The sequence below is a fragment of the Helianthus annuus genome, chromosome 17 (genome assembly GCF_002127325.2).
Source record: "Helianthus annuus cultivar XRQ/B chromosome 17, HanXRQr2.0-SUNRISE, whole genome shotgun sequence".
Taxonomy (NCBI): domain Eukaryota; kingdom Viridiplantae; phylum Streptophyta; class Magnoliopsida; order Asterales; family Asteraceae; genus Helianthus; species Helianthus annuus.
This window is the reverse complement of record NC_035449.2, coordinates 2,163,535-2,307,713: the sequence shown is the minus strand read 5'-3', so window position 1 is coordinate 2,307,713 and position 144,179 is coordinate 2,163,535. Positions and strand designations below refer to the sequence as shown.

Genomic DNA, 144,179 nt, shown 5'->3' with positions numbered 1-144,179 from the left:
CCCATCCGGTATCGAAAACCATTTTAAATCATCTTTCTCGTTGATCATAATGGTTATCATAATGATTTTGATTCCGTTTTCGGCATGGTCTTTGTCGTTGAGTTGTTATCCGTCGTTGTTAGACATGCCGATACGAAACTAATGTAATAATTGTTAGACTCGTGCTTGGACGAACTTAATAAAAACAAGTGTGCTAGAAAGACCCAATTTGAATGATCATAACTTTTTATGAATTTAGGGTTCAATGACCCGTAGATATGGAAGGCAAATGACGTCCTAATGAAATGAGCAACACTTGTGATAAACATCAATTCCTCTCATTTTACTACATAATTTTTAATTTTGACTTTTCACCATTTCTTGAAAATTTGTGATTTTTGTTAGTTATGTATGGTTGTAAAAACGGTGAATTGTGGATTTTAATAATTCACACATTTATATAAGCTTTTAAATTTTAACTACAGGTTGTCACTTTTACGTGTAACGATCTTGTAAAACCCATCAAACTTAGAATTTTCCTACAATGCGAAACTTTATATTCTAGGTTTTCTCGTAAAATAAATCATATTTTTCTCGTTAAATAAATCATATATTTCAAGACATGTATTATGTATTTTCTGCTTCTGCTCTACATAGATGCATATAATTCGAGTCGAGTCCGAGCTTGTCTTAGCTCAGCTCGAGCCATTTAGGATACTCAAGCTCGAGCCATTTAGGATACTCAAGCTCGAGCTTGGTTTGTGATTCATTGTTAAGCTCATGCTCGGATCAGGCTCAATACGCTTATTATTTTTTAAATTTTTACGTACGTATATTTACAAATACATATAAAACTGATTATGTCATTAAAATAAAGTCAAATTACAGTTATACAAACAAAAGCCTCAAACTTGGCATATGAAACTTAGGCAGTTGCTCATTTATCAAATAAGCTCAAATTTAAGCTTAAGCCAAGCTCCAGCTCATTTAACCTTAACATGATTTAAGCTTTTAACAAGCCGGACTTGAATAATTTGCAAACAACTTAATTCATTTACATTCCTAGATTTGCATCATGTGAAGTATCAATTAGGTATGTTCATGCTACATATTTGGTTATTTTGATGGATTGACGTGTGTTACATCATAAGCTAAAAATCATATGTTCGTTAGTCATGTGGGCCCCTCACATATAAGCTTTTTTAAACAGGTAACATAATTGAGTACTTATATTAAGATGAGTAAAATACAATTTGAGTCTCTAAGGTTTACACCTAATCACAGGTTCAGCTCTTATTTTAAAAAATTCAACACTCCAGTTACTGACATTGTTAATTTGATTCAATCAGGTCCCTGGGGCAAACTAATGTCAGTCAACTGTTAGTTGACATGGGCATTTTTGTCCTTTTACCTAGAAAATGAAGGGCATTATGGTAATTTTGTATTTTAGAAACCCTTGTAACAAATATGATCTCTCTAAAAGCCCCTATTTGCACCCTTCAATTCTTTCTTCTTCTAATTCTCATAACAAACACTTGTTCAGTTTTTATATATTTCATGGCTTTAGAGGCAAATCTTGGACAATTATGTCACACCCTGACCCGCAACGAAATAGGTGACCGGGGCATGATTGGTTGATCCTAAACTTATGACTTGCTATCTAATGGTGAAATATTCGAGTTGTACTTTCAGTCCCGAAGGGGCATAAAGGCCTTTTAACATAAATGGTAACGTTATACTAACGACTGTTTGGAGCAGCGATTTAATTGAATCAAATTGACAACGTCAGGGAGTGAAGTGATGAATTTTTGGAAATAACGACTGAACTTGTGAACGGGTGTAAACCTTAGGGACTGAAACTATACTTTACTCTATTAAGATTGTTATTGAGCACGCACGTTATGAAGGATAAAATCACAAAATATTTACAATCAATTCACAGCTAAGGAGCTGTTTGTCAACTTTTGAATGGGTAAGTGTTAAATCAGTAAGAGCTCTGAACTATTAAGTGCTAAACTAATAAGAGGTCTGAACCATTAAGAGCCAGTATAATGCTTAACTGTTTAGAGGCAAATATCTGACCAATTCAGATAAGATGTTTTAACCATTCAGACTCACTATAATGCTTAATATTTAGAGGCAAATGTCTGAACCATTCAAGCATCTGCTCGCGAACACAGACAATCTAAACCGTTAAGTGTTAAAACAGTAAAAAAATACGAACCACTAAAAACTCATTAAGAGCTAAAACAAACAATTTCTAAGAAACAAGTAAGAAATTAATTACGGTTTATCACCCATATGAAAACATCTAAATATTAATAAAAGACTTCATTTAATGTCACATGACATTCTCTCTCATAGTTTCTTATTTTTTATTATTTAATGTCACATGACATTTTCTCCCACAATCTCTTATTTTTTATTTATATTTTATTTATCTAATTAATAGATTAATATAATTTAATCAAACTCATCTTCTTCAATTTTTTTTTTTGAAAATTAATTATTTTTTGTCTTTTATCCTTTTCCTATTATTATTATTATTATTATTATTATTATTATTATTATTATCGAAAGTATAGTTCATATTAATTAATTAAATTTCGTTTGTTTTTTTTATTACTATTATATTTTCTATTTGAGAAGTGTTGTATTTCTTTTGGAGATATGCCTCGATTTGGTACCGCTCTCGCGGCCCGCACCAAGTACCAGCAGATAATGAAGTAGCTCTGGTCACTCGAGCAAGAATCTCTCATTTTTATTTATATTTTATTTAATATTTAATAGAATTTAATAAACCCATATCCTTCAATTTAAATTTATAGAAAATTAATTATCTTTGTCTTTTATCCTTTTCTATTATTATTGAAATTATATTTCATGATATTGTTTAATTTTCATTTGTTTTAATTACTATTATCTTTTTTATTTAAGAAATGTTGTATTTCTTTTGAAAATAACTTTTTTATCTACTATTTTTCCTACTTTTAGTGTAATAGTACAGAATAAATTTTTATAGGATTTCATATTTGCTTACATTTTATCAATACAAAATAAATAATATACATTTACACCGTAACAAAATTTACGTACAAGTTTTTTATACTTCTAGAAGAATAAATCTTAATTCTAATACACGATTTTAAAGAATTTCACGTGTCAACATCATATCATCTCAAAAAAAATGTTTCTAATCAAAATTTTATTTTTATTTTTATTTTTTAAATCATGTTAATATCATATAATGACAATACTGCTTCCTTTAAAATCGTTACCTTAATATCCGCTCCTACTTTAAATAAAATTCTAACTTATAATTTACAATGATAATTATATTTTTGTATTAAAACTTACTAAAAACAATTAAATTGTATTATATTTATAATAGTAATAATAATTATACTTTTGAATTAAATTACCGAAAAAATGCAGAATCTATTAATTCTTAAGTATTATGATAGACAACATAATATGTTTGAAACAAACTTTGAGTTACTATGGAAATTAATCAAATGTAAACCCAAATATGAGTTTAAATATTTGTATTACAGAATAAGGGAAAATATGATGATTACTAGCCTAGCAAATATGATATATACAAGTTTTAAATTATACGTATAGCCTAACAACTTTTTAAATTATATATGGAGTTAATTACATAGTTAGTCCCTGTGGTTTGCACAAAGTAACATACTTAGGTACTAATAGTTTAAAATTACATTATAGGGTATTAACTTTTTATTTTGTAACGTTTGGAGGTATTAACGTTATTTGTAGGTTTAAAATCACATTCTATTAGTACCTAAGTATGTTATTTTGTGCAAAACACAGGGACTAACTATGTTACCCTAGAAGTTAATAACTCCAAACGTTACAAAATGAAAAGTTAATTCCCTAAAAGGTGATTTTAAACTATTAGTACCTAATTATGTTATTCTGTGCAAAAAACAGGGACTAACTATGTCATTAACTCTTATATATGACACAAGATAGGTTAATTTGTATTACAAAATTAAAGAAAATAAACTTACGAGTTATAAAAATATATTTTTAGTGTTTAACTACACGATGTAAAAATAATTACAAAGTTTTTTAAAAAAATTGATGATTGCAAATTGGGTATTGATTACTATAAGCAAAATATTGCAAATTTATGAGATAATTATCATGTACATCCGCGTATTGATTACTATGAGCAAAATATTGCAAATTTATGAGATGATTATCATGTACATCCACTTATCTAATTGTGTTATGAAAAAAATTATTTTTTATTATTTAAATCGTGTAATATACGGAGTTGTAATATGGTATGATTATATTGAAAGCCAAAAACATAGAATGATACATAAATACAGAAAAATCAAAAGTATGTAGTCAATATGACGGTACAAAACTTCCCCACGTGTCTTCAATAAAAAAAGTGACCAGATTCACTGTACTAGTCACCCCTTAGTTACCAACTTACCATTTTCTTGGACCAAATTCACCTCAGACACTCTATAAAACCCGACCCAAAATCGTCAATCATTCATCAACTTTCACAAATAATTTTTCACTTATCAATGGCAGAAGCAATTCAACCCACCAACCTTTTCTCTTCAAAGAAACGAACCAACCCCGACGACTCCAATCGCGACGACGATAATTTCGTCGCAAAAAAACCCGCAACAAAACCCTCATGGGAAGACCCAGCATCAGCCTTAGCCAATGCTCGTCACGAGTTCGGCGAACACGGCGGCGTTAACATGTCCATCGAAGCCTCCGCCACCTTCACCGTCATGGAACCGGAGACTCTCAGCCGCATGTTCGCCGGAGAGTTAGGCCCAGATCGCGACTTCTTCATCTACAGCCGCCATTTCAACCCGACAGTGCTCAACCTCGGACGCCAGATGGCGGCGTTAGAGGGAACTGAAGCGGCGTATTGTACGGCTAGTGGCATGTCGGCTATATCGTCGGTTTTGTTGCAGCTTGTTAGTAGTGGGGATCATGTGGTGGCGTCACAGACGCTTTACGGTGGAACTCATGCGTTACTTACGCATTTTCTTCCTAGGTCGTCGAATATTACGACGTCGTTTGTTGATATTAGGGATTTGGAGCAGACTAAGGCGGCGATTGTTGAAGGGAGGACTAAGGTTTTGTACTTTGAATCTATGTCCAATCCTACGTTGACTGTCGCTAATATTCCGGAGCTTTGTAGAATTGCTCATGACAAAGGTGTGACTGTGGTGGTTGATAATACTTTTGCCCCGATGGTCGTTTCTCCGGCGAGACTTGGTGCTGACGTTGTGGTTCATAGTATCTCGAAGTATATTAGCGGTGGTGCCGACATAATTGCCGGTATGTTTTGTGTTTTATTTATTTTATTTTTTTGCTGTATCTGTCATTTTTTATACACGTGTCATAAATCATAGCATATGGGTCGGTTTTGTTCGATTTTTACCATTAACCATAACGGTTAGTTTTAGTTATGGAACTAACCATAACCGTAACCGTAACCAAACTTCGGTTATGGTTATGGCGATTAAATTGCTCACCTCTACCATCAATTAACGTGTTTTTCGTTTTTTACCCGAAGCCCGACCCGAACAAACCCGTACCTAATTACCGATTAAACCGATTTTTAGTGCTTGGGTTTTCGTTTTTGTTTTTGTTTTGTAGATATAGATATAGGATTCAACTAAGGATGTGACTAGTGGCGGACCCAGGATTTATTTCCAACGGGATCCATTTTTGTTGGTGTTCAAATTTTTCATAGTAAAACGTTAAAATTTCCGGATTGGTCCTCGTTTGGGTCGGGTCAAAGCGAAGTTTGAGTTATTAGATTTAAAAAAAAATAGGAAAACAGGCTATACAAGGATTAAACCCATGACCTCTTGTTGGTAAAGAGAAGGGTTTACCACTACAGCGGTTTTCCTTTTCTTTCTATGATGTCCCCTAATTGTATTTATTGGGTCCTTAAAAGATTCATATACCGGATCTATTATTTTTTTTAAAAAACATTGGGGTCCGGGGACCCCAACCCTAGATGTGACCCCAACACTTTAGGGAAATTACAACGAAACAGAAGACAAACGGGCAACAGGTTGCGTTGATAACCTCTTTTTTGGTTAGACTTTAAACTGTAAAAAACACGAATAACCCGAACCCATTAACCTGAAACCCGAATATCAAACCTCTACGAACAAGTAGAGATTCATTTGATTCATGTGATTAACTACAGACGTTTGTTCCAGAAATTAAAGGTATCACATGTGAGCCTTCTGCCAAATTTTACTTTTCTTGTTTTTATGGATATGCAATTGATTACAAAAATCCAAAATAAGGAAAAGTGTTCATTGATATGATCATCCATGTGTAGAGCCTGTCCTTTTCTAGGACAGAAGAATAGTATATGCATCTTAATTAGTATATGAGATATTCTTGAATCATGATACAAGATTCTTGTTATCATACGTGTGTAGAGCCTGTCCTTTTCTATGACCCGACCCGACCCGAAACCCGTTTCGACCCGGAACCCGTTTCGACCCGGACCCGTTTTGACCCGAACCAAAACAACCCTTTTTAATAATTGACCCGTTTTGAACCATGACCCGACCCGACCCGTTTGCCAGGTCTATTGGATAGTGTTATCTTAATCTTGTTGTTATTGTGATTACAGGGGCTGTTTGTGGTCCAGCTAGTTTTGTGAACTCACTGATGGACCTTCACCAAGGGGCCCTAATGCTACTAGGCCCAACAATGAATGCCAAGGTTGCTTTTGAGTTGTCTGAGAGAATCCCTCACTTGGGCCTCCGGGTCAAAGAGCATTGCCATAGGGCTTTAGTCTATGCCCAAAGAATGAAGAAAATGGGCCTCAAGGTCATCTACCCGGGCCTCGAAGACCACCCTGATCACCATCTTTTGAAGTCCATCTCGAACAAGGAGTATGGTTACGGTGGGATGCTTTGCTTGGACATGGAAACCGAAGCCCGAGCTAATAAGCTGATGAATCTGTTGCAGAACCAGACCCAATTTGGGCTCATGGCGGTTAGTCTTGGCTACTATGAGACCCTCATGTCTTGTTCGGGTAGCAGCACAAGCAGTGAAATGAACCAAGACGAGAAGGCGCTGGCTGGAATTTCACCTGGCTTGGTTAGAATGTCGATCGGGTACAGTGGGACCCTTGAACAACGATGGGGTCAGTTTGAGAAGGCTCTCTCGAGACTTCAAGATTCGAGCTTGTTCTCGAAGAATTGAGATTTTAATATGAATGTAAACAATCTCAGTTCTTAATTATGCTTCATGTTGGACTGTATTAATGTTTGATCAGTGTCTTAAACTAAGCCCATAATGTTTATGTTTTTAGTCTATGTGCATTGTATTGATGAAAGGGTTGCTTAGTTGTGACCATTCTGTTTGGCATTAGATCATCAATGATATAAGTTCGTTTCTTAATTTTCTATGATTTTGTCACATTCTCTGATTAAAAATACTAAAGAAATATCTATTATGATGTATGATTAATATTTTTACTTAATTTTTTAAGTGTCACAACTTATAAAAGTAAACATGATTGTGATCACACTTCTAAGCTTAGACGTGTCAATTAACAATCTCCTAAAACAAAAAGTTTTGTAAATTCTCTCAATTGAAAATTGAAGAGTGAAGAGGTAACCTCCAATTGGGCTGACCCAACATGCTTTAGCCCAATACATATGGATTCACAAGGGCTTTAGCCCACCCAATCTTCTACATACTTTCTTTATGAGAAAACTTACTCCATACTTTCCTTTCTTCTAAATTTAGTCTTACTTATATCCTTTTTATTACATGAATTATCATGAATACTCGATTTATTTGAGTGTCAAAGGGCGACGATTTTCAAAACACACCGGGCGATGCGAAAGCCAACGCCTATAAAGGCTACAAATTCTTCTCGCTTCTTCGATGACTCCTACTCAGTTTTCGATAGCCATGATAATTGCGATCCAAAAGTCATAATCATGTTGGCATCGAGGATTGGGGTTATTTTGCTACGTTCTTCATCGATGAGTGAGCCGAGAGTCGTTTTAAGTTTACAAAGAAGTTGCGTCCAACGCTGAAGAAACACGGAACTAATTTGGTGGTTAATTAGTTGGGTTTATGTTTCAACCATAAGGGTTAATCTTCTTATCAGTTTCTGAGCTCCTTAACGATCCACTAATCCTGCAAAACAGAACACCGTTAGCTCGTTAAGAGTGAAATATGAGGGTTTCCATCTTAACCAGACTCCGGCGTGAGAATAAGCGACTGTTTTGAGGAGATAATCAAGTATTAAGAATGAGAGTAGAGGGAATGGAATGTTTAACCTATGAACTGAGGTCTCTATTTATAGCCGGAGAGGTGTAAGAGGATGTGGGCTGATGGGCCTTGGGCCAGAAGGCGACAACATAGCGGATATGCTCCTTGTCTCACTGGTGTCGACCGTTAGTGGCTTCTAGAAGTTCACCGATGCTGGCACACCGTGAATGGAGCCACGTGTCACCGCTGTCAGCCTTATTGTCCCTCTGCCATCAGCAGGTAAGTGGAGATCGTGGGGCAGGTGTCTCTGCCCTTTGATTGGTGCCACGTAGGCGTCCTTAGGTACTTTTTGTCTCCTGCACGTCAGACGATCGTGGAGCACGATTGAGCAGAGCCTGGAGAATGCGGATTGGCTCTTTTCATCTGCCACTTGTACCTTTTGTACCTTTTGAATTGGTCGTGCGCTACAGCTTTTATGTGACCCTTGCTGAGCACGGAACTAGCTCGCGCAGGTTTATAGGTGCTGAAGACTCTTATCAGAATGCTAAGTGTTGATCTTAATGTTCTTTCTTGTTTAGACCTCGCGTGAGGTCATTCCTCGGTGAAGTAACCTACGCGAGGTTAAGATTGAACATGTTGCTGATTTAGGAGTATGGTCCTGCGCGCGACCTGGAAAAAGGTCTGCGCGGCTTTTTGGGACCATACCCCTTCAAGTCCCCCCAGTCCAGTGCTGCACCATGCGCGGGGTGAGTGGTTGGAGCTCTGGACTTAGAAAAGAAGTGCTAGTGATGAAAAATGCTTACTTGATTATGGTAGGCGGCGCGCGTGTAACTACTTGTTGGTTACTACGACGCGACTACCAGATTTGGCTCACGGTGGTTCAATTCCTTTGGGCGCGAGCACACAAGGTTATTGAGTAATTGCTAATGTTGCGCGGCCTTAATAGCTTCTGCATGAAGTTTGTGGTAACTTTAGGCGGGAAAACTCTCGAAATTTGAATTCTGACGGGTTGGTGCAAATGTCGTTGATTGCGACGTTTGAGTTGACTGCTGACACGGCTGTCATCAAGTTGCTCCTGACGGTTCGGCTTTCGTCAGGCGAGTGAGGCTCACGCGCGCGTGGGAACTGTCACTCCGAGAAACCCGCCTTACGTGGCGTTTTCTGATTTGTCACGTGCGCGGTGATTCCGACACGTTTACCCATCGCATTAAATGCGATGGGTATATATATCCGATAAGGGGTGGAAGCAATTCACTTTTCCCACTTTTGCTGCCATATTTTCCTTCTTCCCTTATCGTATACTCTTTGAATCTTCAAAATCTTGAAGAACACTAGCAGATCTTCAAGTATCTTGAGTAGATATTCAAACTTTCTGCTTTATCATCGATGGCTGAAGAACATCCGGAAGAGAATCCCGGTGAGGAAGGCCCAGTTCCCGTCCTTAGGTGGGACTTAGGGTTGTTCGAGCAAATCACAAGAAGTTTCCGGTTTCCACCGGAATGGGATGCCAGATACCCCGGTCAGAATCAGACGGCCGCCGATGCACCGCTGGGGTATATCACGTTGTTTGAAGACTTCTTTCATCAGGGCAACTTCCGGTTGCCGGCGACGAATTTCATGGCCCACATTCTTCAATTTTATGGGTTCCATATTTCACAACTGACTCCTCCTGGAATGGTCAGGGTTCGACACTTCGAGTTTCTTTGTCGATCTCATGACATTGAGCCGACTGTGGAAAGATTCAGAGTCTTTTATCAATTGATCAGAAACATGGGATTCTACTCGTTCGCCAGTCGAGGGGCTGCGAAGAAGATACTGTTGAACCCTCCTAAGAGTTTCCATGACTGGAAACCAAAATTCTTTTTTATTCGCGAGGAGGTGTTACCGATCGCCATGACTTTTACGCGCCTGGTCCGAGCCGATTATGAAGGAAGATTTGGCGATTCCCAAGAAGGAGGCTTGGTACGTGAAGCTTACTGCCACCCCAAACCGAGTGTTTGGTGAGAATGTCTTGGTAGCGGCGCGGATGAGTGACCAATGGCCGGCAGACAACGAAGACGTTCCGGTTTTGAAATTTCAGGATAGAGGTTAGTTACTTGAATCTTTAATTTCTTGTTTTGTAGCCTGTGCTTAACTAGATGATTTCGCGTGTAGAGGCGCATCTATGGCAAGCTGCCTTCCCCACCTTTGGTGGGTCTATAGGCGTGCGCCCGCTTAAAGCAGGGGAGGAGTACTGGTATGACCAGATTAAAGGTCATTTTATGTATCTAGTTGCTGATGCTTTCGCCGATCCACCTACTGCAACCGAAGGTGCGCATATACCTAACCTTCGACCTCTGCGCGCTTTGACTTCTGCTGGGAAAGAGATTGTCTATCTTTCCAGCGACGAGTCTGTCGGATCTTCCAATGGAGAGTTAAGCTCCTGGTCTACCATCTTTGCAGGTGTGCTGCGCGACTTGGGTATCGACCCCGAAGAGAAGAAGAAGAAGAAACCCAAAAAGAAGAAAGTTATCACCATTGATGCTGATGTCACCAGCAAGAAAGGTGGAAGTAGCCGGACGGCGCCTGTTGCTGCTGAAAAAGGTACTCTACGCTTTCGCCAGAGTAACTTGGAAGATTATGCGATTATCAGTGACTCACTTGAAGGTTTGTCGCGCGTAGGCGAGAAGAAGATAGGAGCTGCTGGTTCAAAGAGCTCAGGAAGCGCGGGTTCTCGCAACCCAGATGTCGAAGCCACTCCATCTTCTCTTGCGCATGATGAAGAAGAGGAGGAAGAGGAAACGGAGGAGCCTGCTGTACAGTTGATCAGAAAGAGGAGCAGGAGACTACGGCTGGTGCCTCAGTAGTGCCAAAGCCTAGTGGAGTCCCCCTTATCGGAAAACGGAGCAATTTGCGCTCTCTTTATAGATTCTCTCCTGGTTAGTTTCCTGCTTTTACTTTGTCAAGATTTGTCATCTCTTTTTAACATTCTGTCTCTGCAGAGGCCGAAAAGAAGATGCCTGAAAAGAAGGGTGTCGTCAACACAGAGCCCTCAGAGCCGACGCAGAAAAGGCCCAGGGTTACCATCAAGCCCCTCAAGGCTGCTGGGGTAGAAGCCGATATGGAGAAGAAAACTGCTGAGGAGAAGAAAAAGGCTGTGGAGAAAGAGAAGGAGAAAACCAAGGAAAAACCCATTGAAACGCCTGTTGGAGCTGATCCAAAGGATACCCGGACCGCTGCTGCAACTGTTAGTGATAAGGCACAGGGTCCGGAGGTTGTCCATATCACGGGGCTTGACCAACCCCACCAAGAGAAGAGAAAAGAACCTGAGGTGGAGAAGATTACCCCAACCGCGCAAGTAGTTCCTACTGTGGGGTCCGGCTCTGCTGCGCACAAGGAGACAACTGCTGCTGCTGGTGGCGCTAGTTCTGGTGGTGCTGGAGGGTTTGTGCCGCAATCTCCTATCGGTCCAAAAGATACTGTGGGTGATCTTTACTATAAGACCTATACCGAGGAGTCGCGCGGCAACGCTCCACACCAGGCTCCTTGGAGTTTAAAGCAGAAGGATATGTTCAAGGATTTTGCTGTTTGCTGCGATTGGTTCTTAAATTCCTTCACTCCCGACGAAGTTATTCGGCAGAGAGCTCGAACCCATGACGGGTTGTATCAGGATATGTATCAGAAAGCTGTGTTTGTTGAAGAGAAAGCAAAGTTTGAGGCCGATAGGAAGTTGGAGGAATGGGGTCGCGAAGGTCTCCGGGGCAAGCTTCGCACTGCCGAAGATCTCCTAGCGAAGGAGCGTGCTGAATGGAAAAAAATCTGTGTGAAAGACAACGAGCGTATGTATGCGGCTCGATCTAAGATTACGGAGCTCAAGGCATCGTTGATACTCTTGGCGCAGAAGCTGAGTGGATGCGTGGCCGGGGAGTATGTCTGGTATGTTCCTTTCGCTTAACTTTTGATTGCTAAAGCTTGTTTCTGACCCCTTGCCTTTGTTACAGATCGGGAACTCGATCTTAAACGCTGGAGAACTGGATGGTGCTGTTGCCACTCTCATAGATGCTTCGCGCGCGGTAGGTCATCGTGGAGGCTACCTTGAGTGTGCGCAACATGTTGAAGAGGTGTTTGGTCCAGGGTTTGACACTAGTCACTGCTTAGTGACTGATCAGGCTGATGCTGAGTTAGCCCGGGCTGAAAAGGCTTATGACCATTTATCACTAACTGTAATGGATCTGGTCGCAGATGCGCTGAAGCATGATGATTGGTGTCAGCGGCTAAAGTCCCTCCTTGACCCACCAGAAACTGTCGAGTTATCCGATGAAGAAGAGCCAGCAGGTGATGACGAAGGTGGAAACGATGGTGGTGATGATAAACATGATGACGATGATGATGACGGTGGTGATGGTTACGAGTAGTGTTGACAGGCTTTGTGCCTTGTAATTTTATTTTTAGATTTTAAACATTTCTGCTTGCGCGGTTGCGCTTATTTTGTTATCAGGTGGATGTTTTGTAATCATTGCGCGGTTGCGCTTGTTTTGTAATCATTGCGCGGTTGTGCTTTTTTAATATACATCCTTCTGTTTGCTTTTCCTTTGTCCAGTTACAATTATTGCACTGTTGTTAAAAACTTTGGTTAAGTTAGCGCGAATGAATGTAAGAGTTGCTCTTGTGCGAGTGTAATTGCCCGGTCTCGCGCTGTGTTCGCGGAGGACCTTGGAGGTGTGACTCAAGAGCTCGTAAATGAAGTGTTTTCGTGCTAATCAAAAGTTTAACATGCATTTGTAACGTAGAAGTCAGCATGACAAAAGAAAACCTAAGCCATATGCTTTCATTCATTAAGAAAAATAGGCGCTTAGGCCGACATACATTGCGTTTATACAACTAGGGCGTTTAGCCAACATAGAAAGTTAAAAAAGGCGCGTGGCCAACATGAGAAAGTAAAGGCGCAAGGCCGAGAGTAGTTACATATAGCATTTGCGTAGTTGTTGCGCATTCCATGTGCGTGGGATGATGTATCCATCCATAGTGCGCAACTTGTATGCCCCTTTCCCAAGCACCTCGTGCACCAACTATGGGCCTTCCCATTTGGGTGCTAGTTTTCCTGGGCGTTCAGCGTTTGAAGCTTCATTGTCTCTGAAGACATATTCTCCGGGAGTGAAAGTACAGATGCGCACCCTCGCATTATAGTACCTTTCCAGCTGTGTCTTGTACTTGGCTTCTTTAATTCGCGCAATCTCACGTCTTTCTTCCAGAAGGTCCAAGTCTAGACGGCGCTCTGCTTCGTTGTCAACCGTGTTAACTGCTGTCAAGCACGGTGAGGGGAGTCCAACTTCAGCTGGGATAACTGCCTCCGAGCCATAGACTAGGCTAAAGGGAGTTTCGCCAGTACTTGTTTTCGGCATGGTTCGATGAGCCCATAGGATGCTTGGGAGCTCATCTACCCATCCTCTTCTTTTTGTGCCTAATCGGGATTTTATCCCCTCAACAATACTTTTGTTTACACTTTCAACCTGCCCGTTGCCCTGAGGGTGCGCAACGGAGGAGAAAGTGTGTTCGATCTTCATTTCTTTCATCCACTTCTGGAGGTCTTCTGACGCAAAGTTGGTGCCGTTGTCCATGACAATTTTGAGTGGGAGCCCAAATCTACAGATGATGTGTTCCCAAATTAACTTGCGCACCATCATTGCAGTAGTTGAGGCGAGAGCTTTGGCCTCCACCCATTTAGTAAAATAATTGGCGGCCACAATTATGAACTTAACAGCACCAGGAGCGTCTGGGAAGGGGCCCACCATGTCAATTCCCCACTGCTGAAAGGGCCAAGTAGTGGATACTGGGATAAGATCGCTTTTTGGGCGCAGGGTTTTTGGAGAATGTCGCTGACAAGAGTCACATTTGCGCAGCTCTTTCAGGGCGTCGACGTGCATCCCTGGCCAGTAGTACCCCGCGTTCATGATCTTTGCGATAACCATGCGTGGTCCTGCATGGATGCTACAGATCCCTTCATGAATTTCCCTTATCAAGTAATTCGCATCTTGGGGGTCCACGCAGCGCAATAGTGGTCCCAAGAAGGACTTCCGGTATAAGATACCGCCATTCATCTCATAATGCAGGGCTTTGTTTTGAATCTTCCTTGCTTCTGCCTTGCTTTCGGGAAGTATCCCTTCTTGAAGATATTGGATTATAGGGGTCATTCAACTTGATGGCGTACGTAAATTCATGTTTCTCGGGGCTCATAAGGCGCAACCCAGCTCCTGCGCCATCTTCGTTTGATGCCCCATCAGTGTATAGCAACCACAACTCATTAGATGTGACAACTCGAGTTTCCGAGATTCCACTTTCGCATTTATTGCACGTTCACTGTTTGTTTAGTTGTTTACTTGCACAATTGGTTGCGTTGTAACTATATACGTTTTAGTTTGATAAAGTATATTGCGATTGTGCATGGTTATGTGTTATTTACGAAAGATTTGACAAATACATGAACTTGGTGATGAAACTGTAAATTATATTGTGATGGGTGTGTTTTATGTAAAAGATGATACTTAGGGGTGAGTAGAGTAGATTGTGAAACCTTAACAACTCTTAACCCTAATCTTCTTCACTAATCATATCACAAAATCAATATACGTACTTTCACATCCTCCTCTCCTCTCCTACAATCATCTTCTTCTTCATCATTGGCAAGCTCTCAATCATCACTCTTGATCCCTCTCTTCATCTAGATCAATCCAAGGTAACTGTTTAATGATTATTGGTTGTTAATTCTTGATTATGTGATTCATGCAAAACCCTAGTTCTACATGTAATGGTTCTGTGTTTAATGATCAATTCTGAGTATTGTGAAATGGTTATGATTAGTTGTGAAATCACTTGCTGAATGTTAAGATGCCTGTTATGATAGAATGTTTGATTGTGGATTTGATTATTGCACTGCGAATATGAAATTAGGGTTCTTGATCGTAAAAACGTAACTATTACATTGAAGTTGGATATTCGCATGACTGACTGTTGATCTGAGTTTTATAAGCATTGCAAGTCCGAACTTTATATATCACACATGAAAGGTCCGAATTTTGTAACATGCATGATATGTCCGAATTTCATGAGGGGTGTTGGTCTGAATTTTTGTATGCACATATAAGGGTCCCACTTTTGTAATTTGGACACAAGTCCGACTTTGATGAATGACTAGCATGGTCCGACTTTGTTAAGGAGTATCTAGGTCCGAGTTTTAAAGGCTTGTATTGTCCGAATTTATGATATAAGCATAAGGTCCGAACTTCATAAGGTGATGGGGTCCGAGTTTCATGTTGAGTGGATTTGATCCGAGTTTGTAAAGGGGGGGGGGACATGGTCCGACTTTGTTAAGGGGCTGCTTTGTCCGAGTTTTACTTGCATTTGTGATGTCCGAGTTTTGCTTGATTATCCTATAGTCCGACTTTTGGGATTTGTATGTTGTCCGACTTTTTGAGATTGTATGTTGACCGACTTTTGCTTGTTTGTAACACCCCAAAACCGAATTATTAATTTGCTAGTCTGTTATCATGTTTAACAAAATGAGGTATAATAACTGGGTTAGTAAACCTAGTTAAATAAGTAAAGGAATGAAATTAAAGCCAAATATGATGGTGTCATGAACTTAAGGGACTAATGGTGACAAATTAAGAAAGTTTGAATGATAAAATGAAAACAAGAATAAAACACACACACATCAGGCGTGTGTGTGTGTGTGTTCGACGACAGAGCCAAGGAAGGGAAGGGAAACCCTTCTAATCACTCAAATCCAGCCAATTGAAGCCCTATCGTGGTTGTTACTCATGCATGTCAATGATTTCTTGATCATCTAGGCCTATTAAAGCTGAAGGTAAGAATAATTTGATAGTTTGATGATCTTGAATATGTTGGGTTTCAAGAAATTCCATGAGTTTATATGAAATTAGCATAATATTGAGCTAAGATCACCATCTAGAACATTATGAATGCTTAAAATTGATTAAATCAATGTTGGGAGTGGAAACCCACTTAGAATAGAATGAGTATGAGTTGTAAAGTGTGAAATTGGTTGAGGGTATGTATGATGATTGTTTATATTGATAAATTGTTAGTTAGAACTGAATTAGAAGAGAAGTTATGTGAAATTCTATTGAATTTGATGTTCTTGATGATATTGATATGGATTGGTCATGTTATGCAAATGATACTTGTACACTATGCATAATTAATGGTACACCCACCAAGTGTTTGATGAAATGTCTAAGTGACGTTTGGATATGAGAATTATATGAAACAGCTTGAGATTATGAATGAGTGGTGGAAAGACGAGGTTAGTAGCGAACTAACTTGAATAGTGTGCTTTAGATATAATTCGTATGAGTATTCGGAAGAATGTATGTTTCGATAAAGATTACGTATTAGGAACTTGTATCTTGTGCTTGAATGGTGTAATGCTCGCCTTGTATTTGATGCGCTTGAATCATGGTAATTAAGAGTGAATGCGTATGATATGTGAAACGAATAGTTAATTTGTAAGTAATAATGTCGGAAGTTATGTCGTATTAATACCATGGATTATATTATCAAATGTAGAATCATAAAACAATTACATGTGAAAGTATATGTAAGAAAATGTGTATGCGAGTATGATTATGTGATCATGTGATCATGTGGTTGTAAGTACATTTGTATCATAAGTATGAAAAGTATATAGTGTCGTATGGTATGTGCTTTATTAATATGCGTTTTATGCGTTGACATGATGGATTACATGAGTTTGAAAAGATGTGATTTTGGATGTATGCTTTATGTTTATTAGACTTGACCATGAACGTCAAATGTGAGCTATGCTTTTGATATGATCATTTATATGCAAAATCGTGTACACTAACAAGGATGTGATTGCGGTGACACGAAAGCATTAGGGATCATGTGGAAATGGACTCAAGCAAGAAGGACTAACGGGTCAAGAGGGGACAAGGAAGCCAATGAGAAAACGGACGCTCAAGGTAAGTGACTCCCGACTCACTTCGTAGTATACATAAGAATTTTATTGTTTTTGAAGGAGGGGAAATTTTGTATGATATACAATAAATGAAGGTATTACGATAAGTAATGATCTAGATAGTCGAAGATAGTTTGTGGGACCAAACAGGTCGAATAAATAAGTATGAGTGAGGAATTGGTAATAAAATGTGTAATGATTAAGGACCCGGGCAGGGGTTCTTAGGCTAACACGTAAGGAACTTGTTTTACGGATGTTTAGGAACAAGTTTCAAGTGAAACGGATGCAAAACAAGCAAGTTATGCGAATTTTAGCGTGAAAATGGGGTGCTGATCTGGGCACCACCGTAGCTTACGGTGCCACCGTAAGCTACAGTGGGAGCTGGAACCTTATTTCTGCCGTAAGGTAGTTTAAAGCTGCCGTAGGGTTTTGGGGGCCACCGTAAGCTACGGTAGCCACCGTAGCTTACGGTGGAGGGCTGATGCAAATGTGTAGTTTATGCAGTTCCTTGTTTTTCCTTCGATTTCGGACCCCGTGAACTCATTCCAAGCCTCGTTAAGTGATGTGTGTAAAATGCAACATATAAATCACATCAATTAAGGCATAAAACTAACCCTTTTTAAGTACTAATGTTGGAAAAAGAGTGTTTTTGTCTTCCTTTTGTATTTTCAGGATGAAATGAGCTCAAAATCACAAAAGAAGCAAAAAGACAACTAATTCTACCATAAATACAAGAAAAGGAACAAAAGTGGACTGCCCGGACCCTCAACGGCACCTCCCAAGGCAAAGGAGAAGAAACAGAGTCTGAACACGCCCCGTGTCCAGCGAACACGGGGGCGTGCCCAGGAAGCAGCAGAAAAGACAAACCAGTAGAAGCTTCCATTGCCCACCACGGGGCCGTGTCCAGCGAGCACGGGGGCGTGGTGAAAGTACAGCAGGCGCATTAATTGTAATTCGCAATTACAATTAATGAAGTGAGAGAATGTCAGACGGGCACGGGGCCGTGTCCAGCCTTCTGTTCAGCCTATAAATAGAGGAGCTTGGCTTCATTCTCTCTCATCCCTTGGCACACCACCTCTCTCACACCTCATCCACCACCCACCACCACCATAACACCATCATCCACCACCATCATCCATTGTCCATCGTAGAGTGTGTGAGTCGTCTCGGGATCCAAGATTGATCGTAAGAGTTCTTGACAATCAAGGCCATGTTTGCCTAAGTCTCTTACATCACTTGGTGAAGACAAGTGTTTAGTATAATACTTTTTATTTTTAATCTTTTGCACTTTTTATTTGGTTTTGTATTAATGACTTTAATAACTAGTTACTTATGTTGAAGGTGATCTTTCCTTATCGTTTGTCCGTGGTGTCTTGGCATTATTTTACTGTCTATATAAAATAAAAGATTTTCACCATTCATATCTCCACGGTCTATATGGAGGTATGTTGGCTACCTGGTCGGGGGTTAAGGGAACGGTTTGGTAAGGGTCTTGCCCTTGTTCAGCGTTTAGAGGTCCTGCTTGGGACCTGGGTCAAATTTAGTAGGATCTCCTTCAATGCCCATAGGTATTGGATGGCGGGGATCCAAACTCTTTGACCCCCTCATAAGTTAACTACTATTAATACTATAACCCGGCTATTTAGGACTGTATCCCTGCTGACTCAGACTACTTAGCCGAGGGTAACGTCACCGCCAAAAGCGGGGCCTACCACAATTTGCATTAATAACTTAATTCATTATCTTTCAATAATCCGACCCTTTAGGATTGTATCCTTGCTGACTCAAACTACTGGGTTGAGGGTAACGTCGCCTTCAAAAGAGGGGCCTACTACAATAACTAAGATAATCTCTTAAACAAGTGCAAAAGTGCGAAAATAATCAAAGGTTATACTAATACACGTGTCGGATCCAAGTGATTCATCTTGTCTATCTGTTTTTATTTTTATTTTCAGCATTTAGTTAGTTTTTATTTTTCTTAGTTTAAAACATTTTTCTCACTTTTTGATTTGATTAGACGTTGAGGATAAACCGGTATTAAAAGCTCTTGTGTCCTTGGACGACCTCGGTATCTTACCAACACTATACTACGTCCACGATGGGTGCACTTGCCCATATGTGTGTTTAGTGTTAGTGAATATCGTGTTTTATAAATTTAAAACTTGGCTAAAAGTGTAAAAAAGGGGCTTAAATATACATCAAAAATATATTACACTACACGCACATCAAGTTTTTGGCGCCGCTGCCGGGGACACAAGGATTTTAAGAAAGCTTAAAATCGACGGCCTAATCAGTTTTTCAAAACCTTTTTAAAACGCGCGCATTTTTCTGCATTTTAGTTTAGTTTTGCATTTACAGTAGCCTGAACACGGGGCCGTGCTCACTGAACACGCCCCCGTGCTGCATATTTTTAGAGTAGATACCCAGATACAGAGTCTGAACACGGGGCCGTGCTCACTGAACACGCCCCCGTGCTCAACGTGACCAGTAACTTTAATTAAAACGCCCAGATACAGACCCTGAACACGGGGCCGTGTTCACTCAACACGGGGCCGTGTCCAGCTTCTGTTTCCGTCTTATTTTTGTTTTCTGGTCCCGAGACTCACTTGTGGTCTGTTGAGTGATTCTTATGGATCAATACTCAAGAGGTTACAACTACACCTATGATGAGGATGATTATAGGGGTAATTATTGCACTAATTGTCGTAACGCACGCTCGGTTCAATATAATACTTCATATCAACCATCCAATTCATACAACCATTATGAGGAGCCCAGGTACGAGCCATCAACTTCATACACATCCTATGAAGACCAAAGGTATGAACCTCCTCCCTCATACTTATATTTTGATGAACCAAGGTATGAGCCTTCATACTCATACTTTGAAGATTCAAGATATGAGCCACCATCTTCATACTCTTACTATGAGGAACCATGGCGTGAACAACCCACCTCATATGAGTGCTATGAATGTAGGATCGTATTCTGACCCAAACGAGTCGTTCAGAGGTTTTCTCCTTGATTTCAGGTGCGGAATAACAAGAAACTAAGGTAGAAACAGCACAAATATCACTTTAACTACTTGTTGTATTGATTTGACGCTGGTTACAACTTAAATCTCGCACCGGCAGAACCTCGGCACGATTTCACCAAAACATTACAACCCTATTCAAGTCAGATCGCTCATAGGTATTTATAGACAGCTGGGACCGCTTATTGGACAGGCCCAATAAGCGGTCCATGTAGTTGACACATAAGCGGTCCAACTAACATGCAACTCGAGCGGTCCAGCAACTAACCTTTCGAGCGGTTCAGACCTTTGTCACTCGAGCGGACCAACATGTCCGTTCGAGCGGCCCATGTTCCTAAGAGCGATCCAATCATTATACAACTATACAATTTCACTTTCTCATATTTACAATCATTTACAATCATTCCTATTCTAAAACTCTAAGACTTGAACGAAGATGTAGTCGACAGACAACTGCACCAACAGACTCCCCCTTGAATGTTGACGGAATCTTCAGTGAGAGTCTTCAACAAGACATTCTCGGATATAGTTCGGTCTTCTTCAAGAATTCTGCCTGGATCTAACTTTCTTTGGCTATAACCTTCATCAGACTCCCCCTATCACTCTGCTAGGATAGACGTCTGGGATTTTGTTACCACCATCGAAATTATCTCCTGGCTTCTCTCTGATCAGCTCATCATCTCTGGTTCTGATATATTTTCTGGCTCTCTGTAGCAACAGAATCAGAAACCTGCAAAACTCAATCATACTATTACAAACTAATACAATTTGAAATTCAACTTAATGAATCAACAAATCATATAAGAAAAATTATGAAGATCAAACTGTAGGTTACCATTCAACTTATTCATCAAGTTAATGAACCAAATTTGCATTTCAAATCTTCACAATTTAACACTCTCTCCCAAACCAATCTGTCTGTTCATCAAGTTTAGCCTTTGAGATTTTGAAAAATCAGCTCTTCACCATCAGTTGTCGAAAATCTTTTTGGATTTTTGAAAATATGAAACATAAATGCAAAGACAGAAATTTAAATGCAAAACAACCATATTTTGTGAGTTTGTGCAAGAGGATCATATCAGTTTTTGAGACATAACACAAGTACCGTTAAGCTTTTAATCGTTTTAAGTTCTAAACGATTCACGTTGATTGACGATATAATTGTCCTCTTAAATTTTCATACAATTTTCAATCTATTCAGGATACTATTTAGGTATTTTATGAACTTAGTTCAATTCATGTGTCCCACCTCTTGAATATACTCCCGTATCCAGAATCCCAATATTCAGTCTTACAGGTATGAACACTACAACGATGTCTGTATATAAATTAGGGGAAAGATGCGAGAACTGAGGGATCTCAGGTCAGAACTTCCGTTCAGCAGAGAGATATCAGCTTCGACTTAGCAGTGTGTCCCCTTTAGAGGATCTTTTCAGCTACAACAGATGATTATCAATTTTATTGTCTAATCAACTGAGGGCTTTATGCTATATTTCAAGCATTTTGTGGAAAGTATTAGCCAAGGACTAGGTCAGAACTACCGTTCAGCAGAAGTCCCGGAATAATACCCCAGACATCATAGAGTATTAACACCTAGTATATCAGAATACGAGACCTTTCAAACGAGATTTCAGGGGTTACCTATATATCCAAGTAGTGTTCCCCACGAATTTCATAAGTTTGAAATTTTAGGTTTATATCCCGAATAAATCTACTAAATGTATAAAAACCTATCGTCACATCATCAGTGAGACCGTTTATCACATTTTACATTACATTTCTTTAGCATGCTGTGATAGTCCACTGATTTACAATCATTTCCTCTTTTTCACAACAAAACTCATTTTTCAATTTTTCAATGTTTTTGTCATTTTCAAATTTTCTAATTTTTTTTTTTTAAATTTTTCTCCCCCTAAAATCAAAATATGTTTCAATTTTGATTTTCTGGGAAAATTTGAAACAAACTGTACAAAATTGACAACCTGATGAGAATCACTTCAATTCTCTATCCACCTGGCATAAACAATCAGAACTCCCCCTCACAACAAACTATTTTCCCATTGTGATTTCAAAACATTTAAGTTTGTTTTAATCAAAATGGCTTTTCCGGAAAATATAAGTTTGTTTACCAAACAATTTAGGTACGGGGTTACTTCATCATCTTGTTTTCTACACAAAATTAGGAAAATCCAAGTACAAGTTAATATCCTTGATTTACCATATGCAGTCCAGAATCCTCTGTACCACTTGTAAAACATTCACAAACACAAGCAAACCTCTTTACCGTTTGCATGATTGACGTTACCGAATAAAATTCAAGAAAGATGCCGATTCATGATCCACGATACCATCTTGGGATCTCCGGCAATTCCTGCAAAACCTTCAATCACAGATTTAAAAAGATGCCGATTCATGCTCCACGCTTACAAACCTGGGAGCTCCGGCAAGTCAGGTTTTTTTTTTATTTGAAAAGTTTCACCCAAGCCTGACCAGCCTTAGGTGATTTTGAATTCTTTTTCAACAATGGTGGAAAATTTTTCTCATCCATTGTTAAACTAGAATTCTCGATCTTTACCTCAACACATGGCTCCTCTGGTTTTACCATACCAGAATCATTGCCTGAATGTGGCTTGTCTGACTTTAATGAGTCAGATTCATCGCCGACATGTGGCTCCTTTGTCTTCGAAGAAACAGATTCATCGCCAGGAAGTGAAAACTTCACTTTCTTCTTTTTCTTCTCCTCTTTTGTCCCCAGATTTGTATCTGATGAATTCATCTTGCTTGACTTTGCAGCCGAGGAAGTTGATTCATCAGAACTCTTCTTCGATCTGTCGGGTGAACCCGAGGACAAAATCTTTTCGAGATATTCTCTCGCTTTCTTTCTCTTTTTCCTCAGTCGATCTTTCTGCCCCTGAGAAAGCTTCATTTTTGTTTCTTGAACTTTAGATTCTTTGACCTTCGGTTCTTTGACGTTTCGACCCGAAGCTTTCAATTCTTTGGGCTTGACAACGACTGGTATCTTCTTTGCCATTTTCTGAGAATTGGCCCTCAATCTTTCATTCGATCTCCTTGAGCAATCTCTGGCAATGTGACCTTTGATATTGCAATTATAGCACCTCCTGGTCTCATAACTCCAGTATTGGCAGTTAACATCAATATGCCCCTGATATCCGCAGCTGTAGCACACCCTGTTATCATACCAGTTACCACCTTTTTCACACCAAATGCTCAGATCATAGCATTGTCTGGCTTGGTGATATTCCTTCCTCAAATGTGCTGGTTTTGACACTTTTGCACTGTGGTTTGTTCTGCACACAACAAATTTTGAATTTTCATTTTCTATTTTTTGTAATTTTTTCTTTTGATTGGATGATCGTACTGATGAGTTTTTTCCTTCATTTTTAAAGTTTTGATTCTGTTTTACAATCTTCTTCACAGGTTTTTGCTTAGAGCATTCACCTTTTTCAGTTGATTGCAGAACAGTTTTCTGAAATTTTTCTTTCAACTTTAAAAACAATTTTTGTTTTTCTTTCTTAACATTTTCATCATCAGACTCTGTCACAGACTCATCTGCTGAATAAAATTTCTCATTTTCCTCATCAGTTTTATCATCACAATCTTTGACTTTGACTTTGTCAAAGTTTGTAGCCTTTTCACTCATCGGAATTGAATTGATCGGTTTTGGACAAGGAATATTCAACTTGTCAGATTTAGTTGCAAAACTGATCAATTTCTTCTCAAGTTTATCTATCTTGGTCCTGGAATTCTTAGCTTCTTCCTCAAGCTGAGATATTCTCTCAAGATGAGACTTGATGGAATTTTCATTCTCAACCTTCAAACTTTCAAGAACAGACTTTTCATTTGTCAAAATTTTGATCTGTTCCTGAAATTTTGATTCATTCGCTTTTAGGTTTTTGTTTTCAAGCTTTATCCAGAAATCCTCATCTTCTGACGATTTCTTTTTGCTTTCAAGCTCTTTTACCAACTCTTTGATTCTCTTTTGAGCGCTTTCACCTTCTTTTTCAAGTTCGACAATCTTCTGAAGATGGGAATTTATCATCTTTTGTTTTTCAATGTGGTTTTTACTAAACACATTTTTCCCATCTTCAAGAATTTTCACTTGCCCCTCAAATTCTTGATTTTTCAAAGTCAAACTGTTAAAATCAATCAACAGTTTGTCGTTTTCGGCTTTCAACTTCTCACAATCTTTTTCCAAAGAAAGAATCTGTTTTTCAGCAACGTGCTTCTCGTCTTTCAACTTTTTGACTTCAGATGCTAAACTTTCTATGTCTCTCACGAGTTTGTCATTATCAGTCTTAAAGTTATCGCATGTTGAGCACATTGTTTCATTCTTCACCGATTCTTCAGCTTTTGGAACTTTTTCTTCATTTTCCATAAATTTACCTGCACAAAAGAGTTTAACGAAATCAAGAGGATTACCAACATTATCAATATAACAACCTCGTTTGAAATCGTATTTTAGCACGTTTTTTGCTCTGACACATTTAGCAGCTCTTTTGTACATTTCCTCAATCACATCTGTATCAAAATCTAGCATGTTATACTCCAAAACCTTAATCATCTCTTTCTTTTTCTTACTGACTTCAAGTTCATGAGCTTTAAGTTTGCTGATGAATTGATTTAGAGGTAGTTTTGAAAAATTTGAGTCCTCTCTTAAATTTTTCAAACATTCACTCCATTCAGTTGGTAATGCATCTGCAAATTTCTCCAATTTTTCAGCAGTTGACGGATATATCTCATGATCTTTCAGATAATTCAGTAAAACATCATATCGGTCTTTAAGATCATCCAACGTTTCATCTTTCAGACACACGAAATATTTGAACCTTTTTGCCCAACCATCTTTGCTCACTTTTCTATACCCCTCATTTAGAAATCCGTTATTCCAGTTATTAAATCTTTCGAAATAATAATTCTCCTGTTCATCGAACATCATTGCCATGTTTCGCAAAACAGAACGGCACGTGTTTATTGACGAATACGCGATCTAAATGTGACAGAAAAGCGAATCAAACAGCAGTTGATCCAAATAAGCGGTCCAGATACACAAACTGGATGACAAATAAACGGTCCAGAAATTGTCTGAAAAAACGATCCAGAAATGATCCAATAAGCGATCCAAATCAGTTCTAATAAGCGATCCAGGAACAATTCGTCCGTATAAGCGGTTCTAACCGACCGAATAAGCGGTTCCAAACTATGTTCGAATAAGCGATTTACTATCCGTCCGAATAAGCGGTCCACACTTGTCCGGATGAGCGATTCACAATGTCCGGATAAGCGATTCAAGGTCGATCCGACCGAATGAGCGGTTCCTGATTCGTCCGGATAAGCGATCCAAGAGCTGTTCGAACGAGCGGTTCAACTTCAATTCTAATTTTGATCCACTAAAACTTTGAATTTAGATCTGAAACTTTCTAGGGTTTATCTCGATACTATTTCGCACAATCTGTGAAAAATTGAGCAAATTCCGACCGTGAAATCTTCTCGAATCAGAAAAAGAAGGTGTAGAAGTAAGAAAAAGTGATGAAATCCGGCTAATTTCTGCAGAGAACCTCCTCCTGAGCTCTGATACCACTTGTAGGATCGTATTCTGACCCAAACGAGTCGTTCAGAGGTTTTCTCCTTGGTTTCAGGTGCGGAATAACAAGAAACTAAGGTAGAAACAGCACAAATATCACTTTAACTACTTGTTGTATTGATTTGACGCTGGTTACAACTTAAATCTCACACCGGCAGAACCTCGGCACGATTTCACCAAAACATTACAACCCTATTCAAGTCAGATCGCTCATAGGTATTTATAGACAGCTGGGACCGCTTATTGGACAGGCCCAATAAGCGGTCCATGTAGTTGACACATAAGCGGTCCAACTAACATGCAACTCGAGCGGTCCAGCAACTAACCTTTCGAGCGGTTCAGACCTTTGTCACTCGAGCGGACCAACATGTCCGTTCGAGCGGCCCATGTTCCTAAGAGCGATCCAATCATTATACAACTATACAATTTCACTTTCTCATATTTACAATCATTTACAATCATTCCTATTCTAAAACTCTAAGACTTGAACGAAGATGTAGTCGACAGACAACTGCACCAACAATGAAGAACAAAGTTTCGACCCTTATCCATCATATACTTATAATGAAGAACAATGGTGTGAACCATCTACTTCATATGAGAATTATGAGGAACCAAGGATCGAACAACCGGATTCAAGCCTTGAGGATCCAAATTCTTTTTCTCTCACCGAAGTAACTAATAGGATATTGGAAAAACTTAAAACTATCGAACGTTATATAAAAGAATCTCGCGCAAGGGAAGAGGAATCCCGCGCAAGAGAAGAGCTAAAAAATGATAATAACGTAGAGATAGTTGAAAGTATAAAAATGGAAGAACAAGAAAGTGAAAAACCTACACATGAGTTAAACAACGAAAATGGTGAGTCCGATAATGTTAAAATTCAAGAAGAGTCTAATTTTGAAGAAATTAACCTCTTGTCACCTACTTTCGAAAATCATTGTTTAATAACCCCTCATGCTAAGTTTTTAAAAGAGTTAAACACTAGTGCTAAAATCAAAGACTTAGTAAGTGTTAAGTTAACTAATGATCAAACCTCGCTAATAAAAGAAGATCCTTTTGAAATTAACATTACACCGGTTCCACGTTTCTTTCAAAATTCATTTATTAGCAATATCACCATCGATAAAGATCTTTGTGTTAACATAATGCCTAACTACATTTTTGAAAAATTAAGTGTTAGTGATTTTACTCCACTTCAAATACCCATTTTTCTATCCAATCGGAAAGTAATAAAATCAATCGGTGTAGTTGAAGATGTTTTGGTTCAAACAAATCAAATGGTAATCCCAACCGACTTCGTCATCCTAGATGACGCCCCCTTAGTCTTGGGAAAACCTTTTGTACAAACTCATAGAGCTTTGAAAAACCGGAAATTCAACAATCTACCTCTTCAATTAGGGGCATTCAAAAGGAGCATAGATCTTGAGCGCTCAATGAAATATCCTTTTGGCAACAATGACCCCCTAATTGAAGATGAAGCTGAACCACCCGATACAACCAACGAAGAGGACCACTTTGTCGAGGAAGAGATAGCCATAGAACAAACCTTTAAGGTTCTTGATCTAGATGAGCCACAAAATAAGGTGTCTTCTAAAGACCCACCCATTGAGCTCAAAGAACTTCCTAAAGGTTTGGAATATGCTTTTCTAGGCAAAGAAGGTAGTTTACCCGTAATTATTTCATCTAAATTAAGTAATATAGAAAAAGAGAAATTAGTTAACCTACTTAAAAAACACAAAAACGCGATCTCTTGGAAGCTTGTAGATATTAAAGGAATAAGCCCTTCCATGTGCACGCACAAAATTTTAATGAATGATGACTACAAGACGGTAATTCAACCACAACGAAGAGTGAACCCCAATGTTCAAGAAGTGGTTAAGAATGAAGTCATCAAACTACTCGACGCCGGACTAATCTACCCTATCTCCGATAGCCCGTGGGTAAGTCCCGTTCAAGTAGTCCCAAAGAAAGGAGGTATGACGGTAATAACTAACGAGAAAAATGAATTAATACCAACGAGAACCGTCACAGGATGGAGAGTCTGTATAGATTATAGGCGATTAAATAAAGCGACTAGGAAAGACCACTTTCCTTTGCCCTTCATTGATCAAATGTTAGAAAGATTATCCGGTCATAAATTTTATTGTTTCTTAGATGGTTTTTCAGGTTACTTTCAAATACCGATAGCACCAGAAGACCAAGAGAAAACAACTTTCACATGTCCCTACGGAACTTTTGCATATCGACGCATGCCATTCGGTCTATGTAATGCGCCTGCAACATTCCAACGTTGTATGGTCGCCATTTTCCATGATATGATCGAAAAGACAATGGAAGTCTTCATGGATGACTTTTCCATCTTTGGAGACTCATATGACCAATGCCTCGATAATCTTGAACGAATGCTATCCCGATGTGAGGAAACTAACCTCGCCCTTAACTGGGAAAAATGCCATTTCATGGTAACAGAGGGAATAGTACTCGGTCACAAAATCTCAAGCGAAGGAATGGAAGTTGATCGAGCAAAAATAGAGACTATTTCTCGATTACCTCCTCCATCCTCCGCGCGAGCAATCAGAAGTTTCCTAGGACATGCCGGATTTTATAGAAGGTTTATCAAAGACTTTTCAAAAATTTCAAGGCCTCTAACAAAATTACTTGAAAAAGATGCACCCTTCATCTTTGACAAGGAATGCAATCAAGCATTTCTAACCCTCAAGGAAATGCTAGTCAATGCACCTATCATGATAGCGCCATATTGGAAATTTCCTTTCGAAATCATGTGCGATGCAAGTGACTTCGCTGTTGGAGCAGTCTTGGGACAAAGAAAAGAAAAACATTTCCACCCAATTTATTATGCTAGTAAAACTCTTAATGATGCGCAAGAAAATTATACAACTACAGAAAAAGAATTACTAGCGGTGGTATTTGCTTTTGATAAATTTCGTTCTTATCTTGTTCTTTCTAAAACAGTAGTCTATACAGACCATGCAGCCATCAGGTACCTCTTCAAGAAGCAAGACGCAAAACCCCGTTTGATAAGATGGATTCTACTCCTCCAAGAATTCGACATTGAAATCAAGGACAAAAGAGGAGCAGAAAACACTGCTGCAGATCATCTCTCACGCTTAGAAGACCCAGCTTTGGAGACAACCAGAGACGAGCAAATCAACGAGAAATTTCCCACGGAATCCTTGGAAATGATGGAAAATAGACAAGAACCATGGTATGCCGACTACGCTAATTTCTTAGCTAGCGGTATAGTCACCAAAGGATGGCCACATCATCAAAGAAAAAAATTCTTTGCTGATGTAAAGCATTACTTTTGGGAAGACCCCTATCTTTTCAAAATGTGTGCCGACCAGCTCATCCGAAGGTGTGTCTATGGTAATGAAGCACGAAGAATTCTCCATCATTGTCATGAAGGTCCATACGGAGGACATCATGGTGCCGCAAGTACCGCACGAAAGGTATTTGATTCAGGATTTTACTGGACGACCATTTACAAGGATGCACAAAACCTTGTAAAGACATGTGATGCCTGCCAAAGATCAGGTAATATTTCTTCCAAAAACGAAATGCCTCAAAATGGCATTCTCGTCTGTGAAATCTTTGATGTGTGGGGACTCGATTTCATGGGACCTTTCCCACCTTCAAAGGGAAACAAATATATACTTGTGGCAGTCGATTACTTGTCTAAATGGGCAGAGGCCGAGGCTCTTCCAACAAATGATGGAAGAGTAGTGGTAAAATTTCTGAAAAAGCTGTTCTCTCGTTTCGGGACACCAAAGGCTTTGATAAGTGATAGAGGTACCCATTTTTGCAATCATCAACTCGAAAAAATATTAACAAGGTATGGGGTCTATCACCGGGTCTCAACGGCATATCATCCTCAAATAAATGGGCAAGCCGAAGTGACTAATCGAGGTTTAAAACGAATACTTGAAAAAACCGTAGGAATAAATAAAAAAGAATGGGCCGACAAATTAGACGACGCTTTATGGGCTTTTCGAACTGCTTATAAAACCACTATAGGCACAACCCCATATAAACTCGTCTATGGAAAAAGTTGTCACTTGCCAGTAGAAATAGCTCACAAAGCCTACTGGGCAATAAAAAACGTAAACTTAGATTTGGAAAATGCCGGTAAAAATCGATTTTGTCAAATAAACGAATTAGACGAACTTAGGAATTATGCATATTCTAACTCCGAAATTTATAAAGAAAGAATGAAAATTTTGCATGATAAATATATTAAATCTAATGAATTTCGGGTTGGAGACCAAGTTCTATTGTTTAATTCACGACTTCGATTATTTCCTGGTAAGTTAAAATCTAGGTGGTCAGGACCTTTTTCCGTCACCCATGTTTTTTCACACGGTGCAGTAGAAATTAAAACTCGAAATGGGACACCATTTAAAGTCAATGGCCAACGGCTGAAACTCTACCGAGGATCCATTGAGGATGAGGAAGAGGAGATCTCACTTCAGACGGTTAACGAATAAACTCGTACCCGACATGTTACAGGTAAGTGTACGTTTAAAAACCGGTAAATCATCTAACCATTTTTCGGAAATAAGGGGCATGCACACGAGCACATAAAAAAAAAAAACTTTGCTCGGCACGGGCCGTGTCCGCTGGACACGGGGCCGTGTCGAGACGACTGTCGGGATAAAACCCTCTTTTCCTATCAGTTACACCATTCCACACGCCCCGTTTAGCCGAAAACTCTCTGGTTTGAGGCGATTTTCTGCAGTTTTTCAACGTCACCACCGAATCTAACAACGTCAAGGTATGATTCTATCTTCATTAGTAGTTAGATTAGTTACTTGCATGTAGTTAAAACATCAAAAATTGGGGAAAAATCTAGGGTTCTTCATGTTCATCCGGATCGAACTCAAAATTTTTGATGAAATTTGTTAGTAGTAGTTTAGATTAGAGTAGTAGAAAGTAAATAAGCATGTATTGTTGATAGATTTGTCTGATTTCCAAATAAAACCCCAAACCCTTGTTCTTGAACCGAAAAACACGAAATTGAAAGGGTAAACGGCTTGTTTTGGGAAAAATGACACTTAGGGTTTCATTTTCGGGGGAAACCGCTACTATTGGGCTAAAAATTTTCAGGTTTTCGAAACCGGGACGAAAAATGGAATTTTTGGGTTACAGACGCCTGGACACGAGGCCGTGTCCGCTGAACACGGGGCCGTGTACAGCCCACTGTTTGCAGTTTCACTCTGATTTTCCTTGTTTCGTACTAACTTTTTATGTATTCTTTTCAGATGTCGAAATTCACAAGGTTTAACGCAAATGAACTGGACGCTAGGGCACGGTACGAGGTTCTACAAACAAGACCGGAAGAGTACCCAAGGCGGGCGTGTACTGATTTGCTAACCATGGTGAACCAACTTGACCGCTTCAACAACATTGTGAGGGGTCCACTGCATGTCGCATTGACCACCCGACTACGGTCGGTACATCAATGCACGATGGAGTTCTACAGCACCTTCATTTTCAACTCGAGGCGCGAACCGTTTGACCATGAGGCGGTCGAATTTCGATGTGGAGGGACCACGTTTAGAACCTCCATGGCACAGTTTGGAGCCATCATTGGGCTATATAGTGAAGAGGAAGCGGGGAATGAAGAGAATACAGGGGGATTACGAGACTTGGATGCAACTGAACGCCAAGCCGCATGGGCTCAAATAGGTGAAGGAATCTACAACCCGAGCAGCACCAAAAGTACCAAACTGAGGGACCCGCTATACCGATACATCCACAGGCTCCTATCGTACTCGCTGAACCAATGCCACAACAGTAGTGGCGTTGTTGGGTTGAAAGATTTGGTTGTCCTTCACTGCATCCACAACCAGAAGCCTCTAGATGTTCCGTACCTCCTACTGCGAAACATGCACCTAAACCGCCTTGCTCATGCTCCTACACCGATCTTCTTCGGAGGATGGGTGTACCGTCTTTTCAAGCACTTCACGAATATCCCAAGGTCCTTCGAAAGGAGTCCATGGTCGGGACGGGTCGATTATCACATTTGCCGATCCATGAACTTGCTTTATGAAGCGGAGGACGGGACGGTGAGCTTTCAGAGAACGCAAGGCTATGCATGGAACCCGCAAGAGGCTCTAGTTCTTCATGCGCCACATCCCCATTTTCAGTATCCACCCCAAGGCGATGCGGGCCAATCCTCCTCTCAAGGAGGTGGTTTTCCTAACTTGCAAAGTTTACATGATCTTTTGCAGGAAAACCTCATGTGCACAAGGAACACCTACAATCTCGCCAACAACACACACCACCGGGTTGGAGCTATCGAACGCAACATTAACGATATACAGGATGATATCGGTAGCATCCGGGAGTACATGGCGAGGCACGGGGGTGGAGGTGATGGTAGTGATGAAGACATGAAGTAGGAGGCTTGGAGGAACAAGGGGCTGGTTGGTGATGAGCCCACAGGTTTAAGTGCCCTTCTATCTATCAAACAATTCATGGCCTGCGTGCCATTTGTCGAACAATTTACTTTCTCTAACTACTTTTTATCTTTGTTTTATTTTTACTTTGTGTTTGGATGATGCTTGACGATGGTAATTTAGGATGGTTTGTGCTTGTTTGGTTGGTATTTAGTGTTTAAACAGGTGCAATGCAAGGGTTAGAGTGCTAAACATTAGCACTTGCAGCCCCATGATGGAGAAACCGGGAGACAAAACCTATTTTTCAGGCTAACAGACTGTCCACACGGGGACGTGTCCAGCCGACACGCCCCCGTGTTCATCTCCCAGATCTGCTGTTTGGCTACTGACCTGCAATTTTTTGCCAGACACGAGGTCGTGTCCAGCCGACACGCCCCCGTGTTCACCTTCTGTAAGTTATCGTTACTGGCAGTTCACCACGGGGTCGTGTCCAATGGGCACGGGGCCGTGTCCAGACTGCCAGTAACATAAACCTTTGCTTTTAAATCCACTTTTACACATTCTAATCAACCAAAAACATTATTTTTGGACACATTGAGGACAATGTGTAATTTAAGTGTGGGGGGGGGGATGCTAAAACCTTGAAATTTTGCAAAATCCTAAACACAAGCCTTACACAAAACTCTATTGGAACCGCTAAACACCCCAAATTTTTTCAAAAACTTTTTCATTTTTTTATTTACTTGTCTTAGTTTAAGTTGGGAATAACAAGTTCTAAAAAGGTTATATTTTTACAAGTTTACAACCGATAGCGTCGTGATAAAAAAAGAACCAACATAAGAAAATTATGAAACGGTATAACAAGTCTAGTTAAAAATTCGATTATATATGCTTGGTCACATTAAAAACCCATTCCCACAAAAGTGAGTTTTGAGCCTTTATTGAGCATAAAAATACACATATTTAGATTAAATGCTCATTTTTCGTTTCTTGTGTGAATAGCCGCTCGGTCCTTACAAATCTAGAACTTGCCACGACGATACATTCCCGGTCCTTACCAACTTAAACCCAAGTAAGTAAATGATGGAGGCATTAGGACTAACCATTTTTCTTTCAAAACCATTATTTTTCATTTTTTTTACCTACCCAAAATCCCCCTAGATAGCCCCTTTGAGCCTAAACCTTTCATTTCATTACCCCAAAACCCTTTTTACCCACCAAAAACCTTTTTATTTTTTTTATTTATTTTAGTAACAAGCTCGCTTTTTCGTAAACTCACCTTTTTATGTGACGATCGAAAAAAAAATGATGATGAAGTCAAAAACAAACAAAAGCTATAAAAGCTTGTTTGGAGAAATACTTCAAAATAAAAAATCACTAAAAACAAGGTACTTCACGAAAACCGACGCTTGTTACGATTTTCGCCCTTTTTACTAACCACTAACCAACCACCCACCTTTAAACCCAAGCCTTCACCCCAAAAGTCCTCTTGATATTTACAAAGGTAAAAAGTTAAAAAGGAGGAGGATTGATTGCTTGGCAAGCCTATGGAAGACGTAAGTTCCGTGCCGCTCTCGAGTGATTCACTAAAATATACACCTTCGGCCGAGTGTTGAGTGATCTCCCGTGAGGTATGTGAACTTGTATATAAATGGAATTTTAATAAGGCATGCTATGCCCAAATAAGTAATTTATCTTACGAAACGTTCAAAATAAATCATAACGAATAGGATTGTAAATAAATAAAAATAAAACCTATAAAAACCTTGGATTCCCGACACTCTAGGACAAGCTAAAAAACTTCTCTTCTACCTATTCCATTTGGGAGTGTAAGCCACATTTAAAGAGTTTTGCTTGAGGACAAGCAAAAGTTCAAGTGTGGGGGTATTTGATGTGTGTAAAATGCAACATATAAATCACATCAATTAAGGCATAAAACTAACCCTTTTTAAGTACTAATGTTGGAAAAAGAGTGTTTTTGTCTTCCTTTTGTATTTTCAGGATGAAATGAGCTCAAAATCACAAAAGAAGCAAAAAGACAACTAATTCTACCATAAATACAAGAAAAGGAACAAAAGTGGACTGCCCGGACCCTCAACGGCACCTCCCAAGGCAAAGGAGAAGAAACAGAGTCTGAACACGCCCCGTGTCCAGCGAACACGGGGGCGTGCCCAGGAAGCAGCAGAAAAGACAAACCAGTAGAAGCTTCCATTGCCCACCACGGGGCCGTGTCCAGCGAGCACGGGGGCGTGGTGAAAGTACAGCAGGCGCATTAATTGTAATTCGCAATTACAATTAATGAAGTGAGAGAATGTCAGACGGGCACGAGGCCGTGTCCAGCGGACACGGGGCCGTGTCCAGCCTTCTGTTCAGCCTATAAATAGAGGAGCTTGGCTTCATTCTCTCTCATCCCTTGGCACACCACCTCTCTCACACCTCATCCACCACCCACCACCACCATAACACCATCATCCACCACCATCATCCATTGTCCATCGTAGAGTGTGTGAGTCGTCTCGGGATCCAAGATTGATCGTAAGAGTTCTTGACAATCAAGGCCATGTTTGCCTAAGTCTCTTACATCACTTGGTGAAGACAAGTGTTTAGTATAATACTTTTTATTTTTAATCTTTTGCACTTTTTATTTGGTTTTGTATTAATGACTTTAATAACTAGTTACTTATGTTGAAGGTGATCTTTCCTTATCGTTTGTCCGTGGTGTCTTGGCATTATTTTACTGTCTATATAAAATAAAAGATTTTCACCATTCATATCTCCACGGTCTATATGGAGGTATATTGGCTACCTGGTCGGGGGTTAAGGGAACGGTTTGGTAAGGGTCTTGCCCTTGTTCAGCGTTTAGAGGTCCTGCTTGGGACCTGGGTCAAATTTAGTAGGATCTCCTTCAATGCCCATAGGTATTGGATGGTGGGGATCCAAACTCTTTGACCCCCTCATAAGTTAACTACTATTAATACTATAACCCGGCTATTTAGGACTGTATCCCTGCTGACTTAGACTACTTAGCCGAGGGTAACGTCACCGCCAAAAGCGGGGCCTACCACAATTTGCATTAATAACTTAATTCATTATCTTTCAATAATCCGACCCTTTAGGATTGTATCCTTGCTGACTCAAACTACTGGGTTGAGGGTAACGTCGCCTTCAAAAGAGGGGCCTACTACAATAACTAAGATAATCTCTTAAACAAGTGCAAAAGTGCGAAAATAATCAAAGGTTATACTAATACACGTGTCGGGTCCAAGTGATTCATCTTGTCTATCTGTTTTTATTTTTATTTTCAGCATTTAGTTAGTTTTTATTTTTCTTAGTTTAAAACATTTTTCTCACTTTTTGATTTGATTAGACGTTGAGGATAAACCGGTATTAAAAGCTCTTGTGTCCTTGGACGACCTCGGTATCTTACCAACACTATACTACGTCCACGATGGGTGCACTTGCCCATATGTGTGTTTAGTGTTAGTGAATATCGTGTTTTATAAATTTAAAACTTGGCTAAAAGTGTAAAAAAAGGGCTTAAATATACATCAAAAATATATTACACTACACGCACATCATTAAGCATTTATAATGTTCCTCAACCCTACCAAACGGTTATGTAAGTTACGGGTGAGTATGGAACTCCTTCTTAAGACCCAAAACATACCCAAATGACACTTAAATTGCATTTATGATGGGAGAGTAAGGTAGGGATGTGGGAGCGAGTATGCAGGGTAATGAACTAAGTATTGGATATGCATGTAAAGATTTAACTTTATTCCAATACGTTTAACAAATAAATAAGCAGGAATAAGAGTGAGTATGAATACGAAGGTTTGTATTTATGATACGGCAGTAATTCATAGGGAATTAGGTAAGAGGTATGTACGAGTTAATAGGTATGGATGAATGTATTTATGTAAGCATATGTACGTGTGAGTGAGGGTATACACATGAGTAGTTATAATTCGTTTTATGTATGCATGCAAGTGTGTATGTACATCTGTATGCCAGTAGGTAAGTTCGCATGCTCGTATGTCTTCAATACGATTGAGTATTGACGTTAATGACAGTGTATCTTGAGAATGTAGAATAATGCAGGTAGAATGTTGAAGTCTCACAAGGGAGTGGATACTCGGACGGAAATGCCTAAATGCAAAGGATTACGGAATGGAAAGTGAAAGTGTATGAATATTGTTATATTCATAATGTGTACTAACGTTTGAAATTGTATGGTAAGTGTAGGTTGTACGAGTCCCGAAGGATTACCGAGGCGTGGAGATCGAAGACCGAGTCACAAGTTATATTGTACGGGAATGCTTGGATAGCTAATTTAGTAAACATAGTTTATGTTTTTATTTTGTAAATGGGTTCGATTGTTGTATTCATTGTAAATGTGTCACCTTAAGAATGAACTTCAAGTATGTTAAGACATTCATAATGAAAGAAATTTTATGGTACGTATTTTCCGTTGCGTCTTTTCAGTTAAAGCGCGTTAGGGTGTTTCATTGTTATCCATGGTCCGACTTTTGGCTTGCTATATATTGTCCGAACTTTTATGCCTTGATGCCTTGTCTGAGTTTTATGCTTCGATGGTGGTCCGAATTACATATGTTATATATAATCCGAACTTTACAAAGTAATGTATGAACCGAGTTTACTTGTAAACACCAGTGTTAGAGCCTACTGTATGCTTTGTATGTTTCTGTACATTACAACCTGCTACTGTATGCTACTGTATATGACTGTATGATACTGTGTGTATGAACAATCTATGTCACGCTATTCTGTACACGATTATCACACGGAATCACCGTTGTTTGGACATTAAGGAGTTGTAAACCCTGATTGAACGTAAACACTCACATCGAGTTTATGTGCAATGTACCTTAGGTCGTGTATAATGGACCTAACCATTTATTAACACTAGAAGCAATAACATACCGAGCAAACCAAGGTGAGTTCACACTCTTTACCAAGGCATGGGATTCCCGGGGATTGGGAATGGGTTGAACAATTTCTCGTACTTACACAGTTACTAGACTATCTACCATGGTCCTCGGGTTAAGCAGGACACTTACGTAAAACCTACGTAAACAAGTACATACTACTGTCTTCCGGAGTCAGGAAGGACACTTACGTAAAACCTACGTAAACTCACACATGCTACTGTCTTCCGGAGTCAGGAAGGACACTTACGTAAAACCTACGTAAACCCCACGCGTACCACTGTCCTCGGGTAAAGAAGGACACTTACGTAAAACCTACGTAAAGCTTGTACGTACTACTGTTCTCGGGTTAAGAAGAACACTTATGGTTACGAATAGTCTAGTGTATATGCAAACATGGGAAGCCCCCACCAATAGAACATACTATCGGCCCAGTAGAGCCACACGTTACGAAAGGAACTTACTATAACGAACTTACTTACTGTGAACTCGCTCAACTAGTTGTTGACTCTCTGTTACATGCCTTGCAGGTCGTTAGGTATGCATGGAGCTTGCACTGGGAGACGCGGTCGTTGTGGACAAGGATCGTGAATGCTTTGACTAAACATTATGACATTACATACTTTATTTATGTTGGGCTTTTACTCATATGCTTCCGCTAAACGTTGGATTTATACTTGTGTTTTGAACACCTTTCATATGGATTGGTATGGTTAAATGACATTTACTTTTACTATGTACATTGTTCTATATGATTGGTGGCTTGAACCTGGTCAGTCACGCTCCCAAGCGGTGATACTCCGCAGGTGGATTTTGGGGGTGTGACAGATTGGTATCAGAGCCATTGGTTATAGAGAACTTGGTTTTAATATGGGGAAAACGTTTTTATTAAAACCAGACTATAACCAGTATAGTGCTCAACGATCCACAACGACGCCTCGCTGCACGTGCAAGACTCAACATCCTAGGTAATAAGGTTTATGTTTATTGCCTACATGCTAGAATTACATAGAACTTTGCTCGTGGTATGCTTAGATTACATTGCTTACTATTCGTTATTGCTAACACTTGTGTGCTTACTCTCCTCTGTCATCGCACTATTCGCGAACCTCTCTTACTTATGTTACATTTACTATGAAGATCATGGCTGGACGTATCAGCTTGACTCAAGCCCAGTTGACGGCTCTCATTAATGAACGAGTTGCTGCGGCACTTGCAGCCATACAAGCAGGAGGTATACCCTGCAGTCGTAACTAGGATCTTTAGATCCTACACTCCTAAACCAACTCTTGTGTTTAACCCTGTCCTATTCTTATACACAATAGGTCAACACGCTCAGCCACCTGTTTGCACCTTCAAAAATCTCAAGGATTGCCGACCTAGTACCTTCAGTGGTACTGAGGGAGTTGTAGGCCTCCTCCATTGGTTTGAGAGGCTCGAAACTGACTTTGAGGTGCGTGATTGCCCTGAGTTTCGTAGAGTAAAGTTTGCTACTGGAACACTCGAAGGTGCTGCATTAACCTGGTGGGAAGCGCATGTTCGAATGTTAGGGCTGGCAGCTGCTAATGCCACCCCCCTGGAATGAGTTCAAGGACCTAACTAAGGAAGAGTTTTGCAGTCGGGAAGACATCCACAAACTAGAGGTAGAGTTCCTCAACTTACAGATGGCGGGGTCTGAAATTGAGGCTTATACGAAGAGATCAAATGAATTAGCCACATTTTGTCCCACTATGGTAGACCCTCCCACCAAACGCATCGAGTTGTATCTCAAGGGTCTGGTGCCCGAAATTCAGAGTCATGTGACCGCAGCTAATCTTGGCACTATCCAGCAAGTCTCTCGGCTTTCTCATCGTCTCACAAACCAGGCAGTAGAACAAAACCAACTACCGAAACGTGTTAAAGCTGCTACTACATGTGCTTCTAGTGACAACAAACGCAAGTGGGATGGAAACCTGAGCAAGGGATTAATTCCGGTTCAGCCTCTAGCGCAGTAGTAAAAGATAGATGACTACCAGAGCCCCAGCCAGCAGTTTTCTGGTAGTCGTGGGCAGAGTGGATATCGAGGAAATCATCCAAAGTGTAACAAATGCAATAGGCACCACAGCGGTCAGTGCAACAAGGGTCGTTGTCAGAGGTGTCTCAAGATAGGTCATGAAGCTAAGGATTGTCGAAGCTCACGTCCTGTAACTCAAGAACAGCAACGGCCGCCTCAGTCTCCACATAATCAGCAGCAACAACAGAGTTTTAAAGGATGTTTTCAGTGTGATGCTAAAGATCACTACAAGAGACATTGTCCGCAAATAAACCAGGACCAGACTCAGAACCACGACCATGGAAACAGGGACGACAATGGGGATAGCGTTGGGGAAAACAATGGAAACAATGGCGCCGGGGCCGCATGTACGTGATTGGTCAGGGTGACGCAATGAACGATCCTAACGTATTAATGGGTAAGTTTCTTCTCGACGACTTTTATGTTACTGTTTTGTTTGATTCGGGTGTGGATACCAGTTATATGTTCTTGAAAGTTAGTCAAATGTTAAAACGTGCACCAACTCCCTTGAACACCAAACATGTCGTAGTGTTAGCTAATGGTAAAAGTCTAGAGGCCACACATAGTTCAGGGTTGTAATCTTATCCTCGCGGGTCAGACGTTCTCTATCGACCTCATTCCTATAGTTCTGGGCAGCACCTATAGCTCGCGCACCGTATCGCTTAGCTCCATCAGAATTGGATAAACTATCGAAGCAACTACAAGAGCTCTTGGATAAGGGCTTTATTCGTCCTAGCTCTTCACCTTGGGGAGCTCCAGTGTTATTCGTGAAAAAGAAGGACGGTACCTTCCACATGTGCATAGACTACCGCGAACTGAACAAGGTCACCGTGAAGAACCGCTACCCTCTACCACGTATTGATGACTTATTCGACCAGTTGCAAGGGTCGAGCTACAACTCCAAGATTGACCTGAGGTCAAGTTACCATCAACTGAGAGTCCGGGATGAGGACGTCTCCAAGACAGCATTCAGAACACGCTACGGCCACTACGAGTTTCTAGTCGTGCCATTCGGGTTAACAAACGCACCGGCAGTCTTCATGGATCTTATGAACAGAGTATGCAAGCCTTATCTAGACAAGTTTGTGATTGTTTTCATCGACGACATCCTGATCTACTCCAAGAGTCAGGAGGAACACGAGCAGCATCTACGACTTATCTTGGATCTTCTTCGAAAGGAACAACTGTTACGCCAAGTTTTCAAAATGCGACTTCTGGCTTCGTGAAGTCCACTTTCTAGGCCATGTGGTAAACAAGGATGGGATTCATATTGATCCATCCAAGGTAGATTCGATCAGGAACTGGCCTGCACCGCGTACACCAACGGAAATACGCCAATTCTTGGGTTTGGCGAGTTACTACAGACGATTCATTAAAGACTTCTCAAAGATTGCGCAGCCGCTTACACTACTGACGCAGAAGGGTGTCACTTATCGTTAGGGTAATCCCCAGGAAACCGCTTTTCAGCACTTAAAGGATAGACTTTGCAGTGCACCTATCCTCTCGTTGCCAGAGGGCACGGACGATTTTGTGGTCTATTGTGACGCATCGATACAGGGGCTTGGTTGTGTATTGATGCAGCGGGATAAAGTTATTGCTTATGCTTCACGTCAACTCAAGATTCACGAGCGGAACTACACGGCGCACGATTTAGAGCTGGGAGCTGTTGTTTTCGCGCTTAAGATATGGCGACACTACCTGTACGGTACCAAGTGCACTATTTTACACCGATCATAGGAGTCTCGAGCATATCTTCAAGCAGAAGGAATTGAACATGCGTCAACGACGATGGGTCGAGCTGCTTAATGATTACGAATGTGCCATGAAATACCATCCAGGCAAAGCCAATGTTGTGGCTGACGCTCTCAGTCGAAAAGATACTTTACCTAGACGCGTGCGAGCCTTGCAGCTTACTATTCAGTCTAGTCTTCCTGCTCAGATACGGGATGCTCAGGTGGAAGCATTGAAACCATAAAATGTCAAGGCTGAAGCCTTACGTGGTTCAAGGCAGGGATTAGAACAAAAGGAAGACGGCGCCTACTATGTAACTAGGCGTATTTGGGTCCCACTATATGGTGGTTTACGAGAACTTGTGATGGATGAAGCGCACAAGTCTCGCTACTCGGTACATCCTGGTTCGGATAAGATGTACCACGATCTTAAAACTACGTATTGGTGGCCAAGCATGAAAGCCCTCATCGCAACCTACGTCAGCAAATGTTTGACGTGTGCAAGGGTCAAAGTTGAATATCAGAAACCATCAGGCCTACTTCAGCAACGAAAGATACCACAGTGGAAATGGGAGGAAATTTCCATGGATTTTGTTACCGGCCTACCTAGATCCCAGCATGGGAATTATACTATTTGGGTGATCGTAGATCGACTCACGAAGTCTGCTCGTTTCCTGGCTATCAAAGAAACGGATAAGTTCTCTACCCTAGCAGACGTCTACTTGAAAGAAGTTGTTTCGAGGCACGGAGTGCCAATTTCTATTATTTCGGATCGGGATGCACGATTCACTTCAGAACTATGGCAAGCAATGCACAAATCTTTTGGCTCTCGGTTATACATGAGCACAACTTATCACCCTCAGACGGATGGGCAGTCTGAGCACACGATTCAAACCTTAGAAGACATGCTTCGGGCATGTGTTATCGATTTTGGCAACAGCTGGGAAAAGCACCTCCCTCTAGTGGAGTTTTCGTACAATAACAGTTACCACACCAGCATTCAAGCCGCTCCATTCGAGGCATTGTACGGACGTAAATGCCGGTCACCTCTCTGTTGAGCAGAGGTGGGGGATAGTCAAATCACAGGTCCAGAACTTGTAGTTGATGCTACTGAACGAATTGCACAGATACGACAACGCATAGCGGCAGCCCGCGACCGTCAGAAAAGTTACGCTGATAAGCGCAGGAAACCGCTCGAGTTCCAAGTTGGGGATCGAGTGCTACTCAAAGTCTCACCCTGGAAGGGTGTGGTTCGTTTTGGTAAACGAGGTAAACTCAATCCGCGGTATGTTGGACCATTCGAAATTGTCACGACCCCCGACCCCATCTAGCCGGAATCGGTGCCGTGAGCAGTCCAGTGGTACCGGTGATTATTTTAAAAACATTGCAGCGGAAATTTCATCAGGACCGTGAGTTAGGAAAAATATCAGAGTTTAGAAACACCGGATTTTATTTAAATGGATGGAATAAATTCCAAGTTTTACAAAGGTAGCTTTTTAATAAAAACAATATTTCTTAATTTGAAAATAAGCCACTTCTTGAAGTCCTTCAGTGTCGGATCCAATCCTTACTCCAATCTATTGTAATTACCTGAAACGCGTTTTAAAAAGATTTTGTCAGCGGGAAATACTGAGTGAGTTCATTCATTTTACTGAAAACGACACATTTGTTATAATTTACAGTATTAAGAGTTTTTACATATGTTTATTATCAACCAACATTTCAAGAATAGGTATTTGTCACAGACCAGCTCTGTGACTGTGGTCATATCACCATTGGCTGGCCCAATGAGTGACGTATATCACTTTCTTTTAGGCTCGCCCACCTAATGTGATTAAAACAATAATAATACTGTGCACAATACCCCACATACCGGCTGTAATTTGGTGATTACATAAACTTAATCACTGTAATTATAACTTTGAAAAATGATTTGGAGTATTGTAAAACAGTTAATAAAAAGAGAATGACTCACAATATAAGCATGCAGTATTTGAATTAACAAGCTTCATGGTTCAGATTCTTCTGGGAATTAGCATCTACTTTGATTGTAAGTGTATTGAGGCTAATAATCCTAATTTAGGAAATGATGCACACAAAACCGGGTTAATGATCAATACAACGATTACGATAATTCCCCGAGATCAATTTTTACAATGAATGTCCAAGTGCAATACTTCAACTCATTTATCAAAATGACAAACGACAAAGTATAGTACTTCAACTCGTATATCGAATTATCGACAACGACAAAGTACAATGCTTCGGCTCATTTATCGGATTACCGACAAACGATAAAGCATAGCCCAATGTGGGCGGCACTTAGGCATTCCTTGGGTATATTGATCCCGGAAACTGAATCGTAATAGTGATCGAGTTAATACCCTGTATTGTAGCAGCACCCCGCTATACTGATTAGTGTTTTTAGAGATTGTTTCTATTATAACTCGGAGTATAATTTGAATTTGGTTGTCGAACGAACGCACAATTACAAATCCCACTGCCCTCTATTTATATCTGAAAAATGGTTCCTCTCGCGTGTCGCGACAGCGACACATGCACCTGTCGCGTGGCGCGGGGCATACACTTTTAACATAAGGTTGCCACGTCTCTTGGTAGTCTAGCTGAGTCGACGGGTCGTGAAATTTCGAATTACACGTAAAACTGTGATGATAATATCGAATGGGAAATGCCCCCCCTGAGTTTTAGGGGCCCTGATCCTGATTCTGATGGCTATGAAAATTTTAGGGTTAGTGCATAATTACTTGGGTGTCTCAATTAAGGTTTCCTTATTGGATAATTATCATACTAAATATTAATTTTAGTGAGAGTCGTTACATCCTCCCCACCTTAATAAAAATCTCGTCCTCGAGATTTGGACTATGATATTTTCTTTAGGTTTCCTCTTTTCATTAAGAAAAATAATGTATCGTGGAATGGAATCAAAAGATATTTTGAGGGGTATGAGTTTTGAAAATAAAAATGATTTATGGAAACAATTGGATTCAATATTCGATATGAACTTACTTTGATCAATTGAGGGAGATTCTGAATTGATAAATATTTATTTGTAAATGGAAGTATGAAAAATGATTTGTCAATGATTATCCGAAAATCAATATCGTTTAATTAAATGGTACTGGACAATAGAATTTAGGGTATCGTAATCTGAGTACATAATTGTACCAAGAATATGACAAATCAAACGAATGACTCATGAATAGGGTTTAACACAGGCTACAGCTCTATTCGGATGCTACAAAGTGTTTGTAATGATTGAAAGAATTCAATAATGATGACCGAATAAATTCACCGTTTTCGAAATTGTGAGTTTCAAGGAAGCGAATCTAGATATTTCAAAAGATGAGATATTCCGATGAAATGATAAAGTTTCTAAGGTGATTATGTTTAAACCAAAAGATATATGATCTATAGCTTTTTAGAATGAATGTGAAGAACTTTTTGGATTTGGTAAAATTCTTTGTCAGAAGAAACTTACTTTGATTGATGCCTAAGGAAGACTTAAGATTGACCGGTTCAAAAGGAAATGAAAACATGAAAATGTTTTGTCAGATATTAAATTATGATATGAGAAAATCAATGTGCTGTGATGGGTGATTTGTAAGAATACATGAAAAGACAATAAAGTTAGAGTATTTTTGTCTTAATACACAGTTGTATTCAGATGATTTTAAAATGTTTGATTTAAAGATAGGTGATATTTTGATTTAATAAATATCTTTTCCTCATAAAGTAGAATAATAAATAAATATAGATAGGTTTAAAATATCAAAACCTGTGGTAATTTTGACAAAATAATGATATATGTTTTATAAATAGGTTTACCCAATATCGTAGAACTCATGATTATTATTTTTAAAATCAAGTATGTTTAACTATAAGATTAGGGTATTTTAAATTTATAAAAGTAGAATAATAAATGTTTATTTTAATATCGAGCATACTTAAATATTAGTTTGCGTAAATAACATTTGATATTTTTAATATAAAAGAATATTTCTATAAGTATTTAATGGTTGTGAAATATTAATCAAGATAAATATGTCTTGTTCTATGATTATTTAGATAATTCTATTCGTCCCTTTTAATTGTTTTATGAAAATATGTTTTCTCTTTACAGTACGAAGTATATATATTTCTCTATATAATATAAAAATGTTTTTACATATAATTGAAACTTATTAATTAAGTATGATGACTTAGTTTATTAACTAGTCATTATCATGGTCAGATATTGATTAGTGCTGCCTTGTTTAAGCATAGGTGGCCAGTCCATGCCTAATTAAGGCTAGGCTATTCAATACATGCCCCTGATAATAACTTTAGTATCTGAAAATAATACTAACACTATTATTATTAATATATTATTACTAATAATAAAACTAATATTAATTACCAATAATAAATGCATAAACTTAAATGAGAGTATACTTCAAACAAAATTTTTAGACGTAAAAATATAAATTCTTTACCTTGATGGTTTAACAAGAATTTTAAATATAGGAATACTGTATTGTAAGTTTCCATATATAATCAATTAAATTTATATAATGTTTTTTGATCAATGATGATAAAGTAAGAAATATCATGAAAGGCTCGATTTAGGTTGGAAAGATTAAGAAATTATGAAATGGTGGATCGTTATCTTAGCACATAATTGTGTTAAGATAGCTTTTATAAAATAAATCAATAAAGCGGATTCAATATAAATAAATAAATAATTAAATCTTAGATTAGCGAAATCTTCAATTTTGTGAAAATGTCATTTACAAAGTGATCGTGATCAAAGAAATAATTCAGTGAAGTCGAAGGCCAAGAAAGCATGTTATAGTTTCAAGAGAATCGAAGTGCTTGTTGGGATTATTTCGAATTTGAATATGATGGCTTAAAATATCATATGGGACTTTGAATTGAATACGAAATGTGAGCAAGTTCAAAATGATTGGACTTTGTTTAAACAAAACGGGTTCAAGAAAGTTTTGACAGGGTTACAACAAAACCATGTATACCATTAAAAAGGAAATCGAGTTTTTCAAGAAATTTATCGATCAAATATCTAAGAGTAATCATTTTGCAAAACGCGGTTTACAATGCAAAGATCAAGTATAGCGAAATAATATTTGAGGTTGGATAAAATAATAATTTGGAATGAAGCCCTCCAGTGGTCTTTATAAATCAAACGAACCACATGCGCAACAAACAGTGCATGTGTAAAGTGCGGATTTACCAAGAAATGAAATAGATCAATATTTGCTACTATGAAAGAAATCCTCATGGTATGATGACTATTAGAGGAAGTAAAAACACGAAAGTCAATTCTTTATAGGCAGAAGTCAGAATTATAACGAAAGAAATATAAGAGCTTTATCTGGAATTTCGTGTGATAACTTATTTGTTTAATTTATCAGAGAATGTCGCATGAAGTGAAATGGAATAGGGAATGTGCAAAACTATATGACTTCTTTTGTAGTACTAATAATTATGACTCAAGTTAAACTATGCACTGATCTTTGTGAAATATTGTACCTCAGCGAGATTTTGATCGGTTGTAAGATCATGTGGCAAAATACCGCTTTTTGATTAGTAGTACTTTCACCGACGGAATTAATATTGGTGTTATCGTGCCTAATTTATATTTTTCAAAGGTCTTGCCTTGGAAGTTGTGTGTGATAAACTTTGACGTCTGTGGATGTATAATTTTAAGTTTCATGTGTTTTCTTGTGCATTAGCACAACTTGACATGCTTCTTACTTGTGTTCATAATTTATGGCGTTAATAATTTATGGTAACATTTTGGTAATTCTTATATTTTTGATGGTGTCCCAACTTAATGGGTTTCCATTTATTATTGTTGCTCGAGTTACGAGGTAGATGATCAAACAAAATAATGTTTGATATCGATATAGGTAAGAGATTTTTGATAAAGGAATCTAGATTTATTATTGACACATATACTTGTGCTTTATCCTTAATTATCAATTGTTATGCCTTTTGAAATTTCTTATAGATATACATATATATTTCACATGCTGTAATATACATACCCTTTATAAGGTTAATGTATTTAACAGATTCTTATTTCCAAAAACAAGTCTGATATCAGGCCATGATACTTATTTAGGGAAATCTTGTCACTTGTTTGACAGTTTATATACCCCATCTTACCCGGTTCGCGCCGGAGAGGTAACCTCAATATATCCGGACAAACTGGAGAGTCTGCTACTCTATACCAAGTTTTGCCGGAGAAAGTTTTCAATTTCCCATAAATAGTATCTTTTCAAGATTTTTAAAAGTGCCTTTTTCATTTAGGGCTTTTATCCAGAATCAAGGAAATTTGTATTTCCCCAACATATCTTATTCTAGACCAAATAATATCAATAAGCAAGAATAAATAGTAATTAAGTGCTATTGCCTGCTAACCGTCATTCTTATGACATACCAGTATCCTATTACATTATACTTATATAAGTAATTTACCTTAAAGTTTATTTCAAGGCAAAATTATTAAGTTCAAGTCTAAATATCATTCAGAATGTTATCAGATACTATTGAGTTTTTAACTTTCCGTTTAAGCTTAGGTATTATTATAACACCTATTTGCGTAAACAAGTGGCTTAGCTTATACTAAGGCATCTTTTCTTATGTACAAGTCTAAATGCTATCAGATGTACTACCAGTTAAGTTAATAGCAATCTCCTAACTCTTTTATTTAAGTATTGTTATCACAACACTTATAGGCTTAAAGCAGTGGCTTAGCTCTGATACCACCTTCTGTCACGACCCCCGACCCCATCTAGCCGGAATCGGTGCCGTGAGCAGTCCAGTGGTACCGGTGATTATTTTAAAAACATTGCAGCGGAAATTTCATCAGGACCGTGAGTTAGGAAAAATATCAGAGTTTAGAAACACCGGATTTTATTTAAATGGATGGAATAAATTCCAAGTTTTACAAAGGTAGCTTTTTAATAAAAACAATATTTCTTAATTTGAAAATAAGCCACTTCTTGAAGTCCTTCAGTGTCGGATCCAATCCTTACTCCAATCTATTGTAATTACCTGAAACGCGTTTTAAAAAGATTTTGTCAGCGGGAAATACTGAGTGAGTTCATTCATTTTACTGAAAACGACACATTTGTTATAATTTACAGTATTAAGAGTTTTTACATATGTTTATTATCAACCAACATTTCAAGAATAGGTATTTGTCACAGACCAGCTCTGTGACTGTGGTCATATCACCATTGGCTGGCCCAATGAGTGACGTATATCACTTTCTTTTAGGCTCGCCCACCTAATGTGATTAAAACAATAATAATACTGTGCACAATACCCCACATACCGGCTGTAATTTGGTGATTACATAAACTTAATCACTGTAATTATAACTTTGAAAAATGATTTGGAGTATTGTAAAACAGTTGATAAAAAGAGAATGACTCATAATATAAGCATGCAGTATTTGAATTAACAAGCTTCATGGTTCAGATTCTTCTGGGAATTAGCATCTACTTTGATTGTAAGTGTATTGAGGCTAATAATCCTAATTTAGGAAATGATGCACACAAAACCGGGTTAATGATCAATACAACGATTACGATAATTCCCCGAGATCAATTTTTACAATGAATGTCCAAGTGCAATACTTCAACTCATTTATCAAAATGATAAACGACAAAGTATAGTACTTCAACTCGTATATCGAATTATCGACAACGACAAAGTACAATGCTTCGGCTCATTTATCGGATTACCGACAAACGATAAAGCATAGCCCAATGTGGGCGGCACTTAGGCATTCCTTGGGTATATTGATCCCGGAAACTGAATCGTAATAGCGATCGAGTTAATACCCTGTATTGTAGCAGCACCCCGCTATATTGATTAGTGTTTTTAGAGATTGTTTCTATTATAACTCGGAGTATAATTTGAATTTGGTTGTCGAACGAACGCACAATTGCAAATCCCACTGCCCTCTATTTATATCTGAAAAATGGTTCCTCTCGCGTGTCGCGACAGCGACACATGCACCTGTCGCGTGGCGCGGGGCATACACTTTTAACATAAGGTTGCCACGTCTCTTGGTAGTCTAGCTGAGTCGACGGTTCGTGAAATTTCGAATTACACGTAAAACTGTGATGATAATATCGAATGGGAAATGCCCCCCCTGAGTTTTAGGGGCCCTGATCCTGATTCTGATGGCTATGAAAATTTTAGGGTTAGTGCATAATTACTTGGGTGTCTCAATTAAGGTTTCCTTATTGGATAATTATCATACTAAATATTAATTTTAGTGAGAGTCGTTACAGAAATCATCGAGAAAATAGACAAAGTGGCCTACAAATTGAATCTACCAGCTGAACTCGGTGCAGTTCACAACGTTTTCCACGTGTCGAATCTGAAGAAGTGTCTGTCAGATGAGACCCTCATAGTTCCTTTGAAGGAACTCACTATCGACGAGCGGTTGCAGTTCGTCGAGGAACCAGTTGAAATCACGGACCGAGATGTTAAGGTCCTCAAGAACACTAGAATACCTCTTGTACGAGTTCGTTGGAACTCCCGTCATGGCCCAGAGTTCACCTGGGAACGAGAACACCAAATGAAACTCAAGTATCCCCAGTTATTCGGAAACCGTGCAACCACTACTGAGGCTGAAGCTACTACAGAATTTCGGGACGAAATTCCAAATCAACGGGGGGATGATGTGACACCCCAGGAAAACCAGTAAACGATACAACTTACCTAGCTTCCTCAGTAACCGCATGCTAAATTTTGGGACGAAATTTCTTTCAAGTTGGGGATAATGTGACAACTCGAGTTTCCGAGATTCCACTTTCGCATTTATTGCACGTTCACTGTTTGTTTAGTTGTTTACTTGCACAATTGGTTGCGTTGTAACTGTATACGTCTTGGTTTGATAAAGTATATTGCGATTGTGCATGGTTATGTGTTATTTACAAAAGATTTGACAAATACATGAACTTGGTGATGAAACTGTAAATTATATTGTGATGGGTGTGTTTTATGTAAAAGATGATACTTAGGGGTGAGTAGAGTAGATTGTGAAACCTTAACAACTCTTAACCCTAATCTTCTTCACTAATCATATCACAAAATCAATATACGTACTTTCACATCCTCCTCTCCTCTCCTACAATCATCTTCTTCTTCATCATTGGCAAGCTCTCAATTATCACTCTTGATCCCTCTCTTCATCTAGAATCAATCCAAGGTAATTGTTTAATGATTATTGGTTGTTAATTCTTGATTATGTGATTCATGCAAAACCCTAGTTCTACATGTAATGGTTCTGTGTTTAATGATCAATTCTGAGTATTGTGAAATGGTTATGATTAGTTGTGAAATCACTTGCTGAATGTTAAGATGCCTGTTATGATAGAATGTTTGATTGTGGATTTGATTACTGCACTGCGAATATGAAATTAGGGTTCTTGATCGTAAAAACGTAACTGTTACATTGAAGTTGGATATTCGCATGACTGACTGTTGATCTGAGTTTTATAAGCATTGCAAGTCCGAACTTTATATATCACACATGAAAGGTCCGAATTTTGTAACATGCATGATATGTCCGAATTTCATGAGGGGTGTTGGTCCGAATTTTTGTATGCACATATAAGGGTCCGACTTTTGTAATTTGGACATAAGTCCGACTTTGATGAATGACTAGCATGGTCCGACTTTGTTAAGGAGTATCTAGGTCCGAGTTTTAAAGGCTTGTATTGTCCGAATTTATGATATAAGCATAAGGTCCGAACTTCATAAGGTGATGGGGTCCGAGTTTCATGTTGAGTTGATCCGAGTTTATAAAGGGGGGGACATGGTCCGACTTTGTTAAGGGGCTGCTTTGTCCGAGTTTTACTTGCATTTGTGATGTCCGAGTTTTGCTTGATTATCCTATAGTCCGACTTTTGGGATTTGTATGTTGTCCGACTTTTTGAGATTGTATGTTGACCGACTTTTGCTTGTTATCCATGGTCCGACTTTTGGCTTGCTATATATTGTCCGAACTTTTATGCCTTGATGCCTTGTCTGAGTTTTATGCTTCGATGGTGGTCCGAATTACATATGTTATATATAATACGAACTTTACAAAGTAATGTATGAACCGAGTTTACTTGTAAACACCAGTGTTAGAGCCTACTGTATGCTTTGTATGTTTCTGTACATTACAACCTGCTACTGTATGCTACTGTATATGACTGTATGATACTGTGTGTATGAACAATCTATGTCACGCTATTCTGTACACGATTATCACACGGAATCACCGTTGTTTGGACATTAAGGAGTTGTAAACCCTGATTGAACGTAAATACTCACATCGAGTTTATGTGCAATGTACCTTAGGTCGTGTGTAACGGACCTAACCATTTATTAACACTAGAAGCAATAACATACCGAGCAAACCAAGGTGAGTTCACACTCTTTACCAAGGCATGGGATTCCCGGGGATTGGGAATGGGTTGAACAATTTCTCGTACTTACACGGTTACTAGACTATCTACCATGGTCCTCGGGTTAAGCAGGACACTTACGTAAAACCTACGTAAACAAGTACATACTATTGTCTTCCGGAGTCAGGAAGGACAATTACGTAAAACCTACGTAAACTCACACATGCTACTGTCTTCCGGAGTCAGGAAGGACACTTACGTAAAACCTACGTAAACCCCACGCGTACCACTGTCCTCGGGTAAAGAAGGACACTTGTGTAAAACCTACGTAAAGCTTGTACGTACTACTGTTCTCGGGTTAAGAAGAACACTTATGGTTACGAATAGTCTAGTGTATATTCAAACATGGGAAGCCCCCACCAATAGAACATACTATCGGCCCAGTAGAGCCACACGTTACGAAAGGAACTTACTATAACGAGCTTACTTACTGTGAACTCGCTCAACTAGTTGTTGACTCTCTGTTACATGCCTTGCAGGTCGTTAGGTATGCATGGAGCTTGCACTGGGAGACGCGGTCGTTGTGGACAAGGATCGTGAATGCTTTGAATAAACATTATGACATTACATACTTTATTAATGTTGGGCTTTTACTCATATGCTTCCGCTAAACGTTGGATTTATACTTGTGTTTTGAACACCTTTCATATGGATTGGTTTGGTTAAATGACATTTACTTTTACTATGTACATTGTTCTATATGATTGGTGGCTTGAACCTGGTCAGTCACGTTCCCAAGCGGTGATACTCCGCAGGTGGATTTTGGGGGTGTGACATTAGATGTGTCTTTTACGGGAGTCTCAACAATCTCATAATCTTTGATTTTTTCTACCGGAACTTCTGTGACGAAATCCGCAAGAACTTGACCCTTGATGGCTGGGCGTGGCTTGTACAAGATGTTGTGGCCCCCCAGTTCGATCGCCCACTTTGCTAATCGCCCTGATGTTTCTGGCTTTTGTAAGATAGTGCCGATGTGGAAATTGGTGAGTACTGTGATCACATACCCTGTGAAGTATCTACGCAACCTCCTTGAGGCGTGTAGTAGCGCAAGTACCAACTTCTCCATTGTTGAATGTCTCGTTTCTGGGTCAGTGAGCACCCTGCTGACGTAATAAATTGGAGTCTGAACTCCATTTCTTTCAACCAATAACACCGACCCAACTGCCTTATCCGAAGAAGACAAGTACATGATGAGTGGTTCCTTTTCGAAAGGCGCGGTCAGTTTAGGGAGTTTTATCAAGCATTCTTTCATCTGTTGGAACGCGGCTTCTGCCTCCGGTGTCCACTTGAATTCTTGTTTCTTTACGCAATTGCGCAAGGTGCTGATAAAAGGGTACGACTTCGCGGCGTGGTTTGACAGGAATCGATTGAGCGCGGCCAGGCGTCCGGCTAATCATTGCATCTCCTTGATTGTTCGTGGTGATGGCATTCGCTCTATGGCTTGAACCTTCTCTGGGTTTAATTTAAACCCTCCATTTGTAACGACAAAACCCAAGAATTTCCCTTCCTCCATACCAAAAGAACACTTGGCTGGATTCAGTTTCATGTTCACACTTCTCAGTGAGTTGAATGTTTTCTCAATGTCTTTTAACATTTGGTCCTCCTCGGGACTCTTGATTACCAGGTCATCGATGTAAACCTCAATGTGTTTACCAATATCTTCAGCGAAGATTTTATCCATCAGGCGTTGGTATGTTGCGCCTGCATTCTTGAGGCCGAACGACATCTTTGTATAACAGAAGATGCCGAGATCGGTTCTAAAATCTGTATTGTCTTCGTCTTCGAGCTTCATTTGGACCTGATGGTACCCCTTGTAACAATCCAAGAAGCATTTCCATCTGAATGGTGCGAGAGAATCTATCTTTTTGTCGATCTCAGACAAAGAGTAGCAATCTTTAGGGCATGCCTTGTTGAGATCGGTATTATCGACACACATTCTCCATCCTCCGTTTGACTTCTCCACCATTACGGGGTTTGCCACCCAACTCTGATAGCGCACCTCTCTTAAGATTCCTGCCTTTAACAACTCACAGACTTGTTCGTTCATAGCTTTGGTTTTATCCGCCCCTAAGTTGCGCCTTCTTTGTACTTTTGGTTCTACGGAGGGATAGGTGTTCAAACAGTGCTCGGTAATGTCGCGCGGGACACCGGTCATGTCTGCCGGGGTCCAGGCGAAAATGTCCATATTCCTGAACAAGAGTTGTTTGAGGTGCGTTCTGATGTTTTGTGAGATTGCGTGGCCAATCGTCACCGTTTGCTCTGGATACTTGCGGTTTAAAACCCACTTTTCTGGGTCAGTTGTTGAAACCTTTGCCGCTTTGGTTGGGCGCAACTCTTCTATCGACATCACTTCCTTTTTGGCATAAATATTCGCCACCCCCGTCTCAGTGGGAAAGCCGATGGCTGAGTGGGGTGTGGAAGTTACCATGTTTAATTCGCCTTGGGTTTCTCTCCTAATCAACACATCATGGCTTGATTTGACAGGCATTACCATGAAATTTACCTTTGTTGTTCTTGAATGCTTTCCGTCAGAGAACGTGACGGGAAAGTTGATTTGGCCTAGTGGGAAGACCATTTCGTTGCAAAAGCCTGAAAGAGGATAATCAACTGGCTCGAGCCTCACTTTGTCGTCTTCGTCAAACTGATTAAAGCATTGCTCATAGATGATGTCTGCCGTACTTCCTGGGTCAATAAAGATGTACTCTGTTTCATAATGGCCAACAATACCGGTAATAACAACGGGGCGTGTTGCGCGAGGGCCCCCGCGTACTACCGGGAAGATGACTTGTTGCTCTTGCCAAGATGGTTCATACGGACGCTTGCTTTTTTCTCTCGCGCTATATCTTGGTCCGCTGACCATATGTGTCTCCAAGCGCTTAACCTTTTTCTCTCTTCCATCGTCGTTGCGCTGAATCTGGTGTGTTTCTTTGCGCACGTTCTTCACCAAATGACTCAGCTTCCCACTTTTCAATGCTTTCTCAATCTCTTGCCTCAAGCTGATACAGTCATCAGTCAGATGACCTGTATCTTTGTGGAAGTCACAGTATAGATTGGGGTCTTGCCCCTTCTTGTTCGTCATAGGCCTGGGAGCCTTAAAATCATGGTTCTCCGTCATGAGTACCTCTTTGGGCGTCTTTATGAGTGGAGTCCAGTGTTTCTCTCGGTTATCATTTCTGACTGCCTTCCGATAGCCAATGCGATCGATAGTATCTCGCGTGTCTTCTCTGTATCGAGGTCGCTCGTCATAACCGCTGGAGTGGCTAGCTTTCCATCCAGGGTTTTTGCCTTTGTTGCGCCTGCTGTTATCACGCGAGGATGCCTTTCAAAACTTATCTTCAGTATAAGAGTTCTTGTGACCGGGCAATGATTCTTCAGTTTACGCGTCTATCTTCGCAGCTTCCATGAGTTTATCCCATTCTTTGGGCGTTCCATCTTTTCCTGTGATAGTCCGGATGAGGCTATCACAGCGAATGGCTTGCTTGAAATGAGCGCGCATGAGTTGTTCGCTTACACCACCGATTTCCAAACACTCTTTGTTAAAACGAGTGATGAAATCTTCTAAACCTTCATTCTCCCTTCGCCAAATGTCTGTTACCTCGGTTGTGTCGCGCTGGTATCGTCTTTGCTGAATGAAGTGGCTCACAAACTGTGTTCTGAAGTCGACCCATGACTTGCTCTTTCCCGGAGGGTGGCTCTTGAACCAGGCGCGAGCAGCCCCTGTAAATGTTTGGATAAACAAATGGCACCACATAGGCATGGTCCATCCTCCCATGCAACCAACACTTGTAAAAACTCTAACGTGATCATCTGGATCAGTCAGCCCGTTGAACTTTTCGACTGTTGGAGGCAATTTCTCTCTTGAAAGCGGCGCTAGAGAGATCTTTGGGATGAATTTTGAATGTTCTGCAGCTTCAGCTGGTCGATAGGCGAGGCGAAAGTCTCACTCTGCCTCTTCGCTGTACCCGACGTGTTGTCTTGGTTTGTAATATTCATGATTCCTCTGGAAGCGGTTAAAGACTAAAGACCCCTCGTCATCTTCCCAAGTTGGGTCGTTTGGATCTGTGTCATCCCATTCGTTGTTCAAGTTGCGCGGCCTAAGCCGACTTTGAACTGGGCCTCTTTGGACATGTGATGGGTAGTCATAATAGCTTTCCGTTTCTCCCTGTGTGTCGCGCGTATCATGCACGCTTGGCCTTCTCATGGGGGGAGGTCTGTTAGCTCTTCCTTGAATGTTTTGCTGTGGGGGTACCTGGCGCGCCCCCTGACTCTGGCCTTGAGGCGTAACCAAGGATGGTTCTGCCGTTAAAACTGCTTGCTGTGCGCTCAGAGATTGATATGCTGCATTAATTGTGGCAATTTGCTTGGCGTACCACGAGGCTGGAGTTTCGCCTTCAGGTAGCCCTAGTAGCGCCGAAATGTTTTGAGGTGGAGCTGGATTCGAAGGTCCAGCGCCATTGTTTCCTGGGGTTATCGTCTGAGTGATGCGAGTGATGCTCGCGCGAGGTCCCCCAGTATTGGTTACTTCGATTTCACCGATTTCTTCTACATGCTGGGCTTGGACGTTTTGATTGTCCTCCCCCAACACTGCATTAGAGTTTGCTCCGAAGCCAAACTCGGGAATGATTCCTTGACCAGCCATGATCGAAGGAAAAAACAACGAAAAAACTCAGAAAAAAGAAGATGAAAGTTTTTTGTAGAAAAACCGGTGGGCGCCAATGAAGAAACACGGAACTAATTTGGTGGTTAATTAGTTGGGTTTATGTTTCAACCATAAGGGTTAATCTTCTTATCAGTTTCTGAGCTCCTTAACTATCCACTAATCCTGCAAAACAGAACACCGTTAGCTCGTTAAGAGTGGAATATGAGGGTTTCCCTCTTAACCAGACTCCGGCGTGAGAATAAGCGACTGTTTTGAGGAGATAATCAAGTATTAAGAATGAGAGTAGAGGGAATGGAATGTTTAACCTATGAACTGAGGTCTCTATTTATAGCCGGAGAGGTGTAAGAGATGTGGGCTGATGGGCCTTGGGCCAGAAGGCGACAACATAGCGGATATGCTCCTTGTCTCACTGGTGTCGACCGTTAGTGGCTTCTAGAAGTTCACCGATGCTGGCGCACCGTGAATGGAGCCACGTGTCACCGCTGTCGGCCTTATTGTCCCTCTGCCATCAGTAGGTAAGTGGAGATCGTGGGGCAGGTGTCTCTGCCCTTTGATTGGTGCCACGTAGGCGTCCTTAGGTACTTGTTGGCTCCTGCACGTCAGATGATCGTGGAGCACGATTGAGCAGAGCCTGGAGAATGCGGATTGGCTCTTTTCATCTGCCACTTGTACCTTCTGAATTGGTCGTGCGCTACAACTTTTATGTGACCCTTGCTGAGCACGGAACTAGCTCGCACAGGTTTATAGGTGCTGAAGACTCTTATCAGAATGCTAAGTGTTGATCTTAATGTTCTTTCTTGTTTAGACCTCGCGCGAGGTCATTCCTCGATGAAGTAACCCGCGCGAGGTTAAGATTGAACATGTTGCTGATTTAGGAGTATGGTCCTGCGCGCGACCCGGAGAAAGGTCTGCGCGGCTTTTTGGGACCATACCCCTTCAAACGCGCACATCACGAACGGGGCACAACAGCACGGGCCTCCTTACTATGTCTGGACCTGGTAAGTTTCCCCGTGTTTAACTCGCACGGGCCTCTTTCATACCATTTTTTACTCGCTTGATATAACCATAAACATAAGAGTAAATTACAAAAATCGTCCTTTATGTATGTCACTTATTGTAAACTGTGTCCTTTATCTTTAATAATTACAGAAAACGTACTCGATGTTTGCAAACCCTTGCAAGTTATGTTCTTTAGCCCTAACTCAGTTAATTTTTTGTGGTTAAATCTGACCAAATGGACCCCACATGAGGGTATTTTGGTCATTTTACTCTCATGTGGGGTCCATTTGGTCAGATTTAACCACAAAATACCGTCATATGGGGTCCATTTGGTTAGATTTAACCAAAAAAACTAACTGAGTTAGGGCTAAAGGACATAACTTGCAAGGGTTTGCAAACGTCGAGTAAGTTTTATGTAATTATTGAAGACAAAGGACACAATTTGCAATAAGTGACATACATAAAGGACGAGTTTTGTAATTTACTCTAAACATAATTATCACAAAACAAAGACACATGTTAAGTATAAACGTTATTTTCCTAAAATAATAACATTCTGATAGCTGAACACTAACTAAACAAAACAAACGGCCATGAAGGAACGTAAATACGCATAAACGAACATATTATTGAATGTTCACAAACGTAACTGAACGGACATCGCTCTTTGTTCGTGTTCGTTCATTTAATTAATCAAACAAATTCCTTGTTCATAAGCGTTCCTAAACAAACTTTCCGCCAAACAACGAGTTAAAGTTCGGTTCATTTATAGCACTAACCGTTTTACCTATTAATAGGGTAAATACACGAATGGTTCTTGTGGTTTATCAAAATTTTGGATTTCGTCCATAGCTTTCCAAAAGTACACAACCGGTCTTTGTGCTTTACACTTTCTAATACATTGTAGTCCCCAACTTTTTCCAAAAGTACATGTATGGTCTCTATGGTTTGCACTTTGTAACGCATTTAGTCTCTAACTTGAACATGCAAAAACATTAGATTTGTTGGTTGAGGAGCTAACTACAGAGACCATCCAAGTACTTTTTAAAAAACTAAGGATTTACTTACTTAATATGTAGATCCTATTTGTGCGAAGTACAGGTGTACAGATTTAAAAAAAAACGGTCCGTTTTTAACCGATTTACATGATGGGAACCCAAACTGATACTAACCGATTTGATTTAATTAAAAACTGATTTGGGCAAAAAAAAAAAAAAACGGTTTTTAACCGGTTTCAAAGTTCAAGAATACTAACCAGTATACAAACCGTAGGTTCGTGTTAAAATCGGTTTAAAAACCAGTTAAAAACGGGTTTTAGTTCTGGTTTTTTTTGTACACCTGGAAAGTTCCTGGGCTGATATACAGGCGACCCGAAAGAACCCAAAATACCCAAATTAGTCGCTAGAAATCTCTGGATCTACTTTACCACCACCATTGAAACCAGAACCACCATGGAATCCTCACAGACCACCGGCGGTAACGGCACCCTCAACCCCCAAAACAGCGACGCTTCACCCGCCGGATCAACAGGCACGTCATCCTCCGACGATCCGAAACAAAACCTAAATCAAGTCATCAATTCAATCCAAAAAACCCTAGGAACAATCCACCAGCTCTACCTCACTGTCTCCTCATTCAATGTTTCCTCTCAACTCCCCCTTCTTCAACGCCTGTAATCTCTCAATCTGCTATACATATATTTATTCATTCATATTTGTTTGTTTATATGATGTTATTACTTATTATTGATACGATTTGTTTGTTTGTTTGTGTATATGTAGGAATTCACTTGTTATGGAGATGGATAACATGGCGAAATTGTCTGAGAAGTGTAACATTCAGGTTCCTATGGAAGTTTTAAAGTAATGAATAAATTAGGGTTTATGTTGACAATTTTTTTATTATTTTGTGATTGTGGAATGTGTGATTGGCTGATTGGATGAATCTGTAGATTGATTGATGATGGGAAGAATCCTGATGAGTTTACTAGGGATGTTTTGAATAGTTGCATTGCGAAAAATCAGATTACCAAGGGAAAAACTGATGCTTTTAAGGTTTGCATCGTCGTTTTTTTAGTTTCGAGTGTCTTCGTAGAATATATGATGTGTTATGTTGTGTGTGTGTGTGTGTGTGGTCTTATTGTTTACGTTTATAGGCTTTGAGGAAGCACCATTTGGAAGAACTTGAACAGGCGTTTCCTGATGAAGTAGACGAGTATAGGGAGATTCGTGCAGCTTCTGCAGCGGTAAGTTCTGTTACTCGTATTTTGTATCACTGCTTTAATCTTGTTTATAGTTATTGTGGTATTAGTTATATTATATAGAGTTAATTACTGTTTTCGTCCTTGTGGTTTGTCAAAAATCACTATTTCAGTCCATTAGTTTAAAAATTGCGATTTCAGTCCCTGTGGTTTCACTTTCGTAACCATTTCAGTCCACCTCGTAACCATTTTAGTCCCTGTACTTAACAGAATAATGGATTGAAATGGTTACGAAAGTGAAACCACAGGGACTGAAATGTTTCCAAAGTGAAACCATAGGGACTGAAATCGCAAATTTTAAACTAATGGACTGAAATAGTGATTTTTGCCAAACCACAAGGACGAAAACAGTAATTAACTCTATTATGTATATATATATATATATTTCAATCAGTTGTTTAGTATAAAAAAGATTGTTGAGTTGATTGTTGGTATGGTCCGTTTGGTTCTTGATTTAGGCCTGTATACATGAAAACAGTATTAGGTGGTCCACTGTCAAATTTCCCTAAAACACTTTTTTAATCGTCTTCATCGCATACCAACTATGGATGTTCTTCGAGACTGAACTGGACTGTAGCAAGACTGGAAAATTTAAATGTCGGAAGTCGGGACAGAGGAGAACCAGACCTATGTAAACCAGTTTGGTATTGGTTTGGTTCGAGACTGGATGGGTTCCCATTTTGGATTTCCTACAAGGGGTGTAATAGTTCCTTCTTTATTGTATTAAGGGATAATGAGCACTGTACCCTTAATTTGTGTCCTGAAACTAGTTTTGCGATAGTCGAAAGTTTTATAAGACAGGAACATGTTATCAGAGTTTTCAACTTCTGTCTGCTTCAACAGTTCAATGTGAAAACTTTCTTGCTCGAATGGGTAGTTTATAAAAGAAACTGGTCCACAGTTTCTCACCACGTGGGAACCAACGGTTTGCATTTTTGGCACCTTTTTATGCAGTGAAATAACATTTATTTCACTTGTTTGTATATGGACTATACTGATATGTTCATACTGATATGACCTACCTTGTTTCCCGGGGTAGCCTATGTCACCAGTCAATTCGATTTACATAGTTAACAACTGTAGATGTTAAAATATGTCGGTTTTTTGGAAGGTGTTACCAGCTTAGCTGGTCAGGGTTTCGTTTGATAGTTTTAAGATTGCAGGTCTGAGACCCGCATGGGCCAGACACTTTAGATATATATGTATATTTGTTTTCTTAAGTAATAAATAAAAGCAATGGCAAATAAACAGACGGTTTTAGCTGGTTTAATGGTTAAGGGGGTTGGCCATTATAAAGGTAAGGCAGTTACGATTATACTCAGTTACATTGCTGCATCTGCGGACTTTATTTTTCTTAAAACGAGCAGACGACCTTGAACCTTGTATAAATCTCTTAAACATCATATTATGCAGGAATCAATGCGCCTTGCACAAGCACAAAGCATGTTACCAAATGGAGATGTGAAGGTCAAACCTGAGATGTAGAGTCAATGTTATAGTTTTTAAGCTGAATTGTGTAGTTTACAGTGCCTACTTGTCTAAACTCATATAAGACCTACCAGTTTAATAAAACTCGAAACCTTTATACGTCTAATCTTTTTGTTTGTAGTCTGTTTATGTAATTGTTTAGAGTTGGCAAACTTGAAGTATTGACTTGTTGAGTTATAGACTTTCAAGTTCTTTTTTGGAAGATTTACTTTGTGTAGCGTAACCCACTAAGCAAATCCCACAGTCACTCTTAAGCAGAGATACTAAGGGGCTGTTTGTTTATCTCTTAATGAGGCTCTTAATGGTTCAGACCTCTTACTGGTTCAGCACTTAATGGTTCAGACTGTTTGTTTCACGAGCAGATGTCTGAATGGTTCGTACATTTGCCTCTGAATGGTTAAGATTTATATAGAGTCTGAATGGTTAAGACCTCTAATCTGAATTTGTCAGACATTTGCCTCTAAACGCCTAGCATTATATAGGCTCTTAATGGTTTAGACCTCTTACTAGTTCAACACTTAATGGTTCAGACCTCTTACTGGTTCAACTTAATGGTTCAGATGTTGCCAAACGGCCCCTAAGTTATAAGGAATGTTCCATCTCAAATGACATCAACACGTTTTGAACTCATTGTTTATGGATAATATTGTTTTATACGGTGTTTTGACCTCATTGTTTATGGATAGTATTATTTTATACGGTGTATCGCATGATACAAACTATTTATAAATGTTTTCTTCTCAACCTACGTCTCTATGGGCGTGTTTGCGCTAAATTATGATGTGTTTAAGTTATGACTGAACACATCGCCTATTCGAATAACCAAATTTTCTAGAGGTAGCCAACTACGCTTATCCGTCGTTACATATATGTAACATCAAAGATGCATTCATTTATGTGGTGGTGATATATACAAGTGTAAACCAACTATCTGGTATGTTTTAGTTTTTACTCTACTACTTCTACATCCTTCTTTACTCTTTAGAACTCCCACCACTTTTGAAGGTCTGGCAGTTGTTCTTCAATCTCCAACAAACTGTTTCCTTCTTCAAAGTACGCAAAACCGTCGCAAAACGGAACATTCATTTCTTGACCAAACATAACGTCCGGAGAGTTCGTAAACCGATCATCCGATTCTTCACCGCTGCCACTACTACTAGTTTTCTCTTGATGCTTTTCTGCTACATTTCTCAGCACCTCCAACTGTTAATCAATTATCAAACAACATTTGTCAATCTTTATTGTCACAAAAATTTCAAAACTACTTAAATAGTTGAATGCAACATTGTAAGTTTGCAACCATACCTGATTGAGTAGGGCCTGATTCTCTTTCTTTAGAGACTCGGATTTAGACGCAAGCGTCTCGTAGTTATGCTTTAGCGCGTTATACTCTTGCTCAATCTGCCTCGACTTTGATCGCGCGCGTTTGTTCTGGAACCATATCGCCACTTGACGAGGATGAAGCCCGAGTTTATGTGCCAACTGGTGTTTCATCCTTAACTCGGGTCTCGACTGTGTCTCAAACATGTACTCTAGGAAACTTATTTGTTTGTCGGTAAATCGTTTCCGCCCCTCGTTTCGGTTCTTCCTGGTGGTTGTTTCTGTTGTGGGTACTTGTTGAAGAGACATTATGTGCAAGCTTCGTTTCTGAGGTGTGTGTGTTTGTGAATATTATGGTACTAGTGAGGGTTTGATAAGTGATATTATATATGTGTATATATAGTGAGTGGTCTTTATAAAGGTTCTTAAAAGTATGGGGTTTAGATGAAGCACAGGTGTACGCGTTGAATTTGACAAGAATCCTACCTGTTTTGTCCTTTTCAACGCAATGGTGAGTTGTACGTTTACACGTTTTGGTTATGTCGATTCTCTGTCATGATGTCACTTTCGGTTGAGATAAAACTCAAAATCATATGGTTTTGATATTTTGTCAATGAGTCGTAGCTGGACTGGTAAGGGAGAGACCTGATGTTTCACGTGATCCAGACAAAGGCGGACTTAGGTTAAGGGGTGGGTGGACCCTTGGAACTTTTTTAGTGTATTTTATAGGTAAAATTTCCGATCGCACCTCTTAAAAGTATGGTTAAACCACTCGTTCGCATCCCTAGAAAAAAAATTCATGGGTGCGTCACTGGACCTAGGTTCAACTCCCGCCCCCAGCATTTTGTTTCGGCGGCACCTGTTGATGATGGGAGATTAGGCGAGTAGGCAGCAATCGCTAGTTCGATCCTTGAACCAAGCGGGTTTTACCTCACCGCAGTAGACGAGTGTATCCCGATGTGGTGAATTTCGCAAGTAGTCCATTTGGAAGCGCCAATAGTCCAGTAAGACGAGTGAGGGTTTTCCCTGGTGAGGATTCATTGGCTAGTAGACGAGTGAGGGTTTTCTTCGGTTCAGAGACATTGGCGAAGCTTTGAAGGGGCCGGGAGGGGCGCCCGAACCCCCGAACTTTTTGCTCAGTAGTGTTATATATGTAGTTTTCGTATAGAAATTTTGGGTATATACGTTTTCGACCCCCCGATTCTATAGAAATTTCGGGTACATACGTTTTCCGACCCCCCGTCGAAAACGTCAAGCTTCGCCACTGTTCAGAGATGAGTGTATTCTGATGCGATGAATTTCGTTAGTATTCTATTTGGGGAATTTGTTTTCCACTAAAAAAAATTTGGTTTGATATTTTATGGGAAGAGTTGTGTGCAAACAAAAGTACAAGTGGACATAGCGTGGGTGATTATTAAAGTGGGAAATGGTAGGTAACAAATGGGGGTGGGGGCTACTACTTTTAATATGATTGACTAAAAGGAAATGAAATTGGTGAAGTGTGAATTGACACGTTTGTAGGTGTGTTGTGGTGTGTTGGAAACGACAAAAGAGATAAGATACGATGTGCCAGGTGGTCCAATTGGATCAAGACTTGTGTTGTGGAATAGCCGACGTGTTACTTTGTGGTAGATTTTTTTGTTTATTCGTGTGAGTGAAGTTGTTTAGTTTTAACAGTAAACATGAATATTCTACATGGTAACGTTAAAAAGATCTCAAGTGTTTTGTTATGTCACTATGTGGCTAACTTTTGGCCTTGTTACCAACTGATAGGCCCATATAATATAATTAGTTTTTAACTTAGTCAATTACTGGGCCGCTTTTAAATTACATACATTGTTGGAATTGGAGGTGGATAAAAAACCCGAAACCAGGTATTAGAAAAACCGGGTTTTTTAAACCCGAACCCGAACCTGACCGGGTATGCAAATTCTGTTCAATACCCGAACCTGAACCTAGGTTTTTTCGTACCCGGTTTGTACTCGGGTTTACAGCATACCCGGTTTTCCATAAAACCCGTACCCGGGTGTTCGTAATACCCGTAACCAGGTTTTCGTAATACCCGGAGCCGTTGTGTACAACAACTTTTTTTTGAACGTTTAGAGCTTGTGTGAGGTTTTTTTTTGGCAAATTTCAAGGCATACAACATGTAAATATAAAGGTTTCCATTATATTTCTATGTTTTATGCCAAAAAAATGAATTGAAAAACCCGATCTATACCCGAACCATACCGAACCATACCCGACCAATACCCGAACCCTACCCGGACTTGGAAATAGGGTATTTTAATGCCCGGGTATTGAAAACCCGAACCTGGGTACACATAGTATAGATTTTCGGTCCAAAACCCGGACCCGACCCGGGTATGACCAATACCCGAAAAGTTAAAACCCGGTCGTACCCGTACCCGGGTATATACCTGAACCCGGGTATTAGAAAAACCCGATTTGTGCACCTATACTTGGAATACAAACCGGACTTGGGCTAACTGTTTAGGAAGCCCATAAAACATACCTATACAAGCTTTGTATCGTTTTGCACCACCTTTACAAGTTCCCCTATGTTCATCGAGACAATGTGTGTACAAGAGAAGGAACTGTAAGACTCCTAAAGTTGTCACAACATCGGGCAAAAAATTGTATGAAACAATTTGTTGACGAGCACCATACTGCGCGTGTGTTTGAGGTGTTCATGTGTGCATCTTAGATCCTGAGAACATGTGTGTATCTTAGGTTCTGAGAATATCTAGATATATACCAATCATCATCGTCATCATCATACTCAGTAAATCCCACCAATAGCAAAGCTAAGGTAGAGTCTGAGCAGAGTAAGATGTAGAGAACCTTACCCAGTGGCGAAGCTTGAAAAAAAAATTTCGGGGGGTCGGAAGGCATTAGACCTAAAAAAAAATTCTATGTTCGGGTCGGGCAATGGTGATTCGATTCGTGTCGGGTCGGGTCGGGTCGGGTAGGGTGTCGGTGATTTTATTCGGGTCGGGTCAAACATTAATATCAAATTAAAAAACGTTCTCAAACATTAAAACGTAAACATTGTTTAACAAACAATTGAACAAAGACACCAAAACATTAAAAAGATGAGGAAGGTGGGTACCCGGTTCAGTTGGATGAAGAATTATAGTTCTGCTCGTCTTCCTTTAAGATTTTTGAATTCTTCAATTATGGACTCCGAATCAAAGTTCTCAGCAATCTCCTTTTCTATATAATCACCATACTGTTTGCTAGATACTGATCGGACATCTTATTGCGAAGGCGATTCTTAAATATTTTCATTGCTGAAAATCCTCTTTCCGTTGTTGCAGTCGAAACTGGAAGTGTTAAGATTAGCCGACACACTCTTTCAACCAATTTGTACATGTTATTTTTCTGACATTCCACAATAGTTTTGCAAAGTTCAGAAAGAGTTGATACCCCACTTAGCTTAGGATTATTTATCCTTTCAACTTGAAAATTATCCAACTGACCACGTAACTGCTCCCTCTCTTGCTCTGTAAAATCTTTAGGATAATATTTCTCAACAAGAAGAACAATCTGATCAGTATTAATTTTTTTTGAACATAAAGTCGCACTAAGAGATAACAACTCTATCGCTTGCTCATTGAATCTACTATCCAGCTCATGTAGTTGTTTGTCCAATGTCTCTGTAAACAAATTTACCCGATAATAATGTTCGAATGTAACATGAAGATCTTTTTTACGAGGCCGATACCGAGTAAAAGTATATGGAGCACTCATATCAGGCATATCTATGTCATGCCTTTCACAAAAAAAACGAACATTTTCAAATAAAGAATCCCATCCGCTGTTTCTAAAATTAGTTAGACTAGCCTTTGTTGCAGAAACTAACTTCATTGCATTAAGGATGTCTTGGGATTTCTTTTGTAATGCTTGACAAAGTGTATCAGTTTTTGCCATTACTTCCTTCATCAAGTGAAGAACAAGCACAAACTCAAATGATTGCAAGTAACCGTAAGCTATATTAGCATCTCCATGTTGAGAACTAGTAGCATGAGCCGTGTCTTCAATTATTCCCTTGAGAACAGCACGGGTGACATCAAACATGTTAACCAAACTACAAACAGATTTAAAATGGGAACCCCAACGTGTATCACCGGCCCTTCTTAATGTCCCTACCTGATTTTGTCCTTTTCCCGATTTGATTTCACCCAATTCTAGTAACTTTTTAATCTCATCCGCCTTCGCCATCATGGCGCTTACTAGAAGCACAAATTTGATTGTGGAACGGGCCAGCCACCTTTAAGTTTGTAAGGCCCCGATTCCCGGAGACCTCACATACTGAATCTACTCATGAACACAAACTTAACCGTTAAATACGCAATGGAAATTTAAAACTTCCAAATTTGCAAAATTTTTCTCAACACATCATTACAAATAGGGTAACATAGTTTCAAAAGTTTTTAGTCGATTGACCCTCAGTCCCAATAAGTAACCATTCATCCTTCTTGTACCTACGCTAGCCTGATGTGTATACATAAGTCAGTTGGTCAGTTACGCTAATTGAGTTTTATTTATAAAAACGGAACACTTAGATAAAACATACTTTAACTTTAATGCACGTTTCCATTTAAAACAATACACTTATATTAGACAATTTTCATAAAGAAAAGTTCTTCTTACTTACACGTTACATATCAACATCTGTATTAACCTTAACCCCCGTCCCCAAAGAGACCATACGATGACAACCGTCACCTACCATAGTTGTCACCATTACATCTCAACTTCTAGATTGTACAATTCCATTATCCTTCGGCAGCCACAAAGGCACCACATTCGTCCATGGAGATACCTCACCAAGCCCACAGAGAGCAACACTTGTGTCAACATATTTTGCAGTGTTAACACTTGTTTAGCATACATATTTAGAGCATTCACAATCCGTCCTCTAAATTCTGTGAGGAAGCCTTTTATATTATGAAAAGTGATTGTAGGTGGTTGGAAGTGGTTGCGAGTAGAGGAGAGGAAAAAATGGTACCGTTCATCTGTAACTTTGAGGGACACTGTTTACCCTCTATAAATTTTTAATATATTTTGAAACTGTTTAGTTGAAAGAAAATGTAATGATAAATAAAAAAATATTATTTAATTGAAAGGAGTAAGAAAATGTAGTTTTTTTTTTTTTTTTTTTTTTTTTTTGTAAAATTATAGGGTAAAAATGAGGGAAGAGATGTGAATGCTTTTGTAACAATAGTCAAAGTAAAAAATGTAGTTTTTAGTAAAATTATTGAGTAACTTCGTTCTCAAAACTAATCCAACAATCAAAGTTGCTTTTGTACTTAGATAACCACATAAATACTTTTCACGAATTCCCAGAAGCGACTTTTTACTTACCGGTACTCTATAGGTAGTTTTTTTTTTTTTTGATAAAAGGCGGAATATTATTGAACCTGAGCAAGCTGCTCAAGGAGAAAAAACAGTACATGGGAAAAAATAATAATAGAGAAGATACAACCTCAGTCATGTGTTACATGATCTGATATTACCATATGAACCTAAACTCCCTCCAATTCATCCATTCTAATTTCAGTTTTGCCGCCCTTGAACTTAGCCACAGAAACGACAGTGCTTTTACCTCCCCCATCATCTTCGCTCTATAGGTAGTTAAGTGAACAAAATTAATTTGTTTTTTTATTAGACCACGATATCTACATAAGATTCAATAAAAGATAGTATTGTTTTAAGTAGAATGACTAGAGAGACCAAATTGTAGATGCTCAACTAACTACTTTTGCTAGCCCAGTTTTTTAAATAAAATATTTGATGACCTTCCAAAAAAAAAAAAAAGAAAAAGAAAAAAACCTTACAATAAAATTTATGTAAAATTGGATTGTAAGGGAATGGATGGTGTGATCAAGTTATCCGTGACTTGCACTCACAGGACACATATGAAGACAAAGTCCATGTCATGTATTTTCAAAATTAATTTCCTATAATTACGCCCTCGATAGATACTCATACCACATTCAAACAATCCATCTTCCAATGCAAATTGCACGAGATGAAATAATGTCACATTTCCATTGTCACATGCACTCAAAACCGTTGCTATCAACTTCCATTCCATTCCATTGTATATAAGTCCAATATAATCATTCTGCTTTTTAATCTTTTGGACTTCAATTTCATTCTTTCAACATTAGTATTCTTGGTTTACCTCTATTTGGTTTCAACTTGGAACAATCATTTAGAAGATTGCCGTGTTTTTATTTGATTAATATAAACATAAAAGAACTTAATATGTTAAACATGAAAATGAAAAAAAAAAAAAAAAAAAAAACAATTTCATCCTTTGTTGGAGCTAGTTAGAGGTGTTAAACGAGTTGTGTTTATGGGTTGGCAGGTAGAACCTGACACAAACTGATAAAAAAATAATAAATCGGGACCCGATTTGTATATTCGTTTGGAGCGGCAATTACAATACAAAAGTTGTTCGGTTTTGGGTCATTCTATATCATTGAATAAACAAGTTGTGTTTCAGTTCACCAACATAGGCTATTTAATTAAACATGTCGTTTTTTTTTTTGAATGGCAACACGGAACTTTATTAATCAAACCACAATCGGCCCATAGCAAGGTGCTATGAGTCATAAACAGTACATCAATGTTTAGCAGAAAAACACATACGAAAACTTACAGTAGCATAAATACTCAAAACTAACTACACCAAGAAAAATAAACCCAACTCTCCCATGAGTTCAATTGTACCTTCGTTTTGTGTTTCATCCATAGAAACGATTCTTCTTTTATTTCTTCTATCATCTTGAAAACCTCACTGTTCCTTCCTTGAAAAACTTTGTCGTTCCGTCTTTTCCAAATGATCCAAGTTGTCAATAAGAAGATAGCGTGCACCACTTTTTTTCTTTTCTTCGGCCAGTTTTGTTCCTCAAGTGCGTTGAATATCTCTCCTAAGGTCTCCTGCTGAACTATTGATGGTGCTTTGACCCATGATCCGATTTGTTCCCATACACCTTTAACCTCTCTGCAGTTGACGAGAGCATGGTCCGGGGTTTCTTGACCACAGTTGCCTATTCTACATAAATCCGATGGTATCGGAACTCCTTTTTTCTCTTAGCTGGGTCGCCGTCGGTATCCTCCCTTTCAGAGCTCTCCAAACGAACATACTGCACTTCTGTGCAGCCCAATTGTTCCAGAAGTAATTGTCCGCTGCTACGTTTAAATTTATGTCTTTATCCAGTGTGTTTCGAACGCTTTTAACCGAGAAACCATTTTCTTTGTCATCACGCCAGAGCCATCTATCGCTGTCATCTGTCACCCGAAACTGATTTACTATACCCATTAGTTCAGCTGCTTGTTGCCTTTCGTCTTCTGTTGCCGGGATTCTCAACCAAGCCCAATCCCATATGATACCCCCATTAGTTCGCTTATAACACTCTTCTATTTTAGCTCTTTTGTTTTTTACAATGTCATAAAGTACCGGGAACCTTTCTCTTAATGAAACTTCACCATTCCATACATCAATCCAAAATATTGTTTTGTTGCCGACACCTACTTTGCTTATGAGATTCTTTTCAATTATCACTCCCCTCTTCATCATATCTTTTCTAACTTCCACTATATTTTTCCATACCCCTGTGTACTCGTTTTTCAAAGGGACAGCTGTGATTCTTTTTTTGTTTTTATGGATTGAACCTATGACTTTAGCCCATAACTGTTGCGGTTCCGATTTCAACCGCCACCACCATTTAACCAATAAAGCTAGGTTTAAATCTCTAATACTTCCTATGCACGACCCCCCAAATTTTTTAGAGGCTACAATTTTTTCCCATTTAATCCATCTCATCTTTCGGTTCGTGTTATTACCCCCCATAGAAATTTCCTCCTTATACCTTCTAAAACTTTTATTACTGCAATCGGACATTTATACAAAGAAAGATAATAGTTAGGTAGAGAGCCGAGTACCGTTTTCACCAATATTGCCCTTCCTGCGAAAGATAACAACTTTGCTTTCCAGTTTGATAATCTCCTGTTGAATGTGTCAATTACTTCCTTCCAGTTTTGAACTCGGTTCATATTCGCACCTACTTTCAGCCCCAGGTATGTGAATGGAAATTTACCCGGTTTGAAACCAAGGTTATTCGCCTTAGAGACAAACTCTTCTTCGTCAACCCCAATACCAAAAATCTGACTTTTCTTTTGGTTTACTTTTAATCCAGACACTAGGTAATAACATCTTAGTATCCGTTTCAGATTTTGTATGTTACTTTCTTCCCATTCTCCCACGAAAATAGAATCGTCCGCAAATAACAAATGAGTTATTGTAATTTCATCCCCTGGTAACTTTACACCCGAGAATAAACCTGATGCTACGACATTAACCATCATTACGTGCAACGCCTCCATCGCAACTATAAAGAGGAACGGAGAAAGAGGGTCCCCTTGCCTCAACCCTCTTTTGTATTGGAACTCTCCGGTTGGTGCCCCGTTTATTAAAATTGATCCTCTTCCACTATAAAGTAGACCCATTACCCAATTTTTCCATTTCGACGGGAAGCCCATATGTGTTAAAACAGAAATAAGAAATTTCCAGTTTAACGTATCATAGACCTTTTCGATGTCCGCCTTAAATACAAAAATTTCTTTTTTCATTTTTTTCGCCCACCCTACCACTTCGTTAATTATAAGCGGCCCATCTATAATGTTCCTTCCCGATATAAAAGCCGATTGAGAATTTGAGACAACGCTATTCAAAACTACTTTTACCCGATTAGCCAACACCTTTGATATAATTTTGTTTACTACCCCAATTAGCGAGATGGGATGAAAATCAGAAAACACGAGCGGGTCATTTACCTTTGGAATGAGTGCAATAAATGATGACCTACAAGAATGGTGGATCGAGCCATGTACAAAAAAATGTTGCATCACCCCCATGATTGTCGGCTTCAACTCTTCCCAATATTTTTTTATTACTGAAAATGTTACTCCGTCAGGACCCGGGGCCTTGTCTCCACCACACTCCCATATTGCTTTTTTACCTCCTCCTCCTTAAACTGTTCTATAAGTTCCAAGCTCTCATTATCCGACAATCTTTTAAATCCTTCCATGCCTATCCTTGGTCTTGTGTGAATCGGTTCTTTAAACTTCTCCTTAAAAGCTACCATAAACCTCTCCTTTATGACGTTAGCTTCTGTAACCCATACCCCATCAATCCATAATCCATTCACTTTGTTCCTAATCTTGTGACTGTTTACCACGGCATGAAAGAAAGTTGAGTTCTCATCACCCAAGGCAATCCATTTTATTCTTGATTGTTGAATCAGGTCCTTTGTTTTTGCTATTTGCCAATCTTTTACCGTTTTCTTATACCCCTGCCAAGTACCAATCTCCTGATCAGTGAGCGGTCTCGTTTCCGCCACTGATTCTAGCTTCTGAATGTTTTCGTTTGCGATAGCCAACTGTTCTTCTTCCTTTGCTTTCTCACCGATTCTCCATTTTTTCAATTCCTCTTTTATTGCTTTGAGTTTACTCGCCATACATTCATCTTTGAAATTTGATTCACAAACCACATTCAGTCCCTTTTTAATTGCTTCGTCAAAACCTTTGGCCTCCATCCAACTATGAAAAATCCGAAAAGGGGTTGGTCCAAAATTATTACCCATTGTTGTTAGAACTAATGGGTAGTGGTCCGACACGTCTCTGTTTAGAGCCAATAAAGTTGCTTCTGGCCATCTCATAATAAATTCCCCACATACTAAGACTCTATCAATTTTACTAAGGTTTCTACCATCCCCCGACATATAAGTGAATCTTTTTCCACCCATATTATATTCTTGTAACCCGGCGTTCATAATAAAATTGTTAAAACATAATGTCCCCCCCGCATCAAACTGGGAATTAAATCTATCCTCAGGATAGCGTACCTCATTGAAGTCTCCTAAAAGGATCCATCTTCCATGAATTAGCTGTTTCAGCTCCAATAATTCGTTCCACAATTGTCTTCTGTTACTTTGAATTGTTGGGGCATAAACATTCACCACCATGTCTTCTTGTTCACCTGTTACTTTGCCTTTCACTAGAATAAAGTTTTGTTTTGTCACCTCCATATCTTTTTTAAATGCTCCTGTACTCCACATTGATATCAACCCCCCAGATCTCCCGTTCGCGTTCACCTTAACATAATCTATTGCTGTGTTCTCCCAGAATCTTTTGATTATTCTTTCCGGTAAGTTGCTGAACTGTGTTTCCTGAATTGCTATAAAATTTAACCCAAACTTCGATATCAACCCTCTTACTGCCTTAGCTTTCCCCACCCCACCCCACCTGTCCCTTTAATATTGTAAGTCCCGAAATTCATTGCAAACTAGCTTCCACCTGTTCTTCTGTGATCGCTTTCCTGATTAGGTCTTCCTTTCCTTCCAGATTTACTCGAATTCCTTTCCCAATTTCCTTTGTCATTCTGATCTCATCATTTTCTACCACTAGCTGTTGAGCCACCGATATATCTTCTAAGTTCTGTGTATCTTCAACCAATGTCTCTCCTGACCTCGAGTCCACTTCCCAGTCGGAGTTGAAGCCTTCTTCCGGTACCGATCCTCCTACCCCTTCGTTAAATATATCATCATAGATTTCCTGTATTCTCACGTCCTTCCTTCTTTTTCTTTTTATTTTTACTGGAAATTTCTGTCTGTGATGTACTCTAGGTTCTTCCGTCACCTCCACATTCAAATCTGGAACCTTCCCCTTGTTAATTTTAGAATTAGGTTTTAAAGATTGGGCTTTCACTTTTGCTAGGCTACTCCTCTTTCTTTTCTTCAGTTGGGTTTTCAAAGGCCCAATATTATGTATATAATCTGATCCACGTGTTTCTGGCCCATCATTAATAGGTTGACTATCCCCACCACCTAGATTTGATTCCCCAGTGTTGCATTTACGTCACTTCCTGATACATTGAAGTTACCCCCTTCTTAAATGCAACGTCATTTTCCATGCACTTGTCGCCTCCAGTCTTTTCCACTTTCGGTTGATCACTCGACCTTTCGTTTACCTCCTCCACTGTCTGGTCTCTTGACGGTTGATCTTCCACCTTTTCCGGCGAGTTTGTTTCGTTATTATTTTTATCAATCACCATATTTTCCGGTGGACTGGTTGGGGTGTTACAATACTCCCCATTCTTCTTTTCGTTATGACCATTATCAACTACAACCATCCTTGTCTTGTTAATAATTGTTCTCCTTTTGATAATGCACTCAGGGATCCAGGCTTCCTCGACCTCCGATAACCATACTTTGAATGATTGTTCCTTCCATTGTATTTGGATTGTTTCATTAATGCAGGAGCCATGATGATCAACCACAATGCCTACCACGTCGAATTGCAGATTTAAATCCAACTTATCTGCTACCGAGCTTTGAACGATTCTTCCAAATTTCCCTGCAATTACATTCATTACTTCACCCATCCCGAGCTGAATTAGTACCCCACTGATCTTTAACCACGCTATTCTCTGATATGGTAATAGCTGTCCTTTCCATACCCCCATTATGTGAAACCATTCTTTCCAACGTTCCTCTTTCTTACTTGATAATAATTCCATATCTTCTTCATTACTGAACGTTATGAGTACTTTTAGCCCACCTAGGTATCTCATCACACCTTTATCAATCCTCAGTTCCATAACACATTTATCTGCGTTCTTCAAGTGTTCAATACTATGAAATTCACACAATAACGCTTTGTTCCTCCATTCCTTGAAAGCTTCTGACTTGTTTGACAATCTCAGTATCTCCTCCTCATTTACCTGTGGTCTTATTCCCCTCACTGAATTCACTTGTGGTTTTATACCCCTCACTGAATCTGCATATGACAAACCTTCCTTGATTCTCGATCGATCTTCAAATTCATTTCCAATCCTGACTTCTGTTTCTACTATTTCTTTTCTGACCCATGTTTGTTTTCTTTTTTCCACTGTTCTTTTCTCTATCTTAACAAACCTTGCCACTTTAGCTTTTACTCTCCATCTGTAGAATTCAATGTTGTTTAGTGACTTCGCCATTTTCTCACCGTCTATTATGTTTACAAACCTCAAAAACCCAAAGCATTTTACCCATTTATCTCTTTTCCTTGCTATGTAGCCGTCCATCAAATGTCCATAGTTCCTACATTCAATCCAGAACTCCCCATCCGATACTTCTGGATGTATATTAGAAATGTAAAAAGTCATGGCATCTTTCCTTGTGTATTGCTTCTCAATCGGCTGCTTGTTTCTCACACCTGAACACTCACCTTCTTCCCTCTCCATCTCGACGGATGAAATCACCGACAAAGACCCGAGACGCGAATGGATGAAATCAAGAAACTAATTAGGATGGACGGTTATATCTAGACTGCTACCAGTAAGCAAATCGATTAAACCACACATACTAATCGGTCTCTATCATCATCGTCGAGCAATCTCAGCGAATTCCGGTGACTTTTGAGTTTTCCGGCAGATAGAGAGACAAAAAATCCAAAGGAAGTAAACATATCGTATTCAAGTTGATATGTAACACATTTAATTAAACAACTTGACTCTTCAACTAAAATTAAAATTAAAAGTAAAGTTAAAATATATTTTGTAATAATGTCATCCGGTTAACAACCTATTTGTTTTGTTTAGCTAAATAGGTCATGTTCATGTTATAAAAATTCAAGTGTGTCCAACATAGAGTCTTGATACAAATACATAGATGTTATTCAGGTTCACTAGCTTAACTCGTCAGTCTGTCAACCCGGCCCTAGTATTTGTGGGTTGGCACGAATCCACAAATTTTTTTTTTTTATTTTTTAATTTATTTACATATTACTATTCAGAAATTATAATTTAATCCTATAAACACAAATATTACTCTTTAACTACAATGCATACACTTCATTTTTAAATATTAAAATAAAATAAACAGGTCACCAAGTTCAGTTTGAACCCGTTTAGAATAAACTCAAACTCGTAAATTTTCTTTCAATCCTCTACTTCAAAATTCACACCCATAGTTCTAATTCTAGTAGCCAATGATCTCTAGATCAAGTGGTAGAGGACTTGCATTTCTTTTGGGAGATGCAGGTTCAATTCTCACTTGATGCAGAGTGAGGCACTGGTGGACAATGATAGAGACCTAGGGAAACCTGAGTTCGATCCTTGAGACAAACGAGTTTTACCGGTAACTTCACCGTCGTGCTTACAGGCGGGTGGGTTACCGAGTTTCCCCTGAAATTGGTAGTGGATTCGTGTTACTCTCGGAGTACTCCGTTTAATCCAGTGGATGCCCAAAAAATGCTCGGGATTGATTCAGTTAAAAAAAAAAGTTGTAAGTCTAGTACCGGAGCCCCATGAACGAAAAGAGACATTTATTTGTTTTTTTTTTTTTGAACAACAACAAAACAACTTTATTCCATCAAAAAACAAAAGAAAAACAACATACAGCAAGGTGCTATATATTGCCTCTTATCAATCCAGTTTACAACCCAGTATATAAAAGAAAATACTTGCACCCAGAAAACTAACAACCAAAAACTAGACTAAAATTACTCCATAAAGATGAAGTTCTTCCAATCACTCCATGTTATCTCCGAGAGCTTTGCCCTAGTTCTTACCCAGTCATACGTCTCTTCTTTGATTTCTTCCACAATCTTGAATGGGTCCGTAAACTTATTGTTATAAATTTTATTGTTCCTGTTTTTCCAGAGCTGCCAAACAGTTGCCAGATGTATCGCGTATATTATTTTCATCTTTTTCTTGGGCCATTCTGCTTTTTCGGAAAGTCTTGTTGTTATCTTTTCTCGGTGATCCCGAAGAGGTATTTTAATCCATAGCCATATCTGCAACCACACTTCTTTCGCAGCTGGACAATGGATACCAATGTGATCGGCCGTTTCCGGCTCTATACCACACACCTTGCACAGATCCGATCCAAGCTGTACACCCCTTTTTCTTAATGATACCATCGTCGGTATCCTCTCCTCCACAGCCCGTAGCACAAATAAGTTTACTTTGGAAGTAGCGATTTTGCTCCATTCGTAATCGGTTGGGACCATGTTTACGTCGATGATTCCTGACAAATCCTTTCTTACATCCTTTACCGAGAAACCCAGCACGTTATTTTCCTTCCACCTCCACACGTCTTCATTACGGCCCACTGGTTGATTCACGAGTAAATCTTTTAGAGCTATCCACTCATTCTTCTCACTGTCATTGTTCGGCAACCTACACCACTGCCAATCCCAAAAAACCCCATTCTGATTCTTCTTATAATTATGGCTTACCTTGTTCATCTTGTTTTTTGCCAGACCAAATATCAACGGAAATTCCTCCTTCAAAGGCCTGTCAGTCGCCCATGAATCCAGCCAAAAAAATGTTTTTTCGCCGGTTCCAACTCTGCATCTAAGAGCCCTGTTCACTTCAATTCCTTCCTTCCTGAACTCATCTTCTATCCCCACGATTGCTTTCCAGACCCCTGCTGAAGACTTTTTAAATGGCATGCTATTTGCGACCCTTTTATTACGATGTAATGATTCTATGACTTTGACCCAAAACTGCTCCGGATCTTCTTTGAGCCTCCACCTCCATTTTATTAGAAGTGCCATATTCATTTCCTTAATTCCACCGACCCCGAGTCCACCTGTTTTTTTCGTCATCACTATTCTTTCCCATTTTAACCATCGTATTTTATTTCCACTCCCACACCCACCCCAAAGGAACCGACTCCTTATCCCTTCTAGTATCTTTATCACCTTCTTTGGAGCTTTAAAAACGGACAAGAAGTAGTTCGGTATTGATCCCAAGACCGATTTAACTAGCGTGAGTCTCCCCGCAAAAGATAATAGCCTTGCCTTCCAATTTAACTAGACATTTATTTGTTACTTTGTTAGTTTAGTATATCTATAAAGTAACTAATATTGAGCCAACAATAACTACCAACTAGTTTGTCTTCATCCAATGTTTCGGTTTTATTGGATAAAAACCGTATTTTGTCCATTCCTAGATAGAGATCACATGCAGCATGGAACCCGTGTATCTCTATACCTTCTCCATATTCATCATCATGTCTTCTTTCTTTCACCTATTAACTTCTCTTCTGCCAAATCGAGACTTGCAGCTTCACAGTTCTTTAGGAACAAGTGGTCAATTTCCCATTAATTAAATTTAAATACGTTCAATTTTCAAACATGTATTATTTTCTTGAGCCGTTAAAAGTGCCCCCCGTGATTAATTGATTTAATTCTATTCACTCCTATAAATGATAAGTCACCCCACACTGGCTCCTTCACACCCAATCAAGATGCTTCAGTTACACTTGTGTGCTACATTGGTCATCTTTTTAATCCTACCATTTTCTTCTTTCACCTATGCTTTCACTTCCCAACAATATGCAGATGCACTCACCAAATCAATTTTGTTCTTCGAAGGCCAACGGTCCGGCAAGTTACCGACTAATCAACGTGTCAAATGGCGGGCTGATTCCGCGTTACATGATGGTTCTTCGGCAAATGTACGTTCATCTTTGTTTGTTAGACGTCGGTTGTGAAATGCGATAGGTGTCATGTTTTTTTTTTATTTATTTTTGTTTGAAATGTATATATGTGAGGGCCCACCCGGGGGGAGTGAAACTGCACTAATTTTAGCTTTATTTTACTAAATTGGACTTTGTCCCAATTGCTGAGTGTTATGTGCCTTATGTCGAAGGTTTGATACAAAACTACTGTCGAGTCAGGGTCTCACTGGAAGCAGTCTTTTTTTTTTTTTTTTTTTTTTTCTATTGGTGTTTGTAGGTGGACCTGGTTGGAGGTTATTATGATGCAGGGGATAATGTGAAGTTTGGGCTGCCAATGGCCTTCACCACCACAATGCTTGCATGGAGTATCATTGAATTTGGTGATCATATGAAATCTGAATTAGGGAATGCGAAAGCCGCCCTTCGGTGGAGCTCGGATTATCTTGTGAAAGCGGCCACAGCCACCCCCGGCACCTTATATGTGCAGGTGACCAACAATTTTTTTTGCACGCAGGGGTGGCTTAAGTGGAGGAGGGGTGGTTCACTAGTGATAGATTCTATCACTCTCACTGTCCAATAAAATCATGCCATGTCATCAACCAAATTTCTATCACTAGTGATAGAAATGTAGGGGGGGGTGGTATCACTAATGATGGGATTCCAATGTACAAGTATTAATGCACAATGTACAAGATACACATTCATTCACTTACATGTTCAACGCGTTATATATATAACGAGTTATACTTATCACTCGTTATATATAGGGGAGGCGGCGGTGTTCCACGAGTGATACAATTGTATCACGGTAATTAACGATTCCACCCCGTGTCCTCTAAGGGGGAGTAAAATAAAACGAGGGTTCTGGGCCCCGCTTTCCTAACGCTCCCAAATACTTAAAGAAAGAATTATATATAGATAACTTTTTGTTTATTTTTTTTACTCTTTTTTTAACGAAAGGAGTCCCAAGTTTGTTATTTTTTTAAATAACAAGATATTTTTTTTGAATGGCGGAACTTCTATATCTAAAAATATAGAAACCGGGTCAGTAAGAAACTAAAACCCGACATATTATAGGATTACATGACGAATATTAAAATCAACCCGTCGAGACCATTCAATATTATGAATATTTGACGGTTGACACTTACACTCAATGTGAGACAGGTGGGTGAGCCTTACTCCGATCATCGTTGTTGGGAGAGGCCCGAAGATATGGACACACCACGGAACGTGTACAAGGTGTCGGCTCAAAACCCGGGTTCTGATGTGGCTGCAGAGACCGCAGCTGCGCTAGCTGCGGCGTCAATTGTGTTTCAAGGCTCCGATCCTTCTTATTCGCACAAATTACTACAAACAGCAAAAAATGTATGAACCAGCTCATCATGTTTAATAAATATTCATTCTTTGAACCTAATGATCATGCATTGAAATGTTGTTCCAGGTGTTTGATTTAGCAAACAAGTATAGAGGCTCTTATAGCGACTCGCTAGGCTCGGTTGTCTGCCCGTTTTACTGCTCATACTCTGGATACAATGTAAGATGATGTTCAAAACTAGGGGTGATAAACGGGACGTGTTCGTGGGTTGACTGGTCCAACCCGAACCTGAATATTTTACACGAACCCAAACCCGGCCCGAACCCAAAAGTCATGTCAAACACCTAAACCCGAACTCAACCTGGAAATTCACGGGTTGACCCGAACATGACCCGTGTGACCCGATTTTTTTTATTTTCTTTCACATATTAATATTTTAAAAGTTAATTTTTACAACAAAAGAATATAAATGTACATTAAATAATTACATTTTATTTATATAATCTTATATCAAGTTATCTTTTAAGTTATAGTTATTGCATAAAATACCCAACTAATTTAACTTATAACGTAAAAATACATTTTAAAAAATTAAAATATAATATAAATTAGTTAAACGGGTCAACCGCCAACCCGACGGATTCGACCCGAACCCGACCCGTTTAGCTAAACGGGTTTGCGGGTTCAACTGAAACTAACCCGAACCCGATTAGACTAAACCCAAACCCGCGAATTTCGTGTTAGGTTCGTGTCGGGTTTTCGGGTCGTGTCTGAGATTCACACCCCTATTCTAAACACATGCCCACAACATTTTTGTTAAAATGACTCTGATGTTTGAAACAAATTCAGGACGAATTGCTGTGGGGAGCAGCATGGATCCATAGAGCGTCTCAGGACGGTTCGTATATGTCTTACATTCAATCAAACGGTCACATGTTAGGTTCGGATGACGATGACTTCTCCTTCAGTTGGGACGATAAACGAGCAGGAACAAAAGTTCTTCTAGCAAAAGACTTCATCGAAAACAAAATCGACCAGTTTGAGTTGTATAAACAACACTCGGATAACTACATTTGTTCGTTAATCCCAGGAGCACCAAATTCACAAGCGCGATACACTCCAGGCGGGCTGTTGTATAAACAAGGCGAAAGCAATCTCCAATACGTCACGACTTCCTCGTTCCTGTTGCTAACGTACGCCAAGTATCTTAACGCAAACGGCGGGCACGCTTCTTGTGGGTCTGCAATAGTGACATCCGAGACGCTTATAGTACAAGCGAAGAAGCAGATTGATTATATATTGGGTGATAACCCGATGAAAATGTCGTACATGGTTGGATTCGGGGACAGATACCCTACACGCGTCCACCATAGAGGGTCATCTGTGCCATCTGTTCGTAATCATCCGGATCGCATATCCTGTGACGCTGGACATCAGTACTTTAGTTCTGGGTCGCCTAACCCGAATACGCATGTTGGAGCGATTGTGGGAGGCCCGGATAGTAATGATAAGTATGGAGATGACCGGAGTAATTATAGCCAATCCGAGCCAGCTACGTATATTAATGCACCATTTGTCGGGGCGGCAGCGTTCTTCTCAGGACATTGAAATGATTAGTGTTTGGTGTTAAGTATTGGATGTTTGAGGATTGAGAGATGTTAGTAAGGACATCTATTATCCCATATTCTTGGCTAGTTAAGCTTTTTATGTTAATGAGTTAAATTGCTTGTTGGTAAGTTAAGAAAATGTTTTGATGTAGGCCTACAAGAAGTATAAAATGTTTGGGCTTAATCCAAGTGTTTGATGAATTGAGTGAATGAATCTAGTGTAGATCTACATGTGTCATTTTTTTAGAGTAAATTACGTTTTTGGCCCCTGTGGTTATATCATTGTTACTATATTAGCTCAAAATAAGAATTTTTAACATATCTGCCCCCATGGTCTTTATAACTAACCATTTTGGCCCTAAGTCTAATCATTTTGGCTCCCACGGTCTCTATAACTAACAATTTTGGCCCCCATGATCTATAGACTTAGGGGCCAAAATGGTTAGTTAAAGAGACCATGGGGCAGATATGTTAAAAAATCTTATTTTGGGCTAATATAGTAAAAATCAAAGTTAAAAAAGTTTTACAAATGTGTTCATTTTAAAAATATGCACATGTATGTGTTTGTATTCCTATGTATCTATCACACACTTGTTTGTTAGTTTTACATGCATAGTTGCCTAGTTGGTGGTTTGCAAGGCAACACAGTGAAATATGTTAAAGAGAACATTGTGGATTTAAAATCAAAGGAAATAGATGGCCAATGTTACAATGCTTATATTATGGTTATAACCGACTGTTAAAACAGACCTGTATTTTGCTCTATTGGCGAAAAAGTCATGAATCCGCCACTGAGCAAATCATGTTTTTTTTATTCTCGTTTGGAGTCGGTACGCATGTTACATGTACGTGCTATAGATGCGTAGTGCACATGTTTTTTTTTTAAATTCTCACAAGATGATTCACATATGTAATGCATTTTGTGCAGTGGCGGCTTTGATGGTGTGCGGTGAGGACCTCCGCACAAGACCCGTGATTTCGAAGGGCACGTGTTTTTTTTAAATTCGATATATATACATTATTTAAAAAAAAGTAATCACATATCAGTTCCAAATATTTCCAATATAGGCCCATTTACAAATCATTTATGGTTTAGTATTTAGCCCACTTGCCATTAGGTTTATTGAGCCTAATACTAATTTGATTTTTTTTTAATCATAATAAATATTACGGAAGGGCACAATTTTTTCGAGCTCGAACATGGTACGTGAATTCTCAGAGACGCCTCTGATTTTGTGAATCTAGTGATAAATAGTGGATAATGATCTGGGCTTTAAAATAGGTAGTAGTTAAACCAGGGTTGTAGTAGTACAGCTACAAGCAGCTTGTGCTATTATACTAGTGATATTAAGGGGTACTTGAACCCCAACATTAATTCCATTCAGTTTAACAATAAAGGTTTCATGTTTTTTAGTTGAATATTTTGATTTCATTTCACCTAACACTTTGTTTCTCATTGTTAAACAAATATTCATAATATTCTAATAAATTATGAGGAGTGAATTTATACGAAGTGCCCCAACTTAAAAAAATCTACGTCTGGAGTTATGGGCCCATAAGTAACAAATAGAACCGCCTCAACGTGCCAGATCATGTGGCAAACCGAGACAACTTGTCCCAATTGTTGGACCCGAATTTCATTGTATAGAGCCCTACTATGTAAAAACACATGAATATTTAATTTGAGCGGTTCACGTGTTTATTAAAAACTTAATTTTATAGTTATGCAAATAATTTCAGTTTTGATTTACCACTAGTATTACCCGGCGTTGCGGCGGGGCGAGCACTAATGGCACACTACTGCCAACGACCACCGACACTAAAGTTAGGGCGTGTTAATGCGGAGAAATTAAACCGAAACGTAAAACATAGAATAAAATAACTAAGTTAATCTAGGACTAGCGCGTTACGATGAATCCGCGTCTATTTTTTCCCGTTTGACAGGTTTATCGTAATCTATATATATTATATATCATTACCACTATACAAACAATAATGCATATATTACAACAACCACTTAAGCACAATTTACAACCATACATGCATACAAATAATATTGAATTTGGTAAGTTAATTAATGAAACCATTATTTGATTAAGGTACAACCACTTAAGCACAATTTACAACCAAACATGCATACAAATTATTTGATTAACGTACAAACATTTAAGCATAATTTACAACCAAAGATGCATAGTATTTGATTAAGGTACAAACATATAAGCATAATTTACAACTAAAGATGCATACTATTTGATTAAGGTACAAACATTTAAGCATAATTTACAATTAAAGATGCATACTATTTGATTAAGGTACAGACATTTAAGCATAATTTACAATCAAAGATGCATTCACATGTTATAGTATATAAATATAAAAGTGAGCTTGATAAAAATGTATAGAAAGAGAGTATAATACTGTTTTTTTCTCAAAAGTATTTTCTTGTTAATTAGCATTATATTGTTGATTTTGTGCTTTGCATCATGAATTAGCATTGTCTTAATAATTTCCTTAAACTTGACATTACAAACCATCTGTTAGATTCCAACGCCATTTAATTATCTAACAATATTTCTCCAGAATAATCAATTACAACATTATTTCAAGTGGCACATGTTGCATACCCTTGTTGGTTGGTACCTAGCTAACAGTAGTTGGAAACAATAAAGAGAATACATTCAATACTCAATATATGAAAATGCGTACTTCTTATAACTCAACAACTAAACTAGATGTGTTATAACTCAACTCATTCTGATAGTGGTTGGGTTAGCTGATCACCTTAGCCACCTTAAATGAGTCGTCGAACACGGTGAAAGTTCTCCGCCGTTAGTACTATCCGCATAATACCATTGTTGTCCCATACCAACATGACCAACTTGCACACTCTTAAAACTTGGGCTCCTAAGGTTATGGCCATAATGACCATAATCATAATATTGCACATTGTAATTATCACATGGGTCTTGGACCGGGTACGCGAGTCTTTTCTTAACCGACCCGACCCGGTCTCTCTCGGGTGTGGAGGGTCTTTGTCTAGGTGTGCTTTGTGAGCGTATTTTCGCTCTAGCTGACTCGGTTGCAGCCATGTAGTTGGGTACGGTCATGTCATTTGCACACGTGCTGTAACGAAACATGGACCCCACGACACGTGGGGTGGACCGTAGGCTTTGTATGTTTGTGTTCAAGTAGGTTCTTTCCTCTTTTGAACACCGTGGGCTTGCGGACCGTATCTGTGGTGGTCGTGTCTTGATTGGGGACGGTGTGATTGGATGTTGACCGGTTGATGGGCTGTAACTTGATCTTCGGTTCGGTGAGTTGGGGATGTAATGGGAAGTATGGTATGGTGATTTGTAAACACCAGTACCTGAGCGGGAACTAGGTCGCGAATTGTCGATTTCGACGGTTTTTATAGAGTCTCTTCTGTCAAATGAAGCCCTGCTGGCTCTGTGGTTTTCCCATTGCTTTGCTTCTATCCATCTGTCTAACCAACTAGCAGTTTCTTCAAGCTCTTTTTCATCCATAGTTGATGGATTTCTGTTAGACATCTGTGACTTGATGCCGGTTTTTTTTTGTTAGTTTAACTGAATTTGAGTCTAAAGATACAACTTGATCATGAAAGACTGTGAGGCTCGAGACTCGATTGAAACTCACTAGAGATCAGCTCGGCTTGGTTTGTAAACGAGCTGATCCTGAGCTAAAATAAGCTCGCCTGGCTTGTTGACTCGGTTAAATTAAAGCCCAAATTTTAGTATGGGGGAGACTATTTGCACACTTGGTGTGTAGATAGTCAACCCAAAAAGGGCTTTTTTGTCCTACATGCACACCCTGTAGTGTCGAGCTGTGGTCAAAGCGCGACGTTTTGGTCATGTCAACCAGACACCCGGTCAGTCTTTTGTCTGGTTGACAGGACCAAAACGCGGCCAAAGCTCGGCGTTTTGATCCGGTCAACAGACCCGTCAGTCTTTTGTCTAGTTGACTGGATCAAAACGCCGCGCTTTGGCAACAGCTCGACACTGCAGGGTGTGCATATAGGACAAAAAGCCCTTTTTTGTGTGCATATAGGCATTTGGGTGTGCGAATAGGTACACAGAGTATGGGGGTGTTAAAAGTATTTATATAATTTGTAAAATTTGTAAGTTCCTATTAGGCTATTATGTGTATGTTAAAAGTACTATTTTGTTTATACATATCAAAAAATATGAATTCTTAAAAAAATTTAATTTTATTTTTTCAATTAAGCCAGGCTCAAAATTTCAGCTCAGTAAGATAAACGAGTTGGCTCGGCTCAGTTTGTAAATGAGCCGAGCCAAACGATGGTCATTTGCAGCCGTAGTGTAAGTACCTTTCGGTGTTGCAATATGGCATCAAGCTCTTCAAGAGTGTGTGGCCTATCACTCCAATCATCTCGTATGCAACTTCCATCTCTTGACTGTGATATAAATGTGATGGTTAAATACAACTAAATGATATATGAATGTAACTTGAAGTTAGCATGGTTTTAAAAGGAATTCAAACTTACACTTACCATAGACTTCCTGTCTCTTATGTCTTGAAGGTATTTTGACTCCCAAAAGGTTGTGTTTTCCGACATCATTGATTTCCTACTTTCGTCGTGTGATAGCCTGGATCGCTGATCATGTACCCGAGATTGCACCCGAACAAGTGCTTGCATACATCTTAAAGTGATGGTTGCTTGCTTTCTTACATTTTGTCCTCGAATCACAGCTTGAAGCATCACTATGCCTTTCAATGCTCGTAACGCTCTTCTTGCCTTACAGAATTGAAAAACAGGTCAACAAGATTTTCTATACATTAAATATTTAAATACGAGATCTCATAGAAATTACTACGAAAAGTATAATGATAAAACTACCTAACTAACGATAATAATAAGACATCGATACGAATTTTAATTTCTAATAATGAGTAATGTCAAACATAAAAGATAAATGGTAAATTAAATTGTAAAAACTATTAACATATTATCGTTAGTTGTAATTGCCCTTGTTGCCCGACTACCTGCCATTGCTTTGTAATTGCCCTTTTTCGTGTGGAATGATATTGTCTTTTTATTCAAAAAAAAAAAAAAAAAAAAAAAAAAAAAAAAAAAAAAAAAAAAAACATATTATTCCATATATAAAGAAGCAAACTTTTTGTGCATAACTAATTGTAACATGTGCTTTGAGAGTTTTTCAAAAAAAAAAATTGATTTTTTAATTTTAACTCAAAGGTTTTAATATATAAAGAAACAAACTTTTTGTGCATAACTAATTGTAACATGTGCTTTGAGAGTTTTTCAAAAAAAAAAAAAACTTGATTTTTTAATTTTAACTCAAAGGTTTTTACCTTTTACAATTTTAACCCTACATAATTTGTTTTTTTAACTTTAACCCAAACTTTTCATTACTTTTAACCCAAAGGTTTTTACCTTTTTTCAATTTTAACCCTACATAATTTGTTTTTTTTAACTTTAACCCAAAACTTTTCATTATTTGCAATTTAACTTCACAACTTTTGTCACTTATACTTTTCATCTTTGGCAAATTTTCGGTTTACGTATAGCTCTTAATTTTTCGAGTTAATACGACGCAACGTACAAGTGTGGTTCAACTTTTTTATGTTTTGTTTCAAATTTTGCAAGTTAATACGACGCAACGTACATGAGTGGTTCAACGTTTTTACCTCTATTTTTTCATGTTTGACAAGTTCATCGCAACACGCAGACCCTAAGTCGAGTCAGTGTTGGTGGTCGATAACAGTTGTGTGACATTAGTACTATTTGACACCGTTTTACGCCCGGCCGCAACGCGGCGTGTGCTTTGGGGGTTTTTCAAAGAAAAAATCGTTATGCATATGGTTGTCGTAACCTTGGCTTTAGGGGTTTCCAAAAAATTTTGATTTTTTTTACTTTTCACCCAAAAGTATTTCATAAATTACTTTTAACCAAAACTATTTGTTTTTTTATTTTTAACCCAAGACTTTTTATCTTTTGCAATCTGTCCTCACAGCTTTTTTTACTTTCAACTTTTGTCCTTTATAGTTCTCATTTTCCGCAAATTTTTCGCTTTATGCTTGGTTCTAAATTTTGTGACTTAACACATCGCAACGTCCGTCTTTGGTTTAACTTTTTTATGTTTCGTTTTAAATTTTGCGATTTAACATGACGCAACATGCGTGTGTGGGTGAACGTTTTTACATCTTCTATTTTCCCCCCTTTTGACAGGTTTAACATAACGTGCGGGTCCTAGATCGACTTAGTCATAACTAAAGAATCCCCGCCGCATTGCGGCGGGTCTAAATTCTAGTTATTTTTAAATTTGAAGAATCCTGTCAAGTGACATTAAATTTTTAAACCGTTGAGAAGAAAACAACAAAGATCGAGAAAAAAGATATCATATAAAACATGTCTTAATTAATTAAAACATAATTCCAATTCCAAGAGCTAAGGACCAAATGACAGTGCCGTCACGTTACAAATTTTGAAATAATAATAGTATTATATGAAGTTGTTAACGTTATATGACTGTTGCTTTTGTTAACGATCCCACATGGTGGCAATATGGATTAAATTCCATGTTACTTTGATATTTATATTTGTTTATATCTTGTAGTAAATTAAAATATTTCATAAATGATTGCCTGTGCACTGTCACGTGAGTTTCTGCACCATGTACCCTCTCAACTACCAGTCCAATTAAGATATCTAAGCTTTATAGTTTATATCATTCCATTGTTTAGCATTTATGATTTAAATCTACCAAATGATACTATCTGTATATGGAAGCATCAACTAAGACATTAATCATCTAAATTTTACCAAAAGAGTTTAGAACATGTAACAAATGAAACTATCTGTATAGTATATTAGATGGGGTAGCACGGACTACCCCTTAACCCTGTCTCCGTACCGTTTTCATAGTGTAAAAAAATTGATTTTATATAAAGGATACCCCTAATTCAAAAAAATAAAATTGGGATGCTCCTAAATTTTTGAGCTAGCTCCGCCAATAGAAGCATCAACTAACGCATTAAAAAAACACAAACAAACAAAACTGAAAACAAGTACAAGTGACTAAGAATTTACATAAACAAAAGTATAACATTTGTGGTTAGAGAAGAAAGATAAGATAAATATACCAAAGGAGATGTAGCCTAGACATAGGTATCAACGTGTTTAGTAATTAAATGGATTTCTTGTAAATGGTTGAAAATTCTAGTTTTATTGTAGTACTCCCTCCGTCCCACTAAAAGTGTCCTATTTTGAATTTTCAAAATCTTTATTTATAAACTTTGACCTTAAATAATTTTATTTGTGTTAGATAATACTTGATGAAAGTTATATGATTAGAGTGTGTTTTACAAATGTTTTTATTGGGTTGATTTTCATCAAATTTTATATAACACAAAAAATATATAATTAAAGTCAAAGTTTATAAATAAAGACTTTGAAAATTCAAAACAGGACACTTTTAATGGGACGGAGGTAGTATAAGATTTAGGCGGTGTGGGAGCTAGATGCAGATTAGAAGTAGTCTTATATATGAGAACGTTCATTTTAAAACCAAAAATATGTTGACAACTACAAGAACCGAATAATAACTTGTACATGATGCTTTAAATGTGATACATAAGACCCTTATGTAATTCCATACTTTTTCTCTCCCACTACTTTAATTATCTAATATCTGCAATACACTATGTACAAGTGCATAATGTAGTTGTCGCCGTTTTTAACATATTAAGGAGCGCGTCCTTATGCAGATATATATATATATATATATATATATATATATATATATATATATATATATATAAAACAAAGAAATAATTACCAGGTAGCCACGAAATGATGTTTGAATGAGAATGGCAGCAAAATGATGCTTAACAGAAATGGAACAAGGCCTAGTGGTGAGACGAATAATCTCCGCCGCCGCATGGGCGGTGGTTGTGGCGGCTTCGGCCGCTTTAATAGCGGCTGCCGCCATCAAAATAGCATGCTTTTCCTTTTCCTTTTCCTCCTCCTCTACATCCACATGTTTGTGTTGAGAAACATCAACACTCAATGTCTTATCCTTCCCTTCATGTACATGTGTTTCTTGTTGTTGTTGTTGTACATTAACTGATGATTTTCTAAACAACCATCTTCTCTTCTCCCTTTTGTGCAACATCTTATCATCATCATCTAATTGATTATTACTATTATTATGAAGGTCTTGGTGTTGTGTTTTGGTGGATTTGTTAGGACTAAAGGCTTTCTTGACTAGTGTAAACCATGAACCACTTGATTTCTTTCCCATTGGTTATGAATGAAAAATGTGAGATGTGGATAGTTGGAGATATGTGTGTGTGTATTTAAGTGAAAAGTGATGGTGGGTTGGTTAAGTTTAATTGGCAATGAAGAGGTTTGCATCAGGTCAGGTACCCACTACATACACTGACGGTTGTGTAAGAATCCAAAGACCATAAATAATATAATCACAACAAGCCAATATGAGACCACATATATTAAACAAACCTCACACACTGACTGACTGATGTCACGTGATCCATGTACAAACCCCAATGACACTCGATGTCCAATGCCTGTGTCGGTCTGGGTGGGTCTGGGTCTGGGTCTGGGTCTCTCTCTCTATTATGGTTCATAGTTGGGAGTTTGACTTGGTCAAATGGTTGCTTTATGTGGTAGAGGTTTCTCGTTTTGTGCAAAACATGGTGGTGGTGCATGGGTTGGGCTTTTCTAGATGCCAACTTATTACCCAACAGGAATCAAATTGCTGATTCCTATGACACATCAATCCAACTGGAAACCAGTCGATAAGCTTAATTGGTACAAAAAGATCCCTCATTTTGAGAACACTAATTAACATAGGTTTGTTTTAACGGCAAATGTTTTTTTTTTTTAAACGAAAAGATATATTATATTAATCAAAAGGTTAACATCGGTTAACCCAAAATTACATCCACCAGAATTTTACACCTTCATACAAATTAAATCAAATCTACACCAATCCTCCCAGGTAAGTGTTAACGCCTTTGCCCGATGTTTCAGCCAAAGAAAACTTAGTACTTTAATCTTTTCCACGACATTCTTCACAGCCGCCCTTTTGTTATTGAAGACTGCATCGTTACGCATACGCCATATGCACCATATCACCATTTGGACGACCGAATCCACGATCTTTTGCCATCTCCTAGAACCACGGCAATGAGTGTGAAGATCAAGCACACCCCTCACACAAAAGAAAAAGGGAGTAGCAATTCTACACCACCTTAATAACTCTTCCCAGATTTCTTGTGTAAAACTACAAGCCGCAAACAAATGGTCACCAGATTCCACAGTTTCTTCGAGAAAAACACACTCCGAACTCGTAATATGGAAGTTCCTTCTCAGTAACGCCTCCTTAGTCGGTAGTCGGTTAAGAAACAGTCTCCATGTCAAAAAATTAACCTTAATCGGGCACCATTTATTCAGCAGGCTCGGGGTCTTCATTCGAGTTGGGCCGTAACAACATCCTAAGCCCACGAACTGAAAACGAGCCAGAATCCTCCATAGCCCATCTCCATGTGCCATTACTCAACTCCACTTTACACCAAAAAGTACAAATAAATTCATTATTCAGGTTTAAGTTCGGAACCTTCCCTCTAAAAGACAAGTGTCTCTACTAAGTGAGCTAGCCCCACATTGGCATACATCAGTTCTTAACATAAAAGATTTTTTATGTATAGAAAACACGTCTCAAATATCATCACCATGTTTTAAACTTAATGTTAGTGCATAGAGGAGAGCTCCTATCGTTACTAGGGGTGAACAAATGGTACCGTTACCGAATGTACCGTACGGAACAATTTTTCGGGATCGGTACTTTCGATTCAGTACGGTGCCGGTATTTTAGGTTGATTTGCCTTCAGATACCGTACCGGGACCCATTTTTTATGATTTCAAGATCGGTACTTTCGGTATTGCTACCGATCTCATCTCTATTGTTAACGATTCTAATGCTCAAATTACCTACATGTATGTATGTATATGTATGTATGTATGTATGTATGTATGTATGTATGTATGTATGTATGTATGTATGTATGTATGTATGTATGTATGAGTGTGTTTGTGTGTATATGCATATGTATGGATGTATGGGTCTGTTTGTTTGTATGTATGTGTATATGAGTGTGTTTGTGAGTATATGTATGGATGTATGGGTCTGTTTGTTTATATGTATGTATATGTGTGTATGGGTGTGTTTGTGTGAATGTATGTATATGTATGTTTGTATAGATGTTTTTGTGTGTATGTGTATGTATGTGGGTGTGTTTGCATTTATGTAGGTATATATATAGGTGTGTTTGTGGATATATATGAATAGGGTGGGAGTTGGCTACAAAGTCTGTTTTTCCTACAAAGTGTACAAAGTTATAAAACACCACAATTTCAGCCATAAAACACACTCAAAACCCATAAATAACATAGTAAAGATTACTAAAACACCATATTTGTGGATTTTGTGTTGTGTTTTGTTTTGGATGATAAAGCTTTGATTATCGAATGACTAATATTAGTGTGTTTTATGTTGATTATCATGATGTATTTTATATTCATAGTTGTATGATGGTGTGTTTGAAGTTTTTAAGGAGTGTTAGGGTTTGGATATTGTGTTTTAGTGATCTTTACTATGTTATTTGTGGGTTTTAAGTGTGTTTTATCGCTGAAATTGTGGTGTTTTATGACTTTGTACACTTTGTATGAAAAATGGACTTTGTAGCCAAACCCCACCCATAATATATGTATGTATCTATATACATATATATGGGGGTGTTTGTATGTATGTATATGTGTGGGTGTATGTATGTATGTATGTATGTATGTATGTATGTATGTATGTATGTATGTATGTATGTATGTATGTATGTATGTATGTATGTATGTATGTATGTATGTATGTATGTATGTATGTATGTATGTATGTATGTATGTATGTATGTATGTATGTATGTATGTATGTATGTATGTATGTATGTATGTATGTATGTATGTATGTATGTATGTATGTATGTATGTATGTATGTATGTATGTATGTATGTATGTATGTATGTATGTATGTATGTATGTATGTATGTATGTATGTATGTATGTATGTATGTATGTATGTATGTATGTATGTATGTTGTAATTTATGTGTATATGTATGGGGGTGTTCGTATGTATGTATATGTGTGGGTGTGTTAATGTGTGTATGTATGTATGTATGTATGTATGTATGTATGTATGTATGTATGTATGTATGTATGTATGTATGTATGTATGTATGTATGTATGTATGTATGTATGTATGTATGTATGTATGTATGTATGTATGTATGTATGTATGTATGTAAGTATGTATGTATGTATGTATGTATGTATGTATGTATGTATGTATGTATGTATGTATGTATGTATGTATGTATGTATGTATGTATGTATGTATGTATGTATGTATGTATGTATGTATGTATGTATGTATGTATGTATGTATGTATGTATGTATGTATGTATGTATGTTGTAATTTCTATTTGTAACTTTTAAGGAAATGATTTTACTTTGGATTGTGCTAGTGTTGATGATGGCTGATGTCATGGGTCGAGGCCATGGAAGAGATGGTGCCGAGGATCCACCACCTACCTATAGTGGCGGGCGAAATCGTCATGAGATGGACCATAAGTCTTATTATAATTAATTTGTTTATTCATTTATTCAAGTTATTATGACTAATAATTTTTAATTACAATTGCAGTTGTTAAATGCTAAAATGCAAGAGGGAATGCTAAAACCCTGAAACTCTCACAATAGGTGTCTAAAATGAGGGGGGTGACTCTTCCTTTTGTTAGACAAGCTACGTTTACTCCATTTGGTGTGTATAATGATTTATTCACACACGAAGTGGTAATTTATATGTGGCTGACCATCTAATTTGATAAAACTTTTTGGAAATATGTTTCCCCTGCCGAGAAGAATGCCTTGTATGAACATCTCAAGGTAAATGGTTTATTTAAGTATATTCCACAAGATTTTAAGGCCCAAACTCAATGCTCAGGTGAAGAAAGTAGTTCGTCACAGCTAGATAATGTCGCAGTATTTGAAAAAGGTGTTTGGTTCTAGGCGCGGACATATTAGAGGGATTGAGCATAAACCTCTTTCATCTACATCGTCGAGTTTCTTTGGTGAAGAGCATACAACTCCACAATTTACACAGGTAAAACTAGCTTATTTATTTTTAATTTCTTATATAAGGATCGATGAATGTGTGTTAGTGTAGTAAATTTGGTTTATGTTGGTAGTTTGCTAATTGGGTTAATGTTGATACTTTGGTAGTTTAGTATTTTGATTAGTGTTGTTTTCTTTGTTAAATGTTAGTTTAGTAGATTTGTTAAATGTTAGTAGTTCGTTAAATCTTAGTAGAATCGGTAAATATTAGTAGATTGGTAAATTTGGCTTATGTTGCTAGTTTGCTAATTGGGTTAATGTTAATACTTTGGTAGTTTGTTATTTTGATTAATGTTGGTTTTTTTGGTAAATGTTTGTTTAATAGATTTGTTAAATGTTAGTAGTTTGGTAAATCTTAGTATAATTAGTTAATGTTAGTAGATGATGGAGTTCTAGAGTGAACACTAGTGTATTGTGAACTGAGTGGACAAATCCTGACCATTGATTTACGTCATCAAATCGTAACATACACTAGTGTTTTTTCATCATCAAATCATGATCAAATCATGTTCATTGATTTACACTTGTGTATTGATAATCACTGGCTAGGATTAGTTCACACAGTTCACTATCAAAGGGGTTGTTCACAAATGAACCTAACCTTGTTAGTAGATTGGTAAATTTGGTTATGTTGGTAGTTTGCTAATTGGGTTAATGTTGATACTTTGATATTTTGGTATTTTGATTAATGTTTGTTTTTAGTAAATGTTAGTTTAGTACATTTATTAAATGTTAGAAGTTTGGTAAATCTTAGTATAATTGGTAAACATTAATAGATTAGTAAATTTGGTTTATGTTGGTGGTTTGCTAATTTAGTTAATTCTAACACTATATGGTAGGTTGGTAGTTAACTTATAATGTATACTTAATTTTGTTAGCTCATATTGTGTAGTTTGTTTCAAAACTCGACTTTCAGATATGAACTCCAAAAGTTTGTGAGTTCGACTAAAGCATCAAATGTAGGTGACGAAGATGACGGTGAAGAAGGGGTCGGAGATAATGATATGGAGTAACTTTACGTTTTAAATAGTTTTATGTTTATGACTTAATAGTGAGAAAACTAGAATCATAACATATATGTTTTTGTAGTTTTATATTAAGCATTTATATTTTTATGTAGTTTTATATTATGTAGTATATATGTTCTCAAACTGGAAATTGGTAGGTATTTTGTATTTGGAAAAAAACTCGAAAATATTGAAAAAAAAAAAAAGAACGTTAGCGGTGACATTTGTCGCCGCTAATACTCAAGGAGCATTAGCGTCGAAGACATTAGCGGCAAGATGTAGCCGCTAATGCCCTGTGAGCATTAGCGGCGACTTGGGCATTAGTGACGATTATAGAATATTAGCGACGAGGCATTAGCGATGATTTTACAGTGGAAAAATATCACCATTGTTGCCTTTGACAGCGACTTTGTGGGGTATTAAAATTGCCGCTAAGGCCCTATTCCTTGCAGTGAACGTGAATAAAAGCAAAATGCTTTATAAAATTCTAAACTTTTTTCCAAACAATATATTTTAGAAACGTAACTTTTAGAAAGGTATTTTGTAGAAAAGTATACTTTTGACAAAAATAAATAGAAAAAACACTTACAATTTTTCAAAATTCTTGGCTTTGTCCCTACATATTTTTTCCTACCCCTTGTGGGTTTCATTTCTTCTCATTAAAGTCCTTAAAACTATATTCTTCTTCTGAGTGAACAAAATATGTTTTTTTTTTTTTTTTGCAACTTCAACTTATAAGCTTAGACCAAAAAAATAAAAATAAAAATACACAATATCTTGTGGTGGACCTTCGATAATGTGGATAACCAACTCAACTAATATCTCTGTAAGCATGAAGAGTGGGTTAGGATACATGTAAATAGTCAATCCATGAGTTATGGTACCCTTAAGGTACCACAAAATGCATTTAATAGGAATCTAGTGGTGATTAGTAAGAGATGAAAAAGTTGTGAAAACTTACTACATAAGCAATCTTTGAACGAGTCATTACAAGGTAGTGTAAGACACCAACAGTTCTCAAATACATTGAATTGAGGGATGTTTGGCGTTCGAGAGAGACATGGATTACTAAGGTTAAGACAGACTAAAACCAATACATTGTAAAAGCTATTGTTAATAATACTATTAAGATAGATGAAGAGCATCATTAACGTCGCATGTACACGCAAGATATAGCTCAACTTACCCAAGTCTTTGAGCTTAAACTGAGAGAGTAATTGCCTAATTAAATCAAATCACAAATGATGAATATTTATCTGCAATAATGATGTCATCAACATATACAAGTAAATAGCAAAATGTTGAGTTTCTAAAGTAACAAAGAAGGGTGTATTATAGACACACTAAGTGAAGCCAAAAGGGATACACCTTGTAAGTAGCTTAAAGACGAAACTCTCGTTGTTGCATGCTGAAGGCCGTCAAGAGCCTTTTACAACAAGCATATATATATATATATAAGGTAAGGATAGTGTAAAAAGGGCTTAAAGTGTGAGAAGTGTATTATAACACTATATATAATACTATATAACACCCTATAAACATTGTATAACAATATGTAACACCATATAATACCATATAACACTATGTAACACTATATATCATTATATAACAAATATAACACTATACATCTATCATAGGCATCCTATCAAACAACCTATAGTGTTATATTTGTTATATAATGATATATAGTGTTACAAAGTGTTATATGGTATTATATGGTGTTACATATTGTTATACTGTGTTTATAGGGTGTTATATAGTGTTATATATAGTGTTATAATACAATTCTCACACTTTGAGCACTTTTTACAGGATCCTCTACCTATATATATATATATATATATATATATATATATATGATGCAGTAGAGTAAAGTAGAATAAACAAAACCAAAAGGTTGTGTCATATATATATAGTCTCCGTAAAAAATCATGAAGACAAACACGTTACTAGCAATCTAGCATCAACCTATCTAATATCCCACTTATGGGAAAAGAGAACTGATAAAACCTCATGAAAATGATTGGTTAATAATCATGCTAAAGATCTTAACATAGTCAATGCTTTTTTAGTTTTCGAGTGAAAGCCTATAACAAGAAGTCGATGTTGACTAACAAAACCATCAGATGAATTGATTTTGGTGAAAATTTATTTGATTGTATATCTCCAAGAAATGGATAATAAAGACACCCAAAAGTGTATAAATATTGTTGTCTAAGTCAAACAAAAAAGAATTGGATAAGGAGAAAGGCATTAGGATTATAAGCATCATGTTACAATTTTTGGAGTAAATGTGCATGGAAGATTAAAGCACAAGTATTATAACCGGTTATCACTTTAAGCTGTTATTGCTTTAATCAGTTATTACTTTAAATGGTTCAGTTAGTTACTTTAACTGATTCAGTTAATAATCAGTTATTTTTGGTTAATTAACTGGTTATTTAAAAAAAATCATTTTTTTCTTTGTTAATGGTACATCGGTTAAAAACCGGTTAAAAATAACAGGTTACCATCCTAAACATCTATAACTGGTTACAAACCGCCGACTTTTTATAACTCCTAGTTGGTCATTGATGTACCGGTTATTAAACCCATTCTGGTTCTGGTTCTGGTTCCAGTTAATAACCAGTTTCGATTAACAAATCGGTTTTTTTTTTTCGCACCTTAGTTAGAAGTGCTTATTTGACTAGTAGACTGATACAAATATTCAGTAGGTGTAGATGGGCCTTGAGATCCAAAATGATCATTTATATTGGACTAGTAAACTCCCCCCAGTGCTATTGAGTTCGTGTAAGTTATTAGAGTCAGACAGTTGACATGCAAATATTATTGTTTTTTTCTTGAGAAAACATTTTTTATATATTACATTTCATATTTAATGTTTACGTAACTTTATTGTATTATTATGGTTTTCAAGTCAGCTTTTTGTTACAACACAGCTTTCAAGCCAAACCACATGTTCTTTTTCTTACGGTAAAGAGTTTAAATAAACAAATGTAGAATTAAATTATTAACAATCCATTGAGTCATGTTTCATGTTTGGCCGATGGTTAATTTTTGTAATCCTTCAATAATTTATAATGATTTTAGACCACCTTTAAAGATTAATTAATTAATAATGATTTTAGACCGCCTTTAAAAGGTTGTAAAGATATTTCCATGTGGCAATCTTCAATTGATATTAGATTCTTTAATTATTTTAGCACCTGATCGAACTAAAATACAAATTACTAATAACTACTAATAATAATTGTATTGTTTAAACTTTAACATGTATTAATGTTATTTTATTTACAATTGTTATCATTATTACTAATTTAAAAGTTATTGTTACAACTACAAAATTGAGTATTATTCATTCCTTCAATTCCCTTAGCTTCCTATAATCATTGGAAAGTTTGATTTCAATAGGGTCCAAAAAGTTGTCCACAGCAGTTGCTCATCAACAGGGGGCAGGGGTTTGTCTTTAATAGGCTAGGGTTTGCTATTCAGAAGGGGGTAGCGGCGCAGCTTGTTGCTCGCTTACCTGCGATATTGATGTAACTCGGCCAGGATTTTATTTGCAGATATAATAATAACATAGTATTTGAGATTTCAATATCACAATATGTAAATCAATCATCACAGTATTCTCTTCATTAAATTTCTGTTCCAGCTACTCAAACACTATATCATATAATGCTATTCTAGTGCAAGTATATTTATTACATCGTATATCTCATCCGCAAAACATATAAACACATAACCGACTAGTGAAATAGCGGATCAAGCAGTGATCTAGCTATCTAAGCTCCAAATATCATCCTCGTTTGGCTCATTATGGTCCATGGAGAAAAATGGCTTGTCGCCAGATTTCCCATAGCAAGAGACGTGCTTAGTTTCCTCCATTCGAACGTCGAGCTGAGAAGCCAAAAACTTGTCCACATCTGCCCAATTACACTGATCATATGAATAACCATGATCAAAAGTAGTGGTTGTGCTCATATGAGGAGATGTAGTCATAGCGGGACTTTCAAGCCGAGGGAGGTGATCAACAAATATGTCGTTGACAGGGTTTATGAATTGCTCCATAGGACCATGATCGTGGGTGGTACAATTATCTATTTCTTGCATGCAAGACCTACCATCCATGTACGCGAGTAATTGTTCAAGAACACCGTCTTTGTTTGACGATTGCAACTCATGTGCTCTTGTGTCCATAGAGCTAGATAATGATCTTTTGGGTGTCTCAATGGATTTATGGTAGTGTTTCTTCTTGAACAAACGGCATACCACCCACCCTTCTTCATGTGTACAATCACACAAGTTAGAAGCCTAGATCAAACACAAATGTCCAAATACAAGTTAATGCTTCTTGATCATAAGTATGCACTAATGCACATGCATCATAATAAAAAAAAACAATAACTACATTACCACTACCACTAACATAATAACCATCAATAACCATCACTAGTGCTCTAGTGGTGGCCACGGGTATTTAAGTTCCACCTATAGTGGGCCCGGGTGAGTTTTCTCCTCCAGGTCTCAAGTTCGAGTCTGGGTGATAGGGGTTTCTCATTGAGGGGTTTAAAATGGGGATCTATTGTGCGAGAGTGCTCTCTAGCGCGGACCCGGTTAAGACAACGTATGCTAAACCTCCCGACATTCGCGAATAATTCACACCTTTCAAAAAAAAAAAAAAACAACTACCACTAACATAATATTTTATGTTCTTAAGTCAAATTTAGATAATATTATGTTCCCCATTTAACTAAAGTAGAATTATGTTCTCTAATAAAGTTAACTTATGAAAACTTACATTTGAATCTTGGATGGGAATGATAATATCATCAAGCCTATACTCATGCATAATCCAATCAGATTTCTGGCCATGAGGTGCTCTCCCTTTGTAAAACACCAATGTCTTCCTCATGCCGATTCGTTGAAGGCTACTATGTATGACCTTATCGCGTCCAGTGGCTTTCCAGAATCCAGCAGCAGTTGCGCGATTTGTTCGGGTCCCACTCGGATATTTCTTGTCTTTGTGGCTAAAAAAGTACCAATCATTTTGCGCGTTGGAGCCTAAGTTGCATTTTTCTACAAAAGAAACAAAATTCTTAACTTTGTTTAGAATTATTAAAATCTTGGATTGAATGAACAAAAATACCTTGGATGTCCCAGGGTTCAAGCTTATTAAGATCAACCTCTTGAATAACATCAAGATCAATCGATTCGTACGCAACTTTCTTCCTTAAGTAATAGTGAAGAAGCTCTTCTTCGGTCGGATGGAATCGAAACCCTGGAGGCACTTTGGATAGACCATTAACTTTCATAGTTAACTTCATTTCTTCTCTTGACATTGATATTGTATGATAGCTCAAACTAAACTAAAAAGATGTGATAGTTTGGTTGTAAGGACACGGATTTATATACGAATAGAAAAAAGTGTTGGAAAAAGGACACAATAAAAAAGTAACACGATAATGTCATGGCAACCACCATCCGGACCAGGTATTTTCTTTGGTTCACACTCGCGATTCGTAACGACGATTTGTTTTGATTCATGGGTACCCAGAAAAGTGTTGATAATCAACAAAAATGATTTGAAAACAACAAACAACCTAAACACAACAATACAACATAAAAGAAAAAACAGTAGATGTGTGTTTGTGTTGGGAGATACGGGGTCCCAGTAGATAGGGCGTGTGCTAATGCTAGCAGATGATATTCTTCCGTCGCGACAACGACACCTATAACGACAACGATGTTTGATCTCTAATTCAACTCTCAACTCTCAGAAAATCACACACAGTTGGAATTGTGTAGGAAAAAAACTATTTTCGTAGGAACTGTGCAGGAAAAACGAATACATTCCGTTGTAATTGTGTAGGAAGAAAAAAAAAATCGTAGGAAATGCGTTGGAAAGTTAAGAAAATTAATTCCGTGAGAAATAAGTAAGAGAATCCAATGAAATTTTTGTGTGGGAAAGGAGTAGGAAACTCCATAGGAAATACGTTAGAAAAGGATTACCTACGAGGAGAATTCCTATAACCCGTTTTCGTGGGAAGTCTGTTGGTAACTGCAGTTACCCACGGATTTCCTACAGAAATTGACGTAAGAATAGTAGCAGTTTTCTAGTAGTACCAGACAGACGGTGAGAGACAAGATGATTAACGTCAAAAGTTTAATAATATAATTACTTTGGGGATGAGTCGATAAAAGAATGATGATTGTTTGAAGAAATATCCTACTTTCATCATTCTAGTAACAACTATGAACGACGGCAGATCACGATGGAACTTTACAACTTTTTACCACTAATTCCGTTGCAAAATCATCCACAGTTGACATTTCATTTTCGATCTTGAATTATTAGTCAAACGTAGTGGTGATCAGCTAGATGAAAGGATATTTAGAGTTGGTGTAAGGGGTAGAAATTGTAAATCATTTTTTAGTTGTCACAAACACGTTTGGATTGGGATGAGTTTTTTATGCATGTATCATATTAAGGGATAATCACTAGATTTACCATATGCTAGCAAATATAATAAACAAAATAGTCATGGATTTTTTAAATTACAAATACACCAAAACGTAAGATGTCTAATTGGCGAATGAGATGATCTAGGCGCAGCGCATGGCGTCGGCGCAAAAGATCACCTTGGCTGGAAGGCTACATATGTTGTGCCGCGGTGCAGTGAGGGCACATGCCCTTGTGTGATTTGTCGAAATAATTGGTAACTAAAAAAAGAAAGTAAAATGACTATTTTCGTAAATTCAAAAGTCAAGGTTATTCTGATAATTATCTTGGTCAACATAGCTTTTTTAAAGTCGCTCCCATCTCTCAAGGTTTAGTGAGAGGTATTTGGTTAACATAGTATGTATTTGAGTATGAATCCATAGATATATAGCTATCGACTGATCTTGAACACACGATTGGAAACATTATTTCTTTTTTATGTATCTAATAGCTTACGCTTGTTATGTGGCATCGGTTAATGGAAAACTATATGTTCTCGGTGTAAGGTTCCACAAATATTCACGTTTTCGATTAGGGATTTACTTGAATTTCACAACACAACAAGATTGGATCAAAAAAAGAAAGAGACGTTACATGGTATTATCATGTAGGTAGGGCTGTAAACGAACTGAACATTCAGCGAACAGTTCGTGAACCGTTTGGCGGGAAGTTCGTTTATGTTCATTCGATTAGCTTAACGAACGAACACGAACAAAAAATTTCGTTCAGTTAGCTTAGCGAACGAACACGAACACAGGTCTCGTTTGTTCGGCTACGTTCATGAACGTTCGATAATATGTTCGTTTACGTTCGTTCGTGTTTGTTTGATTATATAAAAAAATATATTCAGTTCCGACCATTTATCTAGTGTTTCTTCATTGGCGCCCACCGTTTTCTCAGTTTTTCTAGTTTTTACCTCGTTTCGATTCAGTTCATTCCATTTTTCTGTTTTTGCACATGGCAGAAAATTCATCTTCTCACCGACAACCTGGTCCTCGACCAAACATCGGAAACAATTTCCAAACAGAAGGATCCCCAGAACATTGGGTTAACAGATGCCAAGCTGCTTTAAACACAATCGTTATGCAAATCACCAGATCTGATTTCCCAAACGTCAGATCTGGAGAAGAAATCAACACTACAGAATTGGACCCATCAACCCCACCTCGGGGGGACGTCCAATCCAGCCAGTACAGAGATAGCAGTTATCAGAAACAAATACACATGGTTCAAGGAGGTCCGTCACGAAGACCAAATAAACGAAACTATGATCAACATTGGAGAGAATAGCAAGTCGTGTTCCCTGTTGTTCCCGGGGGCCCTCAGGAAGAACGACCAGTGATTATCACTGGTATTTTTGGTCATTACCGAACAGACTATATGTTCATAGATCCAGGTAGCTCGATGGACATCATATACGAACAGTGCTTTAAACAGCTCGATTCAGAAGATAAAGCACGTTTGGAACCGGTCGATTTTCCCCTCACCGGTTTCTGTAATGAAGTTGTATTCCCATTAGGGCAAATCGCTTTCCCGGTGACTTTATCAGATGGTAAACATTCACGAACAGTTACAGTCAATTTCATGGTCATGCCAGCAACATCACGACATGATGTTTTGCTCGGGAGAAGGTCACAAAGAGAATTCAGCATGATCACTTCCATTCCACATGCTGCTTGTGGATTTCCGACAGAAACCGGCGTTGCAATTCTCTATCCAAGCAAAGAAGTCATGTCCGTGGACGACGAACCACCAGCAAAGGTAGTTAAACCTTCGGCACCAAACGAACCAGAGAAATGGGTTCTGAACAACGAATACCCAGAGCAGACCATTCTGTTAGGACAAGCCATTTCACCAGCAACACGCATACAACTAAAAGAATTGTTGTTTAACAACAAAGATATATTTTCCTGGTGCCCAGCAGACATGACTGGAGTTCCACGCGACATCGCGCAACATTGTCTAAACATCAAACCATCAGTAGAACCTGTTGCTCAGGGGAGGCGCAGCTTCAGTGAAGAAAAAGCAAAAGCGATGGATGAGCAAGTGACAGAGTTACTCAATGCGGGAATCTTGCGTGAAGTAAAATACCATACATGGGTTGCTAACCCAGTGATGGTACAAAAACATAGCGGCGGATGGAGAATGTGTGACGATTTGAAGGACCTAAACAAAGCATGCCCCAAAGATTGCTACGCACTCCCAGAGATAGACAAAAAAGTCGACTCTCTGGCATCATTCAGATGGAAATGCTTTCTCGACTGTTATAAGGGTTATCACCAGGTCCAGATGAAAAAAGAAGACGAAGACAAAACCGCGTTCCGCACAGATAAAGGCATCTACTGCTACACGAAAATGCCGTTTGGTTTGCGCAACGCAGGCGCAACTTATCAACGCCTAATGGACACAGTCTTTAGCGAGGATATTGGCAAAACTGTCGAAGTATACATGGATGACCTCGTCATCATGAGCCATGAAGAAGAGACAATGCTCGACAATATCCAGCGCACGTTCGATTCCTTACGTAGCGTGAACTTAAAACTTAACCCAACAAAATGCTCCTTCAGCATGGAAGAAGGAAAATTTTTGGGTTTTATAGTTACAAGAGACGGCTTTAAGGTCAATCCAGAAAAAGTGCAGGCCATCCAGCTAATGCCGTCACCTGCAACAGTCAAAGAAATGCAAAGGCTCGCCGGACGATTAGCAGCTCTGAACAGATTCTTGGCTAATCATGTGGCAAAATCTTATCCATTTATCAGTACGCTGCGAAACTGCGGAAAGAAGACTCCTTTTCAATGGACGCCAGAAGCAGAAGCAACATTCAAGCAAATGAAAGAATGTTTAATTCAGCTACCAACACTGACCGCGCCAAAAGAAAAAGAACCGTTAATCTTATATCTGTCAGCCGCGGAAGTAGTGGTAGGCGCAGTGTTAATGGTAGAACGGGAAAATATCCAGACTCCAATCTACTATATCAGCAAAATGCTCACTGGCCCCGAAACTCGTTACTCAATGATAGAGAAATTGGTTCTAGCGTTAATACACGCATCCAGACGCTTACGCAGGTACTTCTCAGGCCATGTCATCACAGTTCTCACGAATTATCATTTAGGCCAAATCTTGTCAAAGCCTGACGTGGCGGGAAGATTGGCTAAATGGGCCATTGAGCTGGGAGGTTACAACATTTTTTACAGACCAAGACCCGCAATCAAAGGGCAAGTTCTAGCAGACTTCGCCACTGAAGTTCCCATCGATAAAATACAAGAATGTGAGGCAATTCAGAACCCAACACCTGTTTTCGACGACAGAGTCTGGACCTTACACACAAATGGTGCTTCCAATGATGACGAAGCATTTTTAGCAGGTCTCCGTCTAGCACTCAAAATGGGGGCAAGAAACCTTGAAGCCAACGTTGACTCAAAGCTAGTAGCTGAACAAGTTAACGGTCGTTATGATGCAAAGGGGGAAGCTATGGCGTTATACCTTGAACAAGCGCGGATGTTAATCAGCCAATTTCAAAGATTCAAAGTCAATCACATAAACAGAAGCGAGAACAAGCACGCTGACGCGCTAAGCAAGTTAGCTGCTACCAGCTTTAAGCACTTAGCAAAGGAGGTACGCATAGAGGTATTATCCAACCCTTCCATTCATCTCAAGCAAGTAAGCGTCATAGAAATGGGAGATCCATCATGGATGTCTCCAATTATTTTGTACCTTCAACACGGAAAACTTCCGGAAGGAAAGGCAGAAGCCCGAAAAATACAACACAAAGCAATAAACTACGAGATGGCGGATGGCGTCCTTTATAGAAAATCATTCATGGGCCCATTACTACGCTGTGTTGATAAAACAGACGCCCAATACCTAGTCAGAGAAATCCATGAAGGATTATGCGGGATACACGCGGGACCGCGCATGGTCGTGGCAAAAATAATGAGCGCCGGATACTACTGGCCAGGAATGCACATGGACGCAGTTGATCTTTTAAGAAGATGCGAGGCATGTCAACGCCACGCACCAAAGACACTCCAACCCAAAAACCCACTAATTCCCGTTACTTCCGCCTGGCCATTCCAACAGTGGGGCATTGATCTTGTTGGCCCATTTCCTGACGCACCAGGTGCAGTAAAATTCATCATCGTCGCGGTGGACTACTTCACAAAATGGGTGGAAGCTAAAGCTTTAGCCTCAACAACAGCAATGGTAATCCGCAAATTTATATGGGAACATATCATTTGCAGATTTGGGTTACCATTGCGCATTATTTCCGACAATGGTACAAACTTCGCCGCGGAAGACTTCAAAAATGGTTCAAAGAAATGAAAATCGAGCACAGCTTTGCCTCCGTTGCGCATCCTCAAGCGAACGGTCAGGTAGAAAGCGTAAACAAACAAATCGTTGACGGCATAAAAGCGCGACTTGGGACAGCGCGCAGAGGGTGGGTTGACGAACTTCCCAGCATACTTTGGGCGCATCGAACAATGCCAAAGACTAGCACCGGAGAAACTCCGTTCAGTCTAGTCTATGGGTCCGAGGCTGTCATTCCAGCTGAGATAGGTTTACCATCACCGTGCATGTTAGCCATGGAAAAACAGAGCAATGAACAAGAGCGAAGAATGGATTTGGATCTTCTGGAAGAGAGGCGCGAGAACGCTGCCATAACGGAAGCAAGGTACAAATCCAAGCTCGAAAAATATTACAATGCGCGCGTCCGTGTTTGCACCTTTGTCCCCGGCGATTTTGTCTTACGCGACAACGAGGCGTCAAACGCCGAAAAGCCCGGCAAATTAGCGCCAAGGTGGGAAGGACCATACGTCATTAACGAGGTCTTAGGCAAGGGGGCATATACCCTAAAGAGGATCGATGGGACCCTAGTTCCCCGCACCTGGAACGCACAACAGTTGCGCAGGTGTTACATATGAACCAAGTCTACAAAAGCGGAAAGAACATACAGGCAATGTATTTCTTTATTATGTCTTGCATCACAAGCCTTGCGCTTCTATCAATACAAACATCATTTTACTTACATCACTGTTTATTACAAATTGCATGTAATTTCTTTGGGTCGCGCGAAAACGATATGGTCAAACATTGTTGTAACACCACGAATTTTTGTGTCCAATGATGTGTTAACACGTGTCATTTGTTTACACGTGGCATCTATAATAAATAAAGGACTAATTTTGACAAACCTTGAAAGTATATAAATTCGAGGGTTATAAATGTCAACAAGGGTAAATATACTGTATAGTATCCCTAAATAATGCTTAAACCTTCAAACGAATAAAATTATAGATCGTACAAAAACAAAACGCGGAAGAAAGTGAGAGATTACAAACTACAGGGGTTAACTGTGTCAACATGTTTAATAATACCTCTGAGTGACCCTTTAACGTTCCAAAGACTTTGTAACGGTATTATACCCTCACTAAAATAATATATATGAATTTCGCGAAGTTTCGATATGAAACGAGAAAGTTACGATCGAATTCGTAGAAGAAGGGTTAAAAGCGTCAACAGTGAAAGTTAAGGCTTTCCAATATAATTAATAAATAAACCGGGGACTTAATAATGCGGGTAAATAACACGAGGCCCCTATCGGTAAATAACCGAGGGCCAAACCGCAAAGTTACCCCTTCAAAACCGAAAGGTCAGGCAAATCATTACGAAAGATTTCGTTATTAATGGCTGGATTCTGCAATCATTGAAAAAAGATTTGAAAATCCTGAAATCTTAACCTCTCGCGGCCCGCGTGAAGGTTAAGCTTAAGTTGAGGCGGGCCGCGAGCCACCTCAATTACGCGCCTGGATTCTTAATCCTAGGCGGCCCGCGTAAAAGAGCATGGGGACTCCCATGCGGGTCGCGTAAAGTGCCCAGATGCAGAATTGTTGTAACTACATGGCTTTTGGAGCTTATGAACGACCAAACCTCAATCAATGAGGCATGGGTGCCCCCTACTCGACCCATAACCCTCTAATACACCTGCCATTCATCCAAGGGCACTTGTAGAGTTGTGTGTAATGATCTTGAGCCATAACATTTGCTATAAATAGCACTAGTATGCAACATAACATTCACAACATCAAAACACACACCTCTGATCATTTCAAGAGCTCTCAAGTCCTCTTCTCTGCTCCATAAGCAAGAACACAACTTCTGTAAGTGATCTAACCCTTTGTGGTGTCACATTTCCTTAGTAAATGGCTAAGAACCAAACCGTCGTAACTACGGTTTGACTTTACAATAAATCAGTAATGGTTCAGTCTTAGGACGAATCAAAAGTGGTTATGAGTTGGTACTTATGTGGGTAATAAACCTCTAAAATGGTTCCCTCTGATCACCACTCTAACTATGTCAAATGTCGAGTCAAACGCGCACTTAAAAAGCCAACAGAAAGCTATTTTAGCGATTTAAGCATAATCTGTAATATACAAGTTATGGAACCTGTTTTGACAATCATAAAACATGATAATGAGTATATAAACCTGTTTGCGCTCGTTTGAATCGATCATTTACTATATAGAACCGGTTCGGAGCCGAAAGTCGCAAAAGTTTGACTTTTGCTTTGACTTCAGTTCTGACCCGTTTTAGTGAGGTATAAATATACCTTAGGACTCTCTTAGGACCAGGTCACATGTTGGTATACGCCTCTGTGGTCGGTTCATGAGTTATCCGAGTCTTTTACGTATTTCCGTCATTCGCCTAAAAGTTGACCGTAACGGCCTTTTAAAATTAAAACGAGTATTTCGGACATGTGAACGGACCAAAACCTTGCTTGTTAAATTATAAGCATGTCCTTAAAATTTCACGTCAACCCGAGGTCTAGAATGAGAGTTATGCTAATTAGCGCAATTTAAATAAACTTTAGTAATTAACGGCGCAATTAGCATAACGCCTATCTAAACCAAGATTTCGTCACCAAATCTTTTACCCACTGTTATAAATTAATATTTTGGGAATTTTAAATATTTTTAATAATTTTTACCTTGCTCATAACCTGCGGTTATGGCTACGGTTCGGTAAATACCGAATATGCCCTTTTTGGCCAAAACAGGAGTTCTACAAGGTCTTTTGACCCGATTCCAGTTGCCACTGGTTTTAAATAATAAATGAAGTAATTTAAGCTTTATAAGCTGTTCGGGAAACTCAGATTTCCTGTAGAACTCGAAAAGCCTTTTTAAAGCCTTTAAAATGACCGAAAAGTCCCTACGGGGCATAATATAAACTTAAACTCGTTACGGGCATTACGGAAGGTATCCTACTGATACCAAAATACTTTTAAGGCATATTGACTTAGGAAATAAGCGTAGGACACTTATGGTTTACCGTTTCGGCTATTTGCGCACACGGTACGGCTCATGGAACTAGTTTTCGTGCAATAGCCGATATGGGTCAAATTATATTATTTGAACCCCAAAATCCAGAGTATGAACTATAAACCCATGTAAAACAAGTCACTGAACTTGTTGGGTCCAAATCATACTCCATTCTCAGTTTTCGCCTTTTCGTGCGAATTAACCATATCTATGTATCGGAATCAACCGGTTTAAGCTACGGCTAATATAAGGACCGTTAGGATTCTAAGAGGTTAATTAAAACCTTCGTTCCAGATTAGGAGCCCCAGTAAAAGCTATCGGTGACTTGATCTAAATTAAGGATTAATACTTGCAAAGGTAAATACTTTAACTTATTTCCCCTATATGGGCTTGGGTTACGGTATATTAATACCGCTTGATTGAGCATTATATAATTCCATCGCTTAGGTGGTTAATTGATTAAATATGATCGGCTCATTTAAACAGTTTTGTTGCTTATAAGCCTTTGGGGGGTTTAATGACCGTTGTCCCGGATATCCTTGGCATCATTTTACGAAATGGCCACGACCATCGACATCCCGGTGTAGGCGTACACCCGGTATAAAGTGTCGACATTAAAATTAAAAGACGTAGCCGTTGGTTTTTATACTACGGTTTTACGCAAACGTGGTGTGTCTATAAATCTTTAACCCGGCACGACCCGGGCTACTGAACGCATAAAAGAACATGTAAAACGTTCACAAGATCATTATGAATTTTCCCAAGTTATAAAAGAGTTTGTGCCTTGTGCATTCAAATCAATTTTAATAAACATTTTCAAATGTGTCAGTTGAATGTATTTACCAGTGTAAACTGACGTATTTTCCCCAAAAAGATTAAGTGCAGGTACCTAAACGTAATTGGCTGGTATTAGCTCCCTAGCGTCGGGATAAGCCTCGCAAGCTTGATTGCAGTATCTGATGGAACAATACTTTATGTTTATTTACGATCCACTGTGGATATATCCAACCCCTGTAATACATTTTGATATTACAATCAGAGGTTGAAATTTATATATTTATCTTATGCTTCCGCTGTGCATTATATAATTGTGTGGTTTGACTATATTGTTGCCAACATCGTCACGGTAATCCCCCACCGGGCCCACCGGTGAGACACGTGGAAATCGGGGTGTGACAGGTTGGTATCAGAGCCAACATTGAGTGAATTAAACACTATCCTAATGTGTTTAATCTCAATAACACAATTGCACATACTTGAGTCTAGACAATAACTTAGGACAAATTCGGATTATTACTCCTTTTTGTCTTTATTTTCGATTGATTTTTAATAAGTTTTGGAGCAGGAAAATGCCACCTGTTATATTCCGAGGAAGAGGAAGGGGAAGAAGAGGCCGAGGAGAAATCGTGACACATCACGATAAAGAAGCTGGACCATCTGGTACAAGACATCCTTCGATGACACGAAGCGAAGAGCCACAACGACGAAGAGATCTTTACGAACCCGCGAGGCATTCCACTTCGCACAGCTTGACGCCATCCTACCGGCACTCCTTTGGGCCAGATTCAGAAAATAATCCCAACAACCCACAACCTTCCTTCATACCTCTGCAACGTTCAGTTTCGCACCGGAATTATGACGACCCTACTCCATACTACATAGGTCAGTTTAATCCGGCTGACTACATACAGGAACCTTCAGGTTTTGTTCCACTAGGGCCTCAAGACCATTTTTCTGAAGATCCCATGGAGGAAGATGAGGATCCAACTGAACCAGCTCGTGGTACGCCCACGCATCCGATAGAAGTTTCTGATGGGTCATCCTTCCATGGAACGCCCTATCAAGGACCTGACAGTTTCCAAGCGATGTTTGACCGACATGAATGGTACTACACGCCATCTCGACAGATATCTCAACAACCGAGACATCCACAGGATCCCTCTGAGGATTCACGCTTTGAGGCAGTTACGCCACCACCTCCGCCACCGGCACAACCAGTAATACCTGATCCGCCGAGGCGTAGGAGGACAAATGCTCGTATGTCTACACGAGGGGGAGGAGGTATCCACTTCAGCACTCCTCGACATTCTAGTAGTAGCCACTATCCGCCACTACAAGAAGAAGGACCTTCAAGTCCTATACAGGAGGCGAACTCCGCACCTGCTGCACGAAATTCGCCACCATTTGGGTATGACCAACCCATACCAGCTTACACAGGTCCAACGGCTTACAACCCGTTTGAACCGTCACAAGCACAATACAACTACGGCTATGAGCGCGACCCATATGTGGTGTCGGCTAGATATAATGCGCGCTACCCTGACGGAGCACATGGAAACATGGGACCACCGGATTACTCAGCTCATGGGTATCCAATACCTCCCAGACCTCCCGTTCCGCATCAAGCGCCACAACCACGATTCTCTCCTCCTGAACAGGAAGAAATACTCCATCGACTAGATCGTGTGGAGAGAGAGTTCGAGGAAGAAAAGAAAAGCCACCGAGGATTTCTCAAAGGCTTGGCGAACCTACTAAAGGGCAAAAAGAAGAAACGTGACCACTAGCCCTTAATAGTAGTACTACTGTAATTTCTACTTTGAAATAAATCCCTGTGTGGACAACTTATCGTATTTTAGTCCCTACGTGGACTTATCTTTAGTCCTTGCATGGACACCTATCTTGTATTAGTCCCTGCGTGGACTTGTCACTTATTTTAAAACCTCTATGGAGGTATGTACTATTTGAAAGACCCGTTTAGGGCAATATGTAATTGTATTTGAGATTTTGGAATGTATGTTATGAGTTTTGTTTTAATATATATATAAAAATAAATCAAAACCATTCCTTTTATATTGATCTGCCTAAATAAAGAATCTTAAAAGGTGAAACCTAGCTTGGGGTCTGTTAAGATCTAGTCAAGATGGTACGACCTAACTGAAAAGATTCTGATTCCCTGTTAACCTCTGTACGCATGTTAACATTCATGGCAGATGTGATTCGTTATAATCACGCACGTCATTCTTATACAATAATCCTTTAAGGATTTCAAAACCCAACTAAATGATATATAAATCGTGGGTTAAATCACCAATGAAGGTGATCAATATTATAAAGACATCCATTAGTGATGCAATGCCTACGGGCCAGTATTATAAAGACATCCATTAGTAATGCAATGCCTACGGGCCAGTATTATTAAAACATCCATTAGTGATGCAGTGCCTACGGGCCAGTATTATAAAGACATCCATTAGTGATGCAATGCCTACGGGCCAGTATTATTAAAACATCCATTAGTGATGCAGTGCCTACGGGCCAGAATTATAAAAACATCCATTAGTGATGCAGTGCCTACGGGCCAGAATTATTAAAACATCCATTAGTGATGTAGTGCCTACGGGCCAGTATTATTAAAACATCCATTAGTGATGTAGTGCCTACGGGCCAATATTATTAAAACATCCATTAGTGATGTAGTGCCTACGGGCCAACCATATTAAGACATCCAATAGAGGTGTAGTGCCTATGGGCCATAATAATTGTCTTATAAAGACAAAAGGCAGTGGTAGTCTATGACTCTCTGTCAGAAAGAGATAAAAGAACTACGGTTCAACTCTCTATGCCTTTGATTCTCTGAAATCTCGGCTAACATTATAAAACATCATCATGATTAGGCTTTATGCCGCCAATACTATTTATATAGTTAAAATAGGATATATTCAAATCCTAATATTTAATGAAATAAAAAGTTAACCAAATATGGTCTCTGTACCATGGTTGACAAATTGTCATAAAAGACAATCATATAATAATCTCCTAAATTAAAATTTTGTTATCTTCTGTAACAGATTCAAGTTACAATGGCGGATCCCAATGGAGAGAACAACCACACAAACGAAGATGACTATGACAATGCGTCAGTGCATTTGACAGGCGCACAACTGAAGACTCTGATTGCCAATGCTGTTCAGGCAGCTATTGATCGTCAAAATACTGAGTCTCAAGGCAGAACTGTGTCAAAGCCACCCTCTAAACCAAAGACACACTCCAAACCACCCTCTGAACCCAAGAAAGATGACGACAAGCACTCGTCTACTGAGCACAGCGTTCATCGCGATAGAGAATATACTGATGCGTCAAGTGCTAAGGGTTGCACCTACAAATACTTTGTATCATGTAAGCCCCGTGAATTTACAGGGGAGAAAGGTGCGGTTGACTGTATCACCTGGCTAGACGAGATGGACACGATAGTGGACATCAGCGGGTGCGCTGAGAGGGATGTGGTTAAGTTTGTGTCCCAGTCATTCAAGGGCGAGGCCCTGGCGTGGTGGAGAGCTCTGGTGCAGGCTTCAGGTAAGTCTGCCTTGTACAAAATGTCATGGGGGGAGTTCATTACCCTCATAAAAGAAAACTACTGCCCTCAGCACGAGGTTGAGAAGATTGAGGCAGATTTTGTCTCACTGGTGATGACAAACCTGGATTGTCAAGCATATCTGACAAGTTTTAACACTATGTCACGCCTGGTGCCATATCTTGTGACACCAGAACCTAGAAGGATTGCCCGTTTCATTGGGGGCTTAGAACCGGCGATTAAGGCCAGTGTGAAGGCCTCTAGGCCGACGACCTTCAGGTCAGTTACTGACCTCTCCTTGTCTCTTACACTTGATGCTGTCCGTCTGAGGGCACAAAGGAGCAAGGAGGCTGAAAAGCGAAAGCGTGAGGATGAAACCTCACGAAAGTCGGGGAAAAAGCACCGTGGAAACGGTGAAGGCAAGAGAGGGTCGGAGGCAAAGAGGGAGGGGCAAGCTGATGGAAGACCTCACTGTAAGGTCTGCAAGAAACCTCACTCCGGGAAGTGTAGGTTTGCGTCTGGTTCACAGTCGCAACAAAAGACTCCATCCTGTGGGCTATGCAAGTCCAAGGATCATAAGACAGTGGAGTGCAAAAAGATAAAGGATGCAACCTGCTATAATTGTAATGAGAAGGGGCATATAAAGAGTAATTGCCCGAAGTATGCCAAGAAGGCGGAAGAGACGAAGAAGTCGAATGCGAGAGTTTTTCGCTTGGATGCAAAGGAAGCGGTTAAGGACGACAATGTGCTTACAGGTACTTTTCTCGTAAATAATATATTTGCAAGAGTACTGTTCGATTCTGGCGCTGATAAATCCTTTGTAGACCAGAAATTTTGCCAACTACTAAATATGCCAATCAAAACCCTTGACGTAAAATACGAAGTAGAGTTAGCAGACGACACGATGGAAACCGTCTCTACTGTTCTAGAAGGATGTGAAATGTCCATTAGGAACCATTCTTTTCCTTTATCTCTACTTCCTTTCAAACTTGCGGGTTTTGACATTGTGCTAGGCATGGACTGGTTATCCCGTAATCAGGCCCAAATCATTTGCGGCAAGAGGCAGATAGTTTTAAAGACTCCGAGTGGTGAATCTCTTACCATTCGAGGGGATACGCATTACGGATTGCCCGAAGACGTATCTATGCTGAAAGCTTCAAGGTGTTTGAACAGAGGCTGTGTAATTTACATGGCTCAAGTAATAATTGAAGAACCAAAGCCGAAGATCGAGGATCTTCCCGTCATTTCTGAATACCCCGAGGTTTTCCTGAAGAACTACCTGGTTTGCCACCAGATAGACAAGTGGAGTTCAGAATTGACATCATTCCTGGAGCAGCTCCGATAGCAAGAGCACCTTACAGATTAGCGCCAACGGAAATGAAAGAACTAAGGACCCAGTTGGATGAACTGCTGGCGAAAGGTTTTATCAGACCTAGTTCATCCCCCTGGGGAGCTCCTGTCCTATTTGTAAAGAAGAAGGACGGATCGATGCGGTTGTGCATCGACTACCGTGAGCTGAATAAAGTTACCATAAAGAATAGATATCCTCTACCAAGGATTGATGATCTATTCGATCAACTACAAGGAGCAAGCTACTTCTCCAAGATCGACTTAAGGTCGGGTTATCATCAACTAAGGGTCAGAGATGAAGATGTACATAAGACTGCATTTAGGACTCGCTATGGTCATTACGAGTTCCTAGTGATGCCTTTTGGGCTCACAAATGCACCGGCTGCGTTCATGGATCTCATGAATCGCGTGTGCAAGCCGTATTTAGATAAATTCGTCATAGTCTTCATAGACGATATCCTGATCTATTCTAAAAGCCAAGATGACCACGAGAAGCACCTCCGTTGCATTCTCGAATTACTACAGCGTGAGAAACTCTACGCCAAATTCTCGAAATGTGAATTCTGGCTAAGAGAGGTTCAATTTTTAGGACACGTTGTGAGTGAGCGTGGTATCCAAGTGGATCCCGCTAAGGTAGAGGCAGTCATGAACTGGCAAGAGCCAAAGACGCCTACCGAAATCGGTAGCTTCCTGGGGTTAGCAGGATACTACCGGAGATTTATTGAAAATTTTTCGAGGATTGCTGCGCCCTTGACTTCCTTGACCAAGAAGAAAGAAAAGTACATTTGGGGCCCGAAGCAGCAAGAGTCCTTTGAGATACTGAAGCAGAAGCTAAGCAACGCACCTGTGTTGACCTTACCTGAGGGTACAGATGAATTCGTAGTTTACTGCGATGCATCACACACAGGCATGGGGTGTGTGCTTATGCAGAAGGGCAAAGTGATTGCCTATGCTTCAAGGCAATTAAAGGTGCATGAAAAGAATTACACCACCCACGACTTGGAGTTGGGTGCCGTTGTATTTGCACTTAAGTTGTGGAGGCACTACCTTTATGGTACTAAATTTGTGATCTATTCTGATCACAAAAGCCTCCAGCACCTGTTCAACCAGAAGGAGTTGAACATGAGAGAAGCGCCGTTGGATGGAAACCCTGAATGATTATGACTGTGAAATCAGGTACCATCCCGGCAAGGCGAATGTAGTCGCCGATGCCTTGAGTAGGAAGGAAAGGGTAAAACCCATTCGAATCAATGCCAAGAGCATTGAGGTTAAGAATAATTTGATGGAAAGGATATTAGCTGCGCAGCGTGAGGCTGTGTTGGAAGCTAATTATCCTAATGAAAAGCTGGGAGTAACTGAGGAGCAGTTGACTCTTAGCAAGGATGGAATTCTTAGGCTGAACGGACGTATATGGGTTCCGATTTATGGAGGACTACGAGATGTTGTTCTCCAGGAAGCCCATAGTTCCAAATACTCAGTCCATCCTGGTGCTGATAAAATGTACCAAGACTTAAAGGCAAATTATTGGTGGATAGGCTTGAAAAAGTCTGTTGCCACCCATGTAGCAAAGTGCTTGACTTGTGCTCAAGTCAAAGCCGAGCACCAAAAGCCGTCTGGCTTGCTACAACAGCCTGAACTTCCCGAGTGGAAGTGGGAATGCGTAACTATGGACTTCATAACCAAGTTACCCAAAACCAGGAAAGGAAACGATACAATATGGGTCATAGTTGATAGGCTGACTAAATCAGCTCATTTTCTACCCATCAATGAGACATATAACTCCGATATGCTAGCCCAACTTTATGTTGTTAAGATTGTAGCCTTACACGGCATACCAGTGTCTATTATCTCTGACAGGGATACTAGATATACATCTCATTTCTGGAAAAGTTTCCAGCAATCTTTGGGCACGCGTTTGAACTTTAGTACGGCTTACCATCCACAGACGGACGGTCAAAGTGAGCGTACTATCCAAACGCTAGAAGACATGCTTCGTGCCTGTGCGATCGATTTAGGTGGTAACTGGGATAAAAACCTACCCCTGATCGAATTCTCCTACAATAATAGCTACCACACCAGCATAAAGGCTGCGCCTTTTGAGGCATTATATGGTAGGAAATGTAGATCGCCTGTTTGTTGGGCGGAAGTAGGAGAGGTCCAATTATCGGGACCAGAGATTGTTTTCCAGACGACGGACAAGATTGTCCAGATCCGGGAACGTCTCAAGGCTGCCCGCGATAGGCAGAAGAGCTACGCTGATCCAAAGCGTAAGGATTTTCACTTCGAAGTGGGTGAAAAGGTATTACTTAAGGTATCACCCTGGAAGGGGGTGATGCGCTTCGGCAAGAAGGGCAAACTGAGTCCGAGATACATAGGACCTTTTGAGGTCATTGAACGGGTCGGATCAGTTGCCTATAAACTGAACTTGCCTGAAGAGCTCAATGGAATTCACAATGTGTTCCACATCTGCAATCTCAAAAAGTGCTTCGCCGACGAATCGTTGGTGATTCCACACACAGATGTGCATATAGATGAGAGCTTAAAGTTCATAGAAAAACCTTTGTCGATCGAAGATCGACAGGTGAAGAAGCTTCGCAGAAAGCACGTACCGATTGTAAAAGTCAAATGGGATGCTCGTAGAGGTCCTGAATATACGTGGGAAGTCGAAGCTACAATGAAAGAAAAATACCCCTATTTATTTGAGTAAATCTCGGGTCGAGATTTATTTTAAGGGGGTGAGGATGTAACACCACGAATTTTTGTGTCCAATGATGTGTTAACACGTGTCATTTGTTTACACGTGGCATCTATAATAAATAAAGGACTAATTTTGACAAACCTTGAAAGTATATAAATTCGAGGGTTATAAATGTCAACTAGGGTAAATATACTGTATAGTATCCCTAAATAATGCTTAAACCTTCAAACGAATAAAATTATAGATCGTACAAAAACAAAACGCGGAAGAAAGTGAGAGATTACAAACTACAGGGGTTAACTGTGTCAACATGTTTAATAATACCTCTGAGTGACCCTTTAACGTTCCAAAGACTTTGTAACGGTATTATACCCTCACTAAAATAATATATATGAATTTCGCGAAGTTTCGATATGAAACGAGAAAGTTACGATCGAATTCGTAGAAGAAGGGTTAAAAGCGTCAACAGTGAAAGTTAAGGCTTTCCAATATAATTAATAAATAAACCGGGGACTTAATAATGCGGGTAAATAACACGAGGCCCCTATCGGTAAATAACCGAGGGCCAAACCGCAAAGTTACCCCTTCAAAACCGAAAGGTCAGGCAAATCATTACGAAAGATTTCGTTATTAATGGCTGGATTCTGCAATCATTGAAAAAAGATTTGAAAATCCTGAAATCTTAACCTCTCGCGGCCCGCGTGAAGGTTAAGCTTAAGTTGAGGCGGGCCGCGAGCCACCTCAATTACGCGCCTGGATTCTTAATCCTAGGCGGCCCGCGTAAAAGAGCATGGGGACTCCCATGCGGGTCGCGTAAAGTGCCCAGATGCAGAATTGTTGTAACTACATGGCTTTTGGAGCTTATGAACGACCAAACCTCAATCAATGAGGCATGGGTGCCCCCTACTCGACCCATAACCCTCTAATACACCTGCCATTCATCCAAGGGCACTTGTAGAGTTGTGTGTAATGATCTTGAGCCATAACATTTGCTATAAATAGCACTAGTATGCAACATAACATTCACAACATCAAAACACACACCTCTGATCATTTCAAGAGCTCTCAAGTCCTCTTCTCTGCTCCATAAGCAAGAACACAACTTCTGTAAGTGATCTAACCCTTTGTGGTGTCACATTTCCTTAGTAAATGGCTAAGAACCAAACCGTCGTAACTACGGTTTGACTTTACAATAAATCAGTAATGGTTCAGTCTTAGGACGAATCAAAAGTGGTTATGAGTTGGTACTTATGTGGGTAATAAACCTCTAAAATGGTTCCCTCTGATCACCACTCTAACTATGTCAAATGTCGAGTCAAACGCGCACTTAAAAAGTCAACAGAAAGCTATTTTAGCGATTTAAGCATAATCTGTAATATACAAGTTATGGAACCTGTTTTGACAATCATAAAACATGATAATGAGTATATAAACCTGTTTGCGCTCGTTTGAATCGATCATTTACTATATAGAACCGGTTCGGAGCCGAAAGTCGCAAAAGTTTGACTTTTGCTTTGACTTCAGTTCTGACCCGTTTTAGTGAGGTATAAATATACCTTAGGACTCTCTTAGGACCAGGTCACATGTTGGTATACGCCTCTGTGGTCGGTTCATGAGTTATCCGAGTCTTTTACGTATTTCCGTCATTCGCCTAAAAGTTGACCGTAACGGCCTTTTAAAATTAAAACGAGTATTTCGGACATGTGAACGGACCAAAACCTTGCTTGTTAAATTATAAGCATGTCTTTAAAATTTCACGTCAACCCGAGGTCTAGAATGAGAGTTATGCTAATTAGCGCAATTTAAATAAACTTTAGTAATTAACGGCGCAATTAGCATAACGCCTATCTAAACCAAGATTTCGTCACCAAATCTTTTACCCACTGTTATAAATTAATATTTTGGGAATTTTAAAGATTTTTAATAATTTTTACCTTGCTCATAACCTGCGGTTATGGCTACGGTTCGGTAAATACCGAATATGCCCTTTTTGGCCAAAACAGGAGTTCTACAAGGTCTTTTGACCCGATTCCAGTTGCCACTGGTTTTAAATAATAAATGAAGTAATTTAAGCTTTATAAGCTGTTCGGGAAACTCAGATTTCCTGTAGAACTCGAAAAGCCTTTTTAAAGCCTTTAAAATGACCGAAAAGTCCCTACGGGGCATAATATAAACTTAAACTCGTTACGGGCATTACGGAAGGTATCCTACTGATACCAAAATACTTTTAAGGCATATTGACTTAGGAAATAAGCGTAGGACACTTATGGTTTACCGTTTCGCCTATTTGCGCACACGGTACGGCTCATGGAACTAGTTTTCGTGCAATAGCCGATATGGGTCAAATTATATTATTTGAACCCCAAAATCCAGAGTATGAACTATAAACCCATGTAAAACAAGTCACTGAACTTGTTGGGTCCAAATCATACTCCATTCTCAGTTTTCGCCTTTTCGTGCGAATTAACCATATCTATGTATCGGAATCAACCGGTTTAAGCTACGGCTAATATAAGGACCGTTAGGATTCTAAGAGGTTAATTAAAACCTTCGTTCCAGATTAGGAGCCCCAGTAAAAGCTATCGGTGACTTGATCTAAATTAAGGATTAATACTTGCAAAGGTAAATACTTTAACTTATTTCCCCTATATGGGCTTGGGTTACGGTATATTAATACCGCTTGATTGAGCATTATATAATTCCATCGCTTAGGTGGTTAATTGATTAAATATGATCGGCTCATTTAAACAGTTTTGTTGCTTATAAGCCTTTGGGGGGTTTAATGACCGTTGTCCCGGATATCCTTGGCATCATTTTACGAAATGGCCACGACCATCGACATCCCGGTGTAGGCGTACACCCGGTATAAAGTGTCGACATTAAAATTAAAAGACGTAGCCGTTGGTTTTTATACTACGGTTTTACGCAAACGTGGTGTGTCTATAAATCTTTAACCCGGCACGACCCGGGCTACTGAACGCATAAAAGAACATGTAAAACGTTCACAAGATCATTATGAATTTTCCCAAGTTATAAAAGAGTTTGTGCCTTGTGCATTCAAATCAATTTTAATAAACATTTTCAAATGTGTCAGTTGAATGTATTTACCAGTGTAAACTGACGTATTTTCCCCAAAAAGATTAAGTGCAGGTACCTAAACGTAATTGGCTGGTATTAGCTCCCTAGCGTCGGGATAAGCCTCGCAAGCTTGATTGCAGTATCTGATGGAACAATACTTTATGTTTATTTACGATCCACTGTGGATATATCCAACCCCTGTAATACATTTTGATATTACAATCAGAGGTTGAAATTTATATATTTATCTTATGCTTCCGCTGTGCATTATATAATTGTGTGGTTTGACTATATTGTTGCCAACATCGTCACGGTAATCCCCCACCGGGCCCACCGGTGAGACACGTGGAAATCGGGGTGTGACAATTGTACACCTCATGAACAGTCTAAAAACAAACAAGTTGTTGTGCCTTTTAGACAAACGTTCACACATGAGCACAATACCATCCCTCATTCGCCTTACCTATCCAAAAGTAATTATACACATGCAACATATTGTAATCCACACATACAAGAATTAAACCCTACGGGAATAGAAGTATATCACAATATACATCATCAAAAAAGTGTAACATAAACACTTAACAAGATCATAGCAATGATCTTCAAAAAAAAAATTTCAAAAGCTTACAAAAAGCATTTAACAAAAGACAAAAACTGGTCCTAAGGTTAAACACCTAACCAGCACCGGAATCATCATCAGCAACAAACACCTGCTCACTCCGACGAATTTTCCGGCGTTGATACACTAACCGACATTCTCCTTTTTGAAGCATCGGGAACCGAACCATCAACCCATCGACATCCAACACAATATTAGCTCCAGCAGCAACATCAGTATGCTGAAGAACCTTGCAGTCAGAATCAACAACCACCGGAGAAGCAGGTTCGACCAACTTCTTTACCGGAATAGTAGTAAGTGGTGGTGAACGAGAAAGAAGTACGAGACCTTCAACAGCCTCATACACCCTGAGAACATCCAGCAAGAGACGAGTGTGGTAAGAACGTTTCATCCTTTTTGATAAGAATCAACTAGGAAGACAAGGTATCTCGAAAATACATATATATAAAGAAGAACTCAACCTCGAGAAAGGAGAAACCTATCATTAACTGTCAGAATTACATCACATCCAAATGGCGCTACAGGAACCAGGGTCATTTTCTCATTAATGAAGTCTGACAAAGCGCCAATACAAATCTCAAGATCAAAGAGAAAAACACCCACTCTTACTGACAGGTGACGTCATTACGTGTCAGAGCATGATTACAAAGTCATATTTTTTCCTTTTCCAACAAAATAAAGCTTCCAAGAGAAGATTTCTTATTTTTTCGCGCCCAAAAAGCATTTCTCTCTCTTAAGTCCAGTGTTCCACTTATTTGCATAAGTACAACACTAGACTGGGGGGACTTGAAGGGGTAAGGTCCCAAAAACCTCATAAAAAGGATTTGAGACCATACCACAAACTGGCCTTTCAACCTTTTAACCCTGCGCGGCCGCGCATTGGTCTCACAAAAGGGAGAAAGTAATCAACAAGCTATGGTCGCGCGCCCAAAGGAAAGCATAAAATCCTTGCGCCTTCTTCCATTAGCAAAGGATTAAAATCCTAAAGATCAATACTTCCGCCCAAATATCCAAACTTGGATATCATTTTACCCAGACTTGGGATTTATTCATCTGTGTCCACACAGTAACGTGTCACACTAGATTACAGCAGTAATCTTCTAGAAAGAATATGATCGTGCACCACCCAGACGGTTATAACCGTCTGGACACGTGTCATTACCACAAGCATCCCTGAAATCACAACAAAAGCATGCAATTGGAGAATAATCTCCACTTAAATCACTTTCCACATGGCAATCCCCCAGCCATAGATCAAACCACGATCCGTGTGCATTCACATCGGATCAAGGTTACTTAACGTGGAATTAAAGAACTTAATGGAAGGAAATATAACCGCTACGGCGTTAGCATCTTCCGTCATCTTTTCAATAACAGGTTTTCCCTCCCAAACTCCCGGTTATAAATACGAGAACTGTTCAGGTATGAACTCAGATCACATTCACCTCTCAAATACTTTTCTTCTCCATTACCAATACTTATTCTCACACCGGAGTCGGGTCAAGGAGAGAACCCTCTTCTCCCCTTGGCGAGGCTAACGGTGCTCTGTTTTGCAGAATCACCGGAGAAGAAGCTCGGCAGCAACTGAATCAACCGAGAGAGAGCTAACCCTTTTATGCAGAATCAAACCCCCTAGATATCTCGGTTCCGACCATTTATCTAGTGTTTCTTCAATATGGAAAGTTCGAATGAGAAGTTATTTTCAGACAAGGAGATAAAGGCCGAAGATATTATTGGGGAGGTGAAAGCACTAGGATTTTTATGGCTTAAAAATAGGTCCAAGTTCAAATTCATTAGTTGGGCGGAATGATGTAAGTTTTGATGTAAATATCGTATCTGTATTAGTTGCTTGGTGTTACCTTGTGCTTTTTTATTCGAGGTTTGCGGTTTTTAATGAAGTTTAACTTTCAAAAAATATCTAACAACTTACGCGTATGTAGATTGTTCTTTAAAGTTGTCATGATCATGGTATTCCAAGTCTATGTCAGTAATAAAATATCTTCCTTTTCTGAACATAAACTTGAGTAGTGTATACGTTCTTATGTCTTTTAGTTGTCTCCCACATTAATTTAACACTCAAATTTCATAACCGAATTATTTACTTTAATAAACTTTACTTAAATATGATACTATTTAAATATCTCACATACCGACTTAAAATTTGATAAATTTGAGCAAACGTCACCATAAAAATAATAAAACTGTATTTAATTGTTTTTTTCACATGTAAAAGCAGAACAAAAATTAAGAAGAAACCTTTTACTTTTGATATTATAAATTGAAATAGCCAACTGTATAACTATATTTTAAGTCTTTTTATTATTATGCCCACATGAATATTCAACTCAACCGGGTCGGATATGTGCTTATACCGAACCCAGATCAGTGTAGCCGCATGCATGCAAAGTGAGGATTGTCACGTTTGACTGGAGTTACCTTTTTTTCTTGTTTCATGCAATTTATTTTATTATTTCAGGCAAGTAGGGCATCTACAATGGGTCAATCTGGATGCGTCCGGGGTTTCCAAACTGCAAAAGCGGACTTGTGCAAGGCAATGGAGAGGTGAGATGGTGTCGTCCGGTCCGTTCTAGCAGACCTCAACCAATGTGTGTTCCCCACACACACAAACCATACTTTTTTAAATATATTTTAATATAAAAAATGGGGTGTGAGGTGAAGGTTTGATTAGGTTTTGCGTTTTTAACAAATGTATTTTTTTTTAAATAGAGGTTTGAAATGATGCGACGTGCTGAAATGACGGGTTTGAATTCTAAACACCACATAGCATTGGAGATGCTCTTAGTCAACGAACTAAACGAATATGAACAAATATTGGAGATGCTCTTAGTCAAGACTTTGTTCGTGTTCGTTTGTTAAGAAATATGTGTTCACGAACTGTTAATGAACGCTTACAGAACGAGATTTTGTGTTTGTGTTCGTTTGTTAAGAAAATGAACGTGTTCGTTTGTTAAGAAAATGAACGTATTCGTGTTCGTTTGTTAATTTTAGGCAACGAACGAAAACGAACGTTGATGTCTTGATGAACACACGTGAAAACAAACTAATGTTTATAAACACAAACGGAAACAAACGAAAACAAATAAACGTTAATGAATAAAATATGTAATACATTATACTTATTAAATATTTTATTTCTCATAATTTTGAAGTATTTAAATAAAAATATAAAAACTAAAAGAGTAAATTACTTTTTGAGTCCCTGAGTTTTAGTGTTTTTAACCAGTTGAGTCTAAAATCAAAAAGTTATAACGTTTTGAGTTCTTATGTTTTAGTGGTTTTAACCACTTGAGTCCAAAATCAAAAGTAAAGTGTTAAAAAGTTGGACTCAAAATGTTATAAAATAAGTCGTTAGGGACTCAGAGCGTTAAACTTTTTGATTTTGGACTCAAGTGGTAAAAACCATCAAAACACATGGACTCAAAATATAATTTACTAAAAACACTAATGAACTATGGAACACAATCGAACATAAACGAACACGTTACCAAACGTTCAAGAACATAAATGAACGAACGTGGCCTATGTTCATGTTTGTTCATTTAACTAAATGAATGAATTTTTTTTGTTCGTGTTCATTTGTTTAATAAAGAATGAACACAAACAAACTTTCCACCGAACAGTTCACGAAAATGTTCGCTAAACGTTTGGTTCGTTTGCAGCCCTACTTTTAGACATAGGATACTATAGAGATCATGGATAGTTATTATTTTTTTTTTTTACAAGAGATAAGTCTGGATATTCTACGTCTCTTGTAATGTACCAAAATTTTCGATATAATTTGTTAATGTTATATTATGAAGTAAATGAGGAAATGAATTACTAACTTACGGATTTTAGATATTTTTTATGTATATAATTGTAAGATTAGTTTAACTGGTCAAATTGATATCCAATAAAGTACTTATATTAGACAAATTGTATGTTATATGCCAAACAGAAGAACATAAATAGGCCTTTTGTGCCATGTAAACAAAATAAATCTGTTGGAGATAAAAAGAGTACTCATTTTGGAAAAATGGTGTGTTGGACATTACATTACTGATTACATATGTGTGATGACACTCTTATAAATGCTTAGGAAAATTTGAATTTTACTTAGGTATGAAAATTCAAATAATACAGAAATTGATAGAAGTTATCGATTTTGGCCTATTTGAGGTTCAATTTGGTTAGATAGTGTTTTTGGTCTAAAACACATACTAAGATATATATGTTTGCAAAGCAAATTTAATAAATTGATCTAAAGTTTGAGATTTTGGGAAGAACAAATTAAGACGAATCAATTAGTTGAATACATAATAAATTGGTCAATTGAACTACTGTTTTGGGCCAAAAGGCCCATTATGGTTTGGAAAGGCTTCTACACAACTTGCCCATTAAGCAACTTGCCCAAAAGGCTTCTACACTGCACCACGGATTATAAGAGGAGACGGGGTGCCCCGTTATGAAGGGTTGGCCACGCGTTCTTCTCCGTGATGCACCACCGCCACCATGTCTTATAACGTGTTGACATGGCCATGCATTGCCATGATCACGCGTGAAGGCTGCACATGTTTGATGATGGAGATGAGTGTGTGGTGAGTGATGGGTATTTCCTCTAAAATCCATCACTAGTGATGGAATAAAGCTCGATGACGTGGCGGAACTTGATTGTATGTTGTGAATGATGGAACTCTATCACTAGTGTGCGCCCCTACCCCATAAAAATACAGCTGAGTTGGCACATCGATTTTAGGATTTTTTTTTTTTACTAGCAGAACATCACCACTATAAATGACGAGGGTTAAGAGAACTATAGCCATGTCAGAGCTTTTAAGAGTGTACAAGGAAAATGGCGATGGATGAGGCTTAAAACTTGCCAATGCTATAAACGGAGATGAGTCAGATTCTCATACATTCTCTTACAGGCTCTGATATAGCTATGAATTTTAAAACTTGTCGTCATCTGTAGTGACGACGACCCCATGTAGAATGTGAACAGAGTCAACCCCTTAGTGATGTTGAAAGGGTCATTTTTAGTCCGAATTATAAGGCCATGTGTAGTGGTAACTGTTGGAAAGAAGGAAACAAATAGTATAGAGGCTAGTGTGTAATATGGTGGTCTATATAAACACCATCTTTGTGTAACCCTAATCTTGTACAATACAATTCAAACCCAAATCTGAGATTATTCTCTCATAACCCCAAAATAACCCTACATAACCCCCATAATATTTGGGTTAGTAGTTAACACCACATAAACTCACCTTCACCCACAAAAAAAAAAAAAAAAAAAAAAAAAAAAAAAAAAAAAAAACCACTTCATCATGTTATCACCATCGGGGGGAAAATTTTTCACACGCCATAACGCCGGGAGGGGGGGGGGTGGTTCCAGGGCTATGGAGCGTATCACCCACATAACGGCTCCATCACGACTCTGATGTATGGACTAATAATCATGAGTATCTTTTATATGTATGTATGAATAAGGCAATATGTGATTTTAAGAGAGTAGATACCTCCTATATATCAGGACTTCTCATCGTATTATATAGGGGAGGACCACATGCAAAATCATATAGAGGAAAGCCTAGGGTGGGCCTAAAGTTTTAAATAGTTTTTTAGTTAGCTCTACTAGGTTTGGGTGGGTTTCGTTTGATTGATTTTCGGCCTGGGTTCAGTTTGGTTATGGGCCGCTTAACCAAAGTCAACTATTGTTTGCTTTTTTGATGTAGTGGTCCTCTTGGACCATCCGATATGATGGGAGTGTAGAAAATGTTCGAGGGAATGCAAAAATTTTCATCAAGTTGTTGGACCTGCATGATGTTGATGATGATGTATTTCAACAAGTTATATGTGTGTGATGATGATGATGTATTTCTCGGCAAGTGTAGCATACCATCAATCCACCTTGCTTCACTTGCAAAATGCTAAATACCATATGGATGTAATATACAGTGGTGGATCTAGAAAATTATTATAAGGCAACATTTCAAACAAAAAATCTAAAAGGGTAACAAAATCAAAAAAACGTCAAATTTATCCAAAATATACAATATCAGCAGAGCGTCAAAGGGCGACAGAAGTCACCCCTTATTACACTCTATATCCGGGTCTCTGGTCATATATATACCACCTATAAATGCCACCTAATACCAATTTTACTTGCTTCACGTGCCAAATTGATTCCACCAGACCTATTATGACTTGGTCCACATTCTTCCCACTTTCCTCAATAATGGATGATAGTTAACCAACCTTGGTCAGGGGCGGACCTACGTTACGAGTAACGGGGTCCCCGGACCCCAATCTTTTTTTAAAAAATAGTAGAAACGGTATATAAAATTGTCTATGGACCCCATAAAAGAATTTAGTTGGACCCCATAACAATGAAAGTGAGCCTAGTGCAATGGTAAAACCCCTTGTTTACACACAAAAGGTCATGGGTTCGATACCTGTTTCTTCCTTTTTTTGTGTGTTTTTTTTTTTTGGACCCCATTGTCCAAAAATCCTGGGTCCGCCACTGACCTTGGTGGAGAACCTTCCATCTCTCCACTACGTAACTATCAACTCTCAATGTTCAATAGAGAGCCTTACACGTACGTACACACGCGATTATAAATTCATATGCTTTTGACATGAGATACATGACTGATTTGAGCATCGGAGTGCATGTGAGGCTATTCATATGCTTTTGACCTAAGATACATGACTGACTTAAACATCAGAGTGCATGTGAGGCTATAATAGATTTCCACGGTTATAGTTTTGCTCTTGCCTTGGATAGACCGTAGACGAGATGAGATGCTACACCACCACCACCAAGACGAATCCAAACATGTTACCTAAGTCTATTAACGGTTAAGTTTATCCTTAATGCATAAAATAAACTAGTACTTTTTCCCTTTAATTTAATTTAATACACTTTAATAATTTAACCCATTTAATAAAAAATACATTAGTCTTTAACCAATTACTTGATGTATAAGTAACAACAATTTTTGGCAATTGTCAATCTTTGAAGTGACAAGGGTTTTTGCTAACATGACGGTTTATCAAACGGCAGGTTACTTGTATAAATCACTAACTACAACACCTTGTAATGAAACTATCATCTCTTTTTACCTCAAAATTACATAAAAATGATAATTCATTGCAACAATAATTTGTGAATTTCTTTAACTAAGGGAGCCTTCTTTAACACTATGTAACATTACAAATTATATCAACGCAATTAAATTAAAAACTGGTGTTAATTATATGGTAATTAATTGATATAACATTATAACTCCTTTAAAGAAGATTAAACAAACTTACTACACTGACTACTTACATCTCTAACACAACATCTTTCTTCGAACCATTTCTGCTACGACTGCTGCAAAGACTCCACTGATCCGACAACGCAGAAGCAGACGAATTACACGACACAACACCTTCACTCCCACACTTAGCAACAGTCCTAACATTCTCAATCAACTCCTGTGTCCTCCCTTCTTGTGACAATATCTCCAACAACTGTTCCGGACTAATAACCAACTTCACCTTCCAAAACCCGCTCCCATTATTCCTGGAACTGTTCGCATGATCCGTATATGACCTCTTGAACATTCTACGGCTGTCAAACGACATCCTATAAGCCGCGGTTCCTGGCAGGCTGTTGGATCTAACATGACCAAGTTTTGTCCCTCTTGTTTTGTCTAGTGGAAGGAGGTAGTATGAGTTACCTGCAGCAGGCCGGACCTATAGTATAAGTAACCAAAACTTAGGCCAAAGAATACGGCCCTACTTAAAAGAAAAATAATATGCTAACTATTAATATTACTGGAAACTTATTATTTTATATTTGTTTGATTTCTTACACAAGCAGTGGCGGACCCAGAAATTTTTTGTTGGAGGGTGCGGATGAGATATTCAACCATATTTTCAAGGGGTGCGGTCGGGTTTTTTTGCATAAAATATACACTAAATGTTTTTTTTCAAGGGGTGCGGCCGCCCACCCTGGCCAAAGGCTAGGTCTGCCCATGTACACAAGCAAATTAACCACTCTTTGTTATGATCGTGTAAGAATTTTGCTTGATTCCAAACACAGATAAATAAATGAGTATTGTTTTATAACAATCAGGAAAAAAAGACTCCAAAAAGGTTGGAACGGCCCTGGTTACCTGGGACTAGAACTTCGTGATGGGGGATGGGTTTCCAGAAGAGGTCGGTTCCAGGGAAGATAGCGTGGCCAGGGAACTCGTCAGTGATGGATTCGGCGGAGATGGGGGCGTAGAACTCCATGATGCCACCGGTGGAGTTGATGACTTTGATTATGTGATCATGGTCAGATGGGCCTCCAAAGAGACAGTTGCCCATGATATATTAATGTTGTGTGTGGGGTGGATGATGATGTGATGAAGGTTAAGAGTTGATATGAAGATGGAGGGAGGGTAATGATGGAAAAGGAGGGAAAGTGAAAGGTGGTTGTCGTCGGTGGGATGCTTCTTTAAGCTTTTGTTTGCCCGACCATTCCCATAAAGAATGTAACGCAGCTATCATAAGTTTTTTTTTATCCGTATAATATGTTATTGATTTATTGGAGAATATATAACTTTATTCATAAAGTTATTGATTAGTTGTGTATTTACTCTTAGTTCGATGGTAGTGTATAAACTATGAAAGTACTAATTTATGGTTAAAAAAAAGGGAATATCATGAAAATGGATAGTTGACCGGTCAAAATTACGAAAACGAACATGCTTCGGCATCTGCGGCTGCCTCAATCCTTAGAGATTGCGTATGTGGTTGTCGCATAAATCCTAGCGAATAAGTTCACACGTGTCGTCATCCTTTGACTTTTTTTTTTTACTTTTTCACCACGATTTTTAAAGAGCATAACTTTTTCATACGTTCATATTTTTTATAAAAAATATTATCGTATGTAAAAGATATGATCATTTAAAAATCATGATTGAAAAGAAAAAGTAAGTGCGAAAACCCATGGCATATTCTTTGACACAGTCTTTTGCGTCCCAGACACAAAAAGTGCATTGGTTCATGTGAATGCGGCAGTCCTTGACGCGTTCAATGTTTATTTTCGTAAATTGGTTGATCTAAAGATCATTTTCGTGATTGTCTATAAAAAAAAACTATAAATTACACTGGTGTAAATGAGAAATAGTTGAATCTTATTCTAGTATTGTTTAATATAAAGAGATGAAGCTAGAAGTTTAGAGTTACGTGAAACTAAAAGATAGATCATAATTATCGTAAAATAACTTTATGAACAAACTTATTAGTCGTGTATTTACTTTTGCTCGTTTATTTAATCCTACACTAGTGTATGAACCATGAGTTATACGGATATAAGAAATAGATACTCAAACATCTTTCTTTTATAATCTAATATGGATACCTTTTTTAAGAGATACGTCAAACTAAAAAGATAGTTAATCACATTTGATACGCGTATAATATACTATGAGCTAACAGAAAAAAAAAAAATATCTTTAAGAAATACGTGAATCTGAAAATCTAATAATCAAATCAGATTCCCATATCAAGTGTCTTGTTTTTGTAACATTAATATCGGGCGTATAGTCTCATACATAACTAAAACTTTAGTCTCATACGTAAGTAGAAGTATGCACGCGACTAAGGGGTCGTGTAAGCGATTATCATAATTCATAAATGTGAATTCTGGGACCAGGGTGAAACCATTTTATTCGACTTGTCCATCGAAACATGCATGATTTCGGATGAAGTAATATGAAATGAAAGATGGATGTTATGAAATGAAAGCCCCACATAGGATCCATATGGCATGCATTTTGACTAGTCAATTATTAGTTCCTGATTGATATCTTTTGTCTACATGGTGTGGTCCATCTCTTCTTTACTAAGGAAGGAAATTTAGGTTTGAAGATGAGAGATTTATGGTTATGGGACACATCGTCTTTAATACCACTTTTGAAATTTGATTTATCTTATTATACATCCAAAGACTTCATTTCTTGGCTGGCTTGTGACTATTTAATAATATTTTAAATTTTAAATTATATATTATATATTAATCTTAAACTCATGAATATTAAATACTAGTGGAATAAAAGAATCCTCATCATGATTTATGAGGGTGTAAAAAGTACCGTAAAATCTGGCCACCTCTATAAAATTTAAAATCCACTTGATTAGTGGTCTAACCACTGTTCTATTCACTAAAATCCACCCTCCACATCAAAAACTTTTCATTAACACACACACATGTGTGTGTATGTGTGTATATATATATATATGTATACAGAGAGAGAGGAAAACCTGCCATTAACAACATGGCAACATGAAATAATTGAGCATGAAAAAAAAACAGTAATGATTATATAAAGGAAAGAAAAAGCATTTGGGGCAGTGTCATAAAAAGCAATAAAGAAACAACATATCCCGGATATATCTAAGATAAGTAGAAATTGTTTTTAAGTGAACAAAAATGATGTTTAGTGTTGGATATTACTCTGATGAATTAATAGTCGTGGCCAAGCAATATTTGAACTTTACAAACAAACAAACAAAACTTATTTAGGCTAAATGGATAACTGCAAACCTGGTAAAAACATGCGGGTTGGTTGGGTAACGAGTTTGGGTCGTTACAAATCGTTTTAGAAAATAGTCCTTCTGTTTTGATGAAACTTGACATGTTAAAAATGATAGATAAAAAGAGCAAATCTACCATAAAAAAATAATATAAACAAATTCATTTAAACCAAAATGAAATTGTAGTTTAAGGGGCAAAGCAGGAGTCCGATGGGTATACCCGAAACCTGATGCGTATCAAACCGAGTATGAGATTGGAAAAGAAATTGCAGGTATATGATTAGATGATACTTGACCTAATTACCCGAAACTATTTACCCATTTACCCGAAACATATCCTCAAAAAATCGTAGTTCTTATTTGTTTTTTTACCCTTAATCCTTGTTTAGTAATTCTTCACTATAATAGCTTTGTTACTTGGAAATAAAATTTTCGTTTGAAATATATATCTTGATGATATTATTTACACTGGTATGTTACGAATACGAAATAGTTTTTTTTTTTTTTTTTTTTTTTTTTTTTTGAAATTTACATAAGAGAAAAATGTACGGATAGTTCCTGTGGTTTCGTCTTTTTTCACCTATAGTCCCCAACTTTCTAAAACTACCTGAATAGTCCCCAAGTTTTCATTTTTTGTTCCCGGATAGTCCCTGGGTCGAACTTCAGTTTGTTTTCTCTCTTAAGGCGGGTGTGAAATGACAAAATACCATTTTCTTAAAAGGCCAAACCATAGGGACTATCCGGGCATTTTCTTCATATTTATTTATAAAACCCCACCACCACACTTCATCTTCAACCTCCACCCACCATCACCCTCCTCCACCCTCCACCATCACCGCCACAGTTTCAGAGAAAACCCGCCCGTCTAAAGGCCAACTACGATAAAAGTTGGGCTCGGTCCCGAACCGACCTCAAACTACATCGCCATCATCACCCACCCCCAACCCCCACTCCTTCTCCCCTTCCTGTTTGTTTCTTTGTCTCTGCAACTTGCAACCTGCAAACACCCATAAAAAAACAGAGATACCCAACCGAATAAACACTGAAATCGAGCCAACAAAACCTTCATTTACCTTGCACTACTGATTGCCTGATTCACTCTGGACCTGAAATTGCGAAACACCCACACACACGGTCTTAGAAAATGGAAACCCAAATCTGATCAATCAAGATCCACCGGTGACGATGCGGTTATCAAAGAATCTCTGAAACATCATTTGTATCGTTAAATTATCAAGTCTCGTGCTTAACCCGATGACCCGAACCCAAAACAAGACTGAACGAGACCCGGAACTAAAGCCAAACGAGACCCGAAACAAATCTAAGTCGAACCAACATCTGAATTAGACCGAAACGAGACAAAACTCGAACCTGCTGAAACAACCAACTAAGCATGAAATCTGATACGAACCTGCTGACTTGAACCTGCTGACCCGCAACCCAAGAGACCAAAACATGATACTGAACCGCGACGCCTCATTAACTGACTCGACCCGCATCTTGAACCGAACAAAACGAAATTGAACCAAACTTACCCAAATCAAAACCTAGATGAAGCTTGAACCTGCAACATAACCTGAACCGAACCGCCACTAGCCGAGACCCGAGCCCTGAATCTGACTAACCTAACTCAGATCTGAGCTGATCGTTGCCGGCCAGAACAACGTCGACATCACCTTCACTATAAACGGAAACGGTGATGGTTGTGGCGGCAGTGGTGGTTGTGGCGGGGGTGGTGATGATGGCGACGGTGATGGTTGTGGTGGAAGTGGTGGTTGTGGCAGGAGTGGTTGTGACGATGGTGGTGGTGGTGGTCAGTGGTGGTGACAGCGGTGGTGGTGGAGGTGATGGTGGTGGTGGTACTAGAGAGAGAGCAGGGAGAGAAAGGATAATCTGTGACATATAGATATATATTAGTATGAAGAAGATGCCTGGATAGTCCCTATGGTTTGGCCTTTTAAGGAAAGGGTATTTTTGTCATTTCACACCCTCCTTAACAGAGAAAACAAACTGAAGTTAGACCTAGGGACTATCCGGGAACAAAAAATGAAAACTTGAGGACTATTCAGGTAGTTTTAGAAAGTTGGGGACTATAGGTGAAAAAAGGCGAAACCACAGGGACTATCCGGGTATTTTTCTCTTTACATAATGATATTGACATATTTTAGATATTTTAAACTTTTATAGTGATTAACTTATTGTAGTTATTAAGAATATAAAAATTTAATTGGTAATAAAAAATGTGTTTGAAAATTCCAAAGAAATTAACAGGTGTACCCGCGGATAAGCCCGATATCCGACGAGTAATTACTTGACATATGCGCAATGAGTATCGGGGCGAGTATGGGACACGGTGTGTTATTATTCAAATCAAACTATTTTCTTGAAAAATAAATTATTAGCCGATGTGTGTTACTTTAACTACAATGGTGTCTAAAAAATACAATATTAAACTTCATGGTAGTAATTTACAGGTTTCCGTTATTTGTTGAAAGGAATTTCCGCCATGTTAAAGAAAACAGTACTTGATAAACATAATTTTAGGGCTTACAATTATGAAAGTTTTGTGGATTGAAGTCTACTAAGTTCTAATGTCCAACTCGCTACATAAAGCCCATTATATCATGGGCCTCTATGAGGGTGTTTCAGAAGAGAAACCATTTAGGGTAATAGGGCCTATAAAGTATAAACTTGTTTGAGAACCGAGACTGGAACTCGACCCTTACCTAAACCAAAAATGAAACTGGTTTGGGAGAAATCATTGTGAACCCAAGAAATAAACCGTAGATTTGGGATCCGCTTGGCGTTTTTAGAGAAAAAATGGATTGAGACCGGTGGTTCGTCAAATCCAGGGGCGTAGCTTAGTTGATACCAGGGGGTGCACCCCCCCCCCCCCAATTTTTCGGTTAGAATTATAAAATTTCTGATTTTTCATGCAAAAAATGTAAATAGGCATTGGGTGTAATGGTGTGTTGGTTCAATTATAACTCTCAAAAGCACACTTTATTCTCTCAAAACTCAAAATTCAAAAAAAACGTTCAAAATAGGCTCCCAAAAAATGGCTTCCCAAAGTGGCCATGATCAACTATAGTTCCGGCAAACAATAAACATTACACGATGATGATGTCGCTGAATAAAAAAAGGTAAATTGTATTCACATCGTAATTCCTAAAATTATGTTTTTAATGGATTTATGTTTTGTTGCTTTATAATTCCAAAAATAAATTAAAGAAGAATTTTATGTTGCTTATTTGTGTATATTTAGTTTTTAATTTATTAAAAAATCATTTTATTTACTAAAACTGTTTAGAAACTAAGTTTGGTTTTGAACCGGTCTCAAACTGACTCAGTTCGATTCCCACCAGTTAGGGTTTTCCATTCCATGAAATCATTTCCGACCCAAACCAGTTTCTCCACCATTGGTTTTGAGCATTTTGACCAGAATCTGAACTTGTTTATCGTTTCCACCTGAAAATGTGCACCCCTATTAACCAAACTAGTGGCGTGTAGTATGCATGCGCTTCGCGGTGAGTAACATTTGTTGTGCTAAAGTGTGCAATGGTAAGCGTGCCGCCGGATAGCACATGCATATTGTACATATACGTTTGCAATCTGACTTCTCATCAGTAAAACACATTTTGATCCATTACCAACGGAATATAAACTGCTGGAGTCTCCAATCTATTTTTTGGATATGTTTTCTAGCAAATAAGTCAACTGAGTATTGGTGCAATAAAATGTTTAACATGCGGGTCTACAGTCATAATATATAAATGTAAGTATTAATCTCTTAATATTGTTGAAGTATCTCATTTATTGGTATAGTACTTCGGCTCTTGGTTTATGATGTATGCATAACAATGGGAGTTATATGTTTTTGTTTCTTCTAACATATTATCATCGTCTTCATTTTTTTAATATGGCAATCCTCATTATTGTTGATTACACATTTTCTTGTGGCCATCGGTAGTTAGTATGATTATCAGGTCTTCATCAACTATTAGATCTAGTCATCTAGACATTTTTCTCTATTTCACCACCACATATTATATCTATTTCACTCTTCTCCATTCAAGTGCCATTACTTTTAACCTAATTATCAAATGTTTTTATCCAAAAATCTAGAACTCACATCAAGTTTGGAGTTGAAATCCTGTAAAAAAAGGTTTTTTGTGAGAAAGATAAGAAAGAATCTACACCATTAGATCTTTGATCTAATGGTTGAAATCATAATGGCAAAATTGTAAATAATGTTTTCTATTAAACATATTAATTTTCTAGATTAAGGGTATACAGGTAAATTTAATATTTTTAAATTAATAAACTAACATTAATGCACATGCAACTTCCCCCGTCTTTTTTAAACGCCAATAACTTTCTATATGTAACTTTAAAAAAAATTACACCATAATAACGAGTGTTTTTTTATCTTTAATATGAGTACCATATTGCTATACTTATATAGAGAAAAAAATTATGTTTCGATCAGATGTTTAGTCCATGAGGTTTTGTCTATGTTCATGAAGTGGTGTTTTAATTGTATTATGATTCAAAGCGTGGTGTTTTAAACACAAATTGGAATGCAGGTGTAAAACACTATACGATGAACATGCGAAGAACATCTACTGGAATGTAGGTTTAAAATACCATGGTGTTTTAACATATGGAATCTAGAACATCTACTAGCATGCAGATGTAAAACACCATGCATGCAGGTTTAAAACACCATGTACAATAACCATACTATCAAGGGCAAAGCTTAGAAGGGGCCGAAGGGGGCGCCCGACCCCCCGAACTTTTCGCTTAGTAGTGTTATGTATGTAGCTTTCGTATAGAAATTTTTGGGTATATATGTTTTCGACCCCCCGGTTCTATAGAATTTTTTTGGGTATATACGTTTTCGACCCCCCCGTCAGAAATCTCAAGCTTCGCCACTGCATACTATAACCATACTATGAACACTATACTAAGAACACATTCTGGAAATGGATGTAGTGTCTTTAATAGTGTTATATACTTATTGAATGGTGTTATATAATTATTGAAATATAATTATTGAATGTTGTTATATAATTATTGAATGGTGTTATATATGTGCTGAATGGTGATTTTGCAGTGTTATTCGTAGTGTTTTATAGAGATATTTAAAATGGTGTTATATACTTATTGAATGGTGTTATATACATTCTGAATGGTGGTTGCGGTGATATTCGTAGTGTTTTTTTTTAGAGATCTTTTAAAAAAATCATATTCCTATAGATAAGGTGGCGGTTATGGAAGGTTTTGAATTAATTGAATCAATGATAAAATTGCTTGTTTACCCTTTTGAATTAATTTAGATTGAGTACACATGTCATCTCCACAATATTTCTCACACTTCTCGCACTTTTAACTTTTTTTACAATAACCTAGGGCTGTCCAAACTGCTCGACGATCGAAGATCGCTCGACGATCGCTCGAAAAATGCTCGAAAAATGCTCGTTCGATTCCCGCTCAGTTTGTAAATGAGTCGATCGGATCGGTTCGATTCAAATTCAATCCGAGCATGAGCATACCTCCGCTCGCTCGTCGATCGCTCGGTTTCGCTCGAATTATTTTTATTAGTAGTTAATATATATTTTTATATTATAGATTTTATAGATTAAACACCCAAAAATATAAATAGCCCAAAAAAACTAAAAGCCCATATAACATTCAACCCAACCCAACTTAATATTTAATATATAAATCTAGTATCTAACCCTAAATCTATTCCTAAAATATAATTACCTAATCAGTCGTATATTTAATCGCCGCTCTCTATTCTCCCTAATCAGAGCATGAGCATCACTTTTGCGATCGGTTTTTTTACAAATTTGATCCGCTCGGATCGGATCGGTTGTAATTTAATCCGAGCATGAGCATCACTTTTGCGATCGGTTTTACAAATTTGATCCGCTCGGATCGGATCGGTTGTAATTCAATCCGAGCATGAGCAGACCCTCGATCGAATCGGATTGGATCGTGAACACCCCTACAATAACCTTACCATATATATATTGCATATTCTTTTGCCAAAATTAAAAAATGATGGAAGACCCATCCTCCACCCCTTGGTCCATCCTTGGAGGGGTATCCTATGTTTACGTGGAGGGTGATGTGGAGGGGCATCATCCAATGACTAGCCTCCTCCACATCCTATAGTCTAACATTTAAACCTTACCAGGTCACGAAGAAACTAATAGTGTTTCAAATTACGTGTCACCGATAATCTAGGAAGCTCAATGACCGAAAATTGAAACCACACACATTAATGTTTGTTCATGTTAAAAATGAGATTTTGGATTTAAATAACTCAAACTTTCATCAATTAGCCAACAACACTCACAACTTTCGATTTGTACAACACCAGTCCTCACTTTCAACTTATTTTACGATATTACTCCCAAACTAACTGAACCTTAACCCAGTTAGATTTTTGCTGATGTGGCACATGTTGGTGACATGGCAGCTGATTTGGCTTTTTAATGACGTGACATATGACTTGACTTTTTTGATGACATGGGAGATGATGTGGCACTAGTTTGGTGACGTGGCATCTGACGTCAGCAAACTGGGTTAGTGTTGGGTTAGTTTGGGAGTGATATCCGAAAGTAAGTTGAAAGTTGGGCGTGATGTTGTACAAATCAAAAGTTAGTGCTAACGGCCAATTGATGAAAGTTTGGGTTATTTAAATCTAACATTCCTTAACAAATTGTAGGTCCCCCGGAGGTTAAGGTTAAACCTTATCCTTGTTATGTTTAACACACTAGCAAGTGCGGAATCCAAGCTAGAATGCAAACCGATAGTTTATATGAGAACACAAGCTACAAAGAGAAAGGTAGACACACGAGATATCAAAGTTTTCTCTTGTATTTCAGTGGACACGGTTACAGCCCTTGACCAAACTGAAAATACGCTCTCTACAAGACTAAGTTCACTCACACTCTCACCCTATGTCTCTGTCTAACTCTTTGAAGTGAACACATTACATGAGTATATATACCCATCACAGCTCGTCTGGTCGAAGGATCAGATAGACTGATCGAAGGATCAGATAGACTGATCGAAGGATCATCTATCGATCTGAAACCTATCGAAGGATCCACATATACCTCGAAGGATGATATCCTTCGAGGTCCATCAACATCCATCGAAGGTTTATCTTTCGGGCTCATCGAAGGATCTAAACAATCCTTCGATGACTCATCCTTCGATACAAACATATTACAACCATTGCCTAACTGTTTGGCCAAGTCAAACCAGGAGGATGGTTGACTTGGTCAAACTTACATCAAACACACATATTAACAAACCTAAGACGTAACCTAGACTAACAAAAGACATCGTTTTGTATCATGACAAAATACAGACAAAGTACAGACACAAGTGCACCAACAAACTCCCCCTTGGCTGTAGCTTTGTCTCGATTTTCGTGTCTTCAAGTCTCTGACGTCCTTTCAAGTCTTCAATGTCGGAGGATCTTCAAAGTCTTCACGTCTTGAAAGCAGAAAGTGTATCAACAAACTCCCCGTTTCATGTAGGAAGTGTGTTGAAAAAAAAACTCCCCCTTAACATAAGCTCCCCCTTGAGTTATGCTCGTGAAAGACTTGATCCTTATAGCTTGAGATCCTTGTGGTGTTGATGATGATCAGCGGCAACTCGAATTTTCATCTTTTGAGGGCCTTCACGTCGTGTCTTCATTCCGAAGCTTGTCATCGACCATGTTCTCCTTGCCTTTAGAATCTGCACATGCAAGAAATCTGAACGCGTAATGAGAACAACTGCTTGGAATATAGTTTATATAAACAAATGACACACGAATGACCATGTCACAATCAAAACACCGTCCGACAGTTTGAAAGTTTAGTAAATTTGTCAGTTTTAGTTTCTAACTTTCAAAACTTGCAAATTTCGACCGTTTATGAAGATTTAGTCAATTCGGTTTTCGTTCAGGTTTCAGGCAACGAATACTCGAGTTCCAACATCGTACGATCGAAAATAAAATAGAAATAAAATCTTTTTGGCTTTTATAAAGTTTATATTAAAACACACCTAAAATCTTTTTGGTATTTTTGAATTTTTCAAATGTAAAGACTGAAAGCAGTAAATAAATATATACAGACATTCTTTTTGCGAGTTTCGAGGGTAAGAGAATCATATCAGTGCACGGTCAAGCCAAAACACTCTCTTTGTTCAGTTAGTTAACATTAAGATAAGCATCCTATAACAATTATCGGTATTGTTGTCCACATAAGCTCAACTTATCAGATGTAATCATGGCGAGGGGATACGTTAAGGTATGATTTATACTTACCGACCGGTGTTCATCCACATCACGACACATTCCCGTATCAAGGTATGCACGAGGATTCATCTTACCGGTGAGTATACCGATTATCATCTGTTTGACCGTATATGATGTGAGATTCTCACTTATTTTGATTTGAAAACAAGCCCTATGTGATAGAATCACTTATTGATGAGGAACTTGATTTTCATATGCATGAGGGCACAGGAGCAAGTCCGTGAACAGGTCAGTACTTCCGTACAGCAGAGAGACGAACTTGACTCCCGGATAAATGTGATATTTTATCACTTATTTGTTTGGACATGTGATTGTTTATCACTTATTGAGGTCGAATGCAGTATGTACACGTATGTATAGTATCATGGAAGATCTAGACTTGCGTCCCCGTTATTTTTCGGTAAAAGATACAACCATGATACCCAGATGATAAGCAGCATAAAGACCGAATATCTCAGAACCTCGGCAATCTCTCAAACGAAATTTCGGTACTAAGACCATATGCCAATGAATGGTTCCCACCTGGTCTTCAGTCGATTTAAGATTTATATCACCCTGCACACTTTAAAATGATTGTGAGCCTACCGATACATCTTATATAGAGCTGCTTATCGTTTTTCATTTAAGGTTTAAAGAGGTTTGGATAGACCACTGATGTACTATCATTTTCTCTTTTGCTCGCCAGGAAACTCATTTTTGTTTTTCTATTGTTTTTGTGTTTTTGAAATTTTTTCGATGTTTTTGGATTTTCAGATTTTTGGATTTACTCCCCCTAAAATCAATAAACTAAGACAAATTTAAAACACAAAGGTATTTACAAAAATGATTTTCCGATGTTGGTTTACTCTTGCTTGACCTTAATGTCGTTTACCAATAATAAAAAGTCAAATCTTGATTTGTCAAACGCTTTGGTAAATAGGTCGGCACGTTGGTCATCGATGTGGACCTTAACAACATCGATTAGCCTTTTATCAAAGCAATCACGTATGAAGTGATATTTGATATCGATGTGTTTGGTCTTTGAGTGCTGCACAGGATTTCTAGTGATCTGTAATGCAGCAGAATTATCAACGTAAATAGGAGTAGTTAGGAATTCAAAACCGTAGTCGCGTAATTGTTGTTGGATCCATAGAACCTGGGAGCAGCAACTAGACGCAGCAATGTATTCCGCTTCACATGTAGACGTAGCCACACATGTCTGCTTCTTGCACTGCCAAGTGACTAGGCGATTGCCTAAGAACTGACATCCTGCTGTAGTTGATTTGCCATCTTTCTTGCAGCCGCCGAAATCAGAATCACTGTAAGCCTTGAGATCGAAGTTATCATCCTTAGGGTACCATAACCCGGTGTCAGGGCAACCCTTCAGATAACGAAAAATCCTTTTGACAGCAGCATAGTGAGAGACCTTCGGATTCGCTTGGTATCTGGCGAGAAGGCACGTTGGATACATAATGTCGGGTCTTGATGCGGTGAGATACATTAAAGATCCAATCATAGCACGATAAAGTGAAGAGTCCACAGCTTCCCCTTTTTCATCCGGAGTAATCCCGTGATTCTGCGGAAGAGGAGTAGAAATTGGCTTCGAATCGGACATCTGGAACCGGCTCAAGATGTCTCCGACGTACTTGGTTTGATGGATAAAAATTCCATATTCGGACTGATTAACTTGCAAACCCAAGAAGAACGTCATTTCACCCATCGCACTCATCTCGAATCGATCTTGCATCACCTTCTCAAATTCCTTGCATAACTTATCATCGGTAGAACCAAAGATAATGTCATCGACGTATACCTGTACCAACAGAAGATCTTCACCTTTTTCTTTGATGAAGAGGGTACAATCGATCAAACCCCGTCTAAACCCGTTGTTCAGCAGGTAGGTAGACAGTGTCTCATACCAGGCTCGAGGTGCTTGATGAAGACCATATAGCGCCTTGTTAAGTAGTAAAACTCTGTCAGGATGTAATGGATCTTCAAACCCCGGTGGTTGCTCGACATATACTTCTTCTTCGACTACTCCGTGAAGAAATGCACTTTTAACATCCATCTGGTACACCTCGAATTTCTTGAAGGATGCGTAGGCTAGAAAGATTCTAATAGCCTCCAGACGTGCAACAGTGTCACACCCCTAATTCCACGTGTCTCACCGGTGGGCCCGGTGGGGGATTACCGTGACGATGTTGGCAACAATATAGTCAAACCACACAATTATATAATGCATAGCGGAAGCATAAGATAAATAAATATAAACTTCAACCTTTGATTGTAATATCAAAATGTATTACAGTGGTTGAACATATCCACAGTGGATCGTAATTAAACATAAAGTATTGTTCCATCAGATACTGCAATCAAGCTTGCGAGACTTATCCCGACGCTAGGGAGCTAATACCAGCCAATTTACGTTTAGGTACCTGCACTTAATCTTTTTGGGGAAAATACGTCAGTTTACACTGGTAAATACATTCAACTGACACATTTGAAAATGTTTATTAAAATTGATTTGAATGCACAAGGCACAAACTCTTTTATAACTTGGGAAAATTCATAATGATCTTGTGAACGTATTACATGTTCTTTTATGCGTTCAGTAGCCCGGGTCGTGCCGGGTTAAAGATTTATAGACACACCACGTTTGCGTAAAACCGTAGTATAAAAACCAACGGCTACGTCTTTTAATTTTAATGTCGACACTTTATACCGGGTGTACGCCTACACCGGGATGTCGATGGTCGTGGCCATTTCGTAAAATGATGCCAAGGATATCCGGGACAACGGTCATTAAACCCCCCAAAGGCTTATAAGCAACAAAACTGTTTAAATGAGCCGATCATATTTAATCAATTAACCACCTAAGCGATGGAATTATATAATGCTCAATCAAGCGGTATTAATATACCGTAACCCAAGCCCATATAGGGGAAATAAGTTAAAGTATTTACCTTTGCAAGTATAAATCCCTAATTTAGATCAAGTCACCGATAGCTTTTACTGGGGCTCCTAATCTGGAACGAAGGTTTTAATTAACCTCTTAGAATCCTAACGGTCCTTATATTAGCCGTAGCTTAAACCGGTTGATTCCGATACATAGATATGGTTAATTCGCACGAAAAGGCGAAAACCGAGAACGGAGTATGATTTGGACCCAACAAGCTCAGTGACTTGTTTCATATGGGTTTATAGTTCATACTCTGGATTTTGGGGTTCAAATAATATAATTTGACCCATATCGGCTATTGCACGAAAACTAGTTTCATGAGCCGTACCGTGTGCGCAAATAGGCGAAACGGTTAACCATAAGTGTCCTACGCTTATTTCCTAAGTCAATATGCCTTAAAAGTATTTTGGTATCAGTAGGATACCTTCCGTAATGCCCGTAACGAGTTTAAGTTAATATTATGCCCCGTAGGGGCTTTTCGGGTATTTTAAAGACTTTAAAAGGGCTTTTCGAGTTCTACAGGAAATCTGAGTTTCCGAACAGCTTATAAAGCTCAAAATGCTTTATTTACTATTTAAAGCCAGTGGCAACTGGAATCGGGTCAAAAGACCTTGTAGAACTCCCGTTTTGGCCAAAAAGGGCATATTCGGTATTTACCGAACCGTAGCCATAACCGCAGGTTATGAGCAAGGTAAAAATTATTAAAAATCTTTAAAATTCCCAAAATATTAATTATAACAGTGGGTAAAAGATTTGGTGACGAAATCTTGGTTTAGATAGGCGTTATGCTAATTGCGCCGTTAATTACTACAGTTTACTTTAAGTGCGACATTTAGCATAACTCTCATTCTAGACCTCGGATTGACGTGAAACTTTAAGGACATGCTTATAATTTAATAAGCAAGGTTTTGGTCCGTTCACGTGTCCAAAATACTCGTTTTAATTTTAAAAGGCCGTTACGGTCAACTTTTAGGCGAATGACGGAATTGCGCAAAAGACTCGGATATCTCATGAACCGACCACAGAGGTTTATACCAACATGTGACCTGGTCCTAAGAGAGTCCTAAGGTAGATTCATACCTCACTAAAACGGGTCAGAACTGAAGTCAAAGCAAAAGTCAAACTTTTGCGACTTTCGGCTCCGAACCGGTTCAATATAGCAAATGGTCGATTCAAACGAGCGCAAACAAGTTTATATACTTATTATCATGTTTTATGATTATCAAAACAGGTTCCATAACATATACATTACAGATTATGCATAAATCGCTAAAATAGCTTTCTGTTGACTTTTTAACCGCACGTTTGACTCGACATTTGACATAGTTAGAGTGGTGATCAGGGGGAACCATTTTAGAGGTTTATTACCCACATAAATACCAACTCATAACCACTTTTGATTCGTCATAAGACTGAACCATTATTGATTTATTGTAAAGTCAAACCGTAGTTACGACGGTTTGGTTCTTAGCCATTTACTAAGGAAATGTGGAACCACAAAGGGTTAGATCACTTACAGAGGTTGTGTTCTTGCTTATGGAGCAGAGATGAGGACTTGAGAGCACTTAGGATGATCAAAGATGTGAGTTTGAGTTGTGTGAATTGTTATGAGCTTAAGGCATGCTATTTATAGCCAATGCCAAGCAAACATGATCATTACAACACTTACAATCAGACCAGAGGTGATGGTAGGTGTCCCCTAAGTGTTATGGGTCAAGTGTAGGGTGCCCATGCCTCATTTGTTGGTTATTGATCGTTCAAGCTTCCAAAAGTCAAGAAAGCATCAACATTCTGCATCTGGGCACTTTACGCGGCCCGCATGGGAGTTCCCATGCACTATAACGCGGGTCGCCTGAGTTTAATAAATCAGATGCGTAATTGAGGTGGCTCGCGGCCCGCCTCAACTTAAACATAACCTTCACGCGGGTCGCGAGAGGTTATAATTTCAGAAACTTTAAATCTTTTGTTATGATTACAGAATCTGGCCATTAATAACGAAATCTTTCGTAATGATTTACCTGACCTTTCGGTTTTGAAGGGGTAACTTTGCGGTTTAGCCCTCGGTTATTTACCGATAGGGGCCTCGTGTTATTCACCCGCATTAACAAGTCCCCGGTTTATTTATTAATTATTCAGAAAGCCTTAACTTTCATACTTGACGCTTTTAACCCTTCTCGTACGAATTTGAGTATAACTCTTTTATTGTAGAACTGAACTTTGCGGAATTTATACAGTATATTCTAGTGAGCGTATAATACTGTTACGAAGCCTTGGGAACGTTAAAGGGTCACTCAGAGGTAATTTTAAACATGTTGACACAGTTAACCCCTGTAGTTCGTAATCTCTCACTTTCTTCCGCGTTTCGCTTCCGTTCAACTTATGATTTATTCGTTTGAAGGTACAAGCATTTATTTAGGGTTACTATACAGTATATTACCCTTGTTGACATTTATAACCCTCGAATTTATATATTTTCAAGGT

The 144,179-nt window shown here is 38.7% G+C and overlaps 10 protein-coding genes across 14 annotated transcripts; 4 read left to right on the top strand and 6 right to left on the bottom strand.

Annotated features, from left to right (window-relative positions):
* Positions 1–4,364: 4,364 nt before the first annotated feature.
* LOC110923540 (methionine gamma-lyase) lies at positions 4,365–7,424 on the top strand. Its single transcript, XM_022167614.2, has 2 exons — positions 4,365–5,322; positions 6,644–7,424. Exons 1-2 carry the CDS (start codon positions 4,548–4,550, stop codon positions 7,219–7,221), a joined length of 1,353 nt encoding a protein of 450 aa, XP_022023306.1. The 5' UTR covers positions 4,365–4,547; the 3' UTR covers positions 7,222–7,424.
* Positions 7,425–58,478: 51,054 nt separating this feature from the next.
* On the top strand, positions 58,479–61,091 carry LOC110921649 (mediator of RNA polymerase II transcription subunit 10b). 2 transcript variants are annotated; one of them, XM_022165996.2, is made up of 5 exons: positions 58,479–58,838; positions 58,948–59,028; positions 59,118–59,220; positions 59,322–59,411; positions 60,840–61,091. In XM_022165996.2, the coding sequence occupies exons 1-5, from the start codon at positions 58,618–58,620 to the stop codon at positions 60,909–60,911; spliced, it is 567 nt and encodes a 188-aa protein (XP_022021688.1). In that variant the 5' UTR covers positions 58,479–58,617; the 3' UTR covers positions 60,912–61,091. The 2 variants fall into 2 exon arrangements, with proteins under 2 accessions (XP_022021688.1, XP_022021689.1); XM_022165997.2 differs by lacking the exon at positions 60,840–61,091 and adding an exon at positions 59,885–60,250 and having other exon boundaries at positions 58,490–58,838.
* A 655-nt stretch (positions 61,092–61,746) lies between these two features.
* LOC110922604 (homeobox-leucine zipper protein ATHB-7) lies at positions 61,747–62,620 on the bottom strand. Its single transcript, XM_022166871.2, has 2 exons — positions 62,220–62,620; positions 61,747–62,117 (listed from the first exon to the last, which is right to left on the bottom strand). The coding sequence occupies exons 1-2, from the start codon at positions 62,541–62,543 to the stop codon at positions 61,896–61,898; spliced, it is 546 nt and encodes a 181-aa protein (XP_022022563.1). The 5' UTR covers positions 62,544–62,620; the 3' UTR covers positions 61,747–61,895.
* A 2,830-nt stretch (positions 62,621–65,450) lies between these two features.
* LOC110921332 lies at positions 65,451–66,458 on the bottom strand. Its single transcript, XM_022165633.1, has one exon. The coding sequence runs from the start codon at positions 66,456–66,458 to the stop codon at positions 65,451–65,453; it is 1,008 nt and encodes a 335-aa protein (XP_022021325.1).
* A 10,866-nt stretch (positions 66,459–77,324) lies between these two features.
* LOC110922172 (endoglucanase 1) lies at positions 77,325–80,893 on the top strand. Its single transcript, XM_022166484.2, has 5 exons — positions 77,325–77,755; positions 78,036–78,245; positions 78,926–79,126; positions 79,203–79,295; positions 79,926–80,893. Exons 1-5 carry the CDS (start codon positions 77,504–77,506, stop codon positions 80,682–80,684), a joined length of 1,515 nt encoding a protein of 504 aa, XP_022022176.1. The 5' UTR covers positions 77,325–77,503; the 3' UTR covers positions 80,685–80,893.
* A 2,330-nt stretch (positions 80,894–83,223) lies between these two features.
* On the bottom strand, positions 83,224–89,130 carry LOC110921343 (protein IQ-DOMAIN 1). Of its 4 annotated transcripts, none has more exons than XM_022165653.2 (4): positions 88,522–89,130; positions 85,209–85,460; positions 85,032–85,118; positions 83,224–84,240 (listed from the first exon to the last, which is right to left on the bottom strand). In XM_022165653.2, exons 1-4 carry the CDS (start codon positions 88,984–88,986, stop codon positions 83,464–83,466), a joined length of 1,581 nt encoding a protein of 526 aa, XP_022021345.1. In that variant the 5' UTR covers positions 88,987–89,130; the 3' UTR covers positions 83,224–83,463. The 4 variants fall into 4 exon arrangements, with proteins under 4 accessions (XP_022021345.1, XP_022021347.1, XP_022021346.1 ...); XM_022165655.2 differs by having other exon boundaries at positions 83,224–84,234; XM_022165654.2 differs by having other exon boundaries at positions 85,215–85,460; positions 88,522–89,128.
* Positions 89,131–89,660: 530 nt separating this feature from the next.
* LOC110921327 lies at positions 89,661–90,260 on the bottom strand. The gene has a single exon (XM_022165625.1). The coding sequence runs from the start codon at positions 90,258–90,260 to the stop codon at positions 89,661–89,663; it is 600 nt and encodes a 199-aa protein (XP_022021317.1).
* A 7,319-nt stretch (positions 90,261–97,579) lies between these two features.
* LOC110925909 (NAC domain-containing protein 12) lies at positions 97,580–99,960 on the bottom strand. Its single transcript, XM_022169707.2, has 3 exons — positions 99,092–99,960; positions 98,744–99,021; positions 97,580–98,256 (listed from the first exon to the last, which is right to left on the bottom strand). The coding sequence occupies exons 1-3, from the start codon at positions 99,282–99,284 to the stop codon at positions 97,720–97,722; spliced, it is 1,008 nt and encodes a 335-aa protein (XP_022025399.1). The 5' UTR covers positions 99,285–99,960; the 3' UTR covers positions 97,580–97,719.
* Positions 99,961–101,848: 1,888 nt separating this feature from the next.
* Positions 101,849–105,366, top strand: LOC110921323. Its single transcript, XM_022165619.1, has 2 exons — positions 101,849–104,569; positions 104,686–105,366. The coding sequence occupies exons 1-2, from the start codon at positions 101,849–101,851 to the stop codon at positions 105,364–105,366; spliced, it is 3,402 nt and encodes a 1,133-aa protein (XP_022021311.1).
* Positions 105,367–127,093: 21,727 nt separating this feature from the next.
* On the bottom strand, positions 127,094–128,382 carry LOC110922499. Its single transcript, XM_022166792.2, has 2 exons — positions 128,025–128,382; positions 127,094–127,586 (listed from the first exon to the last, which is right to left on the bottom strand). The coding sequence occupies exons 1-2, from the start codon at positions 128,218–128,220 to the stop codon at positions 127,189–127,191; spliced, it is 594 nt and encodes a 197-aa protein (XP_022022484.1). The 5' UTR covers positions 128,221–128,382; the 3' UTR covers positions 127,094–127,188.
* Between the last annotated feature and the right edge of the window lie 15,797 nt (positions 128,383–144,179).

Coding starts and splice junctions, on each gene's coding strand:
- LOC110921323 (XM_022165619.1), top strand. CDS start 101,849: ATGGACATCATATACGAACAGTGCTTTAAACAGCTCGATTCAGAAGAT. Junction 104,570..104,685: donor TTCCTGACGCACCAGGTGCA/GTAAAATTCATC, acceptor TATCATTTGCAG/ATTTGGGTTACCATTGCGCA.
- LOC110921343 (XM_022165653.2), bottom strand. CDS start 88,986: ATGGGAAAGAAATCAAGTGGTTCATGGTTTACACTAGTCAAGAAAGCC. Junction 85,119..85,208: donor ACAGGAAGTCTATGGTAAGT/GTAAGTTTGAAT, acceptor TTTATATCACAG/TCAAGAGATGGAAGTTGCAT. Junction 84,241..85,031: donor CCATATTGCAACACCGAAAG/GTACTTACACTA, acceptor ACCGGCATCAAG/TCACAGATGTCTAACAGAAA.
- LOC110922499 (XM_022166792.2), bottom strand. CDS start 128,220: ATGGGCAACTGTCTCTTTGGAGGCCCATCTGACCATGATCACATAATC. Junction 127,587..128,024: donor TCACGAAGTTCTAGTCCCAG/GTAACCAGGGCC, acceptor GGCCTGCTGCAG/GTAACTCATACTACCTCCTT.
- LOC110923540 (XM_022167614.2), top strand. CDS start 4,548: ATGGCAGAAGCAATTCAACCCACCAACCTTTTCTCTTCAAAGAAACGA. Junction 5,323..6,643: donor TGGTGCCGACATAATTGCCG/GTATGTTTTGTG, acceptor TTGTGATTACAG/GGGCTGTTTGTGGTCCAGCT.
- LOC110921649 (XM_022165996.2), top strand. CDS start 58,618: ATGGAATCCTCACAGACCACCGGCGGTAACGGCACCCTCAACCCCCAA. Junction 59,029..59,117: donor GTTCCTATGGAAGTTTTAAA/GTAATGAATAAA, acceptor ATGAATCTGTAG/ATTGATTGATGATGGGAAGA. Junction 59,221..59,321: donor GAAAAACTGATGCTTTTAAG/GTTTGCATCGTC, acceptor TTACGTTTATAG/GCTTTGAGGAAGCACCATTT.
- LOC110925909 (XM_022169707.2), bottom strand. CDS start 99,284: ATGTCAAGAGAAGAAATGAAGTTAACTATGAAAGTTAATGGTCTATCC. Junction 99,022..99,091: donor TGAACCCTGGGACATCCAAG/GTATTTTTGTTC, acceptor TTTCTTTTGTAG/AAAAATGCAACTTAGGCTCC. Junction 98,257..98,743: donor TTCCCATCCAAGATTCAAAT/GTAAGTTTTCAT, acceptor TGTTTGATCTAG/GCTTCTAACTTGTGTGATTG.
- LOC110921332 (XM_022165633.1), bottom strand. CDS start 66,458: ATGGCGAAGGCGGATGAGATTAAAAAGTTACTAGAATTGGGTGAAATC.
- LOC110921327 (XM_022165625.1), bottom strand. CDS start 90,260: ATGGCACATGGAGATGGGCTATGGAGGATTCTGGCTCGTTTTCAGTTC.
- LOC110922172 (XM_022166484.2), top strand. CDS start 77,504: ATGATAAGTCACCCCACACTGGCTCCTTCACACCCAATCAAGATGCTT. Junction 78,246..78,925: donor CCGGCACCTTATATGTGCAG/GTGACCAACAAT, acceptor AATGTGAGACAG/GTGGGTGAGCCTTACTCCGA. Junction 79,296..79,925: donor GCTCATACTCTGGATACAAT/GTAAGATGATGT, acceptor AAACAAATTCAG/GACGAATTGCTGTGGGGAGC.
- LOC110922604 (XM_022166871.2), bottom strand. CDS start 62,543: ATGTCTCTTCAACAAGTACCCACAACAGAAACAACCACCAGGAAGAAC. Junction 62,118..62,219: donor ATCAGGCCCTACTCAATCAG/GTATGGTTGCAA, acceptor ATTGATTAACAG/TTGGAGGTGCTGAGAAATGT.